This window comes from Filicampus tigris, chromosome 21, assembly GCF_054856515.1.
Source record: "Filicampus tigris isolate MCC_2025a chromosome 21, RoL_Ftig_1.0, whole genome shotgun sequence".
In the NCBI taxonomy this organism is placed as follows: Eukaryota; Metazoa; Chordata; class Actinopteri; order Syngnathiformes; family Syngnathidae; genus Filicampus; species Filicampus tigris.
The window spans coordinates 13,617,501-13,732,785 of record NC_141237.1 but is presented as its reverse complement, the minus strand read 5'-3'; the positions used below and the strand labels follow the sequence as shown (position 1 = coordinate 13,732,785).

The 115,285-nt window shown below is 41.7% G+C and overlaps 3 protein-coding genes and 1 long non-coding RNA gene across 5 annotated transcripts in view; all 4 read right to left on the bottom strand.

Annotated features, from left to right (window-relative positions):
• Nucleotides 1–259: 259 nt before the first annotated feature.
• Nucleotides 260–5,415, bottom strand: alg14 (ALG14 UDP-N-acetylglucosaminyltransferase subunit). Its single transcript, XM_086021626.1, has 4 exons — nucleotides 5,169–5,415; nucleotides 3,870–4,021; nucleotides 3,135–3,257; nucleotides 260–2,044 (listed from the first exon to the last, which is right to left on the bottom strand). The coding sequence occupies exons 1-4, from the start codon at nucleotides 5,308–5,310 to the stop codon at nucleotides 1,814–1,816; spliced, it is 648 nt and encodes a 215-aa protein (XP_085877752.1). The 5' UTR covers nucleotides 5,311–5,415; the 3' UTR covers nucleotides 260–1,813.
• A 240-nt stretch (nucleotides 5,416–5,655) lies between these two features.
• Nucleotides 5,656–9,685, bottom strand: LOC147127706 (uncharacterized). Its single transcript, XR_015084284.1, has 4 exons — nucleotides 9,537–9,685; nucleotides 7,767–7,920; nucleotides 7,241–7,387; nucleotides 5,656–7,152 (listed from the first exon to the last, which is right to left on the bottom strand). It is a non-coding gene; the product is annotated as an uncharacterized LOC147127706 (long non-coding RNA).
• A 3,130-nt stretch (nucleotides 9,686–12,815) lies between these two features.
• Nucleotides 12,816–81,397, bottom strand: vipr1b (vasoactive intestinal peptide receptor 1b). Of its 2 annotated transcripts, XM_086020912.1 has the most exons (13): nucleotides 81,267–81,397; nucleotides 64,045–64,135; nucleotides 49,792–49,902; nucleotides 41,659–41,759; nucleotides 33,369–33,466; nucleotides 29,026–29,158; nucleotides 26,610–26,763; nucleotides 26,452–26,512; nucleotides 26,310–26,382; nucleotides 20,797–20,888; nucleotides 18,279–18,408; nucleotides 17,556–17,597; nucleotides 12,816–15,175 (listed from the first exon to the last, which is right to left on the bottom strand). In XM_086020912.1, exons 1-13 carry the CDS (start codon nucleotides 81,318–81,320, stop codon nucleotides 14,984–14,986), a joined length of 1,332 nt encoding a protein of 443 aa, XP_085877038.1. In that variant the 5' UTR covers nucleotides 81,321–81,397; the 3' UTR covers nucleotides 12,816–14,983. The 2 variants fall into 2 exon arrangements, with proteins under 2 accessions (XP_085877038.1, XP_085877040.1); XM_086020914.1 differs by lacking the exons at nucleotides 49,792–49,902; nucleotides 64,045–64,135; nucleotides 81,267–81,397 and adding an exon at nucleotides 48,463–48,596.
• Nucleotides 81,398–104,353: 22,956 nt separating this feature from the next.
• The window catches only part of LOC147127704 (uncharacterized), an 11,344-nt gene continuing 412 nt past the window's right edge, over nucleotides 104,354–115,285 (bottom strand). Inside the window, exons 1-8 of the mRNA XM_086021530.1 lie at nucleotides 114,896–115,285; nucleotides 111,955–112,069; nucleotides 111,731–111,875; nucleotides 111,493–111,606; nucleotides 110,074–110,218; nucleotides 109,849–109,997; nucleotides 109,630–109,769; nucleotides 104,354–104,857 (exon numbers count right to left, since the gene is read on the bottom strand). The exon at nucleotides 114,896–115,285 is cut by the window's right edge and continues 412 nt beyond it. Coding sequence (XP_085877656.1) covers nucleotides 104,706–104,857; nucleotides 109,630–109,769; nucleotides 109,849–109,997; nucleotides 110,074–110,218; nucleotides 111,493–111,606; nucleotides 111,731–111,875; nucleotides 111,955–112,054 — 945 coding nt within the window. The 5' untranslated portion in view covers nucleotides 112,055–112,069; nucleotides 114,896–115,285 and the 3' untranslated portion in view covers nucleotides 104,354–104,705. The remainder of the gene's footprint in view (nucleotides 104,858–109,629; nucleotides 109,770–109,848; nucleotides 109,998–110,073; nucleotides 110,219–111,492; nucleotides 111,607–111,730; nucleotides 111,876–111,954; nucleotides 112,070–114,895) is intronic.

The following is a 115,285-nucleotide window of genomic DNA, read 5'->3' as shown; positions in this document are numbered from 1 at the left end:
TGACACCACATTGTCTTTAAAAAAGAAACAAACAAAAACACAAACCACCAAGCTGGTCCTTACAAATAATGCTGCCATCAAAATGGTGCAGATTTCAAATACAGAGGAACAAAAAAACTCCCACCAGCAATACAGAATTAGATGGGTATATTTACAAGGTTTCACATTCGCTAATGCCACCTAGTGGCTTAAAATGACCTTAACATAAATGTATGACTGAATGTGCCACACTCTTTTTAACTGTACACTTTAAAAAAAATTCGAATAATTTATTCTTTATTTATTCATAAAATAAGTAGAGTACAAAATTACTGCATGAACTAAAAGATGCAACCATATTTGTATTTGCTTTACATATTTTTCCACGTCAAATAGGCAGGGACACTTAGAGGTAAGATCGGGCCTAAGAAATCCAGCCCGACCTGACCCAGCCTGAGCCCGACCAATTAACTTGATTTGAAATTGGGCCATAAACCACAGCAGCAGTACGTCCTTAAGAATCTAGCGCGGCACTTTGAGAGAGAGAGAGGCAGAGAGACAAAGAAGAACTATGACGGGTGGATAATAGACAGAGACAGGAAGGAGTTCTTTGAATTGTCATTGCAAGAGTTAATACAGTACGTGTTGTGATGAGGCGACTTCTGTTTTTTTGCGGACCTTAGTTTAGTATCCACACATCCTTTTAGTATACATATTTATAAACATATATTTATTTTAAAAAAAAAAAAAGTCAGCGAGAGAGAAGCCCGGCCCGACCCGAACGTAATGATTAACATTTTAGGCCCGACCCGGCCCGAAATTCGGGTGGGGTCGGGCTCGGACTCGGGCTTAAGATCTTACCTCCAGGGACACTGCTGCCACAGTTCCACTAATACTTCCTCCATATCATATCTCCACCGGAGAGCAGCAGAAGTACTGCCCGTTCCTTTTTTCGCCATTTTGTTTGTTTGTCCAGTCTCGTCGTAAGGAGGGCATTATTGTCCATTCGAAGGACGACGTAGGACATGTCATCTTGCCGTAGCAAGATGAACAAAAATTCGGACATACCAGACTTTCGTGGTCGTGGTCGTGAAGCGTCCCAGACGCCAAAAGACACTACGTTTTGCCAATGTCATACTACACAAATGTAGCCCGATTTTGGGCCGACAGACGTATCGCAGACAAACGTATCACGACCACTGCGACGAAAGTCTGGCATGTCCGATTTTTTGTTGGTCTTGCCGCATAGTGTGACATGTTCTACGTCATCCTTCGATTGGTTGTTCGGCATTGACCAATAGAAAGACAGTGCAGTGCGCCTTTCTACTTATGACGAGAGACTGGACGTAGCGCACACATGCAAACAATCAAAATGCCCAAAAAAGGAACGGACAGTAGGGGGGAAATACTGGAAAGTATAAATAGCATTTCAACTCATGCTACGTTTGCTAACTGCAACGCTTAGAAATTAGGTGATGATGACCGAATTGGATGTTGCCGTTTGGATTCTACACCAACTGAGCAGTACAAGATTGGAGGTTGACCACATCCTCGCTGCTATGGAGATTTGACCAACTGGGCAGGGACCCACTTCACCAAAGTCGTCTTCCTGCAGCGCTTCGTTTGATTTACTTTGACATTATTTCCACTAACATTGAATAGCATCATAATATGTGTTAAATGTTGCCCACTCCATTGCATCCATTGCAGCCTGATCATCCTGGAAGGGGCATTCCTCCATCTGTGGTCCTTTCTCAGGGTTTCTCAAGTAATATTTATCCAAATACATTTGACTTTCTGTACAATCGCTTTCCTGCTGAAAAATGCGAAACGTTTACACAATTCTGCCAAGGAAAATAGACTTTGGATAGCTGTCCCTCAGACTGGCCCACTGTACAAAAAAATAGTCTGAAAAGTGGTAAAGGATTCTCCCTGTGAGCGACAGCGACTCCACTCGACAAATGCTTTCAATAAAAACAATCAAGACTTTCTTAATTCCCAGAATTCCAAGCAGGAGTCCAGCAATGCAAAGGGGAACACAGGTCCCTGGGCCGTTGCACAGCACCTAAAACAACAAAATAGACAAAAAGGAAGGGGGGTGGCAACATAAGCACATTTCCAAGATATGGATACAGTGGAGCCCAGCATACTTGTGGTTCAGCACCCGTGGATTTAGTTGCAGATTTACCCCTCCCATGTTTTTTCAAGAGTTTTAAATAATTTGACATATTTTCCCCATCTCTCATTTTTTTTAAATGAAGTAAATTAAGAGTGATTTCTTTAAAGCAACACTGTGTCATGTCAGTTTTTGTTGATTATAGCGTCGCCAAGTGGACAAAAGCGGTAGTGTTTTGACAAGCGTTAACCACATTTCCTATGCGCGCCAGCGCGTAGTGTCGTGAAATCCTGAGCTCTCGCTGGCATGCAAGTTGGACTGAATTGCATTTCCATTTCCAGTGGCTGTGTGAAAGATGAATAGCAATGAGGTAATGAATCTAATTTTCTTCAAACAATACGTTTGTTTTATTGGTTTGTTTTAGGGCTTCTGCCATGACACCAGTAATAAGGAGGAAGTGAGTACGCCGTAAAGCAATTCAGGATATTTGTTTTTTGTTTTTTTGTGCCAGGGTTGCTTCCATCCTCCTCAAAGTTGCTGAGTGCCAGTAAAACCGATACAGACAGGGCATGACAAAAGTCCCATTCAACTAGTTGTAAGTCAATGTTTCATCAAAAGAGTTGTGAATTTTTTTTTTTATTAAGGTCGATTTGCTGCCCAGTGCTGCTTTAACATAAAGACACTAAAGAGGCTGTGTGAAGGAAATCCTTTTTCCAATTTTTTTTATAATGTGTTCAATTAAGCAAAAGCGACTGCTTTCTGTCATTTATAAAGGGTTCCTATAGGTTTCTTGAAGTTAAATTCAAGACTTTTTAATACCTATTTAAGACAGTTTAAAAAAACAATACTTGTTTCATAGTCATATCGGCAACAAAAAAAAAAAAAAAAAATTTGTAAATTTGTGTTTATTTATTTCTCGAACGTGGAAATGTGGAATATGTGCAGTATCTAATACAGGATGTTGAGTAAGCACCACAAACACGCAAAAAAAATTAATTATGTATCGTTTTTTTTATTTTTTATGAGAATGCTTACTCACCATATCGGGTCTGAGTCTGAAGATCAGGGGTATAGAGTAAAACTGGGCATTCAGTGTGCTTAAAACTGAAGAACTCCATGACTGATGTACTTCTCGGCTCCGTGTGATCCGATGAATGGTAAACTGGAAAACATGCCATTTATTTAATTTCTCAGATACTAATGTAGTATCCAAATATATTTTCATTTGATCATAAAACCTTGGTTAAATCCAACCTCAGCAACAAACACCTTCATATTGGGGGGTGACTATCATCCCAAATATTGTGTCCAATTTGGCTGTGTACAGGTTATGTCATTGTTTTGAACTAATCGGTTTAAAACTTTTTCAGCAAATCAGATGCCATTGATGTTTGTTTTATTGGTTATACACAGTGACTAATCAAATGCTGAAAAATGATTTTTTACCGGTCTGTTACTTTAAGAGCTAATTAATGTACTGTAACCATGCAAAAATATATATTTTTTACTTTTATTTGAATACCCTGTGATTTTATAGAATTTTTGGTAGGATATCAGAATACCAAAATATTCAATAGCTTCAGCCCTATGTATGATATTGTGACGTATGTTTTAATTATTTTTTTAAACCCATTTCTCCTTGTCGTTGTCTGACCATGCAAAAAAGGGTTGTGAGCTTTGTTTTATTTATTAATTTATTACTTAGCTTTTTCACTGCAATGTATTTGGTCTGTTCCACTACGTAAAGACAGGTCAAGTAAAATAGGCTGCGTACCTGTGGATCGGAGTCCAAGAGATGTTTGGATTTTTCAAATGCACGGATTCTCTCTTCACTCATCCTGTCTGTATCCGCAATAACATAGAATCGAGGTGAGTAAGCACTGGAAAGGCTCTTCATCAATCGCAGGATTTCTGTAGTGTGACCACCTGAAAACACAGACAAGGTCCACAATAACAACAGCAACAACGACAAAAGAAAATAATGATAACAGCAACTTAGATTAATAAAGCTACTTTCAAGGGAGCCAAGGATGCGACGAGACCAAGGGAGGCTAATTTTCCAGAGTGGCAAATGAGAAACTGAAATGGTTGCCGATGGCCAAGCCGACATTCAACTCAACTGTGTTTCATATTAATTTCATGTATTTAAATGAAACATCAAACTGTCTTGATTTAATAAACTGTAATTTGTACAGTATTGGTATATACTAGACTAGGGGTCGGCAACCCGCGGCTCCGGAGCCGCATGCGTCTCTTTCATCCTCATGTTGCGGCTTGCATGGCTTGGGAAAATAAATAAGTGTCCGATTGAAGTGTATGTTATTTGTCTCAATTTCAGTGATCAGCATTCGCCTTTTTCAGAGAGATGACTACGGTTATTTGTTTTGAATTGTAATACATTTAGAACACTGATTGTAAATGGCTTAAAATGTCATTGAATTTGACTTGCTGTTCCTTTTTGTTTTAAGGTTTAGGTTTTGTTTTTTTCTCTCTACTGGTCTTTCTTTGGACTTATTGCACAAACACAAATGTTTCATCTCCAATCGAGAATTTTGTATATTATATTGTCTGAATAAAGTTTATTTTAAAAAAAAACATGCAAATGACAGTAAACCTTCCGAGAAATTCACTGTAATTCGCACTCCACAACAGCAGTTTAAAAATGACAAATCCAGTATTCTTGTTTACAAATTATTATTTGATTTCAAATGCATTTTTAATTTGAATTCATAAAATGAAACCAATTTCTGTCCATAGCCTTCTCCGTGCTGTACGGTTTAGCTTCTTTCACAGATGTCCAATAGAACTTTTTTTTTTCTCCAAAAAGTCAGATGTCTTGTTTTTTGCCATCACTAGGTTTTATTAGCTGTAGTGTTTTCTCCTGTCAAAAGAGCATCCAGCAACTGCGCCCACGCTCTTTGGCAGCACAATTCCGCTCCAGAATGCCTGGCAACTAATTTAATGGCAAATACGCCATTCTGTTAATACATAAAAGGTCCAAGAACCCACAAACGACCACAACGCGACAAGTGTCATCGAACCTCAGTGTACAAGTGTCACGTATCACTTTTACCTGATCCTGCAACGACAAGGAGCGTAATCCGACCTTTGTTGCCAGGTTTACAGTTTTGCCCATTATTGACAACTATACATAAACGTATCATAAATATCACGCATGCTACTACAACAAAAACGCATCCCAATAGAACAATCATGACAAATATCAACTCCCAAAACACTACTTCAATAGCGGAAGTAGAATTACAAACCGGCTTTGAATGCCTATACCGCCACCTACTGTATTGGTGCGTGTAGCAACTCATGTGGAAATGCTACGTCACCACCGCAGACCGCAACGAAACGCCCCCCGTAACTTCACGTCCCCCACCTGCCCAGTAACGACATACCCCCTTGCCCGCTACAGGAAGTCTCAAAGGACAAAAGATATATGTGAAATGCCGCATGTGTATTAAATGTTGCTTGTATTCTTAACTCAAGAACACCATTTACTACTGTATTTTTTAAATACACTATTTAAAAATAGTATTTTTTAAATACACTATTTAAAAACGCAATTGTTCGTATACCAAACCATGTTATATTTTCCAAGACGTTATTCCACACTTATTTTACCTGGTTCCTTGGGAGTTAAGGCCCACTATATTCATATAATTTTCAAACGCTTCCTGAACTGTAGTCAACTTTAATTTTACAAGTTATTTTTGTATACAACACTGTTTCCAAGAGGTATTTCATTCTCATTTTGTTCACAAAACTAGGCTTTTTTTGTATTGTATTTAATTGTCATTTTTACAAAGTTCCTCTACCAACAATTTTTTTTATACCTATGTAGCTTTTATTGAATCAACATGCTTTTGTCACTTATATATCCACAATATCCACTCCAAAAAAATCATTAAACGCACACCCATGAGTGTCATGCTTGTCCAAAAAGTCATCGCTGCTCTTGACTTGACAAAAAAGTTCAGGATAGGTCTGGTTCAAATGCCATTTTGCTATGGACTTATGAGGACAAGAGCTTTTAGGATTAGCACATGGACAGTGCAAAGTATTTCGCTTTATGTCATAGAACACAACTACTCTCCCCAAACGACAATAGAAGGAGGCGTCACTCTCCATGACAGACACATAGAGTTTTGATGCTCCTTTGTCAAAGTTGATTTCTTCAGTAAGAGGGCATCCCTCAGACTCGGCTTTTTGTTTTCTGTTGAGACAGACCTTCTTTGTGTTTTCAGAAATCCACTTTTTTTCTACCATATCTGTCAGAACTTCTTCTTTCAGCATGGGGTGTGGTTTGGCCAAAATGGGGCAGTATGTTAATGATCTCAGATGCATGCACTCAAACCCCATTAGGCCACTTCGCCTTGAAAACTCTGATGTCCTTATGCATTTGTTTAATTCACAAACCACTTCGTGCTTATTTCCCCATGTGCATTTTTTAACATGAATGGGATTACTTGGTCCAGAAAAATTTCTTTGGACAGCAAAAATGCCATTCTGTCTGTCCACACATTGGGAAAGCAAATGATGATCAGCCGTAATGTCAACATTTGATGACAAATGACGTCTCTGAATGTGAACTTTGATGTTTTTTACATTAACAGTCAAATTACAGATTGCGCAAGTGGTTCTTTTGGGCTTTGATTTGAGTCTTTTTTCTATTCCATGAGAAACATGATCACTTTTGGGAAATGTAATGACTTTTGGGTAGAAAGAACTGTTGGCTGGTGGGTGCTGGATGTTTGCGTCTGCATGGCTGAAGTGGGGTGGCGATGGGCTTGAGGCCATGAAGATGCTTGACGAGGCTGCAGTTGGCAGGGCTGTGTCACTGGGCGACGCAGCGACGCTTGGGACAGCGGCGAGTGAGGCTGTAGTTGGCAGGGATGTGTCACTGGGCGACGCAGGGAGGCTTGGGAGAGCGGCGAGTGTGTAACTGGGCGACGCAGTGACGCTTGGGACAGTAGCGAGTGAGGCTGTAGTTGACAGGGCTGTGTCACTGGGCGACGCAGTGCCGCTTGAGGCAGCAGCGAGTGAGGCTGCAATGGGAAGTTATACATTAAAAACATGAGAAATAATATGAAATGCAAAAGTTGAAACATAAAAGCAAAACTAAAGAATACATACCCAAAGGAATTACATTTGTTGCTGCTGATTTGCATTTTTGAAGATGGGTCATAAATGCAGGTGTCCTCATTACAACCTTTGCACAGTAGCAGCAATGATAATGATAGGATTTGATACACCCACCATTACATCTGAATATCTTATGACCTGCAAACAGTGAGAAATTACATTTGAAAAGTACTTCTGCGGACATGCTATTCACGATGCATTGTTCAAAACTAACTAGGGATGGGCGAGTACCGACACCAGCCTTATTTCTCTGTATAGGGTTACAAAGGCCTTGAAATAGGAAAGGTTTTTTTTTGGAAATATCTGCCATTTGTTTAATTGTAATTTTCTCTATCAAGAGTCAGCCTACTAGTGGTATTGGTAACTTGGCATTGGTATCAGTGAGTACTAAGAGTTGAGTTATTCATAGCCAAATGTATTGAACATCCCTAAAACCAGCAAACCATTCATAAAAACAAGGAATTGTTCAATTCACAAAATCTACTTGGATTATACTGGATTTCAAACTAAAACACACCTCCATGACAAATAGCCGCCTTCTCGTGCGTTTGCATATGTGCCACAATATACGCATACTCTCCCCTTTTCATACAAATGCTGCATTTGTACTTGTTTGGACCTTCAGAAATAGGCACTGGCAAGTGCCCATCTTTGTGGATGGTTTGGTGAAGCTGGGGGCAAACAAAAACAAGACATTTTATTTTTCCACATAACTGAATTTCATAAAAATCTCAAGGAACCGACTCTTACGTTTTTGGCTCAATGCGTAAAGCAAGGGCCACGACCCATTTACGGAGATTGTCATTGCTGCCCTTTGTAGCATGACATTCCCTCTCTTTGTCCTTATTTCCTGTTAACAAGGTCTATTATTACAGATAGATGCAGTTAAGGCAACATATCCCTAACTAACTAATGTGTATTATACAGCATGCTATATTCACCTGTTGCCTACTTTTTTGTACTTGTATGCACTTATATTTTGCAATATGAATGGTGTTTTTCCTCTGGATAGTTGTGGTTTTATTGTTGACATACATACACACACACACACATATACATATATATATATATATATATATATATATATATATATATATATATATATATATATATATACATACATACACATATATACATATATATATGTAAATATATACATATATGTATATATATACATATATATACACACATATATACATATATATACATATACACACACACACACACACACATATATATATATATATATATACATATACACACACACACATACATATATATCCCAGCTATGAAATAATTGCATTGTGATCGATCGCCACCATAGCCCAGCCCTATTTTCCACCTTCATAGTTTCACGCTTAACAGTAAACAGTTTAACCTGTTATTTTTCAATTGAATTTATTTTGAAATAAAAAAGCTAGGGGAGTCAGTTTTATTTTTCACTTTTGTTAATTTATCACAAATGATTAATAAGTCACAGTTGAGTTTGTGTTTTATTTTGAACGTTAATTCTCTACTGCAAGAGTAACTGTTCTGCCTTTTGTCAGAAATATGTGAGGCCGTTATTTTCGGTCATCTGTACCCTACTGTAAAGTTGAATACTTAAAACCCCAAATATACCAACATAAATACAAACACGTGTGCTTACTGCTTATATAAAATGTCTTAACATTTGCCACCACCGAGTAAAACTGTGTTGTTTTTCATATTCCATTGTTATATTAACGCTAACGTTATTAAATTGCTACGCTGTGCTGCAACCACAACCCGATGTATTAGGCCTACTTAAAATTGCTCCAAATGCAAAACTACAATAGTGCGACATAACGCACTTGGAGCCTCAAGGGAGAAATTTTAAGGGGGAAAAATAGCATTCTCTCACAATCATTTCATTCCTTTCAGGAAACGGAAAGTTTTTCGAGGGAACGAACACAATGTTTTTGCGATGGAAAGCATTTTTTTCCATGTCGTCTTTGGGCTCCACACTGACTCAAACATATGAATAGTACTGCTATTTGACCCAGAGCCATTTGTAGCATTTTTAGAAGTGTCTTATATCTTTACATTCATTAAATAAAATACAGCGCGGTGCCGAAGGAAAGGCGACGCAGGAGGTGTATCACAGACGACTTTTCTGAACATCGTTTAGGCTAAAGAGGAAGAAGCTAACTAAACGGAAGTTGCAACCTTCATAAGACTCGCCCCCAACACATCCCTCAACCTTTAGTTCCGTGGGGTGATTATGCCAGCAAATACCACAACAGTACATTTACAATGCTCCACTTACATTCTGCTTGTAATCCGTCATTTTGTCTACTGGAAAATGTGGCTATCAGTCACAACACGACACACTAGACCACACTACGGAAGTACTTGGTCACATTTCGTCCACCCATTGGGTATAGGGGCGTGGTGTTACTAACCATGGGCGTTGGGGGCGAGAAGGGGCGTTACGTTCCGTGTTATGCTGTCTGCAGTCAGAACCCCTCTCACATGTAAGTGCCCCCCTCCCTTTCTGTGTTAAACTATTTACTTGGCGGCTTTGACAATGCGCCGTCTATTGACGTCACCTTTTTTTTAATCACGTAATTTCACATTGAAAATAGACTACTATCAACTGAAACCAAAGCACACCGGGAGTGCGTCCTCTGCTGGGCACATGTGGTACATTTGTAAGTGGAGGACGTCTTTTAACCACAACTTCAGAACCAACATCAACTCCCCCATTTTCAGAGCGCCTGAATACGCTTTTACAAGCTTCTGTGGCTCTACAACCCTCCGTTCATCCAGAATGGACGTCAAATGGCCGTTTCATAGCCGTTTCATGGCCGCCCCGACTGACTGAGGGTTGAGAGTTTGTAAGTTTCGATGTTCAATAAAGTGTTAACCACTGAAGTGTATTACCTGTATTTGTATACTGGCCTTCCGCACCTTGCAATAGCGTCTACTGCACATGCTTGAGAAAGTTCCAGGAGGCAAACTGCCCGCGGCATTGCCGCAGGATCGTGCTCGTGGATGTCGCCCGCGGGAATATACTTTTACGTTCGATATGTATGCTAACTTCCGGTTCCAAATACAAAACATGAAACGTGTATCAGGATCATATACACTACAGTAGTGATGTACAGTATATTAAAAAAATAATATAAACGTTTTTTCATGAAAGACATTAATGTTTTTTTCGTGTGGAACCTTACATTTATTTTTCTTTCACAGTTTGAAGCAAACAAATCACAAATATGCATTTACGTTTTCCACCAAGAAAGCACATTTTTAGCATGAAACAAAAAAAAAAGAAATGTCCTGGTGTTACGAAATTAACACGTTAAGAATACTCACAGTACAAACATTTGCCTGACACCATTTGCTAAGCTTAACTTAACACAATATCTAGCTTGTCAAAGATATGTACAAAGTACTTTAAAAGGAATTGCACCTTATAATGACCAATACTGGCTAGTACACAACAACAATCATCAGAAATCATAACACAATACATTATGTGTTGTGCTACGCTACATTCACCAATGTGTAAATTTTTAGACACATTCACTGATTACGGGGCACAAATAAAAGTGCCTCCAACACAAGACCATACACAAACCAGAAAAATTCTCCAACTAGGACGTTGTTTTGCTGCGCCTACTAGTAAATATGTTATCTTTGTCGTGAAGATTTGTTTTTAATATATTTTTTTGTGTTATAGCACATCTAGTGTTGGGTTTGTCGGTGCCATCTTTCCTGTTGTTTCTCTGCTGTATGGAGGTGTTTTGTCAAATTGTCATGCAAATGGCAACATCTGGCTTGAGCGTAAACCCACTATTTTCAAAGAGCGACTGACAAATCTTTTTTTTTTTTTAAATTGGACTTGGGCGCACAAACAATTCTGCCACACAAATTCTGCCTAGGAAAGAGCAAACCAGGGATTTATTGTGCTGTGCATACCTGCTAAAATGTTATTTTCAATAGTTTTTATGGTGAAGTTTTTCTTTTTAATGTCTTTTTGACTTTGATTGTGTTTAAATTGTATATTCTTGTCTGTTGTACCTGTCTTGTGTCTCCTTGTCTGCTGCGTGTGGTAGCTAATCTTTTTGACCCAAGTTTGCGTATGTGTATATGGCCTATTACATATAAAAGGATTTTTTTTTAAATGTGTGACAGACCACACACGTAAAGTTTTAAAACAAAAAATTAGGCATTTAACAGTTTTGGTCATATTGTGTGGTAGCTCCGGTAATCTCAACACAGAACACCACTCACACAAATACTCTGTTCTACCAGTCCTTGGTAGCATAGCACTTGCATGATCACAAATGCTCTCACAAACACAAAGACGAGCGTACACTTCCGGGTAGGGCTGCAAGATATTGGAAACACATGCGAGATGCGATATGGTTGTTGAATATAGTGAAATCGATATTATTCAGATATTTAACATGTTCCTAAAGAAATGACATTTTTATTATCTAATGAAGGAAAATACATTTTTTTCATGCAGCAAAATAAGCAAGCTCAATGTATTCTTAGCTAATTAATGTTAATTACCCTTGATAATGTTCAACTATTGGGTGGCGATGCACATTTAAGTTTGCGTCTGACAGGTTAAATTCAGATAAAAGCATACAATTCCATAAGAAAGTTTTTGCATATCTTTGCAATATGCATATTGCATGAGCCAATATCGCAATATTTATATTTTTTCGATATATTGTGCAGCCCTACTTCTAAATTAGATACTAGATTTGATGATTGTAGTTGAGTCTATACAAGGTCAGTTTGGTCAGAAGCTACCCATAATGTTGAAAGGGAAGTCAACCCAAACTTTTTTTTTTCCAGAACATGCAGGCCCACTCGTCTAACCACAGCATTCTGATTAATATTGTGTTTGTGGAATATGTGGAATCCACCCTAGCTCAGGGGGTGGCCATTGATGACATTGAAGTTGCTCAGGGGTCAGATAACAACCAATCATGGCTCAGCTTCAGAAAACGGGTGAGCCGTGATTGGTCGTTATCTGAGCCCTGAGCAACTTCGATGTCATCTTCAGTCGACCGAAATGACAAAATGGCCGCCCCCCGAGATGGCAAAAAGTGACTGCATTTTTCTGCTTAACTCATATTCTACAAATGCAATATTAATCAGAAATGTATTACATATTTCAACTGGTGGGCCTGCGTAGAACATATTCTGAAAAAAAAAATGTTTGGGTTGATTTCCGCTTTAATGTGAGCTTTTTTGTGCTGCTGCATAGATCTTTAGCAGAAAGCCTGTCAAGCCACTTCCTGTTTTTCTGTCTTTATCAGACACTAATGCCAAACACAAATAAACACACACACACACACACACACACATGCATAAATCACTGTTAGATATTTTCTATTTAAATATCTGAATACCGTCCTCACATTGCGTTTTTACCAAAGTAATCATTGGAATCGTATTATTTGAACTTGTACTCCTTCTTAAAAAGGTTTTAGGGTAACTTTTTTTTCATGTCCCTTGCACTTTAAGAAGCTGTTTTCATCAAAGTGGACGCTTCAGAGGTGGTGGTCTCAGTGCTGTCCCAGTAATCTTCGCAGGTTGGTAAGGTCCACCCCTGTGCCCTTTACCCACGCAGGATATCTCAGGCGGAGAAAAATTATGCAGTCAGAGACAGGGAACCTCTCACAGTAAAGATGGCACTGGAGGAGGACAGGAATGGCTGCATTTTTTTGGGGGGGGGGGAGCAGAACATCTGCTCATGGTATGGACCGATCACAAGAACCTACAATATATCCGTTCTGCCAAGAGGATAAATTCCCGTCAATACTGTTGACATTGTTTTTTTGAACAATTCACATACACTTTGTCCTATCGTCCAAAGGCCAAAAATATCAAACCTGATGCCCTGTTCCGCCAGTAACAGTTCTGAACTGATCTTGCCACCCACCTGTGTTTTAGCATCCTTTACTTTGGAAATAGAGAAAGTGGTGAAGGATGCCCAGGGAAACCAATCCGACCCTGGTGGAGGGCCCCCGAAATCTTTCTTTGTCCTCGATTGTGTCCGCTCACAGGTACTACAGTGGAGCCACTCTTTACGACTGTCAACGAGGAATCCGCACGACATTAGCCTTCTTCCTTCAGTGCTTCTGGTGGCTCCACCGTGGCGGAGTTTATGCCGTCATCTGTGTCAGCATTCACCATATGTGCCCAGAATCAAATATCCTCCAAACTTAGTTCTGGTTTGCTTCATCCACTCCCTGTACCCAAGCGCCCGTGGTCACATATTGCTCTGGGCTTTGGTGTCAGTCTCTCGGTTACCGTCTTCAGACCAACGCCCAATGTGAGCGCACCAACCAGCCGCTCGAGACTGCACTCGGTTGCATTTCTCAATCCAATCCCGCCTCACGGAGCACCCAGCTTGTGTGGGCTGAGATATGCTCATAACTCTTTACAAAGCTCTTCCTTGGGTATGTCTCTATTCCTGTGCTCGTCAGGCTACCAAGCAATGCTGTTTCAATCGCAGGAGAGTGATCTGGCGAGTCCCTTCGATGCAGTTTCACATTGACCGGTGCTCCAAAGTCTCGAGACAAGCCCGATCTGCCGTACTCCAGTTTGGTGTGGTTGGGGATGTTGGCAGCTGAGTTCCATCTCCCTGATTACTGCTACTACTTAAAACGCTCTGGGACGCCAACCTATCGCCAGATTGTCTACGTTCTACAAGAGGTTTGTAACTACCTAGCCTTTTATCGCTGAGGTCTACATTGAATATATATATATTTAGATGTCTGACTCTAGACTCTCCGACCACAGATCACTCGTTGCCATTACTGTTTTCATGAACCCGTACTGCCTGCCTACTTGAGCTGGACCGTTCGCCATCCAGCCCGAACTCCACCCCACATCTAGTTGCACTGGGCACGCAGACATTTTTGAACGTTAATCTGCCTTTCGCCATTTCTGCATTTGTGTCTATTTCTCGCCTCCACGAACTCTGACAAATTCCCAACAAGAACAAATCAAGAAATTCCCATCCAGTGCGTGCTCTGTCAGGCAGTCGAGATCTCTGTCTTATGTTGTCATTGAACTGACAAACACTGGTCTAAGGTCCACAATCACTCCCTAGTTTCAGGCGAAACAAGTCCATCATTTTCCTGCTCTGCCTGCAAGTAATGATATTCTGCCCAAGTTTAACTTTGACTGTGCTGTCATGCCAAATTTTTACTGCCCTTAAGGGCACCAATTAATTCTGCCCCACGAATTCTGCTTACCAACAAGGGGCTACTTGCTTTAACCTTCTTCATAGCAATGTTTATCTCAAGTGTGACTGAGTGCACCAGCTGGCACTCCTTGTCCTTTGTCTGATGTGTGAGGCGGTGGAACCCTCTGTCCTAAGTCACTATGAAAAAAAGCAAGCGGAATAGTGCGTATGGTTAAAAAATAAATAAATAAAAAATAATCAACCCTTTTCTGGCATTTTAAAACCAAGATGGCTAACATATTCACATTCACATTTTTCAATTGGGTTAATTTGTTCCTAGACAAATTCTGCCTAGCAACAAATGATGATGCTGACGTAGCTCATTTATTACATCCAGTCTCTTATGATAGTGATAGTGCAGTAAAGGCAGTTCTACAAAAAGAAGAATGCTTTATTCATTTAAATATAAGGTGATTAAATGCTCTTTGAATCCCTTGTCCATTCTGGCAAGGGTTTATTTCATTCCGGCCTGACTCGAGGTAGGCCATTTTGAATCATATACTGGACAGGTCGTCGTGGCAGGAGGAGGAGGCGTGGCGCGTTTTGGGGCTACACCGTGTCAACATGCTGATCTGCGTGCTGAAGTTGTTGCTGCTGCTGGATGGGTGCTGGTACTTAGTGGCGTCAGAACCCATGTAGCGCTGCAGGTGCCACCGCCGCCACTTCCTCTTGATCTCAGCCTGGACCTGCCGCACAGCAAAATGCGGACAAATTGTTCAAAAAAATCTCCCATACACTGCAATCCAAACTATCAAACAATTAACTATTAAACAATTTTTTCCCCCTCTGAGTTTCCTTAAAGCGTCATTAAATGATAGCATAATTTTTCAGTCATCAACGGAGAATTTTTTTTTTTTTTATAGTTCACTGATGCATAGAGCCCAGACGATTTTTGATTTCTTGCTTTTGGTAGATACAAGGATTACACCTGACAGCAATAATTTACAGTATATACTGTAAATGTGTGCGTGTGAATGTGAATGTGTTGCTTGATAATAATGCAATGTTTTCTCCCATTCTTAATTTTTAGTAGAATTTAAAGTATAAAATTATTCTGAAAAATTTATTAAAATGCATGTTTTCATTTTCATGATTTAATGTTAAAAAGAGGAAATATTTATTTCTACCGATATGACATTATGAACTAATATAACAAATTGTATTATCACATATTGTATTTAAGACAACATTTTAACTTTTTTGATTTAATACAAAATTCATGGAAACAATCTTAAAGCTCAAGTGTGACGTGAACTTGGCCAACCACCTTTTGAGTACTAATGGCTAAAACTATTTTAACCATACTTTTGTAAGGTTTTATGACATTACCCACCCACATTCATATTAGACCCATAGCAACGCGCTTCACAACAAAAATGCAATGTTCGGCAAACTCCAGTAATCTTTGGCGAGTGACGTCATTTAAAGAGAGCGAGTCGCCGGTCAGCCATTGTACAATTGTACTGCATTGGCGATTGTCCAGATAACCGCTCTTTGCCATTGTTATTGTGGGGTTTTTTCGGCGAAATGCCTCGGCGTTGTGTGGTGATGCACTGCTCACATTTAGGCAAACTGTTTTGTGGAGTGGCCAAGAGATAAGAATAGGGCACATAAATGGACCAGTTTCGATCTCGCAAATCGAATTAATTTCCCTCCGGCGTTACGGTTCAACTGGCTTTCAGATTAACTGGCTCACGATTCCAGGTATGACCGTTCGGGCAATGCCAGTCCAGTAATTTCGTTTTTCCTGCCTGGAGATTCGTCATGAGCAGCATCGAAACTGTTCAACTGCATGCCTGTTTAATCCTGCAATAAACACTTGAAAAAAAAGTGGATGTGTAGTTTGCAGTTTAAGTGGTGTTGCCTCAGTTTCCGTTTATGTAATTATTGCAGGGTAAATGAAGAGCGAAACAGGTGTGATTTTTATTTGTTCTTTGGCATGGAGGGGTCAACGGTGTCACGGATGTTGATATTCTTAAAAGCGTTTTTTTGTCATTTCTTTAATGTGTTGGGAGAAAGTGAGATTGTTGTCTATGAAATACTCCAAGGTTCCGGCAGTGGGGTGAGGGTGAGAGGGTGGACTTATCAAAGGAGAGGTGAAAATTTAAGGTTGGTGAGGTGAGGTATTAGGGACCTATTATGATGTCATATTTGGTACAGTTAAGTTTGAGAAAGTTACTGTGCATTCGGGAGCTAATAACAGAACTCAGTTTGAGAGAGTGGAGAGGGCCTGATGCAATTGATTTGGCAGATAAGTAGATTTGGATGTCATCGCCGTTACAGTGAATGAGGAGGTCAAGGCGATGGATAATCTGACTGAGGGGGAGGGGGTAGAGAATGAAAAGGAGAGGACCGTGTACCGAGCCCTGAGGGACGCCTTGGGACAGGGGAGCGACAGAAGAGGAGCAGTTATTGATAGAAATGAATTGTTTCCTGTGAAAAAAAAGGTGTGAGTTTAGCCATGTGAGGTCGTCATCCGTGATGCGTATAAATTCGTCGCCTTGCTGAATTGGAGATCTGACTTCAGGAAGCGGGGTGATTAAAATTCTGGTTCAGAGGCGCGAATTATGACATTGTTATGTAACTTTAACGCATCATGAGTTGGAGCACAACATACACCATGCGGTCTCATTGCCTGCCTCAAATTTAGACAGAAAATTACTCCTCTGTTGACCTGAGATTTTCCCACCTTTTTCATTCACCCCCAGTATCTATGTCTATGCACATGCTCCCTCTGAATTGATTGTATTTACATGTTTGCTGCTGGATAATTCTACTCTCTGGTCCATTTAGGAAGATCAATCCATGTTAAATGGAGAACATGTGACTTTAGACTGCGATGGTCATTAAGTCTCAGACAGATATGCTCGTCAGGCCCCGCATAATGTTTTTTTTTTTTTTTTTAATCACAGAGCAAGTAATTAGAACATAAAACATAGTCTGACATTGAAAATGAGGAGCGTATTGTTTTAAAATTCAAACTCCCTCTCATATAAATGCTACTAAGGAAGACAAATCACTGTCCTTGAACTGCCTTGTAAACATGTTTATGTGTGATGCACCCACCTCTCCGTTGAGGAAGCAGTAGAGAACGGCCACCACAAATCCCTAAAGGGATGTAAAACACATTTTTTCACAACAATTTCTTCTGGTGCATTGCGATTACTAAAGTGTAGTAAACTGTTTAAAAGTTATTTGCTCCTGAATGCAGTGGTCTTCAATGGTGAAACTTCATATCAGGAGTTATTAGAATGCTCTAAGAAACAATCTTCTTTTTGTTTTGAAAACTTTATTATTAAGAGCTAGCAAAATCGTGTAAGTGTATTTCCAGTACAAGACAGATTGTTTTACTTATAGTTATGACTATCTGTTATAATTGCATTTGTGGTTTACAGGTTAATTGTTTAAAATGAAAACTTGAAGTTTACTGTATGTTAGAGACACAATTATTTTGGCATTATTTATAGACCATAAATGCAGTAAAAAATAGGGAGCCTGTAGAATAGGCCAGGAAATTCCTCTGACGACCGCCGATAAGCAGAAGAAAATGTATTTTTTTCAATATGAAATAATAAAAAAATTGTAAATACTGTAATAGAAAATAACTATCCCATTTATATTGTTTGTTTTCCCTAAACAAAATTATATGAAATACTGTACATTAATGAAGTTCAAAGCTGTTACCTTCATTGCTTGTTTTGTACTGAATATGGAAAAGAAACCTGCTAATCGTCTTTAAAATACAATTGAAATGCAAAGCTGTGTGTCAAAAATGCTAATCAGTGTTACCTGAAATGAGCCAAGGATCAAATCAAAGACAAGCCTTAGCTCCGTCTTGACTTGCTCGGGAATGAAGGCAAACACGATAAAGTTGATTCCGAACAGAGGGATCAGGAGCAGTGTGGACTTGGCCAGCCTCCTGAAATAATCCACACCATCAAAACATTCCTCCAAAATATTCACATACATATAGTTTTCATAAATATTTATATTTAAAAGTAGAATCTGTATTGTCAAAATATATGCTAGTGAGTTACTTGGTACTTTCATCTCAACTCTGTGATAAATTGGTTGTAAGACAATTAGATCACAGAAACATTCAAATTCAAATTAATTGAAATTCAAATTTATTTATATAGCACTTTTCATACAAAAAAAATGCAACTCAAAGTGCTGTCCAGTAAAAATGTCCAAAACACAACATAAAAGGAAGACCCGCATCCCGCCCTCCCTCCGAACAAACCCGAAGACATATATCCGCCAGTATATCAGCACTCGCACATACACACACACACACACACACACACATACAAAGCACACAACCTGATAGTGTGTTAAAAAAGACATGACAAGGCACAGAGAAACCATCTGAGGAAAAGGGCACCCAAGGGGGGCTCATTCATGCTGAGGGGAATGACAGCCCACGGGCCACAGGGAGTGCCACCATCACAGAGATCCCCGGCCCGGATTAGAGAGTGTGGGAGACCCCACACCTAGTGTGGAGGCCCCCAGTCACCTGGACCTAAGGAGCCCCTGCGGTGACGCCCCCCACGGGAAGGGCAGCCACCCCCCTCCAACGCGGAGGTCCCCCCAGAGGAAACACTGGAGCTAAAAGCTAACAACAACAGAAGACAACAAAACTAAAAGACAAAACAGTAATGTAATCTAAGAACTAAAATCAGTATGATAAAATATGATGAAGTAAAAATAATACACAATAAAAAGAAAAAGATAAATTACTTAAATTATTTTTAAAAAATTCAAATAAGCTAAGGAGAGAGGTGCAAACTGGTCTCTTTGTGTATAGTGTTCAAATAAATGTCAAGAATTTCTTAATACCAGTTGCTCTTACTCTGACTTGGCACATTGATTTAAAACAATAAAAAATCTTCCTTATGGTGTTCTGATACGCTAGACGTGATTTTTTATGCTTGCTTTTATGTGCATTTGGTCAGCAGTTCGTTAAATGGTAGTCTATTGACTGCTTGGAATTGTACTGTTATTTCATGTTCTTTCATGTGTACTTTTATGTATACACGAACATTATTGTTTTGATGTGAATTGTACTCCACAAGCACCCGATCACCATTTGAAAAAAAAGAAGTCAATGTTCTTGTTTTTCTGGTTAAATAAAGGTTTTGTTTGATTGATTGATTGATTGATTCATTCATTCATTCATTCATTGTGAGGGACACTATATGAGAAGTTTTGGGACACATGGCCATTTCCAGAGATGGACACTTAACCCTTTTTTTTTTCGACAGTCCGTCCGTCATCGTCCCTCCGTCATAATTCATAAAATAATCGTCCTCCGACTCCGTCCTTTTAAAGCGCTTCCGTCCTTACAATTCACCAGTCAGCTCCCACCAACCATTATTTAACGCACATTTCCTGGCTATTTTCCTATGCACAGCCACTTAACGGCTGGGAGTATCATGAGTGGATTGATTAGTTAACAACTGTTTCACCAAGATAGCCTTTAGCTGCCAACTTCGCGCAAGTCGATCACCTGACCGTAGCCCGCCAGAGGATATCACGAGAATATTTAATATTGCTTTATAACGTAATACCCTTGTGTGCTATTGCCAAACGTTTGAGTTATAATACAGTAAGTTTTCAGTTTTTAATGCGTTAATAAAATCATTATTGCCAAATAACACAAGGTTATTTTAGGAGGAAACGAAAGACTTCCACTTCCGGGTTGTCGCCGCTGGCAGAGATTTTTACATCTGATGTCCCACACAAGGACATACTTCGCATGCGAAGGGAAAAGGTATGTACTAAATGTTAACAGTTTGTTAACAAAACAAAATTGATATCCTGGATTACACACATAATACAGGCTGGGCGTGTTTCGGCAGCCAGCGAAATGGGGTCCTGTAGCATAATCCATGGTGTTGAACCACTAGAGAGCAAACTATGCCTGAGCAACGTTACTGCAGGGGGCGCACATGAACTGTTGAGCAGTCACTTAATAAAGACGGCTCCGTGGTATTGCAGAAGAGAACAGTGGTCTTGCTTTTTAAAAGAACCCAACACAACACTTAAGTCTGTATTTGACCTGGTTAGGGACAAATAGAGGAACGGACAAAAAAACACTTCCGTCCTTCCTTAGTCCGTCCTTTTTACAAGACTTGTTGTCCTCCTCCATCCGGTACATTTTGTGGATGGACCCTTCTGTCTATGGGACAGAATGTCCATCTCTGGCCTTTTCACCTAAATGAATATTGGGGATACATAATCCTAACTGTAACCCCGATTAACTAAAATACAATTGCCCAATTACGTATGCCCATAGTCCACTCACGAGTATTGGTTTGACTCATTCCTTCCAATGTCCGGGCAGTTGATCTTCTGACGGAGTATTCGGATGATGCAAATGAAGAGAATAAAATTAATCTGTAAAAAAAAAATTCAGACATATTTGGGGTTAGGGTTATCGCCATTTCTAAAACAACCCTAAAATGGCCAATTAAAATGAATATGTTTTTGGATATAGATTGTGACACTTTTTGGGGGTGTCTACCCAGACATGTCTACTATAGTTTGTGTTTTTAAAGACATTTTCTGGGAGCAGTTTGTCATTGAAGAATGGCAAAAATGGCTGCTTCAACCTAAAATTCCTATGACATTTCGGGCACGGCTTCTTGAGACTTTTGACTCATGATAGACATGCCTACCGAATTTCAACGTCCTAAGTGAAACTGACTCCTCAGGGAGTTATTCGAATTTTGTGGTCAACTTTGCCGACATGCTCAGCTAATATACTCTGACAAAATCTTTAATTCTTCAATATGTTGCCTCATTTTACTATCTAGTATACATATTTCAAATTTAGTAGCAATCAAACAAAATTTCTATTAAGAGTTTTTGCTTGAAAGACCCTTGAAAATTGCCAACAACTAAATAGCAGACTTCCTGTGACTTCCTGTTCCTTGAGACTTTTTGGTGCTTCTACTCATGACAAGCGTTCCAAATGTCATGTTTCTTGGTGAAACTGGCACCAGGGGGGCACTGTGAGCCAATGTCTGCAATTCTACCCGAATGTAAATTTCACTTGGATCAATAGTCCTAAAAAAAATTATACTACTGACCAAAAAAGAGTCTGGAGGAAAACCGGAGAAACACAAAAGTCAAGCTGCTTAACTCACTCACTGCCATTGACAAATTTATTTGTCTTTTCACAGTACACCCATTCAATCCCAGGAACTTATTTATATTTGTATCAATTTTTTTCAAACATTAGGGTAAAAGAGGGTCTGAAAATGTTTGGCACTGAATGAGTGAAAGTCCAGTGTGAAGTTGGCACAGTCAGTAATGGTTTCGGCCTTCGGGAGCCATATCATTTGCTGCTGTGTGCCCATTTCTTTAATCAAGTCCACAGTCAATGCAGCTATCGACCAGGAAATTTTAGAGCACTTCATTCTTCCCCCTTCCCAGTGCCAACAAGCTTTTTGGGGACAATGATTTTATTTTCCGGCAGGATTTGGCACCTGCCCAACAAAGCCCAAACTACCAATACCTGGTTAAATAGCCATTTAATGGTGGAGGGAGCAGAAACCCCGAAATGCAGACCGGATCCGAACATTTCTGTTTAAAATTTCTCTTTTTGTTGGTCACATGAAATATTCCAATTTTGGGAAACACTGTATTTTTTTTTTTTGGGTCTTCCTGCCATAAACATCAAAATTGAACCAAATAAAGGCTTGTAATATTTCACTTGATGTGTGGTGAACTAATAAAACATACACGTTTCTATTTTTGATGGACATTTTCTTAGCATCCACCTATACAGAGCGTTGATATGTTGCTTATATAATACTTTGAATGCAAAGTGTAGAATCATCAAAATTATTTTCTTTGCATGCAGGCATTCGACAAAATGGCAATGGAACTAACACTGAGCAAATTATGTACTGTATGTGAATTATAAAAATAATCCCCCAAGTGCCAATTTTAAGAAAATAATCAACAGACTGATATCAGCATTGTTCAGCTCCACTTTAATGAAAGGCCTTCCATCAATTGGGCGCCCGCTTCAAATAAATACCTGCTACGCCGCAATAACAACAACAAAATCCAACGTCTATTACAATCACAAAGACCACAAAAGCAGCACAAAAGACAGACAAATAAGCTACTTTGTTAGGGTGGCAGAAATCCACTAGCGTGAGTGTCTCTACCAAAAAGCACATAGCCACTCAGTGAGAAATGCACCTTTCATCTCACGTAATAACGCAATTAAATCATATTGTGTGTAAACAAGCATTTGCATGTCGGCTCTCGGCTGATGTGCAATCAGATAACTGTTTTATATTCAGATGGCAACATAAGAAGCAGCAGGGAGAGAACAACATCTTAATATAAAAATAATGGATGTTACAGTGGGAAAGGGCACAGACAAAAGGCTCTTTATGTGAGTCTTTAAATTTGCCTGTTGTATTTGACCCACACATTTTGAAAGAAACTGTTTGATAGTTCATATTTAGTGAATCCTAAATATTTTTTTTCTGATAACCTATATAAACCATCTATTAATGCTGTCTACATGACCAGGTCATTATTTTGACATTTCAATGCAAGTTTGTTGGGACAAAAAAAAATGTCTGTGTGGGGCCATCTTCAGGTTAAACACTGTACTGCATGTGAATTTGGCTTGCTGTCCTCTGACTTGACGAGCAGGGAATCATCACGTGGGATTTGTAAGTGGCTCGGGCTCGACCACGCCTCCGTAGCGACTTGGGAGTTGGAATAGTAGCGTTTGCAAACATCTTTATATCAATTTTTCAGGTTAGTGATTTATTAGCACAGCATTTGTTTAGTTTATTTGGCATAGCTTGTCGTTTCATTAAATGCTTCATTGAAATGATTTATGCCGTAGTTTGTCACTGCTAGACCACGCCCAACCCTCTCCCCCCTCGCAAGCAGGGCCGCCTTGACCTACTCATAGGCCCCGGAGCCAGGGGCGATTTTAGGTTCAGAGCTTTGGGGGTGCTGAGCACACAGAGTGTCTGGCTGGTTCAAAAAAAGTTTTTTTCATTTCGCTTAAAGTGATTTAGGATCATTCAACACTGTTCAGGAGTGTCACATTACACTTTGTGGTTAGCAGAAACACTATTACTACGCCAAACTGATCCACTGGTAGTGGGACAACTTTAACTGTTGAGACCAGTATTTCCATCCCCTAAGTAGTGATCTTGCTGGGCAGGCTGATTCTCTCCCCGAGCTCCAACTGTCTCTCCCTGTTCTCCTTTAACAGTAAAAAATGAAATGGAAAAGCATATAAGGACAACGTAATGAGGATGTGATCCACAAGTCAGCCCATTTTCTAACCTGGCTCTTCCTGTTCTTGCACCTCATCTGTCCCTTTTCTTTATCTCCCTTCCTTTTCACTTACAACCACATGCAAAAATCTTTCAGTCATTAAGCATATTCATTCAGTCATTTAAATAAGTAATTAATAATAAAATAATAAATAAATACTCTACCTCTGTGTTATCAAACACAAGCTGTTTTATTACCAAGAAGATAAAAATTCAGTATCATAAAAATCTGTATAAATTCATAACTTTTTTAATAGTAAATGGTTTATAGATAGTCCATTAAAATGTGATGATAATGTGGTCAACTGATGAGGAGAAAATACATAATTATCAGCATACATCTTACATTTTATTCTGGATGGGATGTTTTTAACTTCAGCCACTTTTCATATTTTGCTTCTCCGTGTGTTACCTGTCTTCTCAGGGGCTCCAGGTTGCCTCTCTTCCATTTCTATCGCGCGCAAGTGACACTAGCCGAGCGAAGGAGGAGCGAGGACCGGGGCGAGAGCGGTGCTGGGAATCAAATGGACTGAACCATTTCGAGGTAGGGGAGTATTTCCGATGCTGCCTTGTTCACATTTTTGTTTTGTTTTATTTTTTCATTTTTTATCCAGCGTTTTTCATCATATTTAAGCATATCCTGTCCTTTATTAAGGAAAAGAGAGTTTTAATAATGCTATAATTTTTGAGGGTGCTTGGGTTGAATTTGGGGGAGCTTGAGCACCCCCAAAAACGGGCTGGTTCCGCCCATGCCCGGGACTATTACGAAATTTAGGCTTGCATAGTTGAACACAAAGCTGATGTATTTGCCGGGGACCATAATTAATTCTGTTGTATGAATGGCAAAAGATGGACACACAGGTTGGTTATGTTTTGTCATCCAAGTGAAGAGAAGTTGTTATGCCTGCCAATATATGCCACTGGCATAGATAGAAAAACAATAATGATTTTAATAGTAATAATAATAGTAATTAACAGTAATGCTTTGAATATAGTTTCACGTTTAACTACCAAAAAAAATTAAGCCAACGCATAACGCCAAACAAAAACCGTGAGCACAAATCCCAGAAGCGGCTCAGAGCTGATCGCTGATGCAGCTCCACTTCAACTCCTGTGTCTCACTTACAGCACACCTCACTACTGTTCTGCTGCCCTCATAGGTGTCCTCCGCTATTCCAACAAACTTATATGCCACTCCAGACTTCTACAGACCTCTTTCATGATACACTGTCATCGCATTTCTGTAGTGCATCAGTGCACCATGCCAACATTTCATTTATATTAATACAAAAACTCAAATGTGTTAAAAATTATAATTTTAATTATAAGATAGTAAAGTAAGGCTCTTGGCTATTAGAAAATCATTACAGTAAATGCTCACCTTGTTGCAATACCCTAGCTTTGCCCCCAAAGGTCATGAAAAAGAAAGCCGTACCTACTGACTGTACAGAGGGGTGGCGTCAGCAGTAGCTCAACTGCCACCACAAAATAGTGTTAAGTGTGCTGTAATTTTGAACCTTTATTATGTATTTTTATTGAGGAATGCCTTATATAAGGACACCTGGGAAGTGGTTTAAATTGGGGGGGGGGGGGGGGGGGGAGCCTACTTGGAAGCTGCACTCCGTAGGATTTTGCTCCAAAATATCTTTACAATAGCCTTTTCATTTGACCATTTATGACTAACATATCTTATAAATAGCACATTAACACAACATTAGCTGTTCACAGTGGGTATTCTTTCAAACCTCTGGAAAATCATTTTCAGAAAAAAAAAAGACAAGTGAAATTTGTACTCCAGTTCCTCCGTCAACATGTCGACTTTGGGCACGCTTGCCTTCGATGTGTATGGAAGGCCATTCATCATCATTAAAGACCAGGATAAGAAGACAAGGCTAACGGGCATTGACGCACTGAAGTCTCATATTATGGCAGCCAAGGCAGTTGCGTCAATGCTTAGAACATCATTGGGACCTAATGGACAGGATAAGATGATGGTTGACAAAGATGGAGAAGACCTACTCAAACATGTCATCAAAGATGTCTGTTTGTTTTTTCGTTTTGTAACTTTTATCTCATAATCATCTTTTTATCTGAAACCCTAAAGCCTTCAGTATACAACAAAACAAAGCAATTGACTTTGCCGTTCTAATACTTTTGGAGGGGACTGTAGTTTGGAGGTAATCAGGGGCAGAAGGAACAATGAACAATAAAAAATCTAAAAATCGATAGGATAAAAAGTGAGGATATTGTTGCCATTTCGCCATAATGGATTCTACATCTGCACAGATGAGACCATCATCTAGCACACCCCAGACACCCACAGTTTCTCAGAGGAAGATTAAAAAAAAAAGGAAAACCATGATAAGTGAAAAAAGTCTGCTCGTAAGAGTGTGCATCGGGCACGCAAAGAAACGAGTGTGTCATTTCATTTTTCGGCCGCATGTGACAGTTGCGATTAGAAACTCAAAATCCTGCAGAGTGCAACTTTAGCACCTACCAGAATTAACGCCAAAATGGGAGTTTTGATGATCCACCAGAAGACATCCGTGCTCTCTATTATATCCCAGCACCTGTTAACACAGGGAACAGTGGGTAACACTCAAAAATGTAGCGCAACACACACCTTGTGATGATCTTACCCAATATCATTATAGTAGGCTTTGGCCAGGCTCCAAGCAGTGATGAAAATGGCTGGCCCCCCTTGGAAATAACAGACGGGAATTAGCGTCGGACAAGAGAAAACACGCGTGCATGTTTGAAGGCGGTAGCATTGGCAGGGCACTGTTGACATCCTCACCCCAGCCGATGAAAATGTATGCCCAAAAGTACTTCCTCTCCGAGAAGAAGGACATAGCCAGCAAGGCGTGGAGGTAGAGGCCTTCCACCAGCAGCCAGAAGAAGCTGGCCATGATACAGTACTGGAAAAACACTATCACCGCCTTACATCCAACCTGCAGGACAACAGCACATACACACACACGTATCAGAGATTGAACCGTTTTTACTTTCTCTCTCTCTAGTAAAATAGTATAACGTGAAGGTCATCTTTATGAATGAAATACCATGACGCACATGTCCAAGGAGTTTGGAATCTGTCTGCCTGTGCCCCTCAAAATTGACCAAAATTGCATTAGACCACCTGCACCAAGACTTAGACCTGATACTAGCAGGTCTATAGTCAATTTTGTCCCACCAATTTGTTGGATCATGCATGTCAAAATACATGCCCTCGTTATGCTGGCACGCCCAGAATGTTATAGTGCATTGAGCCAAATTCCCAATGATGCAAAAATCAGGATATGTCAGTATTCCTTCATGCGCCAGCTATGAAATTAGAACCCTATGTCATATGATTTTTTTAAGGTATTTTAGTAACAGCACAGAATTAGTACAATTTTAATTTGGGGCGCTGATCTTCTCTCTCAGGTCAAACGCTCGTGCGTTGAGCTGTTCTGCTTGTGGGGATAGGAACCCACTCTCGATGTTTGGGGATGATGGTGAAACCACTCCCCTAATGACCTCGTGTCCTGGCTCCCCTTTGCCATAGCTACATTGATTATATTGTGTCCATTAACGACATTGTACCTCATCCATCTCCAGCGGTGGGAGCAACTTCCTATTGCTGATGTTTGAACACTGAGCTCGTAGTTGTTTTTTGTTCAATGTGGATGTGGGGTTCCAAAGAAACCATGCCTCACATTCCCTGCATGTATCCTCTCCCACTGGGGTTACTACCGTAGCAGCAGTCCAACTGAGCAAGCAAAGTGCTTGGTACACAAATGTGACACTCTTGAGTCTGGCGCGCAATTAATATTTTAAGTGTACTAAGTGTCACTACTGGTGATGCTACATTTATTTTATGTTCATTGTGCCACATCGTCGGCACGGTGGTCGACTGGCTAGCACGTCCCCCTCACTGCGTGGGTTTTCTGCGGGTACTCTGGTTTCCTCCCACATTCCAAAAACATGCATGGTAAGTTGATTGGACACTCTAAATTGCCCCTAGGTGTGATTGTGAGTGCGGATGTTTGTCTCTGTGTGCCCTGTGATTGGCTGGCAACCAATTCAGGGTGTCCCCCGCCTACTGCCCGAAGACAGCTGGGATAGGCTCCAGCACGCCCCGCGACCCTTGTGAGGATAAGCGGTACAGATTATGGATGGATGGATGTGCCACATCGTGCCCAGCCTGTAAACTAAACACGCTTGGAAGTGAGATGAATGAATGCGTTGAGTGTGCCAGTGAACATCTCAGGGGTTCTCAAACTTTATGGGTCCTGGGACTACTTACCAGGGAGAATTTTTCCCTCAAAATGCCTAAGGCCAATTCAACAACACCAACTACCATGTATATCCCTAAATGCCACCAGAATCTCTCTGTCTCTGTCTTTCTCTGTATCTCTCTCTCTGGAATGGACTAGCCATCGACTAGCTGGTAGATGCCTGCTTGGCCAGAGTAATTGGGGGCAGATGCAATGCGGCACATGAACCCATTTATAATTATAGACACACAAACAAATCCAATCAACAGAGGTGGGCATTCCGTCAGACTGCTCGCACACACTTTTTTTTTTTAATTGGTCATACTTCGTTCGCAGCTCTTCCGCGTGGCTAAGAATCAACACTTAGCACCGACATTCTAAAATCTGTACGGTTCAGGGAAAACCGTAATGATGGTCCCTGTAATGGCAGAAATTCTGTTTTCTACTACTACTATTGCAAGTGCATTAAATCTTTATGATGACAGAAATTGAGATATTACTTTATAATGACAAAATTGATGACAGAATTGATGACATCCCATGACAAGGATTGGCTCTCACAGTCCCGGTTCCCCTCGATTCACGGTTCTCGGTGCCCAACCCTAGTCCAGGTTGACTTCCACGCATTTAGGGTCCAGTGAGCGAAGACATGCTCTGTCACGAACAGTTCTTCCAGCATTAACGTTAAGCCAAAACAAATTTCCAGGGCAACAAAGGCATCACGCAAGAAGAAGCATATTCAAGTCATGGAGTGGCCTGGTCCATCCCCAGACCTCAACCAAATTCAAAACCTGTGGAGGGAGCTGAAGCTTCGAGTTTACAGATGACAGCTAAGAAGGTTTAAAATCAATACAGTTCATGCTCAAGAACTCCAATTGGTTTGACAATTGGCTATCATCAAGAATCAAGTACCAATACAAAATCAGATTCGAGTTCTTTCACAGTGGCGCTTACCGAGCCTGTAGAGCAGTTGTCCACCTCGCCGACCTCGTAGAGGACCACGTCCTTAATGAAGACGGAGATGGCCTTCAGGATGAAGGACACAAAGAGGTGCATGTGGATGTAGTTCCTGGTGCAGTGTAACTTCCTGCCACACAAGAACACACATTATTACTACGAAACACAAAGTAGTGCCATCTGCAGTACTAGGAAATAGTTGCATATTTCATTGACATCAAATCCAGCAAAGCCATCTGGGAAAAAAATAACGAAGCGGCTATGCTGTGAAATACCCATGTAGTCTGTATTTTGGATAAAAGTTGATGTTTTTCAGGATTTTAGTCATTTTAAAGTGTTCCTTCATACCTGAACAAATTCCATCCATCCATCCATTATCCAAAGCGCTTCTCTTCACAAGGGTCGCGGGCGTGCTGGAGCCTATCCCAGCCGACTTCGGGCAGTAGGCGGGGACACCCTGAATTGGTTGCCAGCCAATCGCAGGGCACACGCAGACGAACAAACGTTCATACTCACGATCACACCTAGGGACGATTTAGAGTGTTTAATTAACCTCCCATGCATATTTTGGGAATGTGGGAGGAAACCGGAGCAAAACCACGCAGGCACGGGGGAGAACATGCCAAGTCCATACAGGAAGGCCGAGACCCTCGACCTCGACTGTGAGGCAGACGTGCTAACCAGTCATCCACCGCCCCTGAACAAATTCCTTCTCAGGAATTCACCCAATCGCCACCATATTTGAACCGGGTATGCGACACAGAAGGGCTATGCTTAGTTGCAAAAGTTTCCATTTTTTATAATAGGGCGGCAAACCCTGGCAATAAAGTATGCCGACTGGTTGTGAAATGTGATTCCATAGTGTGTTCCAAAATAATCATGATAGGACACACAAGAATCAATAAGAACATTTACTGTGAAACACAGTAGTTTGGCCATTATCCTTTGAAGTTGGTATTTTTCAAAGATTTGGGTTATTTTAAGGGGTTTTCCGATTGACATAAAATCCAGCACTTGTGTACATCATGGCAGGACACATAAAAATCATTAAGAACCTATGCTGTCCCAGGGGTTGAACCACAACAAATTATTCTGAGGAAATTCTCCACCAAATTTGAATCAGCTTGAGAAATGTATGACTTTTCAGTACAGAGTGTGGGAAATTTTCATGATTGGCCATAGAACAGGGGTGTCCAAACTTTGGGTCAGATTTGGTGGGGTGAAAATGTGTGGCCATGGAAAATGACTTCCGGACGGCTTCGAGGAAATTCTGGTCCACCATCCGGCGTCTCAGGAGGGGGAAGCAGTGCACCATTAACACTGTTTATAGTGGAGATGAGGTGCTGCTGACCTCAACTCGGGACGTTGTGGGTCGGTGGGGAGAGTACTTCGAAGACCTCCTCAATTCCACCGACGCGCCTTCCACTGAGGAAGCAGAGCCTGGAGACTCTGAGGTGGGCTCTCCTATCTTTGGGGTTGAAGTCACCGAGGTAGTCAAAAAGCTCCTCGGTGGCAAAGCCCCGGGGGTGGATGAGATCCGCCCGGAGTTCATAAAGGCTCTGGATGTTGAGGGGCTGTCATGGTTGACACGTCTCTTCAACATCGCGTGGACATCGGGGACAGTGCCTCTGGATTGGCAGACCGGGGTGGTGGTCCCCCTTTTTAAGAAGGGGGACCGGAGGGTGTGCTCCAATTACAGAGGGATCACACTCCTCAGCCTCCCCGGCAAGGTCTATTCAGGGGTGCTGGAGAGGAGGGTCCGTCGGAAGGTCGAATCCCGGATTCAGGAGGAGCAATGTGGTTTTCGTCCTGGCCGTGGAACAGTGGACCAGCTCTACACCCTCAGCAGGGTCCTCGAGGGTGCATGGGAGTTTGCCCAACCGGTCTACATGTGTTTTGTGGACTTGGAGAAGGCGTTCGACCGTGTCCCTCGGGGAGTTCTGTGGGGGGTGCTTCGGGAGTACGGGGTACCGAGCCCCCTGATAAGGGCTGTCCAGTCCCTGTACCACCGATGCTAGAGTTTGGTCCGAATTGCCGGCAGTAAGTCGGATTCGTTTCCTGTGGGGGTTGGACTCCGCCAAGGCTGCCCTTTGTCACCTATTCTGTTCATAACCTTTATGGACAGAATTTCTAGGCGCAGCCAAGGTGTCGAGGGGGTCCGGTTTGGTGGCCTCAGTATTGCATCTCTGCTTTTTGCAGATGATGTGGTACTGTTGGCTTCTTCAAGCCGCGATCTCCAACTCTCGCTGGAGCGGTTCGCAGCCGAGTGTGAAACGGTCGGAATGAAGATCAGTACCTCCAAATCTGAGACCATGGTCCTCAGTCGGAAAAGGGTGGCGTGCCCTCTCCGGGTCGGGGATGAGATTCTGCCCCAAGTGGAGGAGTTCAAGTATCTTGGGGTCTTGTTCACGAGTGGGGGTAAGATGGAACGTGAGATCGACAGGCGGATCGGTGCAGCGTCTGCTGTGATGCGGACCCTGTATCGGTCTGTCGTGGTGAAGAAGGACCTTAGCCGAAAGGCGAAGCTCTCAATTTACCGGTCAATCTACGTTCCTACTCTCACCTATGGTCATGAGCTGTGGGTCATGACCGAAAGAACAAGATCTCGGATACAAGCGGCCGAAATGGGTTTCCTTCGCAGGGTGTCCGGGCTCTCCCTTAGAGATAGGGTGAGAAGTTCGGCCATCCGGGAGGGACTCAGAGTCGAGCCGCTGCTCCTCCGCATCGAGAGGAGCCAGTTGAGGTGGCTCGGGCATCTGATTAGGATGCCTCCTGGACGCCTCCCTGGTGAGGTGTTCCGGGCATGTCCCACCGGCAGGAGACCCCGAGGACGACCCAGAACACACTGGAGAGACTATGTCTCCCGGCTTACCTGGGAACGCCTTGGGATCCTTCCGGAAGAGCTGGAGGATGTTGCTGGGGAGAGGGAAGTCTGGGCTTCCCTGCTGAAGCTGCTGCCTCCGCGACCCGACTTCGGATAAGCGGGAGATAATGGATGGATGGATGGATGGAAAATGTGTGGGGGCCGCCATTCACCTTCCAGTTTTTTTATTGAAATTTTCACGGCTTTCGTTACCAGTCATCTTGTCGTAGTTTGCATGTTTGGTCTGGTAGTGACTCTTGATATTGAATTTCTTGAAATTAGCCACAGTCTCTTAGTGAAGTGGGCAGACATGGTTCTTTTGTATTTCAGTTTGGATAATGGATGGATGGATCACAAACAAAGTTGTGACCTGCACATTCAGTCGAGTTCTCCTGCATTCGACTCCTCCATCTCCGTTCTTCTTCTTCTTCGTCTTGACACGTGTGTCGTGTTCTTGAATTGAATAAACAAAAACTTGGGACAACTGCAAGCTTGTCGATAGCTTTTCTTTAGTCCTGCTTGAATGCTAACAAGCGCATCTACAATGCCTCACGCCAGGTCCGTGTCCAAAGATAATAAGTTACCGACAAGAATAGACGATTACATAGACGGGAAAAACTATTCTTAGTCCGATTATTTTTTCAAGTTTCCCGTCAATCATTTATCGCCTACAAAATGGGCGCCCATCATAGGCGGATAGGCGGACCAGTCCATCACATAGGCGATATGCCCAGCTTTGGTGAGATGTCCGAGTTCATAAACGCAACGCTCCATACATGGTCACAGTGACCATGAGGCAGCACATGTCCTCTCTTGCTTTTTGATGTCAACTGCTGGTTTACAAAAACTGTGTTTTGGCTTTTAATAAACGTGATTTTGCAGACTAATGCCTCCATAATCCGTAGATGCTACAATATGTTAGCATACCACAGCAGAACATGCGTGCAGCGTTCCAGCAGATGCACACGATAGCCTATATGTGCTAACTAGCTAGCTTCCAGAAATGACTGTCCCTGTCATAAATGAAATCATGTTTCCTTTTAGATGCTCGTTTATCACCGCCGTGCTGCTGTCAGGGAGAGATTTACATCGTTTTAAGTAATTTTGTGAAATCTGCTCGGACTTTTGGACTCTGTTGTTAACGCTCACTCGATGTAGCCTGGACAGTATTACCCACAGTGCTTCTTTTTACACCACGGATGACCCGGATTACCACGACTGCGCATGTGTGTTGCAGACAACCATGAGAGAGCGGCTATAGTTAACATGGTGATGTGAATCGATTCTTTACATTTTTTGCATCTATGCATATTTTAAGCAATTCATATCGATTTTTTTGCCATTTTTGCTAAATCGCTACACCTCTATTAATCAGTCATTCAGATTACAAGAGGCTCTTTAGAAAAACGTCTCCCCTGTAAGGACCCAAAATGTGTAAGAATCCCTGAACTACAATAAAATATTGGGTTTGTCATACCTGAAAATGCAGAGGATGACAATGGCAGTGGTGAGAGAGATGAGGGAGATGCTGTGGCCTATGGTGTATCCGATCTTCACTTGCCAGAAGAACTTTCCCTGCACAGAGACAAAAGTATTGGGACACAAGTCATTAGACCTACAGGAAGTGAAAACAGAAGAATGTATGTATATGCGTGTGCGGTCTTTGTGTGTGTGCAATCGCGTTCTTATGTATTTTGCACTCCAGGAAAATTTAAATCAAGAGCCTGTTGGTATCAAGTATGCTGAGATTGATATAGTGTTTTATGTATACAGATGCAGTTGAATCAAGGTTGTATTTTGGTTGAATTAAAACATTTGAAAGGTCATGTTGAATTAATGTTATTGTGTTTGCCCTTCTCTTTTTTTTCTCCTTCAGTGGGGAGGGGGGATTGGGGGATATTCTGAGGGGGACAGTCCTTTTTTCAAGCACAAAATTAGTGTGTGTGTGTGTCTGTGTATGTATGTATACATTTAAACTAGCTAACAGTTGGCAGCGGTTGGGATGTTTGGCAGGTTTTGCGAGTGACAAAAAAAGACAACTGCCAACAAGAAACTGGTAAGTCCGAAGGAGAACATACTGTATTTGCATCTGAAAATACCATTATGTCAAATTTGTTAATTATTACTAAATAATTGTAATGAGGTTGTTGCTTATTACCGTTGTTAGCATTAGGTAGTGCTAGCAGTCTAGCTAATACTAGTGTGTCCGGACTGGGCTAAATTAATATTTACCCCCACTAATTTAGTACCCCATAAATGGGAAAAATGGTTATGTAGTTTGGGATAATATTATGTTGGTGTTATCAATTGTAAATCATTTACCAATTACATTTGACTCATTTCTGTTACAATAAAATAAGATCAATGAGTAGTTGTAAAAAAAAGGTAAAAAAAAACAACAACAAAAACTCTACAGTGTTGTTGCAAGCAGTTAAAAAAGGTGGCTCTGTGGTAACGTAGAAGAGAACAGTTGTCTTTCTTTTTAAAAGAACCCAACACAACATGTCAGTCAGTACTTGACCCGGTTAGGGGCGATTACAGTGACAGACGAAAACCCACTTCCGTCCTTGGTTAGTCCGTCCTTTTAAAAAAATAAAAAAATAAAAACAAATCTGGTCTTCCGTCCCCAAAATGGGCGTCCGTCCCATGCTCATCTCTGCAAATAAGTGTGGGCTATGTGAAATGTCAAACGTATGTGAGTGTAAAGCTGTTCGAGCAGTAAGCTGACACATTATGATGTAGCTAGTGCACTCCATTTAACATTTTAACCAAATCGGTTCAGATAATGGATGGATGGCTGGATTGATTTTTCCCCTTTTTTTTTCCCGGATTGACGATTGACGGACTGGCGGACCTTTGAGAGAGAGAGAACGCGTTTACTGTCTAACGCAGGGGAGTCAAACTCATTGTTGTCGTTGGCCACAACATAGTTTTGGTGTCCCTCGGAGGGCTGTTACGACTGTTAACCCATACAAATATATGATCGCCTTATATTAACACATATACACAACTAACTGATAATGTAAGAATAATGTATAATAATTAGTATGTTATGATGCTTGCTGTCCCACATTTGAATTATGCAGAATAGAAGTTTGATGACTGGCCTTAGCCTTGTTGTAGTCTAGACATTAGCCTCGTTCTAATCTAGCCTTGTAGGAATAGATGTTCATCTTTAGCCTTGTTCTGATCTAGGACCGGCTTGCTTTGCGTGCCTTATTGCTTTCATACATGTAAATAAAAACGAGGAGGCGGAGGTGCTTATCAGAGGGTTGCTAGGAACTGTTGCGGTAGTTCCCTTCGCTCTCCTTGCACAAGTAAAATGTCAATATTGTGTTGATGGTCTTCTCTCCTCATTTTGTGCGTTGTTTACTAATGTTTCACTTGGTGTGAACCTGACATTAAATTGGTCCTTCGAGCCGGATCCCGATACGCCTGAAGTTTCCAGCTCCAGGTAAAGCCCGTGGCCACGGCACTAAGACCCTTTCTGGGACTGGGCCTTGGCTCAGCTTCTGGGAACTGAAGGTTGACGGGAAGCCGGAGGAGTGAAGACATCTCTGGGTGAATAGGAAACTCACGGCACTTGTAGATGAGTGAATTGAGCGCTGGTAACAAAACCTTGACAATACTAGTCACTTTTCAAGTAAAATAAGACGAAGTGAGTCTGTGAAACTGTAAGACAGAGTTAGTCTTTAAAACTGTGTAAGCCTTGAGAATACTAGTCCCTATCATGGCAAGACAAAGTGAGTCTATAAAACTGTTAGGGCAACGGTGTCCTGTACGTACTAATCTCCGTGATAAAACGCTGCTAAAAGTGTGACTGTGCAAACTGTGTGAGTGGAGATAAACAGGATTGTAAGTGACAACTTTGTGTGGGCGCATTAGGCAAGAATCCTCCGCCACCTGTGGTAGAAGCTTGAGGATTGGCACACACTGTGTTGATTGTCACCCTGTTTTAAGGTAAAAGTCAGTTGTAGGACACCCTGGGTGTCATAAAACTGATTCTACAACAAAAGAATGGCGAAACTGGACTAAACTGGCAATAAAATCAGTGATGAAAAGGATCCTAAACAACACCTTACATGTGAACACTGGAAATTTGTGGAGCATCATTGTCCTTTCAAAATAAGACACTGTGACCTTTTGTGAACAAAATATATCTTTGCTGGCCAGCTTAACTGGACCACATTCTCTATGAAATGGGGAAAATAGGTAGTCAAATTAAATCATAAAGAGCAATGTAATGATTGGAAATTTGTTGAAAAACGGGATCCTGATAAGATCCAATATTTTGACATATGGTTAACTGAACACGTTTTTAATGGTTAAGTTAAATACACAAAAGTAGCCATGTTACAGAACTCAACCATATAGCAGAAGCGTTCAATGGGCAGTAGGAGCGCAAAAAGTAAGAAACGAAGATAATGTGACTTGAGCGAGGGCGCAGACGTCAGGGGAGGGGCACCTGAGGCCTCTGCTACTCTCTTGTCTGACCCTGCGACAAGTCAGAACAATTCTTGTTCATTATTACAACATTGGCTGAAAAAGAACACAATGAGAAAGAACTGTGCATGATTGACAAACAAGAAAGTCAAATGGATACTGACTCATTATGCATAACAGTGTGGTGTAAACACACACATGAAAATGATGAGACTAAAATATAACAAGTGACCCCGACAACCATAACAGTTGATTATTTGTACTCGGACGGAGTTTCAACTGTAACAGACAGTGTTAAGTTGTCGGATGAACTAACACACCTTTATAGAGAAAGGCCTAGAGAATAGGCCTAGGGCCTATAAGAGTAAGGACTTAGAATTAGCCATTGTCCAATCAGTACAAAGTGCTACAGATTGGAAACAGACAGGAGAAGGCCTTGACTACAGTGAGGAAATAGATATGCACGGAATGGCATTTTTTTGGACTGCGCAAGTGCAAATGGGTGTCTATTTGCACTGACACAGCCAGCCTCCCCATAAATTGATAATAACGGGGAAGGTGGATGGGATATTACAAAACATACCCCAGAGATTATGGTCACAAGGGCCATCTGATGTAGGATTGATTAGAGGAGCATTACCAGTTCAAATGAGACCGAGAACAGAATATAGACCTTGTGTGCATCCGTGTCCATTGTAACCAGATGCATATGAGGAAATAAGACCTGTAATAGATGATTTGATACACTTGCAATATACCAAAATATTTCCTGTCAAAAAAGGCGCCACCTTCAGCTGACATTAAATTGGTCCACACTATCCCTGTTGTATCATTTATCTGAAGATGGACACGTTTAGCAGAAGATGGACACAAAGTAGGTAAAGCAAGATACAATTTTGCTAAAAGCTAAATTATGAAAAAGAAAAGCAAATGATAATTGTAAATAATTAATAATTGTGGTTTAGAAAAGACGAAATACAATTCTACAGGCTTCAAAACATCAAACAAAGGGGCAGATTATGTTATTTAAAGCGGAAGTCAACGCAAACATATTTTTTTCAAGAATATGTTTTATGCAAGCCCACTAGTTGAAACGGGGCATTCTGATAAATATTGCGTTTGTGGAATAAGTGTTTATCCCCTCGTTTTTAGCCGTCTCCGGGGGCGGCCATTTTGCCTTATGTCGACTGAAAATGACATCACAACTGCTCACAACGACCAATCACGTCTCAGATTCAGAAGACAGGACAGCCGTGATTGGTCGTTGTGAGCAGTTGCGATGTCATTTTCTTTCGACAGAAGACAAAATGGCCGCCCCCAGAGATGGCTAAAAACGAGGGGATAAACACTTATTCCACAAACGCAATATTTATCAGAATGCCCCGTTTCAACTAGTGGGCTTGCATAAAACATATTCTTGAAAAAAATATGTTTGCGTTGACTTCCGCTTTAAATAACATAATCTGCCCCTTTGTTTGATGTTTTGAAGCCTGTAGAATTGTATTTCGTCTTTTCTAAACCACAATTATTAATTATTTACAATTATCATTTTCTTTTCTTTTTCATAATTTAGCTTTATTAGTGCATTTTGCTGCTCAATTTATATTCCACAAACGCAAAATGAATCAAAATGCCGTGTTTCAACTAGTGGGCCTGCTGGGAACATATTCTTGAAAAAAATATGCTTGGGTTGACTTCCGCTTTAACAAATTATTGCGGAATCTAGGTTCCAAATTATGCGGGAATCAATATGGCCCTGAGTACAATGATGTATGGAGAGCTCAAAAGACATCACCTTTAAGGTGGACTGATGAGGCAGAAACGTTTTTTGTGACATAAAACAAGTTTTAGTATTAAGCGCAGCATTATCTTAAATTATATTAAATGACACTAATGGCATATTTTTGGGGCATTGTAAGAAAAAAAAAAGACTGTCAAAGACAATTGCAAAGGGTGCACTGTTAAGTCCATTTGAGATATGGAAGACCATTTATGTAAATAACCCATTGGGTCCTGAGCGAGTGGATGATATTGACTTTAAGCGGAAGTCAACGCAAACATATTTTTTTCAAGAATATGTTTTATGCAAGACCACTAGTTGAAACAGGGCAGTCTGATAAATATTGCGTTTGTGGAATAAGTGTTAATCCACTAGTTTTTAGCCATCTCTGGGGGCGGCCATTTTGTCTTCTGCCGACTGAAAATGACATCACAACTGCTCACAACGACCAATAACGGCTCAGATTCAGAGAACAGGTCAGCCGTGATTGGTCGTTTTGAGCAGTTGTGATGTTATTTTCAGTCGACCGAAGACAAAATGGCTGACCCCAGAGATGGCTAAAAATGAGCGCATTTTGCTGCTAAATTTATATTCCACAAACGCAAAATTAATCAGAATGCCGTGTTTGAACTAGTGGGCCTGCTGGGAACATATTCTTGAAAAAATTATGCTTTCGTTGACTTCCGCTTTAAGTAACCATACGAGGAAATTGCTTAACGACAAGGAAGTGAAAATGTCTAATCAGATGCCAGTGGAATCTGTCTTATGAATCTCTACCCCTGCAAGAAGGCCAGCCTCCCATCGGACCTCACGAAACCCCAAGTGTTGGTCCAGTCCGCGATGGGAAGGCCATTCCAAGTGGTGTTGACGACCCTGACTGCTGTGAGGACCTAGGACTTCTCCGACTGTTTTGGAGTTGTGGAGTCACAAGGCCTGGCCATCGCACAGAGTCACCGACCGTCCAGGCTCCCTCTTACATCGACGGGAGTGTGAGACGTGATCTGAACCAAAGGTGGGCTGTCCTTCCCTCGCTTTTCCTGAGGGGGCAGGAGAGGGAACTGGCACAAGAGTATTGATTGTGCGACACACACATTTGATCAAGCACAGGAAAAGAACACTTTTAGTTGCACCACATAGAGAGGTGAAGTGCTGGTAACCTCTCCCTCTTGAAGATAGAAAGAGGATTACAGCCAAGGAGGGACTTCTGGTGGTGTGGTGCGGAGATGTTTGACTGTCTGGAAAATGACCAATGAATGTAACAGGCCTTTGTGCCCTAGTGACTTTGTTATTGCCTTTATAGGTGCATCCCGCGTCTGTACACGAGTTAACAGCTAAATTATCCACTGTCATGGCAGGACATTAGCATAACCGGGCCTGCTCCATTTGAAACACTTCTTGGTAGACCCTCTATATTACCTCTATTCACTGAACAGTAGAAACTAGACGATGAGACAAATTTGGCAGATTACATGAGGTAACCTTGGAGAAACGTGCGCAACTCTTTGACATCATCCTGTTCATTTGTTCCCCGGGATTGTGTTTTGGGCTTATGTTTATTCTATCAGTGTTACCATAGCACCTAACAGCACGGCAGAACTAATAACGACTAACTACTACTGCAACTATCTTTATTGCATCTTGTTGGGATTTTCTTTTGTGGGTTTATTCATCAGGTTTGGACCCTTATTTTCCTATTGTAATTTGTGACAACACTACCATGTCCCCATCTGAGACTCCTCAAGTGAGTTCATATGTTAAACAGGCTATGATAGTGGTCAAACATATTTATCTAACTGATTTTGGCTGGGAAATGCAGCAAATTACAGCTGTAAGGGTTCTACATAACAATTGGATGTTATTGGTAGAGAACGTTGCAAGTCGTGTCAATTTTAGTTGCATTACGTGCATGGAACCAAGACCGTTTTTACCTGCCGTATCCGCGAAGTTAGATCACGTTTGTCTTATGGGAGTTATAACCACAACAAATCGAAATTGTATTTCCTCGGACTCAATTTATCCACTGGCAAAAGCTGTTCGGAATAAGCCTATCTTTTCTACAATAGTTGCCAAAGAATAACTTTTCTTGTGTAAACCTCACCGGTACAGGCCCACGTTTGGGGTTCATCGACGACACCTGGTGCGACCACCTGGACGTGCATGCTACACCTCTCATCCCACGTAGTGGCGTGCGGTGGTGGTGTGGTGGTCACCAATTAAATGACACATAGAGAAATGCTTCAGGGGTATGTGCACTTGTATCATTACTCTTGCCTGTTGCTATTTTTCCATCTACTACAGAGCCAGAAAATAGCTTGTTCAACTATTTTTCGATTTATTTTAAAGGGCGTATTGGTCACAGATGCTTGCAATCTCCTTTGTAGTGTAAAAAGTGAAGACAATTTGAAAGACACATGTCAAGACAACACACAACACACTGCGCAGGCCACATGCTGCGGGCAAGATCTGGCCCCCGGGCCATGAGTTTTAACAGCGACGTTACAATGTATTCTTATCAAAATGTTGTTTAATATAGCCAGGCTACCGCTTCTCCTCACAAGGGTCGCGGGGCGTGCTGGAGCCTATCCCAGCTGTCTTTGGGCAGTAGGCAGTTCAGGGTGTCCCCCGCCTACTGCCCAAAGACAGCTGGGATAGGCTCCAGCACGCCCCGCGACCCTTGTGAGGAGAAGCGGTACAGATAATGGATGGATGGATGGTGGTGGCAGGATGCAACAATTTCTTCTTGAAAGGAGGGGGGGGATCGGCGTGGTTCTATAAATACACGTTTTAAACACACTACAGAGTCAATATAAGGAATATTTATAATGAAATTTTGAATTTAGTCATTGCCAACAGGGGTAGCACTTGGGGTGGCAAGGCATTGAGTGAAGGAGGCAGCTGCCACCCCTTGCCACCCTGTAAAACCGCCTATGCACAAATGTTGGTTTATCCTGTTCATAGAATAAAATCACATCATGTTCATGTTTTAGAGGTGCCACAAAAGCAAAACATATTTGCATCAAAATCACTGTTCTGCTTCTGGTTTTTTTTGTTGTTTTTTTTTAAATCTATGGTTTCTGTGAGAAGTGGCAGAATTTTGTCAAACGTATCCATGTTCTACTGCTAATTACTAAAGGTATTTCTTTTAGGATTTATGATGTTTCCTGTTTTATCTTATTAATTTATTGTTTAAACAGTCTTTGTCATTGTATGACATCTTTTTTCTTTCATTTGGTAGACTTAATGTATATACTGTAGTTACCCTAGACACAATATTTTGTGAGTCTTGAAACTCTAAAATGACTAGCATGCTTGGGGTGGCCTTTTCTGAAGATGGCTGTGTGTTTATACCAACAAATTTTGTCTCCTGATGAGAAAAGTGACACACCAACGGTGAAGAAAGAGTACAGCGGAAGTTGTGATGGAAGAACGCGGGAAAGGGAACAGATGACAGTATTTTGTGTTTACTGGCGCTACAGGCATGCAGGACCCTCCACAATCAACAACCAACTCCAACTAATCGTTACGCTACAAGCTTTTGACTTACATCATCGCTGGTACTGTTGAGGTTGTAGCCGCAATTCAGTGCAATGTCCACGGGGTGCATCACTGTCCAGCCATCTGCTGTGCACGTTTTGGAGAGGTTCCCTAAAAATGGAGAGGAACGCATTGATTAGAAAAAGAAAAAAAACTCTTTATGATGTGCTCCCAAGAGACAAACATTCATATTTGACTTCAGTTCAGTGATCTTTGTGATCAATTGAGTGGTACTTGATGGCAACGAGGACAGGCAAGGAGCATCTGTTGTTGCCTTGACAACCCTGCATCGCCAACGTGCATCAGCTTTAAAATGCATTTGACACTGTATTTACGTCATCGCACTGGTTGGCGATAAAACACATGGCTCCCATTCTAGACTCTGTGTTGATTTATAATATATCATAACATACAGAATTTTTTTTACTTTTTAAGTGAGATTCATTAATCAGGTTTTCAATTTTTCACCAATAGAGTTTTCTAGAAGTAATTTAAAAACTATCCATCCATTATCTATACCGCTTATCCTCACAAGGGTCGCGGAATTTAAAAACTACTGTATATAAAATAAAGGAAAAGTGAAAATATATATATATATAGTTAAATCACTACTGTATATTGAATATAACATTGTTTTTGTTTTATCCCTGTTTATTCTTGTTTTGTATTTTAAACATTTTAAAGGCAAACGGTCGCAAAGACGTTTGCCAGACATTGCCCACATTTTTAACAGCTTTTTTATTGTCACCTGCAAATCTTAGACACGTTCAAAATTTTGTTGCAATGAGAAAAACTTTGTGACCGTTAAAAGTGTCTTTTTGCGACTGTTTGCCAACTTAAACTAACCTTCACGAAAAAAACAACATTTACAAACCTGCGCCACTCAGTGAGATACGTGTTTTAAATATTGCCTGTAAGAAAATGTGTTTTGCTTTTTGATTTGCACAGCCACCACAGAAGGGTATCAAAAGGAACAGTAAAATGATAAGTTATAAAAAAGGGTCGGACTAAGCAAGGGTGGAGGTGGATTTTAGTCCGACCCAATAATTGGTCCTCGCACGTATGACGTGGACACGAGGCGGCCAAAGTTCATCTCAACCGACTCGGCGAAATGGGCAAACAACAAAAATTGCCTCAGAACACTTCAAAGGCGCCACCGTAAAAATCTCTACCAGAATATACATTTAAACGACCCGGAAGTGGAAGTATTTGTTTCCTCTTAAAATAACCTTGTGTTATTTTGCAATAATGATTTTATAAAAAATGAAAACGTCTTAAGTTAAAACTCAAAAGTTTTCCAATAAAACGCAATACTATTGCGCTATTACTCAATCTTAAATATTCGCTTGATGTCCCCTTGTTTTCTCCACACGGCATCATCATCATCATCTTCATCACATCACGACGGGTTTGAGTTGCAGCTAAATGCTATCTTGGTTCAACAATTGTCAACAATTCAATCCACTCACGATACTCACAGCCTGTAAGTGGATGTGCACAGGAATTAGCCAGCTGATGATCTTTAAATAATGCTTATGAGTGCCAGAGGTTTTTTTTTTTTTTTTTTTTTTGCGGCGGGGTGTGGGGGAGGGGTGCGGACCGACGGATGCGCTAAAAGGACGAGGAAAATTACATTTCTAGGACAACTCAAGCTTTTCCAGAACATTTTTTTTCTCATTACCATGACTGGAAAATTGGTCAATCATTTTCCAGATTTTCCAGGATGCGTGGAAACCCCAGTGGAGGTTTGAGTTGTCAATTTCAGCCTGCTTACTGATAAAAGTTGAGCACATTATGTAGCCTCACAGCTTCTTATTTGTCCCATCGTAATTGCAGGTGAGGAGTTTGTCATTTGAATTATTCATGTGGGGAATTCATGGTTTATTTATCTGTGAGGAGAGAAGCGGCGAGGTTGCCTCGGATTTAAGCAGCCCAGGCCAAATAAATGCTGCACCATTACCCAAGCGCAGAGTCAAAACATTGCCAGATAAGTGTTGCATAAACAAGCAGTCAAGGAAAATGGTAATTGTCGTATTTTTGGTGAAACCTCTTACATTAAAGCTGAAGGTTCTGCAGTTTAATCACGTTGATTGTTTATTGGATGTAAAAATTTACTAGTGGTGGTGCTTGAAGGCAAAAAAACAAAAAAAAAAACATAAAAATGAGCAGCTGAGGAGGATTTTGAACGATTTGTTTCATTTACCTTTTACATTTTTTTTACATTTCAAGATGGTTTTCAAGGCACTTTTAATTTGTAATTTCATTAAATGTTCTCTCATAAGTTCATCAAAGACAAGTTGGTAAATGAATAACTAATTTAAAGAAATACTATAATTTGTATAGCGCATTTCACAACAGCTACAGCTGTAACAAAGCACTTTACATACAACATGAATACAGTGGTGACTTGTACTACACCCAATAAATACGACTTTTGGGGGAAAATAGTTGTTGGAGGTGCTGTAAAAGTTGCTAAATTTAGAAAAATTTTGCCAAGTTGGTCATAGCTCTTGCGTGCTACCTCACTTGTAGTAGCGTCCACATTTGTGCCCATAAAACTTAAAAAAAACAAATTCAGAATAAAATCACCGTGAGTTTTACATTTTGCTTTGACTTCATGGTCACTGTGAGAGCCGGTCAGAGACTGTGGGTGGACCTGATGTGGACCGCCGGCTGTACTTTGCCCTGGTCTGCTCTACCAGATACATTTTAAATTGTATTACTACTGTTGACCATGAGATGGCAGACATGAGATCTCCTGAGATTCAGACAATAATACCAACAGGAAGTCACGTTGACATTTCATGGTGAAATGTCATGTAATATTTACCTTAGCCCTAGGCTGAGATTGAAAGTAACTAGCTAAGGGTTTCACTGTATTGTACACAAGTCAAAGCCACAGTTTCTTATCAATGTGCGACACTAATTTAACCCAAAGTTCAGACACACATTCAACTAACTATGATTAAGATGAACACGCATAAACGATTATGATTAAGATGATTACTCCTTTAAAGAGGAAGTCAACCCAAGCATTTCATTTTTCAAGAATATGTTCTATGCAGGCCCACTAGTGGAAGCAAGGCATTCTGATTAATATTGCGTTTGTGGAATTAGAGTTAATCCACCCGTTTTTAGCCATCTCTGGGGCGGCTATTTTGTCACTTCTGTCGACTGAAAATGACATCACAACTACCCAGGGCTCAGGTACCGAGCAATCACAGCTAACCCGTTTCTGAAGCTGAGCCATGATTGGTCGTTATCTGAACCCTGAGCAGTTGTGATGTCATTTTCATTCGACAGACAAAATGGCCGCCCCGAGATAGTTAAAAAGGAGTGGATTTTGTTGCTTAACTCATATTGAGTTGACTTCCCTTTAAAGGTTCAGTATTCAGTTTTTCAAGAATATGTTCCCAGCAGGCTCACTAGTTGAAACACGGCATTCTGATTAATTTTGTGTTTGTGGAATATAAATTTAGCAGCAAAATGCAGTCGTTTTCAGCAATCTCTGGGGGCGGCCATTTTGTCCTCTGTTGACTGAAAATGTCATCACAACTGCTCACAACGACCAATCACGGCTCAGATTCAGTAAACAGGTCAGCCGTGATTGGTCGTTGTGAGCAGTTGTGATGTTATTTTCAGTCGACAGAAGACAAAATGGTCGCCCCCAGAGATGGCTAAAAACTCGTGGACTAACACTTAATCCACAGACGCAATATTTATCAGAATGCCCTGTTTCAGCTAGTGGGCTTGCATAAAACATATTCTTGAAAAAAATATGTTCGCGTTGACTTCCGCTTTAAGTCAATATCTTCCACTCGGTCAGGACCCAATGGGTTATTTACATAAATGGTCTTCCATATCTCAAATGGACTTAACAGTGCACCCTTTGCAATTGTCTTTGACAGTCTTTTTTTTTCTTACAATGCACAAAAAATATGCCATCAGTGTCATTTAATATAATTTAAGATAATGCTGCGCTTAATACTAAAACTAAACATTTTCAGTCAACAGAAGACAAAATGGCCGCCCCCAGAGATGGCTAAAAATGAGTGCATTTTGCTGCTTAACTTATATTCCATCCATCCATCCATTACCTATACCGCTTATCCTCACAAGGGTCGCGGACGTGCTGGAGCCTATCCCAGCTGTCATCAGGCAGTAGGCGGGGGGCACCCTGAGCCGGTTGTCAGCCAATCGCATGGCACATAGAGACAAACAAACAGCCGCACTCACAATAACACCTAGGGGCAATTTCGAGTGTCCAGTCAACCCACCATGCATGTTTTTGGAATGTGGGAGGAAACCAGAGTGCCCAGAGAAAACCCACTCAGGCACGGGGAGAACATGCAAACTCCACACAGGGAGGCCGGAGCCGGGATCAAACCCATGACCTCTGAACTGTGAGGTGGACGTGCTAACCAGTCAACCACCGTGCCGCCCAATTTATATTCCCCAAACACAAAATTAATCACAATGCCTTGTTTCAACTAGTGAGCCTGCTGGGAAGATATTCTTGAAAAAAATATGTTTGGGTTGACATCCGCTTTAAACCCCTTAATACTCTGCCACAAGTTATTTATCTTAACTGCATATTAAAAGAATAAATACACAACAGATCTGAAAGCAAACTCTTATAATCTGCCACGGTTTCGTGGTCGTTAAATTGTGTTCAACGTGTTAACCTGTGTGCTGAGGCTCTCCACTCACACTCATAATAAAATCTGTAAAAAAAAAAAACTAAGTAAAAAGGGACGTTTAGAATTCTGAAGAATTAAGAGATTTTTGTGTCACCTCATCCACTCGCTCCACACACACACACACAAGTGCGCTCCCTCGAGCACGCGCTGGAGTGGTTCCATTTGAAATATCTGATGACAGGAAGCTAAAGAAGGCGAAAAAGAAAGCTCTCAGCTGCACAAAATCGCTAAAGAAAGAGGGAGAAGGAGAACAATTTTGCAGGGATGAAAAAACGTTTCTCAAAGACAGTAGGTAAGTGATGTCAGCGTATCAAGAGGAGGCGTGTACATTAAATATTCAGGTTATGTTGTTGCTTATGCTGCATTCACATGTTGACGGTGGAAAAACTGCCCTACCGCTGACGGCAGTGGAATTACAGGTACTGTTAATGGCAGTAGAAGACGGCAGAAAACCAAGTCGACACGGAGGCGTTAGAAGTGGCATGATATAAAGTCAGTGGCTGTGTCCGTGCTTCATGTCTATTACCCCATTGAGGCCTAAAGCACCTGGCAAAACATCTCTCTAAAACCTGAAGTTTTTCCGGAAATTCAAAACCTACCAAAAAATTGATACAGTATCTCTGCCCCTGTAGCAGATAGAAAGATCATTCCAAAAGAATTTGAGAGCTTAGACATGGCTTTCACACAGGCCCGAGTTTATTATTATTTACTGTTTCAATCAAAAATGTAAACATAAAGTGTCAGTGCAAGAGAAGCACTATTTTTAATTTGTAAAAAAATCGAGTGGTAATTACCATCCTCTATTCTGTTTCAAAGCCGTCGATATCGTCATTGTCTACAAACATGTTTTAACCTTTTATTACGATGAACTGATTCAAAGTCCACAAGTGCGTCGTCTATATCTGTGATTCTCAACCAGTGTGAGTGTGTGTGAGTGTGCCATGAGAGATTTTCAGGTGTGCCGTGGAAAATTCCCCAATGACAATTATTTTGCCCCCGAAAATATTTTCTAACAACTTTTTTGGGGGTTACTTTTTCTATGCCAAGCACGTATAGTAACAGGCAGAACAATGAAAGGTTCTTCCACTAAATGACTGAAGTTACATAATTTACATTTTTATATACATTTTGTGAATCATTTTGCTAAGTAGTCTGCCGTGAATTCTTTCCTGATATGAAAGATGTGCCTTGGCTCAATAAAGGTTGAGAAACACTGGTCTATATCACTACCGTTACTTATTACAGAGCTCCCGCGATTGATGCATTTCATTTCAAGGGACTGAGAATTGAGCGAAAAAAAAAGGAAATGATGTATCCACTTTCCCGGCTGTAAAGGTAGAAAGACGCAACAGCGCTCCCGGGTCCAGTGGTAGAAACGTGGTATTGCAATCCCGGTCTAAATGAACCAGCACATTTGAATCTTGAGAGACAAAAATACCCACAAATACTTCCAGCGTCTGTTTAGTATCTGCATACCCCACAGAAAGCAGGTAATTGAGCCCCTGTACCCAAGAAATAAAATATGCACTTTTGGTTTACTGTAACTGTTAAATAACTTTAAATAATGAGGCAACTCAAAAAATGACTGAATAACAACAAAAACTTGGAATTGAAATTTAAAAAAAAAAAGTAAGTAGTACGTTATGAAATATGTTACTGAGTCACAGTTGCACCAGGTACTACTTGTAACATATTTCACTCCGACATACAGGCATACGATTTGTGATATCTTGGACAAATTTACTCACTGCGTTGTCATATACGGGAACATGTTTTTTGTTTGTTTTTACTTCATGAATAAGAGTAATTGTCCCAGGCAATTGGCCAAGCTCCAACGGGATTTTCCTTGTCTGTTCATTAATCGAGCTGATACATGAACCACTTCTCGAGACAGCAAGGCGACATATGTCATCAGTGATGTCATTTCACACTTCAGAAATTCCATCCTTGATTGCTCAACACACACTTGAAAGCCTCGGCACATTAAGACCCGTCACTACCCAGGCCATCCCACTGAAAGATTTCTGGCGACGCCCCTGGTAATACCAGCAATTTTTTTTTCCCTTAGCAAGAAGCATTGACAGTTTTAAGTGAATGATTTAAAGCATATTTACCATATTTAAAGGCAGTTGAACAATTTCGATGCTGCTTGTGACGAATCTGCAGACAAAATGACTGGACTGGCATTGCCCGAACAGCCACAGCTGGAATCAGGAGCCAGTTAATGTGGAAGACAGTTGAACTGGAACACCAGCATGAAATCCATTCGCTTTGCCAAAACAAAACTGGTCCATTTACATGCCCTGTTCTTATCTTTTGGCCACTCAAACAACTGTTGGCCTGAATGTGATCAATGCATTGCCACACAGCGCTGAGGCATTTTGCCAAAAAACGCGATAACAACGGTAAAGAGCAGTTAATGGGACAATTGAAATTTGCAGTACAATGGCTTACTGGCGACTCGATCTCTTTAAAGGGGAAGTCAACGCAAACATATTTTTAAAGAATGTTCTATGCAAGCCCACTAGTTGAAACAGGGCATTCTGATAAATATTGCATTTGTGGACTAAATGCTAATCCACTCGTTTTTAGCCATCTCTGGGGGCGGCCATTTTGTCTTCTGTCGACTGAAAATGACATCACAACTGCTCACAACGACCAATCATGGCTCAGATTCAGAAAACAGGTCAGCCGTGATTGATCGTTGTGAGCAGTTGTGATGTCACTTTCATTCGACAGAAGACAAAATGGCCACCCCCAGAGATGGCTAAAAACAAGTGCATTTTGCTGCTTAACTCATATTTCATATTAATCAGAATGCCGTGTTTTAACCAGTGGGTCTGCTAGGAACATATTCTTGAAAAAAATACATTTAGATTGACTTCCAATTTAAATGCCGTCACTCGCCGAAGATGACCATTTTTTGCCCCAAATTCAAGATTTCACCAAACATGCACTAAAATGTCAAAAAAAATTACTCAGACACAAAGATATTAGTAGATACTCGTTTATAAACTTCATCAGCAAAATAAAAAGCGATTTAGGGTTGAGTGCCCTTCATTTCATATTCTACAAATGAAATATTAATCAGAATGCCGTGCTTCAACTGGTGGGTGAACATAGAGCATATTGTTGTAATGAAATTTTGGGGGTTGACTTCCTTTTTAGTCGGCTTAAACTTTCTGTCGGGGGATCCGATACCATTGATATTTGCACTATTAATAATTATACACACTGCTTAATCGAATGAATTTTCAGTGGTGTGTTGCTTTACGCTGTTGCCTCTTCCCATTCATTTCGAATGAGGTTTCCATCTTATGAAGTCAAAAGAGTAGAGATTTGCAGTTAAGCATTGGTGACATTTGGTCGTAGTTTTTGTACATTAAGTGATGTTAATTAATTATGATTATTATTATTATTGTTGTTTTTTTGTTGTTTTTTACCTTTGTGCTGGTCGCTGAAGTAGCTGAAGTAAGCCGGGCATGCTATTGTGACCACTTCTCCCACACCGGCCGAGGGCCAGCAGGCGACAATGTCCCACATGCCTTGGCAACCTGCCACACAGACGAAACATACAATCAATACATCAATCAATCACACAATGGCCGATAACAGGCGTGTAACACACAACATTTCAACAACAACTGTAAAAACATGCTGCTATTTATCGGAACGAGCAATATGGAGAAGCACAGTATAATAGTTTTGGATTATTCATTATAGTTGGCACAAGATGTTTTTTCTCACTCTCACAAAGACACACAGACACACACACACCTGCACACGCGCGCACACTCACAGTGCTATCTTAGCAGGCTTGGGGTCTGTATGTACCGGCATTAAGTATTCAGGATACAAAAAAATGCAAATGTATTCCGTTCCAGCAACAGAAAAAAACTAACGTAATCCGATTTCAGGTACATTTATTAAAAGTGTGGACTATTTTACAGGATTACACTTTAAATCCCTCCGTGAGCCAACACTTTACTGTGATGGTGGGTTTTGCGTGTCCCGGTGATCTTAGGAGCTAAGATAAGATAAGATAAGATAAGAATGCCTTTATTGATCCCACAGTGGGGAAATGTTCATTTTTCATTTTCAGCTAAGTCGTCTGGGGCTTTATGACCCTGGCAGGGTCACCCATGGCAAATACATCCTAGGTGAGGGACCAGACAAAGCACAGCTCACAGACCTCTTATGATAAACAACAAAAATGGGTGCCGTTTTCCCTTGCCTGGGGTCCCCTTCTGCAGCCAGGCATGGAGATGGGCCTCACCGGCGAGCGCCTGGTGGCTCAGCCTGAAAAGGCAATGTGGGGACGGGTAGAGTGCCCTGAGAGCTGGGTGGCGGGAAAAGGCAGGGACCTTGGCGCTCCGATCCCTGGCAACAGAAACTCGCCTTAGGGACATGGAATGTCACCTCTCTGGCAGGGAAGGAGCCAGAGCTGGTGTACGAGGCAGAGAAGTTCTGACAAGACATACTGTAGTCGGACTTGGGCTCCGGTACTAGTCGTGCAAATCATGCAATAAATCATACACCGGGGAGACAGGAAGGAGTTTTATTACAAGAAAAAAAGAACATAAGAAGGAGTGTGAGAAGGAAACTGCAACAAGACAAACAAGAGCAATAAAAGAACAAGCACAACAGGAACACTACAAGTCAGCCACCACCGACCACTGCAAAAGGGAAAACCACATTATGGACTGGGAGAATGCCAGAGTCATTCGCACTGAAGAAAACAAACATCAGCGCTGGATCAGGGAGGCTACTGAGATCCGCAAGCGAGGCCCAAGGACCATCAACGGGGACAAGGGAGCTTTTATGCTCTCTAGTACCTCGAGCAGCATCATGGAGGGGTGAACCGACAGCGGTGGGCGTGACTTGCCTGTAAATTTTGACAGGTAAGTCACGCCCTCATGGAACATCGGCTGATAAAGACCTGTCACAACTACAGCAGTGACACTCCGATGAAGGCGGAAGTAACATGCCGAAACATGTCAGGTAATTAAACAACCAAAAATCACTATTGTTTGTTATAAACGAATCAATCAAAATATCTGGTACTAGTCCTCTCGAGAGGGGTTGGACTCTCTTTCACTCTGGAGTTGCCCAAGGTGAGAGGCGCTGAAGAGGTGTGGGCATACTTATTGCCCCCAGGCATGGCACCTGTACGTTGGGGTTCAGCCTGGGGACGGGTCCTGACTGTTGTTTGTGCCTATGCACCAAATAGAAGTTCAGAGTACCCACCCTTTTTTTAATCCTTGGAGGGTGTGCTGGAGACCACTACCCCATCGGGACTCCATCGTTCTGCTGTGGGACTTCAATGCTCCCATGGGCAATGACAGTGAGACCTGGAATCGCATGATTGGGAGGAACAGCCACCATCGATCTGAAGCTGAGTGGTGTGCTGTGACTGAACTTCTGAGTTCATCACGGATTGTCCATAACGAACACCATGTTCAAACATAAGGATGTCCATATGTGCAATTGCCACCAGGACACCCTTGGCCACAGTTTGCTGATCGACTTTGTAGTCGTGTCATTGTCGTGGCCGCATGTTTTGGACACCCAGGTGAAGAGGGGGCAGAGCTGTCAACAGATCACTATCTGGTGGTGTGTAGGCTCCGATGATGGGGGAAGATGCTGGTCCAACCTGGCAGACCCAAATGTACTGTGAGAGTTTGCTGGGAACGTCTGGCAGAATGCCTTGTCAGGAAGAATTTTAACTCCTACCTCCGGCAGTCCTTTTGCCCACGTCCTGGGGGAGGCAGGGGACAATGAGTCCAAATAGACCTTATTCTGTGCCTCCGTTGTTGCGGCGGTCGATCGGAGCTGTGGCCATGAGGTGGTCTGTGCCTGTCGTGGCAGCAATCCCCGAACCCGCTGGTGGACATCAGCAGTAAGGCATGTGGTCAAGCTGAAGAAAAAGTCCTATCGGGCCTTTCTGGCCCACGGCACTCCGGAGGCAGCTGACAGATACGGGCTACTCAAGCGGAATGCAGTTTTGGCGGTCGCCGAGGAAAAAACCCGGGCGTGGGAGGAGCTCGGCGAGGACATGCAAAATGACTTTCGAATGGCTTCAAGGAACTTCTGGTCCACCATCCGACGTCTCAGGAGGAGGAAGCAGAGCACCATTAACACTGTGTATAGTGGGGATAGGGTGCTGCTCACCTCGACTCAGGGCGTTGTGAGTCAGTGGGGAGAATACTTCGAAGACCTCATCAATTCCTTCCATTGAAGAAGTAAAGCCTGGAGACTCAGAGGTGAGCTCTCCTATCGTTGGTGTTAAAGTAACCGAAGTGGTTAATAAGCTCCATGGTGGCAAAGCCACGGGGATGTGATCCGCCCGGAGTTTGTTAAGTCTTTGGATGTTGTCGGGCTGTCCTGGTTGACATGCCTCTATTACATCGCATGGACATTGGGGACCATGTCTCTGGATTGGAAGACCTGGGTGGGAGAAGGGGGACGGGTGTGTTCCAATTACAGAGGAATCACACTACTCAGCCTCCGTGGTCTGGTCTATTCAGGGCTGTCTTCTCCAGCATCCCTGGGTCCGTCGAATCCCTCGGATTCAGGAGGAGCAAGTTGTTTTCTGTCCCAAACATGAAACAATGGACCAGCTCTACACCCACAACAGGGTCCTCAAGGGTGAATGGGAGCTCGCCACTCTACATCTGTTTTGTGGACTTGGAGTTCAACTGTGATCCTTGGGGAATCCTGTGGAGGGTGCTTCAGGAGTGTGTGGTACCGAGCCCCCAAAAACAAGCTGTTTGGTGCCCGTATGACAGATGTGAGAATTTAGTCTGCAGTAAGTCGAATTCGTTTCCAGTGAGGGTTGGAATCTGCCAAGGCTACCCTTTGTCACCGAATCTGTTCATAACTTTTATGGACAGAATTTCGAGGTGCAGCCGAGGCATTGAGAGCATCTGGTTTGGTGGCCTCAGTATTGCATCTCTGCTTTTTGCAGCTGATGTTCAACTGTTGGGTTCTTCAAGACATCAATCAATCAATCAATCACATTTTATTTATATAGCACTTTTCATACATAAAAATGCAACTCAAAGTGCTTTAAAACATTCAAAGCAAAACATAGAATTATCTTCAATCAAAAGAAAAGATAAATTATTTAAAAGTTGTTGAAAGCCAAACTAAAAAGGTGTGTCTTGAGCTTCCTCTTAAAAATATCAACAGTCTCTGCAGACCTGACATCCTCTGGCAGGCTATTCCAAAGGTGAGGACCAAAATGGCTGAATGCAGCCTCGCCATGCATTTTGGTCCTCACCCTTGGAATAAATAAAAGGCCGGCGCCAGAGGACCTCAGGATCCGCGAGGGCTGGTATGATAAAAGCAAATCAGATAAATAAGATGGCCCAAGACCATTAACACATTTATAAACTAATAAAAGTACTTTAAAATCGATCCTGAAACACACAGGGAGCCAATGCAGCAATTTCAAAACTGGCGTAGTGTGCTCCCGCCCTCTGGTTCTCGTCAGCACCCGAGCGGCTGAATTCTGCAGTAGTTGCAGTGGTGAAATGCTCTTTTTCGGGAGGCCAGAGAGCAGGGCATTACAGTAATCTAAACGACAGGAAATAAAGGCATGCATCAGCACTTCCGTGTTAGCCTGAGAGAGAAACGGGCGGACTCTGGCGATATTCTTAAGGTGATAAAAACCAATCTTGGTTACATTTTTAATATGAGGAATAAAACTGAGCTCAGAGTCAAAAATGACGCCAAGGTTCTTCACACAGTGTGAGGGATTAAAAATGTGTAATTTTGGTAAAAGCTTCTCTCTCTGACCTTCGGGACCGATAACTAAGACCTCAGTCTTGTCCTCATTGAGCTGTAGGAAATTATCTGCCATCCATGACTTGATATCTAAAATGCAATTTAAAAGGGTATCAATGGGTCCTGTGTCATCAGGAGACACGGCAATATACAGCTGCGTGTCATCAGCATAGCTGTGAAAGCTGATGCCGTGTCCCCTGATGACATCCCCGAGGGGAAGCATATAAAGATTAAAAAGTAAGGGGCCTAAAATCGAACCTTGAGGAACCCCACATTTAATTTCATGAGTTTTAGAGGAACAAGTATCCATACTTACAAAGAAATATCGGTCTGCGAGATAGGAATAAAACCAGTCAAAAACAGTACCAGAGATGCCCACTAGATTTTTAAGTCTATTTAATAAAATTTGGTGATCTACTGTATCAAAAGCAGCGCTTAGATCCAGTAGCACCAAGACTGTGAGTTTTCTCACGTCTGCAGTGCACCTAATATCATTTAAGATCCTTAAAAGAGCAGTCTCCGTACTGTGGTTCATCCTAAAACCAGATTGATATTTCTCCAAAATATTATTTGTATTTAAAAAATGATTCAACTGGATGAAAACCAGTTTTTCTAAAATCTTACTTAAAAACGGTAAGTTGGATACGGGTCTGTAGTTATTAAAAACGCTCGGGTCAGAACCGCTCTTCTTCAGAAGGGGCTTCACCACCGCCGTTTTAAAGGCAGCTGGGAAGACGCCTGTCTGAAGAGAGCAATTGACTATATTTAAAATTTGTTCCTCAAAAAATCCATAAAATGTCTTAAAAAGAAATGTGGGAATTGGATCCAAAAGGCAGGTTGTTGGGTTTACCTGGGAGAAAACTCGAACAAGTGTCCTTGCATCAACCAGGGCAAAACTTTCCAGTGTTTCCTCATGTAAATATGATTGTCCGGGTTTATTAAAACTTGTGTTTTGACGGGCTAAAAGACTGGATCTTATGTCATCGATTTTACTTCTGAAGTGGTCTGCAAAGTCCTCACAGAGAGCATCTGTTGGTCTCTGTGGGGACTTATTAAAATCAGAACTAGTTAAAAGTTCAAAGGTGGAGAAGAGAACCCTGGGGTTGTTTTTATTGACTGTAATGAGGTTTGAGAAATAGGAAGATCTTGCCAGTTTTACTGTTTTATTGTAAGATTTCAGTTGTTCGCATAAAATTTCATAGTGTACTGTAAGTTTACTTTTTCTCCACCTCCTCTCTGCACTCCTGCATTTTCTCTTTGATATTTTGATAGCATTGTTTCTCCACGGGGGTACAGTCTTTGTTTTTGTTGTTTTAATTAAAAGTGGAGCTACTGAATCTAATGATGATTTAAGATGTAGGTTAAAATTGTCAACAATAAGATCACAGGGTGCAGGTAAAATGTCAGCAGGAGTGTTTTTTAAGATCTCGATAAAATTTGCTGCCACCTCAGAAGATAGGTAGCGTTTCTTCACTGTTCTGACCGGGACTGCTAGATGGTTAAAACTGGCGATGTTAAAATAGACACAGTAGTGGTCTGACACTGCCAAGTCAACAACAGAGGACACACCAGCAGACAAGCCATAGGTTATAACCAAATCCAGGGTGTGTCCTCTGTTGTGAGTTGGCTGCAAGACGTGCTGTTTAAAATCCAAGCAGTTTAAAAGGTTTGAAAAATCTCTGGATAGTGGGTCCGAGATGTTGTCCATGTGTATATTAAAATCGCCAGTTATTAATATTCTGTTATAACTGGAATATAAAATGGATAAGAATTCTGAAAATTCTGTAATAAAAGAAGTGGAATGATGGGGAGGTCTATAGACGGTAATGCAGAGAATAGGGGGACTGCTAAAAACAAAGGCATGGTGTTCAAACGATAAATAGCTGCTAAAAATGATCTCCTTTGATAAAAGAGTATTAATAAAAATTGATGCAGTCCCGCCTCCTCTTTTGCCATCCCTTGTAGAAAATAAAAAGTTAAAATTCGGTGGGCAAGCCTCGTTGAGAGCAACTGGAGCATCTGTACCAAGCCATGTCTCAGACAAAAGTATACCATGTAAATTATTGTCTAAAATCAGGTCGTTTATGATAAAAGTTTTGTTTAAAAGGGAGCGCACGTTCAGCACGGCCAGATTAATTATTGTGCTGGACGTGCGCTCATGGTGGTACGAATGAGCAGTATTAACATATACTAGATTACCACTGTTAAAACCACGTTGTTTGTGTGTGCAAGGGAAGCGTCTGCCGGTGATGGTTTCAATGGGAAAATTGTCCGATAGTGGTAATGATAATGAGGGCCTGCAGGGGGAGCTAGTGAGGGTGGTGGTACTGTGAGCAGCTGGTATTGGCCTGTAAGTGATGGTAGTGACATTGTCATTGCAGCGTTTATGAGTAGAAGAAGAAATATGATTGGTAAACAAGAGTCAGCTGGGAGTGGAATTGGTTACGACATGGTGGATGTTAGCGGCTAAAATCTTGCTACCAAGAGAGTTCGGATGAACACCATCCGGCTGGTAAAAAGACGGGCGATTCCAGAATAGGTTAAAGTTGTCAATAAAAGCAAAGTCAAGGTGGCCACAAGTGCGTAGGAGCCACGTGTTCAAGCTTAAAAGGCGGCTGAAGCGCTCGGCTCCGCGAGACAATGCCGGCAAAATGCCACTCACCCAGACCGAGAGATCGCAGGTTCTTAACAAGGCAAAGAGGGCGTGAAAGTCTCTCTTCGTCTGCTCAGACTGTCGGCGTATTGTCTCGTTTGTCCCAACGTGAACGATGAGCCGGGTAATGGATGATGGCAGAGAGTCAAGAACACCCGGCAGGATGTTAACTATGTCCATGACTTTCGCTCCGGGAAAACAGCGGGTGACGCAGCCGGGATAGTGAGTACGTCTAATGGTGCTGTCGCCAATTATAACGGTGGTCGGTGGGTGACGTGAGGAGGGAACGCCAAGGGACTCACCACCGGCGGAAGATTCACGACCCCACTGTCCAGGATGGCTCCGCCGAGGCCGAGTGAAGACGGTGGATGACACCGATGAGTGTCGCCGATGATGCTGGTGATGACGACCACCCTTGTACCGGGACACCGCGTCCCGGAGCAGCCCGACGCGTGAGTGGACGGCCGTGTCACCGGCGGACCCGCCCAACATGGGGTTCCCGGCCGAGGTCGTCGCCGTGGGTGGCGGGGAATCCGAGGGAGCCCCTGGGAGCACAGCCCCAGCGTCGGACGCAGCAGTCGGTGTCTCCGACTGCTGTAGTGCAGTGATGGGAACAGGAGACTCACTCGCCAGGGCGGCGAACCGATTCCCCAGGACCAGTTGGGGGCGGTGGGGTTGCTCCCCGGCCCTCCGGCCGCGGGACACCACCTTGACCCAGGTGTCACTCTGCAACGGTGTCGAGCAGGATGGCCCCGGGCAGGCAATTGGATCCCACTTCGCCGTGTCCGAGAGGCCAGCCGCCTCAGCCGTCATTGTCGCCGACAGGATTTCACGAGCGCGCCTTCTCATGACCACCGCGGAGAGTTCGGGGAAACGGGTCGCGAAGCAAGAGATGACCGATTCCTTCTCATGGAGCTCCTCTGAGAGACGACGAATATCCCTTCTTAGGTCAGAGATTGTCTTATTTGCCTTCTCCAGCAGGCCATTGTGTTCGTCGCTGTCGTCTGAAGGCATTTTAATACACTAGCTCCAAGCTAGCCCCAAGCTAGCCCGTTTCCGTCTCACGCTAGCTGTATGCTAGTCCGCGAGATCAAGCGACCCAGAGATTAACAAAAATTTAAATAAATAAAAAATAAGATAAAAATAGTCTCCAAAAATTAAAAAGAGTAAAAACGCAACGCGCAGGTGAGGTAGATTCGAAGGCGAAAGTGCAGAAGTGCAATCGATACCATCCACGTCCAAACTCTGACGTGGCAGGAGAAACGCAAACGGAAGTGACGTATTCGTTATAGAGTTTTTCAAATAGAACCCCATGATCTACAACTCTCACTGGAGCGGTTCACAGCCGAGTGTGAAGCGGTTGGGATAAAAATCAGCACCCCCAAATCTGAGACCATGGTCCTCAGTCGGAAAAGCTTGGAGTGCCTTCTCTAGGTCAGGGATGTGATCCTGCCCCAAGTGGAGGAGTTCAAGTATCTTGGGGTCTTGTTCACGAGTGACGGTGTTGGAGCGTAGGATCAACAGGCGGATCGGTCCAGCATCTGCTGCGATGCAGACTCTGTCTCGGTCTGTCATGGTGAAGAAGCTTAGCCGAAAGGCGAAGCTCTCGATTTACCGGTTGATCTATGTCCCTAACCTCACCTATGGTCACGAGCTGTGAGTCGTGACTGAAAGAGCAAGATCCCGGATACAAGCAGACGAAATTAGTTTCTTTCGCAGGATATCCAGGCTCTCCCTTAGTAATAGGGCGAGAAGTTCAGCCCTTAGAGTCACAGAGCCGAGCCACTGCTCCTCCACGTTGAGAGGAGCCAGATGAGGTGGCTCCGGCATCTGATTAGAATGCCTCCCGGATGCCTCCCTGGTGAGGTGTTCCAGGCATGTCCCATTGGCTGGAGGCCCCAGGTACAACCCAGGACACACTGGAGAGACTATGTCTATGGATTATGGCCTGGGAACGCATGGGGACATCTCCAGAAGAGTTGTTGGTCATTCCACGTAAGGTATTTGTTGGCCAACGATTAAATGAGGCAGGCCACTGGCTGGATGCGTATTGGTCATAGTGCGGTCAAGTGAATCAAAGGGACTGGATGGTGATTGTTTTGAATGGTATTCACTGAACAACTCCATCCATCCATCCATTATCTGTACCGCTTCTCCTCACAAGGGTCGCGGGGCGTGCTGGAGCCTATCCCAGCTGTCTTTGGGCAGTAGGCGGGGGACACCCTGAACTGGTTGCCAGCCAATCGCAGGGCACACAGAGACAAACATCCGCACTCACAATCACACCTAGGGCCAATTTAGAGTATCCAATCAACTTACCATGCATGTTTTTGGAATGTGGGAGGAAACCGGAGTGCCCGGAGAAAACCCACGCAGGCACGGGGAGAACATGCAAACTCCACACAGGGAGGCCGGAGCCGGGATCGAACCCGCGACCTCTGAACTGTGAGGCGGACGTGCTAACCAGTCGACCACCGTGCCGCCCACTGAACAACTCATTTATTTTAAATAACATTTACCAAGAAACGTGTCAGATGTCGAACTCATCTGGACTGCTTGTTACCATGGAGCAGTGGTTCTCAAATGGGGGTACATGTGACCCCAGGGGGATGTGAAGGCACTTGAGGGGTATGTGAGATTTTAAAATATTTTTTAAACATAGGACATCCATGCGGCGTATTAATTTGTTTTGTTTGATTGATTATTAAAAAAAACATTTTTGGTAGTGGAGTAATCCAAAAGTAAAAAGTACCATATTTTCTGGACTATAAGCCGCACCTTTATATTGGGCGCACAGACTCTATTTTTAAAAAAATTAATGAAAAAAACATACAGTACTGGCAGCATCGTGGTGAAGGCAATTACAGCTATGTAATTTGCAGGCTTTTTTCTTGAGGATAAATATGGAGGCATCTGAGATTATTCACTACTTATTCAAGTGATGTTGAAGTGGTATCACTTAGCAGATTTGGCACTGGATCATGAAACTTTTTATTCAATGTGGCTAACCAGCATCAAAATCTCATAGCATCAGTGTAGTTAGCCACAACATCATGTGCTTATGTGCTGGTGGTCCCGCCTGTCTCATGCATGCACATGTCAGAGACACTGTAGCACAAAGAACACAAAAAATTTAACACTTTGGGAAAGAATTATTTTTTTCAGATTTTGGGCATAGCTTGATACATACATATTGCAGGAGTACACATCCTTTAAAACACTCCTCAAGACTCACCTATTCCGCCATGCTTTTTAACATCACTTAATCTTTGCTATTTTTTTTTTCTTCTTGGTTATATCTGTTTCTGTTTTAACAGCAGGTTTTATTTTACTCACTTATTCTTATTGTGAAGCGTATTTGAGTGATACGAAAAGTGCTATACAAATAAAATATATTATTATTATTATTATTATTATTAAAACCTGTATTTAACTTTCAGCATTCATGGTGCATTCACGGGTGTGCAAATTAACCATTCCATGGGCACCAATACACCCAGGGGCATAGCCAGAAATTTGTCAGTGGCCAGAGTCGAACAACACCTGCATAATAGGTGGCCAGTGGTAGCCATGAGTGCGTTCTTAAATGTGGGGTCTAAGAATAGGTTGCATCCATGTGAAAATGCCCGAAAAATCACAGATAATCAGAATTTTCCCCTAGGTGACCATGGGGGTGGCCACAGAGTGATAACCAGGAGTGTATTAGCCCCTGACTACATCCTTATACCATCGCAGATGCTGTTTTTTTTTATATCCTTTACACAATGAAGGCGGTTTTTGAATGCAGTGCCGCCTGAGGGCTCAACGGTCACAGGAATTCAATGTTGGTTATCGCCATTGACGCATTCTTACTGTTGGCATTTCGGGGGTGCTCTTTTTCAGAGCTGGGCAGTCTGTCCCGGGGGTGGAATGTTTCATCCCTCCGTCCCGTACGGATGCCCATTTTTGGGCCGGAGAACGGGGGGGACACGTTTTTAAAAAAGGGCAGACTAAGCAAGGGCGGAAGTGCTTTAAAAGGATGATGAGGATGGACGGGATCTGGGGGCGATAATTTTTATGAATAAGGACGGAAGGACGAGGCCGGAAGGGTACCCAGGTTGCGGACGGAGGACGGACCGGCAAAAAAGGGTCAAGTGCCCAGCTCTGCTCTTTTTATACCCAATCATCACACTCACCTTTTTCCAATTAAACTGTTCCCAGGTGAAATATTCCTAACAGGTGTTTTTTGAGCATTCTTCAAATATCTTATATCTGAGGAATGCTATATCCTATATCTTTTTGTGTCCCTGTCCCAACTATTTAGTTGTGTGTTGCAGGCGTCAAATTCAAAATGTAGCAATATTAAAAAAAAAAAAACAACACACACAGCATTCATCAGTTTGAACATTAAATTTTTTTTTCTTTCAATTTAATATTGGTTGAAAAGGATTTGCAAATCATTGTATTCTGCTTTTATTTATGCTTTACACAATCTCCCAAATTTGATGGAATTGGGGTTTGTATATGTTGAAATACTAGCATAAGGGTGGTGCAATGGCACTTAATTGAGGCCCAGCCATTTCATTGCGGAGGGGTTATTTTTTTTTACACAACTGCAGTGACTACCAGCTTTTTAATTGAAGCCAGGCGTTTATTTAAGACGAGGCCTTAGTTTTCAGTGAATTGCAGCACACCACAATAATGTTGATCCAAAGTGAAGACAATATGGCTGAATGCAAGTGGGCCTACACTAACCATGGCAACAAAACAACTCCTGTGACTTTGGGGTCTACGGGAGTCCTTGAAACACAATATAAGTTGCTCCATCCTGAATTGTGTCCTTTTAAACGCACTTACTACATCATGTTCACATTCATATCCACATGTGTACTATGTGTGCATTCATTCAGTGAAGAGGCCTTCTCCCGCTGCTTAGCTGACCTTCATTTGTACACGTCGTTTATCTGTTTCCTGGACAGGTGGTGTCGCCTGAGGTCATCTCTCCGACGCGCTAAGTGAATTAGCAGTGTGCGATTTTTGTGAGAAACCATACGTTCGCGGACTTTTGCTTATGTAACGCGTTATAAATAGACACTGTAGCCTATCTGCAATGATGATGTACTTGATGATGTATATTTCTCTCTGTGATCAAACTTATATTGATTGGAGTGTAGTGACTGTCTGAGTCAGCAGAAACCCAAAATAGACAGCGCAGAGGTCACCAGTCCATTTTTTATTATGCAGCCACTCACCAGAGTAAAATTCAGTATTGAGCTCCATGCAGGCACATGGTTTGTGAGGCTTTTTGCTGCAGTTAATGAGTATTTATAATTTGTCATTACCTTATAACGCCAGTGGCTAAGCTCAAGACCGTGAACCAGTAAGCAAATCTGGGCACTTGACCCTTTTTAGCCAGTCCGTCCTCCGTCCGTGACCTGGGTACCTTTCCATCCTCATCGCTAAAACCTTATTCATAAAAATGATCATCCTCTTCCGTCCTCGTCCTTTTAAAGCGCTTCTGTCCTTACGCCCGCCCTTTCGTCGCAGCTAAAACAAATGAACCTTTTTCTCTCCTCGCCTCGCGGCAGCCAGCATCGGGGAGTACTAATCACACACAGCGTCCTGTACACTAGGTGGTTTTGTATGGAGCGCCCAAAATGAAGGGAAATGATTATCATTGTGGTTTGTGGACATCCCGAGCTATATGACACGGCCAGCTACTACTACCGGGACAAGAAAAAAAAGAGAGCAGGCTTGGAGAACCGTGAGCGTAGAGTTTGTTGTACGGTATGTTTTTATTTTCTTTCTTTAGTTTTTTAAAAACTAAACTGTTGAAATATCTCCTGCACAGTTGGGTAACTAGTGGAACGTTTGAAGTGTTCGGAGGCAATTTTTGTCGTTTGCCCATTTCGCCCAGTAAGTTGAGATGAATTTTGTCACACGCGGGACGATTAGTGGGCAGGACTAAAATCCACCTCCGCCATTGCTTAGTCCGTCCCTTTTTCAAAACTTGTCGCCCCTCGTCCTCTGTCCCAAAAATGGGCGTTCATCTGGGACGGACGGACGGACCATTCTGCCCCGGGACGGACTGCCCAGCTCTGACAGTAGAAGATTCTAAAAACAGCAATGTGCCACCAATCACTCGTCACTCTCTCATCCACAGGGTCAGTCGTAAATAGTTAGGGGTAAGGACAGGGGTTAGGGTTTTATAGGTTTTAGATTCCTGGTTAAGATTTAGATTTATAATTTATGATGAGGGTTAGGGGCTAGGTTAGAGTTTAGGGATTATGGTTTGGGGCGAGGGTTAGGAGTGGGATTAGGGTTCATGGTTTGGGTTTAAAAATGTGATTTAAGGTTAGGATTTAGATTCATGGTTTGGGTTTAAGGTTTAGGATTAAGTTAAGGGTTAGGTGCATACTTGACTGGGCTGAACATGGGCACTTTTATAATAGGTCTGAATGTAAAAATATCAGCACTGAAATTCGCCCCCTTAAAAAAGTCTGTCATGAATTTTTTTTTTTTGTGTGAAAACTTTTACCGCAAATTGGAACGCCTCTTTTTCGGGGGTGTGGCCTGTCTTTTCTCCACGTCTTTTGTCCACGTCTTTGAAGGGAGACAAGCATTGTCATTGTTTCCTGGCTTGGTTTATCACGTTCCAAATAGTGTCTGAAAACGGTGACCAATCGCCATCAAAAATCAGATGCACATTCCTACTCTTGTCCACTATAAAAGCAATCGGCACAATATTTTGGATTTTTCTGACATTAAATGTGAGCTCGGTCTTTACACACCACCTACGTCACCGTAATAGTTATCAGTACATGTATGCTGAGGTATACAGTAATCGGGATTTTCTTGTTAGGCAAAATCGAACAGCCCTAGTTTACAGTCACTCAACATGCTTAGTCATGTGCTCTTTGAGTGACCATCATTCAGCGGTGGGTGCAGGCAAGCTCTCTGGATACTTCTGAGCGTATGCTTTAATGGCCCGGGAATTTGGGATTTATTTCGATGCCGCCCACCTCCGCTCCGTAGAGCTTCCCAACTGTGCAATCTTGGGAAGCTGTATCGTGGCTGGCCACGGCGGTGTGATGCGCCACTACCCTTGGCCAGCGCGCAACCAGCCACCACAGATCGTGTTTCACACTGGTTAGCCCGCAGAGTTATTGTTTCAAAGGTGTTTCCTTGCGTTATCACAAGGTCCTGTTTCAGCCGTGTTGTTTGAGTGACAAAATAAATATGCACTTTGGGCATTCTTAGTTTTTGATTCCCAAACCTGAAGTGACATTGCTCGATGTGCTGTTCTCACAGCGCTCCCGCTCCAGCTCGATCTCTTTTACCACGTCGCACATCTGCAGCGACAACACCTGTGAGAGAGAAGAGCAGAGAGTTAAAGCAGGGATGCAATAAGATCCTGTCATGTAGACGTAGCAAAAGGGGTGACTTCAGGTCTGGGGTTGCTCCCCTTAAGTGAAATAGATAGGACAAGGGCTGCTCGATTAAGCGATTTTGAACCGTAACCACATTTTCTGGATAAAACAATGTTAAAAACGTTCAAATCGGCACATTCGGTTTTGTTATTTTTGCTGTATTTAAGTGTAGGCCAGTTGTACTTTCTGTATTGTGTTCTGTTTGTACATTCTCTTCGTATTTGTACTTTCTGTTACTCTTCTCTTCGTATTAAAATCTCTGTTTTCCGGTGGTTACTTCCGTGTTTGTCATGCGCTCACGTAAGTAGCGCGTTCAATCCAATTGCTGAAATGCGGAAGCGATTGTCTGCTGGCCGAGGAGAAAGTGACACATGTGGGGGATTGTTTGATGCAGGAGCCGACTATCTGAGTTTACTGCTGAGTGAGTGAGGAAGTGAAGTGGAGCGTATGCTCAACTGACGGAATTGGCCGGGTCGATGGTGAGCTAGGAGCCCAGGATTGAAACTTGGAAATTGCCTGGAATAGAACTGAACCAAGTAAAATGCTGTTAATCCCAATGTATTGTTCTGTGTGTATTAAGTTAAATTGACTGGCATTGTGAGTTCTAAGAAAGAAAAATAAAGTTTAAATAAAAGACATTCAAAATACTTTATTTTTCATTATTTTTTATTTTACAAAGAAATCGTAATCGTAAAATCGGTTTGAGAGAAAATAATCGGGATTTTCTTATTAGGCAAAATCGAACAGCCTAAGATAGGACCAAGGTGGGGCGCTAAATTTCAGCGCTGTGAATTGACCGACATGTCAATCAATGACAGCCGCATGGGATGTCGGCTCCACGATTGGAAAATGGAGGAATTGGTAAGTACTTCAGGGAAAATTTGAATCGCAGTAGCATGATCCAGCAACTGGCCAATCAAAATACAGACAATTCAGATGTAAAAAAAAAAAAAAAATCACACACAAAGCTAAGTTTCCATCTTTTAAACGAAAGGAACCCAGTCGCTTTATCCACTACAGTGTAAAAAGTATACAATACTGTTTACAATAATACCTATACATGTCATGTCATGTCATCTTCCAAACCGCTTATCCTATACAGGGTCGCGGGGAGTTGCTGGAGCCTATCCCAGCCGTCAATGGGTGAAGGCAGACTACACCCCGAACTGGTCGCCAGCCAGTCGCAGGGCACACATAGACACTGTCACTGAGCGGGAATCGATCCCACGCTGCCCGCACACAACTCAGGCGTGTTTACCACTACACTATCAGCGGACTCAATACCTAAACATATATATATATATGTATATATTTGAAGTAAGGTGTTTATTTGGGATGAGAACTTTCTTTGTAGATACATTAGAGAGAGAGAGAAAGACGGGGCTCGCTGCCACAAGTGATCACTTTGTCCCCTTGTAGGGCACTGCCCCAAAAACTGTGTCATCACTGTGAGTCTGTCTTGCAAATGTAAGACGGGGGGGGGACAGCTAAGTCAGCCAGTGTGATTGTAGAAATGCATCAGCAGTAGGACTGACAGCTCGATTAAGACGCAGAAGTCGGAAAGGTGAGCTGCTCGAGAAGGTCAATAAAGACGACTGAGCAAGTGATGGCGGGTGTTAAGGAGGGAAAAGACAACATTTGTCATTTCAGTAAGGCGAGGTGGCGAAGTCATACAGAAATGTTTCACATCGTCCTTGATAATAAACTGCCACCACAGTGCTGCTGTCACACCACCATCAGTCATCCTCAGCAGACCTGAGCCGAGAGAAAGATTAGTAAGTGTAAGAGTGGTGGGCTCCTAAAGCTAATTGCAGCTAGCATAGCAAAGAAATCTACATTTTCTGTTCAATTTTAGTATACTACTCTAAGGTGCAGAGGCAAAGATGATTACAGCTCGTGATAGTGTCACTGTTACTGTGGGGTTTTTTTCTATTGAAGTGAGGCACTTGTTTGATCAAGTGATTCTTCAAAGGTTTGCTGATGGTTAAACATCTACTCTTTCCTGCTTAAGAATTCACTTCATTGGAATTTCTTTCATTCTTTCATTCTTCTGAAGTTTTACTGTTGCAAGTGTAATTAAAATTTCATTTACCGGTACTTTAGTCCTTTCTTATTTCTTTTGTTCAGTTATTAACTGAATAAGAGCCCTCAAGCAGAGAAATAAGGTGCATTTCAATCTCTTAATTGCAATGTTCCTATCTTGTCACCCCTTGATACATCGAAATCTACCCCTAAGTTGGCTTCTAGCAGAGCTGGGCATTTTACGAAAAATTGATCGTCGGTCATCCGTCAGCAGCGAGGGTACCCTTCTGTCGTCCGTCATCCGTCAATTTTCCCGGGGGGGAAATAAATAGTACGCATTTATAGGTCGCTCCACCTCTATTTTTAAACGGCCATTCATCGGCGAGTGCCACTAAACTTTCACTCGCACCTACTGACGGCGTATGCGCTTGTTGGCATCCCTTCCTCCAAGCTAATGGCTAATATTGAGTCAAACACATGAAAACAACCACATAGATGTATAAGGATTTTGAAGAAGTTAAAAATAATAAGTGTATGTACACATATATTAGAAAAAAAGAAAATAAAAGCCAACTTCTATAGCATCTATTAAGTCAACAACACATCGTACTTCGGGAAACGTGAGTCAATGTGAACAAAATAAACGAGTCAGTGAATGAATCTTTTGAATAAATCGATTCATTTATCAGTTCAAGAATAGCTGATTGCAGTGATTCAGTACACTCAAAAGAACTGTCTTGCCCATTTCTAATTCAAGGCGCTTTGGTAGATCATTTGTTTATTCACTCAACTGAATAGAGTACCAGGTTTATTTGAAGTAAGGTGTTTATTTGGGATGGGATCTTTCTTTGTAGAGACACTTGCGTATGAGTTGCGCAGTAGTTAATTTTCATGTTATTTTTAATTGAGGTGGGGGTGTCTCTGAGTGGATGAACTACGTCACAATGTAAACACGTAGAGTCATTTGAGCAGCTGTTATCCACCAGCACTGCAAGGTTAGCCACCGATGTGGTGCACAAAAATACCGCTGTGTGAGCGCCCTGCTGCACTTATTGCATGAGGTCGCCCTGACACTCTCATCATACACACATATCTTAGGACACACAAGATGACCTGGAGATGAGGAGCCATTTCAGCATGGGAAGAAAACACGGGCGACTGACTTGTCCGAGGAGGAAATATCAGCATTGTCAGATCTGCTGTTGACCTTGTATTTGCATTAGCATGAGAACAACTGCGTGCCAGTGGAGCATCAAATGCAATATAAAGCTTTGTTCGGAGTGCACGCTAATATTTTGAGAACACACTATGTTTATACAATCTAGAGCAGGCATGTCCAAAGTCCGGCCCAGAGACCAAATGCGGCCTGTGTTCAAATTTCTACCAGCCCGCAGGCAGCCTCCATTTTTTTCACGGATAGATTTCTTTCTGCTGGATATTAGGCTGCTAAGCGGTATTACTGCCTGCAAATATCATACTACAGTGGTACCTCTACTTACGAAATTAAGTTCTGGAAGAAATTTAAATAGAAAATTTAGTATTTACGTTCCAAGCCCCCCCAATATTCAGACATAAATGTTTTTCATACTTTCCTATTATCTCTTGCTTTGTTTGTATGGACAAAAAAAAACGATTTTCTCCTTTTTTTCTTTTCCTCGTTTCTAATTCACGTCAAACTATCGGAGCGCCTCATGGCCCGAGGGATGAATGACGAGGACGCTGCATAGACATATCTCACATATCTATCGAGCTACCTGTCTATCTGCACACATAGACACATACGGTAGAGGTCCCTTTTAGCCAATGGATGCCAGGAAGATGCTAGGTAATAGCCAATGGCAGAGCAGCTATGAGTATGTTGCGTTCAGGAAACTCCGGAGCTGCGAGTAGCAGCCCATACTGTATTTTTACCTTTCGTATCCTGAAATTTCTTTCATAACAAGAGGCAATATTTTCCTGTTGAGGCATTTCGTAACTTGAAATTTTCGTATGAAGAGACGTTCGTAAGTAGAGGTACCACTATATTGTCATTTCAGATCACGCTCCAACATCAGTTGATACACTCTTTTTTTTAAATTAATGACCAGCCAAAAATGAATAGTGATATACTGTGGGACTCTTTCAAGGCTTACATTCGTGGGCAGGTTATTTCATTCGTATCCCATTTTAAAAGGATGTAATTTGGTAAATTAACAGATCTTTCAGATGAAATCCGTTCTCTAGATGCTATATACTGTATGCTACTAGCCCCTCATCAACATTGTATAAAAAGGGATTACAGTTGCAATCTTTATAGGATTTGTTATTGACTGGCAAAGTTCAGGTTGAGCTTTTGCAAACGTTTTTTGGAGCAAACGTTTTTTGGAGCCAGGCGACAAACCTGGCAAATTGTTGGCATACCAGGCCAGATCGGTGAATAGCTCTAGGCTTATTCCTAGAATAGCATCCCCAACTGGTCTGATTATAACAGCCCCCTTGGACATTTATGATGCTTTCTCTTATTATTACTCCACAATTTACTCTTCTGAGAGTTCCTCCCACGACTGGCCAGTGTCCAACCCTCTGGATTGTTTAACATGCCCTGGAGTTGATGTTGATACCGGTACTTATCGTAATTTGGGAGCCTTCAGAACAATTTCTGAAGTTCAGGAGATCATCAATTCTTTACAAAGTTCTAAATCCCCTGGGTCAGATAGTTTCTCCTCAGGATTCTTCAAAACTTTTTCGGATGTACTAGCCCCCATCCTTGTGAGGGCGTTTAATCATGCATTTCAAAATGGACAGCTGACCAGTACGTTTTCCAAAGCATCAATAACTCTGCTGCTCAAGAAGGACAGGGATCCCCTTCACTTTAAAATCCTGTCCACAGTGCTCGTTATTTGACTCCAGAAGGGTATTCCGATGCTGATAAATCCGGACCAGACCGGTTTCATTGCTGGTCTCGGTTTTGACCTCCAAAAGCCTTGGTCTTGTTTTGGTCTTGGTGAGTTCTAGTCTTGTTCTTGGCGTTTACAGGGTTCCGCCTAAGAATGCAGTGCTTCGAAGCGACCTCGCGAGCAGATAAACCCCCAGCTGGCATTGTTGGTCCATAGCATGTTTTTTTTTTTTTTTTTTTTTTTTTGGGCTCAAACAAAGTGCTTCAAAGTGGCTTCGCCAGCAGGGAACACCTGATCAGCATGCTGGTTCTCAACTTATTTTTTTCCCACTGAGATCTTTGCCTTCTTTTTCTCAATGGTGTCAGAATGAGATACATCAAAGCGGCAGTCTCAAAATCACAGTATATCACTTGAAGTTGCATTTTCTTTGGAGCCCTACTTAGGGCTAATTTAGTGTTACAAAAAAAAATAAAATCTTGGGAATTCATGTGAATAATCATATTATTGACAGCCGTGAAAGATGCATAAAATCGTACAAGTGTCTTTCAAAATTCACTTGATTTTTTATTGTGAACCAGCAAAATACAAAGGTATAGAACCAGTTGTATTATTTACTTATTTATATTGTATAAAACACATCTAAAGGAAACATAGATGATACATAATATAATGTGAAAATATGACTATAGCTATGCAAAACTGTAAAAATGCACACATTACAAATACTGTACAACGCTTTTCAGATTCATTTGATGGAAAACCTGATAGCATATGGATGAATAGACTATCATATTAAAAACCCAAAGAGGAAAATGACATTTAAGGACAATGGAGCCAATGGAGTGTGTATAATATTAAACAGGAGAACAATAGCATATTGTTAAAAAAGAAGAACAACACAATAGTACGGTTTGTTAAAATGGCGCTAAACACATTATGAAATATGTGCGGTGGCCTTGTACCACTGCACCCCGGAGTGCTCAATTCATAAGCGAGTGTGCAAGCTTTCATACATTGTCAGCAGAGTCGTGGGAGAAGAGGAGGCTACAGCAGAACAAAAGAGAACAAACGCGAGTGTGATGAATGACGAGACGGTGGATGGGCTCGGACGACATCTACCAAATTGATGCAAGCTGAACAAGTTTTCTGGAATTAATGAGGACTGTCGGGAAGCTGAAGCGCTGTCTGCTCTCTCAAGGATTTATTCAGGTTTTCTACTAAAAAAAAAAAAAAACTGCTAACAAAAGCATTACTAAATAGAAAACGGACCCATTTCCTTGTGTGTAGTCATCCATATTGTTAGTAATTGCTTAAATATGTTTCGAAGCTACCGAGTCAAATTAGTGTGCATGGCTCAAGTGGCTTGATACCCTAAACTAGGGGTCACAAACCTTTTCGACGTTGAGAGCTACTTCTTGGGTAGTGATTAATGTGAAGGGCTAACAGTTAGTTAATCATCCGTTGTTATGTTGTTATGTTAGTTAATTAGAATAATCTCTGTGAAGACACTGACCATGTTAAGGATTTCTCACAATAATCAAAAATCATTTAACAATTTTGGGCACTGATAAATAGCCTATTTTTATGCAACACTTTATTTCTATAAGACTGCATGTGTTTACATAACTGGTGAGCTATTTCGAGAACAATTCCGCAGGCCACTCATGTGGTTCTTGGGACGACCTTGCACTGTGTTGGTGTAATAATGTTGGCTGGGGTCTATTTCACAAAGAAGATTAATCAAAATCTGAGTCTAATCCTGAAGTCTGAGTTGATCTACTCTGAGATAGGAAACTCAGAGTTTCCGGTTCCAGAACAGCTGATTTGAATTTGTTTACTCAACTTGGAGTATCTTCACCTGGAGTTAAGCGCGTGCACCACAACTATGAAAAGACAGTATGAATAGAGCCCGATTCACGAGGGAGTGGCGCGAGAGGACACTGCTGCTCAGGTCAATATATTCGGAACTTTCAAATCCTTTGCAATCACAATAATATAACACACAAAAACTGCTTTCGCCTATGAATTTATTTCATTTAGGTGCAATGTCACGGGGGGGAAGCACACTTAACAGCTGATGAAATATCAAAATATTGTTCAAACAGTTAAGACCTTGGCATAATCTCCTGGGGGTACACTGAAAAAAGTAATGGTTGAATTTACTCAATTAAATTTTTCACCAGGTGGTTGCACAAAATAAAATCATCTGGAGCCAGATACATTTTTCGAAACCCTTTGCAAGTCCATCAGCCCACGGGTGGGTCGGCCTTCTTTTATGTATTCAAACCTCCATAATTAAGTGCCAGTAGCACTTAAAACGATTCTGACAGTTGAGGAGAAAAATTCAAAGTGTTATCTTCAAAAGGAGTCCAAATGGTTCAAGTACAGCATTAAATTTACTTTGGAGCACCTTTCGTTCAGGTAAAACATGGATCATGTTCCGTGCCTCCATTGTTGTAGCGGCTGACCGGAGCTGTGTGTGGCCATAAGGTGGTCGGTGCCTGTCATGGCGGCAACCAGCGAACCTGTTGGTGGGCACCGGCGGTGAGGGATGCCGTCAAGCTGAAGAAGGAGGCCTATCGGGCCTTCTTGGCCTGTGGGACTCCGGAGGCAGCTAATGGGTACCAACTGCAGCCTTGGTGGTCACCGAAGCAAAAACTCGGGCGTGGGAGCAGTTCGACGAGGCCATGGAAAATAGCTTCCGGACGTCTTCGAAGAAATTCCAGTCCGTCGTTTGGCATCTCAGGAGGGGGAAGCACTGCGCGGTCGACACTGGGATGGGGCGCTGTTGACCTCAACATGGGACGTTGTGAATCCCATGAAGAGAATACTTCGAAGACCTCAATACAACCAACATTCCCTCCCATGAGGAAACAGAGTCTGGGTTCTCTGGGCTGGGCTTTCCTATCTCTGGGGTTGAGGTCATCGAGGTGGTTAAAAAGCTTCTCGGTGGCACGGTCCCGGGGGTGGATGAGATCTGCCGAGCGGGGTCCCGAGCAGGCCACAGTGGAGTACATCCGTGCGTCCGGGAGCGAGCAGGAGCCGAAGCGTGCACCAACAACTTTTCTGCCTCGCTAGCTGGCCACCACATTTGCCTCGGCGCCGATTCCGCCTCGATGGGAGCGCTGGCAAACGGAAGAGGTCCGCCGCGATGTCAGAGGGCAACGTCTTCTTCCAGTGCGTGCTCAAACGCACCCGAACTTCCAATGCGGCACCGCAAGTCACTTTTTCTTTCTTTTTTCCCCAATTGTGTCACGGGTTGAACTACCTTACTCTACCTTGATAATTTTTTTTATGATTTTTACAATTTCGTTAAGCGCGTTGCAATGAGTCTAATTATGAATCTGGGTGGGTTGCTTCATAAAAACGAACAAAAGCTCACTTAAAATAGTTTCAACAGTCAAAGGATGGTTGGCCAAGTTTACTTCACAGGTCTTTAAATGCCACACTGGCGAGCAAAATTACATTTTAAGAAGAATGTCTCATTATTTCGCAGCAAAACAAGACTAGGACAATAGCAGGGAACTTTTACCACACCAATCCATGCTCCCCACTCCTCACCACATACAAAATGAATAGGCTTGACTAAGCTCATTTTTGAAAAGGGCTTCAGGAGCCGCATGAAAACGTCCGCGTGTTGACCTGGTCTGCTCTATAGCTTGCCAATCAATGCTAATGTGGTTCACAGGTCCATAAGGATCTGCAGAGCTTTTCACTCGGATCGATAAGCAGTATCCGTTAAAATCTTATCAATACCTTTCCCTAGTCATCGGTGTACATGGGACGAAACACTGCCGCTGGGCTCCCTCTATAGCCTGCCAATCAAGATGCTAATGTGCTTCGAAGGTCCATAAGGATCGGTAGGGCTTTTCCCTCCAGGGCAAGGGTGACCTGGACGGCTGCCTCCTCAAGAGACAAGCCATTAAACGGCGCTGACAGGTGTACCTGGGCGAGGTACGTCACCAGATGTCCTTCTCCGTTGTAGTCTGACAGTACCCCGCTGCCGTGGCATTTCCACTGTTGAGTGGGAGAGCCCATGCTGTAAGTCTCCACAGGGTGCACATGGAAGCTGGGCCCGCCTCTCTCCTCCTGTTACGAGGGTTACTTTTCGCCTCCCCATTGAGGTCCTGACTGCAGGAAGTGCTAGCCGCTTTTGGGAAGTGTTCTCTAAGGCAGGGCTCGCTCCTCTTGTTCGGTCCTTCAATCCTCAATCCCTCCCTCAAGACGCCTTATCTTTTGTCACGTGAGCTGCAAAGTCCTCAATCTCTCTGAGAGTGGTCGCCATCCGTGATCCCACTACTGACACCAATGTAACGCCCTCGCTTGTGTTTAAAGCAGTGTTTCTCAACTTTTATAGAGCAAAGACACATATTTCACATTGGAAAAAAAATCACGGCACACCGCTTAGCAAAGCGATTCACAAAAAGTGGGTATATAGGTAAATGATGTACCTTTTTACCTCTACCGGAAGAGCATTTTTTTTTGCCTGTTGCTATACATGCTTGGCATACATAAATTCACTACCGTATTGTCCGTAATATAAGGCGCATTTTTTATAATATAAGCCGCACTCACGCGATTTAAAAAATAATGATTAAAAAAACATATATAAGCTGCACCTTTATATAAGCCGCAACCATCTATGTTGAAAAATAGGGCACGGCGTGTCATTGCTGACGTCGCTACCGGGGTAGTATATTGCGAGCGCACTGGACGAACTCGCTGCGTTTCTTGCTTAATTTAGATGGCTGGAATATTGAATATATACAAATATATAATATCTGGCTTCACTGTCTAGTTTATCCTTGTAAAGCCCCGCCAATTTTTTGCATTTTAACATGTTTTTGAATGGAAAAATATACAGCCTTTCACGTGCCCGCTGCCATTCCAGTTTGTCAGCTCTACTTCCGCATACCACATAATTCATAACCTAGTCCATAGTGCCCTCGCCTGTTGAACTAGTCCACCTGCGGTAACATCCTGTTAATGGCAATTGTACTGTATTGTATTGTAATTCCGGTTAGACCAGACCGATTAGGGTGCTCATGCTTTTTCAGCATGCGAGCTACTTACAAAATGACCAAGTCAAAATGATCTACCTTCCAGGTAGGGTATGATTGAGACTCCAGTTCCTTTTCCAGATGTTTATTGCTCAGCAAAACGCCGTAAAACACATTGTAAAACTAAAAGTGATATTTAACATAAAACACATATTATATTTATGACAAAGAAGCTTTGCATAGCGTCAAAGCTAATCACGATAGACAATGCAAAATAGTACTGAGCACTTTGGCCTGCTTTCAACCAACGGCAGTCTTCTCCAAGAGACAATCTCCACAGTCCAAAAATGTGATGCTTCAACAAACTTGTCGATCAACTTTGTATATTCACTCAGCTTTGGCAAAACAACGAGGAATGACGAGGAAAAAGTAAGCAACACGCATGGTGAATGCCGCTACGACAAGTGCTTCTCAGTCTCTGCATAAAGCGTACGGAGATTCTGTAAGACGCAACTTCCGGTATGACATTTTCAAAACAAACGCACCGTATTTCAAAATACAGATGGCAGCCATTACAAATGTCACGCGATCTACCAATATTACCTTTGCGATCGACTGGTAGATCGCGATCGACATACTGAGCACTAGGGATAGACCGATTATCGGCCGGACCGATTATCGGCACCGATATTTGGCTTTTTGACGAATATCGACATCGGCCTCTTTTAAAACACTGCGGGCCGATAATAAATCAATTTTAAACTTTGGAAATTAAAACAAAGATATGTGAAACTTAAACATTTCTGTCATTTGTTAATTTTCATTTACTGTAGAAAATTACATGGAGCTATTGTTTAAGTTTTAATTTATCCTTTTTAAGACATGCTGACAACCCCAGGTGCTCCCTGAACTTTTTGTTAGAATTTTATAACAGAGATGTATACTGTCAAAAATGTCTTGAAATAATAATTAAAAAAAAAAAAAATCAACATTATGCAAACCTGAAACCTGATTGTTCAATAAACATGCTTAAAAACATTGCAACAAAGTTAAGAGTGCATTTTTCTTTAGATTTTGATGCCAATATTTTCCTTTTTACTGAAAATGAATACCAGCTCCAAATATCGGTTGTCAGCCTCCTTAACTACTAATACTTGGTATCGGTATCCCTGAAAAAATCATATCGGTCTACATCTACTGAGCATTCCTGGGTTAGACCGCCCCTACAGGTGGAAAAAAAAAATCCACAGAATAACCGCACCGGTCTATAAGCCGCATGGTTCAAAACCTAGGAAAAAAGTAGCAGCTTATAGTCCGGAAAATACGGTAATTAACCAAAAAATATTAGAAAATAATATATTTTGGTCTAAATAATTGACATTAGATAATTTTCCATGGCACACCTGATGACCTCTCCCGGCACACTAATGTGCCACGGCACACTGGTTGACAATCACTGGTTTAAAGGACGACTCAGTTACTGATGCTCTTCAGTGGCTTTATTCCGCCAAGCGGAAACAGAATGCACAGCTCACGCCCAGTCACCCAACAGGCTGACTGTCGGTCAACCTTCAAGCTTATTCAGTGCTCCTACCCTTTGCTCTTCCATCTCAAAGACGTATGTATGTATGAAAAAACAAATTTTAACGTGACTACAACTATATACAACTATTGAAAATCATGATGGGAAATGAGTGGCTTTACCGTCGCTCCAATATATGATCTAAACCTTAAGATGTCTTTAAATCTTAATTTCTGTTTGAAACCCAATGGCAGATTTAAAACCTTAATTTGAAACCGTAACCGTGGGTTTAAAATAAAAAAGTAAAAAAATGCAGTTAGTTGCTATCCCATGAGAAACGTGAAGGGGCAGAAATGGACATGCATCCCCTTATTTGTGACAGTGTAACTGATATTACTGACTGGAAACCTACCAAGCTGAAGTAATGGACAGTGCTGAGAATGACTTTGCTGGAAGGATGTTTTGTATCTCAACAACATCCACGGGGTAGCTTTTTAGCTTCAGGCACACTCAATGTCTTGAAGGACATTTCCGCTCAATATTTCTGACGAACCAAAATTGTTTTAACGGAACACAATCACTTCCTGCCTTTGAAGTGATTCACGGGTGAGCCGTGACAGAAGGCTGCGGAATCTGTGTGTGTGTGGCAGTGAAGTGTGCGGCACTAATAAACACGTTGCTCCACAGCAAGCTTCCCATTTCATTTTCCCTGCCAATGGCTCTCTTGGCGCGGTCTGATTATTATCTTGTCATCGCTGCAGTCGTGACACAAGCGGCAGCCTTTTTTGCAATGGCACAATTAATCACCTTGCGACAAGCATCCGAAGGACTTCAGCGTTCAAAGACGAGACGGCACATATTGATGTGGCCAGTCGATCACAGCTTTACATTTTCATCCCCGACTTCCACTCACCATTTGGAGTTCCATGTGACCCCGTAAGAATTTAGTAGAGAATTATGCAGAACGAGGTAATTTCTTCTTTCACAAAGCAAATTGCCCCATAAACACATTATTTTTCATGGTTAAAGCGGAAATCAACCCAAACATTTTTTTTCAAGAATATGTTCTCTGCTGGCCCACTAGTTGAAACAAGACATTCTGATAAATATTGCGTTTGTGGAATAAGAGTTAATCCACCCATTTTTAGCTAGCTCAGGTGGCGGCCATTTTGTCACTTCTGTCGACTGAAAGTGACATCACAACTGCTCAGGGCTCAGGTAACGACCAATCACAGCTCACCTGTTTTCTGAAGCTGGTCCATGATTGGTCGTTCAGATCATTTAGGCTGTGTGAAAAAGTGAATCAGTCAAATGAAGTTCCTCCAAAAATACACACTTCAGCTGTTTTGTTTTGTTTTTGTGGTTAAGTCACTTGTTGCTTGGCAACATTTTCAGTGTGCAAAAACTATTGAAAACTCCGGGACCCAATAGGCTCCTTAAAATAGAAAGTCAGACAGACATACTAAGACGATGACTCTTTTAACATGGCTATTAAACCCCTGCTGTGTGCTGTGTATTAAACATAAAGTATCAATAAAGTGGATCAGCACCCTCTGGTGGGCAAGAGGTGGGCTCCCAAACCTCTTCTCAACGTCACTTTAGTGACACGCTGACTCCTTCAGTTTTTTTTCCCCCTTGGTACGTTGGATTGGGTGAGTGCACAAAAAGCACAACCGATCTACAGCACTCCCTCTCCCACAAGTATTTGCTCGTATAGATACTACCAATATGCACTTTTTTTTTTTTTTTTTACCCATTTACATAATGTTTTCAGTGACCACTCACACCCGCTAAATCTCAACACAACAATTCCTGGCAAAATGTATTGATGCAACATGTCAGTATATGTTATTGTTAAAGACAGCTCCTGCATAAGAGTCACTGAAATGTGTCAACAAATGTGTGGGCGTGTGGGTGTGGGTGTGTGTGTGGGGGGGGGGGGGGCGTGCGTGTGTGTGTGTGTGTGTGTGTGTGAAATGTTAAAGCGCTCCAGGGTGGGCCAGTCATCCAGATGTCAGGAGTGAAGCCACTTTATTCTCTTAGCACAGAGGCAGAGCCTAACCTGCATGTGGAGTGTAAAATACAATAATAAAGGTTACATCCTCCTCGATCCCCATTTTATTTCTTTAACCCTTTACAACTGACAGCGTTTGTCTTTTTTAATCCAATAATGTCCGTAATTTCTTCATTAAAATTGCTGAATGTTAGTATTTCCGGTTCAAATGCATGTGTAAGGCAGCAAGCAGCTAGCCTCACCTTGGATTGCGCAATCGCTCACAAAAAGCAGAAATAGCACAATTGATCAGTCAATTGACATTACCATAACAGAGAGGCCATTACTATATAATATATAATGTAATATATAATGTATAATGCCAATATAATGCTTTCAGACACATATAAAATGCATTCTGATTTTCCATATTTAGGCTAATGTGTTTAATTATTGTGGGAAGTCAACCCCAAAATGTTCTATGCAGTCCCAGTAGTCTAAACCCAGGTTCTTATCGTTTTGGATTTTTCATTGTAGTTTAGTTTTTATTGAAATTTGACTTTTTATTTCTAATTCACTTAGTTTTGATTAGTTTTTAGAATAGATTTGTTAGGTTTTATTAGTTTTGGGGAAAATGCTTAAAGTGGAACTCAACCCAAGCATATTTTTTTCAAGAATATGTTCCCAGCAGGCCCATTAATTGAAACATGGCATTCTGATTAATTTTGCGTTTGTGGAATATAAATTTAGCAGCAAAATGCTCTTGTTTTTAGCTATCTCTGGGGGCGGCCATTTTGTCTTCTGTTGACTGAAAATGACATCACAACTGCTCACAACGAACAATCACGGCTCAGATTCAGAAAACAGGTCAGCTGCTCACCAATCACGGCTGACCTGTTTTCTGAATCTGAGCCGTGATTGGTCGTTGTGAGCAGTTGTGATGTCATTTTCAGTCGACAGAAGACAATATGGCCAGAGATGGCTAAAAACGAGTGGATTAACACTTATTCCACAAACGCAATATTTATCTGAATGCCCTGTTTCAACTAGTGGGCTTGCATAGAACATATTCTTGAAAAAAAAAGTTTATTTTTTATTAATTTTAGTTTTTTTGTAACATCATGTATTTGTCACGCACAACTTTTTTCTTTAACGGTAACAAGTATTGCTTATCAAAAACTCCCAAAAAGATTATGTGAAAAAATTACTAACTTACTGACAATGTATGAATAACCATCAACAAATAAAACATAACCGTCCACTTGACCTTGAAGCAACAGACAATAAGTCTGCTTCTAAAGTGTAAATGCAGATGAAACACTCAACATACTGTACGTGCTGTTAAACTTAGTGGTCATAAATTCTACGCACCTCTGTTGCAATGTTAGCTTTTTGTCACATAAAAAAATGACACCAAGATAATCATTTCAAACCTTACTCCGCTATTAATGGGACCTATAATCCGTACAACTCAAGTGAAAAAAATGAAACTTTTTGAGAGGGGGGTAAAAATAAACAGTAATTCCTTGCATACTGAGAGTACAGGTGTGTGTGTGTGTGTGTGTGTGTGGGTGTGTGCGTGCGTGTGTGGGGGTGTGTGTGTGTGTGCGTTCGTGTGAGAGCGAGAGAGAGAGAGATAAAGAGTATGTTTGAGAGAGAAATGGCAGTGCTTCAGTCAAGCACCAATTTCTTGTTGATCTTAAAGAATACACGTAGCTCCAGAGATGTACCCATCAGACCTCTTCGTCATCGCGTCACATCACTTCGGACGTCAAGGTTTTTGCTATGATTATCATTTGTTTTAGTTACGTAGTTTTGTTAGCAGATAATGCCAATGTTTTAGTTCGTTATCATTTTTCAAAGGAATGTGCGTTTTTATTATATTTTAACAGATTTTTTTTAATTTTTAGTTTCTTTATTTCAATCGTTTTTGTTTACGATAATAACCTTGGTCTAAACATGGAATTCTGGTTAGTATTGCGTTTTTGGAATATGATTTAAGCAGTAAAATCCACCTGTTTTTGTCCATCTCGTTGCGGCCATTTTGCCACGTCTGTCGACTGAAGATGACATCACAGTTGCTCAGGGCTCAGGTAACAACCAATCATGACTCAGATTTAGAAAGCAGGTGAGCCGTGATTGGTCATTACTTGAGCCCTGAGCAACTGTGATGTCATTTTCAGTCAACAGAAAATGACATTGAGATGGACAAAAACGGGTGGATTCTGCTGCTTATCTCATATTCCGAAAAGGCATTATTAATCAGAATGCCGAGGTTATTATTGTAAGGACGTTTTTTGGGTTGACCTCCCCTTTAAGACAATAAAACATGACTGTGAAACAAATCATCCAAAATTCAAATACACACTTCATTTTTTTTTTTTGTTATTATTTTTTTGAATAGTTTAGGTCCTTTATACATTAAATAAATGCTATTGGATTGGCAACCCAGTAGGCTCTGAGGTCTGCAGACTCATACCTCATTAGTGGAGCCCAGAGTTTAAAGCAAACATGGTGAATACAGCTGTTATGCTGTATGTTGTAAACTATCTTATCATTATTATCAGCTACTTGTTTTTATGCATGAAAACATCATTGTAAAACAAACTCTTTTGATGAAGTGCTTCATATATCTGAACAAATTTCAACATTCTATTTTGTGGAACAAAACAATACATTTACAAGTATTGAACTTGCATTATATTAACCTACTGCTGTGATTGTTCTGTATAAAGAACAGCTGTATGTAACAGGAAACAATTTTGCCAAAGGCTTACTTATTCTATGTCAAAAATATCAGCTGGTCTACATGTGCCAATGTAGTTAGCCCCGAAAAAAAAAAAAAAAAGAATCCCCTTCCCCTACAACTTGAATTGACGTGGCTGTTCTGTTTGTGGTGGGTCGTGACATTTGGATACCGTTGACATTCCTCATAATTACCATTGATGTGGTGGAAATATTGCATCTTTCTTCGTCTATTTATCACAGCTACACATAGTAACAGTCAGAACAATTAAATACTCGACAAGATAGCAAAGGAAAGCCAGTGCATCCACCTGTTACCATTCATATGACAGAACATTAGGACAGCCCCATATTTCACACTCAATAAAGCATATTGAGACATGCTCATAATTATTTCAGTACACAGTAGGGATGTAACGATTAATTGAAAATCGATTCCACCCGATTAATCAAATAATCGAATCAAGACAAATCGAACTCGGGCATCTCAGCATTCACAAGCCCTATACAACAACACCTAACAAAAGACAGCATACAGTCATTAGAATATACTAATTGCGAGTGCTAAAAAATGATGTCTTTACATTTCTTTCCATTCCAGATGCATAGCACATTTTGAACGTGTAGATCAAATTATGCGCTTGCGCCAAACATCATTGCATATCGCGTTTGTGGATGGCTGCAGCACCACACTAGCGCACAGAGACAAGCATGGTAGTGATTTTTTTTCAAAATCTAATCGAAAATCGGGAACTGAAAATCGAATCGAATCTTCAGTGAATCGTTATATCCCTAGTATACAGTATAAACATTTTGAGACAATTTTATTCAATGTAAAATATGTGCCTCGTCTAAATAAAGGTTGGGAAAACTTGGGAGACTTGATTGATGGATAGACAGATTTTCTTACCTTTGGTATATATCTGTGGAGCATCAGTACAAGGAACATCAGCGAAGCGTCCATCCTGGTCCAAGGTCCAGAATCGTCTTTTCCAAATCTTGGTAGGGTCCTCCAAAAGTGTTTTCCACTGAGGTGATATACCTTTTTCCAGCACACCATCAGCAGCACTGTGCGCTTCTGGTGTGAGCGCTCTTCCAGCTGTGGAGTCACTCGGCTGAGCTGCTGCTACTGCTCCTCCTCTTCCTCCTCCTCCCTCTTCTGCTTTTCCTTCTCATCATTCACAAGTCCAGGCTGAGTGCAGATACAGACACCCGCCGGAGGAAGGCTATAATAGTCAACAATGTACGGACATGATGAGATGCTTTGTCTCCCTACGAGCAGAGCATGCCGCTAATTACCAGCTAATTGACGCCATATACAAGACTGTTTTTTTTTTTTTTGGGTGCCAAAAATAACTGAAAAAAAAAATCACCACTGAGAAAAATACAATTATAAACCCCCCAAAAAATAAAAATAAAATAATAATAATAATGAATATAATGAAGCTCACTAAAATCAAGATATATTGAATATATTGTATATTGAAATAATTTATATTAATGTTTTAAAGATTAAATGAGTCAACAACAATTAGAATATATTTATATTGAAATATAATATAAAATATATTAATATATTTACTTTGCATATAGTTTATACAGTTAGTTTATAGTTAGTTTAATATCATTTCAAATAGATTAAATAAAAAAACATCAACTTTCCCTTAGTTGGTACCCTGCACTAACAGAAGCGGGTTAAAAATGAAAGACGGACTGTCAAATTCTTGTAAAGTTCTTCCACACAATCCCCACGGAGAGTTTGAAGTTTCCTCCTTTTATTTATTTCCAGGCCACCCATTTGTCATTAGTGTGAATTCAAGCTTCAAACTCTCCCTATTTATTATCCCTTTCATGTGAGGATTGCATAGGAGAACTTTGCAAGAGGTTGACAGTGAAAAAGCGGTCTCTGGTGTTTGTTGACAAGTTTTTTTTATTTGCGTGCGCTTTGAATTGCAAACAAGAGGGTAGATGAGTCCTTTTTGCCCGTCACGTGAGTACTCATCTTGTATACACATCTTTCAAACATTTCATACAGATTTTTGGTCCAGTAAGTACAGAGCCTTACCGCTGATTTTTGGCGCCATATTTGAGGGCACGCACGCAAAAAGAAAACACGAAGAGAAGCCTTATCCATTGTTAGCGTTATCGGTCATTGGTCTACTTATGTCTAGTTTTGTGAAAAAGGTCCATATTAGGACACCTGTCCATTACATCGAGTCATTGCAATAAGTCAAAGTCAATATGTAGAAAAACTGAAGTTGGGTGGCGAGAAAGATGACGGGAAAATGCCGACTCCTGGGAAAATCTTTACAGATCAGACTGGTCAAATGATCCTTGTAATGTTTGCTCCCCGAAGTGAGCTATCACAACATTGGAAATTATTAGATCGTAAAGACGAGTGCTTACACTTTGGAGGAGTTTGATACTGTCAAGAGCCTGGAATCTCTAATATTAATTACATCTGTTTCTAATAACTCTTAAAATGGAAGAGATGGATGCAACTTTCAAATCGTCTAAAGTATGTTTATTGCTTTAAACTTTGCATCACACATGGGCATGAATTAGTATGATCATTATTATGATTGTATTGTTGTTATTAGCATTAGTAGCGTAAATATAGACCCTTATATATATATATATATATATATATATATATATATATATATATATATATATATATATATATATATGTGTGTGTGTGTGTGTTGTAGAGGATGAAGGCCACAGGAGAAAAGTGGAGAGAGAGCAATCGCTCTCCTCGGACCTTTTGCGCATCATTCATGTCTAAGCTTTATTGCATGCAACTTGTCCTGGGGGGGTTTCTGAGCTGTAATCATAAGGACTGTTTGCTCTTTGCTGAATGATACAACAAAGCATGCCTGCCATACTGTATGGCCAAACATAAACATCTTGCTGTTCTGTATTGTTAAAAAAATATTGAAAAAATATCGATATTGCAATAATGACCTATGCAATATGCATATCACAAGGACATGCAATCATTTTCTTATGGAATCGTATGCTTTTATCTGTATTTGACTTATTTTGCTGCATGAAAAAAATGTACTTCTTTCATTCGATAAGAAAAATATCATTTCTTTCGCTTCATGCTAAATATCGCAATAAAATCGATATCGCTATAGTCAACGTGTTTTTCCAATAGCGGGCAGCCCTTGTCAAATATATAAAGAGTTCATAGAGAAAGAATTTAGTAATTGTGACACATTGAAACAACTTACCTTCAAATATGACTCTTACGAATGTGAATTATTTTGTGACAAGCAAAAATATAGGAAAACAGCATATTGTGTTAAAGAAATGATTCAAAACTATTATAATGGAATTAAAAATATATATATACATATGCGGAGCTGGGCACTTGACTCTTTTTTGCCGGTCCGGCCGCAACCCTCCACCCTTATTCATAAAAATGATCACCCCCTGCCCCGTTCTGCCCCCCGGCCCAAAAAAAAAAAGTGTCCGTGATTGACGCTGCCGCAGAAGAGATGCAAATGGAAGATGCTTTTTAAGGATCATTAGCTGGCTAATTTACTGTTCGAACCCGCTGTGGACACACTTCAAAATGCACCACTAGTACTTAGTTACTACTACTTACTACTACGGGGTTGGTTTTGTCGTATTGTATAATTATTTGGGTCCAACAGACGGCCAGAAGTGGCATTCAACAAGTTACTTATTTCTCACACTTCCCTTCGTTTATGACCTTCAAAATAAAAGCATACCAGCAAGCCACTATACACAGCAGGTTTGCTATGGCGTATTTCCAGAAGTAGAAGACGCCAGAAGAAGTCCACAAACTCCATTTTGATGTGGCAGCGTCATACTTGAGTGCTGCGTGCAGCTTAATATACTCCCGGACACAAGTTTTGAAACAGTTGAGTTCCAAGTCGGTGGGCGTCGCTTCAAAGAGACAAGAGACAACAATAGATATCGTGCCTGCTACAACCATAAAGGGACCAAGATGACAAGACTATGCATTTAATTTTATTGCCAAACTAGTTTGCTTTTGCAGCATCAATGAGCTGCGTGCTGCATCCTTTCTCTCCTCTCCGTGTGGGAAACTGTATGTCATCGCAACATGTGACATAATGGACCGATCAGAGCAGCAACAATTCCTGACGGGTGCGTTCCATGTGTTGCAGACCTGTCGCCAACAGCACAATGCATCGGTCACGTGAATCAATGCGGCAGTTGTCGCTCGCGCCGACGCGGGAGTAGAAAGAAGCCTAAAAAGAAGCCTAAAAAGAAGCCTTTCACTGAGTAGGCTGAGATGAAATTTGGCCGCCTGGCGAGCACGTCACACGCATGAGGGCCGATTAGTTGGCCGGACTAAAATCCACTTCTGGCCATGCTTAGTCCAGTCATTTTTTTGGCTTTGTCACACTCCGCCTCCCAGCGGACCGGCCCAGGGACCTTAAGATACCACAGGAAAATTTATATTTATCTATCTATACATCTATTTGAGAGATTTGTACGTCGTGGAGGAGCTAAGTTTAGCCTGGGTTGTTAGCAGAAGTTACGCAGAATCTTACACATGCATGTTTTGTCTCTGCTGAGTGGCATTTGGTTTAAAGGTAAAGTTTAAAATCAGTTTGAAATTATATTAAAGTGTTTTGAGACCAATCAGTTTTGCTAAATATACAGTTCAAACTATTCATATATGCAATTTTGGGGGAGCTTCAATTACCTACTCATAGTTTTTCCCTGTTTGTGGCATGCCTTAGTCCCTTACTCTTGCTAATGGTGGGTGTTGACAGTATTTTTATATATTTACTTATATTTATATACATAACATATACATTATTGTGCATTGTTTTGTTCAACAGGACAATTTGGAGTTATTTGACATAGTTTTGCTCAGCAATATTGAATATTTATTAATATATTTAATAAGACATTTCTGAGAAGCATTTAGCTGTTAGCATGACAATATTCCCTTTTGTCAGCCGATAGCACCAATCAAATGACATGATTAGCGGATCAAGCCAGTTGTCATTGCGACCCAGGCATCATCCGCTTCTGGGTGCTTTTGTTTACACTTTAGGTGCACAATGTGGCACTTTGCAATCAGGGGGTGGAAAAAAAACGCCTCCAGCCTCTCCTTAAGGACACAGCTTGCCATTGATTTCCACAAATCATTTTTAACCTTTTAAAGTCTTCACGGGAAGACTCCAAAACATGCCTCCGCTATGTGTTACAACAGTTGTGCTTTTATCTCCCGTAGGAAAATTTAACCGAAGGGTATTTCACTCCAAGGCCCGACTGACATTTTTGACCGTACGTAATTCAGTTTCTGCAGCTTTCAAATGCACTGAAAGGAAAAAAATTCAACTGAGGGTGCTGGAACTGCACAGATGGAAAACAACTTGGGCTTTTAAACAGATTTGTTGCTCTTAATATCGTGACAACGATGATGTATTGTGTCAAATTTTAATATCGCGATATCACGATATTGCTGATATTGTGACATCCCTAGTAAATATCAATTCAAATTTTGATCATACACTCAAACATCTTATCAAAATCTCTACACAACGTTTTAATATAGAAACATTATTCTGTACAGGCAGATTGGTGTGAATATACAGCCCAGCTATGAGATATACAGTATTCCAGTTACAGGAAGCATTTGGCTTACTTTTGACCATGAACTAGGCAGGATCCAGATCAATTTGTAATGCAAACATAACTCAAGAAGAAAGAATCAAATATCACATTTTGCTGAGCTTCAGGATTCCCAAGGACAAGGTGATTTTTGATTTTTTTTTTTTTTTTATTGTGATCTGAACGCCGATACATGATCTGGATTTAGATCATGACATAATGTAAACAATACTGTTTAATATTTGAAGGATTTTATCACAAAAGCTGGAAGGTGACCTAAATTATTTATTTATTTATTTTGTGGGGGGGTTGTAGTCAAGATCATTTTTGGAATATGGACATAATCACAGACATTTTAAACGGATGGAATTTGATGTCTTGCTTTGAATTGATTAGCACCAGTTGATTTATTTAAATATGATCAGGATTTGAAACTAGATACTTGTTACACTAAAGCATATGAAAATGGAATATGGAAAATTGTGTGTCCACGTTGATTAACTTTTCATTATCTGAGAGCCATTATTTGGATCCTGATCATTAATAGAAAATGGATATAACTCCAAAACCTGTTTCTAGATATTTGGTGATCCATCCAGATCCAGTAAGCTGATCCAGATCATTTTTGCCTCTCAGGATGAAGTCAGCAAGTTGTAAAATTAACTTTGGGGGTGAACTGAGGAGCAATTGATTCACTTTTTATCATGATCTGGATCCTAAATCTACAACTAAATAATGTTTGTAGGTCAAAAAGCTGTGAAGGGATTATGAAATCATTTTTGGGTTTATAATCAAAATATGAATTATTATTAATCATGAATATTAATATACCATTTTGTCATGTCATGTCATCTTCCAAACCGCTTATCCTGTACAGGGTCGCGGGGAATTGCTGGAGCCTATCCCAGCTGACAATGGGCGAAAGGCAGACTACACCCCGAACTGGTCGCCAGCCAGTCGCAGGGCACACACAGACGGGAATCGATCCCACGCTGCCCGCACACACCTCATGCGTGTGTACCACTACACTATCAGTGACCTTTTAATATACCATTTTGAACATAGAAAACACATAATGACAAGGATTATGATATTTGTGATATTTGATTCAAGGATCTATATTCATACATCCTATTCAGCCCTATTCATCCAAATGATCAACCCATCAGAAAGCTCTGAGAAGCCTGATAACGATCCTTATTATTTGAATCAGGTGTGTTGGAAGAGGAAGATATCTAAAACAGGCTGGATCGGGGCTCTGGAGGAAGGACTGGACTTGGGCACCCCTGCACGATATCATGGATTTTCACCCATTTTAGGTGGGTCTGGTTGTATTGGAAATGGAGGTTTAAAGAACTATTTTAATTTACTATTTTCCATTTTCAGCCATTGTTATTCCCCCTGGGGCAAAACACACAAATTGGACAACATCTATTAAAGTGGACACACAAATGAATCATGCAACACAACTGGAGGACATTGGAAGAATAAATACTCACCATTTTCTCTCCCTCTGCAAGATAATGTAAGAGCTGAAGGCAAAAAGATGACAGTGTGTTAATGGACGGTGTCTAAAGCAATTTAGAGGAATATAAAAAAATCATTACTTGGTAAATTTACAGAAAATTGATACAAGACAGAGATGTACAGAAGAAAAGGACTTTACTCTCACGTTTTTCTGGTGATAATGCAACTTATTCACAGCAAATGACCAGAACTGGGCAATCCGTCCCGGCGCCGGACCGGCTGGACGCCCATTTTATTTTATTTTTTTATTTTTTTTCATGGTGGCTGACAAATTTTAAAAAAGGGCTCGACTAAGCAAGGCCGGAGGTGGATTTTAGTCGGGCCCACTAATCGGCTCTCGTGTGTGTGACGTGCTCACAAGGCGGCCAAAGGTTCATCTCAAACTACTCTGCGAAATGGGCAAACAACAAAAATTGCCTCCGAACACATCAAAAGCGCCACTACCAACTGTGCGTACTTACTCGTATTGGGCATTAAAACAAAACCAATGCTTCTATCTAACCACAGTGATGTAGCCAACGAGCTACAAGCTGATATGAGTTTTATCACACCTGCTTGTCATCGAAGCGAGGAATCTGCCGTGTTGTTTCTTATGAAAGGCGGAGGCAGTGCCCAGGGACCGTCCACAAATAGCAATACCATGACGTTATTGAGCAGTATATAGCAACAAATATTTCTGGAAAAAAATGAAAATTAGATTTCCATCAGAGCTGGGCACTTGACCCTTTTTTGCTGGTCCGGCCGCGACCCCCCACTCTTATTCATAAAAATTATCACCACCCTCCCCGTTCCCCCCCAAAAAAAAAAAAAAGTGTCCGTGATCGACGCCGCCGCGGGAGGGATGCGAACGGCACAGGCTTTTTAAGGATCATTAGCTGGCTAATTTACTATTCGAACCCGCTGTGGACACGCTTCAAAATGCGCCACTAGTACTTTACTACTTACCCAACTGCGTGTGATTACTTCCATTGCGAGCCCAGGGGTCGGTTTTTAGGCATATTTCCGGAAGAAGGGAAAACGCCAGATGAAGTTCATGAACTCCACCTTGATGTGCCAGCGTCATCTTTGAGTCAGTGCTGCGCGCAGCTTGAATATACTCATGGACACAAGTTTTGAAACAAGTCGGGCGGCGTCACTTCACAATGACAGCGACAACTGAGTCGGCTGAGATGAAATTTGGCCGCCTCGCAACCACGTCACACGCATGAGGGCCCATTAGTGGGCCAGACTAAAAACTATTTCTGGCCATGCTCAGTCCAGCCATTTTTTAAAAATTTGTCACCCCTCACCCCTCCGCCCCAAAAATGGGCATCCGGCCGGGCCGGAGGGTCCGACCGGTCCGGCCCAGGGACGGACTGCCCAGCTCTGATTTCCATCATATACGAGTTGTAGTATAAGCAGGTAGTCCTCATCAATATGTGATGTGACTTTTGAGACCTAATGATGAACGCTCACGAATGTATTGAGTATTGATAACGGATTCCCCTCAAAAATCTCATTATTATTTTTCCCCAAAATGAGTGTTTTTTCCCAAAATGAGGGTTTTACTGTAACGAGTTCGTTTTCTTGTCGGTGCTTTTCTTAAATTGTCCTTTTTTTTTTTTTTTCTCCATTCTAGAAACTCTCGGGAAAGGGTCACGCGGGGTTATGGAGTTGGACTAAGTGCTGCTGCCCTCTTGTGTATAAATGTGAAACTGCATTTAGAGTGTATTTAATACGCTTGTCAACGGGGATACGGACCAAACATTCTTAATTTTATGACCGGTCCGGATAAAATTGGACCGCGGGCCGGCGTTTGGACATAGCGATGGCATTGTTGCTGAGATAATTGCTGTGTCACGGCTGTTGGATCAGCATGCAGGGGATGAAAAGTCATGGGGGCGTGTGGGTGGGGGGGTGACTCACTATCTGCAGCAGACTTCAGTTGACCTCCAGCCTCCAAATGTCGCACTTGCAAGGTGATCCACTGAGCTTTTACACAAATTGCTGACTTTAAGAGTGCCAATGGACGACGGCATGTCTCCTTTGGGTGCCAAGAATTATACCCATCTTATATTTTCCGCGCTCTTTGTAGCTGCAACAACAACTTTTCTCTCTGCACAGGTGGGCGCCCAAAAGCTAATAACCTTAAGCAAAGCACTATTTTTCCAAACAGCTTTCTGCAGTCTGCAGTACACCCACATATAGCATACAGTCCTGTTCAAAAAGACGCAGCATTTTTCACCAGTTAATATTACAGCAGATACTGCATATGCCATTACATGGAGCCATGTATTCAGATATGAATGAAACCAATGACCAAACACAATGAAAATGCGCCATATAAAGTAGTAGTAGTAGTACATTGTTTAATTTGTCATCATGCAGTACATTCCATAATATACACAATACAACAATTCACAGTCACGGCTGACCTGTTTTCTAAAGCAGGGCCATGATTGGTCGTTACCTGAGCCCTGAGGAGTTGTGATGTCATTTTCAGTCAACAGGAGTGACAAAATGGCCGCCCCCTGAAATGGCTAAAGACAGGTGGATTTTACGACTTAACTCATATTCCACCAACGCAATATTAATCAGAACGCCTTGTTTCAACTAGTGGGCCTGCATAAAACATTGTTGAAAAAAACATGTTTGGGTTGACTTCCGCTTTAATTGAAAAAACAAGCATTGGATTCAACTCACCCAAACAGCCCCTCAACTCTTTCAAACACACACACGTGCACACACACAATCATTTACAATGGTGTTGTTCTGACAGGATATATATACTCCTTCTTCTGGTTGTGGGCGAAAAGAAAGGAGATGTAGTATTTTGACATATTACACATCCACTAGTTGATGATATAAGGAATGGCGCCAATGTGCAATGCGGAAATGTGGAAGCATGAAAAAGTTGGCACACGTATGCCGGTGTGGGTACCAGATGTGATCGAGTGTCCAGATTGTATCGGGTCCTTTGCGCCTGCTAATGACGTCACGCTTTATAATATATTTCTGTAATATATGTCTTTGCCACCCCCCTGACTGTTGTGGTTTGTATGTGCTGAGTTACTAAATAAAAAATAAAATAACAAACATTACTGCTACTTTTGCGAGGATCGTCCTTCGGTCATCTACGTGCCTACTGAAGACGGAATGTGTGGTGAACGGTTATTCGGAGTATTAAGAAATACTTCACATTATACAGTATACAATACATACAATCTTGCAGCCCGAGTCAACCACAAAATTGTTGCCAATTTGGCATGAGAAATGCAAACGTTCCGCCGATGTTGTTTCACAAGATGGGCAGCGGCTTCTTCTCGGGTCATAAGCGGAAGTGACGTACGAGCTGCCTCGCAAAAGTAGCGGTAACGTACTTTATTTTTAACTGTTAGGATAAATGTACAGAGGTTATCCCATATTTAATCTTGTAAGTATTGCATAGCATTTATTTCGCAATATAGCAAAGCATTTATTTAGCAATATGACCTTGTTTGTATCATGTTAGTTGAAATTATTTGTGAAGAGAGCACAGAGTGAGATGTGAGAAGGACGCAGGTGCGGAGCTCTTATCGAAGGGCACTTCTGGAGCATCCCCGGGGTTTGACGTCGACAGAAGATAGCAGCATCTACATGACCGCTGATGAATGCAAATCACAAACTTTCGCACGTACCACACATACACTGTCTTAAACTCTTTGACACAAGGCTACATGTTTTCCCCCCACCCTTTAGAAAAGCAACTTTTGTCTAGTCAAGGACACCTAATGAATTAAAAAGAGTGGGTGTGGCAGAGTGTGTTAGAACGTTAAGAGATTATGGCACATCTCTGCCCATCATCCTCGAGAGCAAAAAGAATCGAATTCTCTCGTTTTCCTTCCTTGTGTGTTGTTTAAGTGTTTTAGACAGTCATAAACCTTCCAGTAACTCAGAGCATACAAACACGACAGCCAGGGAGTGGCATACATAGAGGCAAAGAAATCTATTACAAAAATATATCATACAGCGTGACGTCATCGGCAGGCGCGAAGGAACCGATACAATCTGGACACCCGATCACACCTGGTACTCACACCCGGAGTGAGACTAAAGAGCTTGTCTTCATTATACCATTGAATATAACAGTGGGAAGGGAAAAAAACAACACAATTGTTTTGCTCCCTCCCGTCGACGTGAGTTTGTTTACATTACGTCAGACGCACCCTGATGATTGTCACTCACACTGATGGAAAAAGTGATGATGACAAACTGTTACTCAACTCCAGGCTCGTTTAACCCTTTGCTATTCCACCTGGCAGTTTTACCTGAACGAAATGTGCACCAAAGTAAATGTGATGCTGTACTTGAACCATTTGGAGTATCGGCATAGCTTTGGTCTCTTTTTGAAGGCAACACTTTGAATGTTTCTCCTCAACCGTCAGAATCTTTTTAAGTGCTACTGGCACTGAATTATGGAAGTTTGGCCGACCCACGGACGACCCACGGCCTTCTATGTATTCAAACTTCCATAATGCATCCATAAACTGCCAGGTGGAATGGCAAAAGGCTACGGGAGGTGAGAGGCACCCAAGAGTCACGTCAGACCATTCGAAAGCGTTTCCATGCCTCAGCAGACAATCATTTAGTTTCAATGAATTGTTTGAGATGAGGAAATCACCAGTGCATCCTTCTACGTAAATGTCCTACTTTCGTGATATGACTTCACTCTAGCGTGAACGTTTTACATAAATTCAACACCTACAAAATAATTTATATCTCAGCCCCTTTAGACATGCGGCTTTCACACAGGCCTGAGTTTTTTATTATTTACTGTTTCAATCAAATATGTAAAAATAAAAGTGGCAATGCAGGATAAGCACTATTTTTTTTACTATCAATTACAAGTTTTAAAAAAAACGAGGTGATAAACGAATGTGGCGAGTAGAAAATTACTCTCAGATGCCTGAGTTCCAGGCACTTTGCTTCTGTTTGCTAACCCTATGCCCATTGTTCGCTAATGAGGAATGGGCTTCTTTTTTACTTTCCAATGACGGATATTCCAAAATAGTTCCAGCAAAGTTCCTGAAGCCCAAGCTAACAGATCTTTACTTTTTTTTAAATTTCAAAAATAGAACTAAACGCATAAGATCACAACTTTCCTAAAAATACACAAATTCTTCATTCTCAAAAGAGAACGAAAATCGACTACCTGCATTTACTAAATCTACTAAAATAATCCTTTTTGTGCAAAATGTTGAAATGTTTTCACCTTCAATTCAGTGTACCTTTTATTTATTTTTTTTAGCTCCAACGTCGCCTTTGCGAAACATCCATTGATGTGTAACGCTTCTCGCTGTGATTCATATGCTTGGGAGAGTTGCTGGCAGAAGACATATTGGAAGCTGCAAAGCAAGTCTTGAGAGGATAATTGGGATTTCGACATTCAGACGCTTTCCACTGCAGCCTGAGCCTGGACTTTGCACTCTGTCGGTAACTTGCATAATGAATTAATGTATTTTTCAGCTTTGGAACTGAGCTCAGTTGCAATGCGCAGAATTGTTGATACCGCTCTCGCGAAGAATGAAAATGAGTTCCTGTTTTTGGGCTGAACCTGCAATCGCTCCACAAAAACCATTACATACATCGCAATGTTTAGTCTTTTGCAGCACCAAACAAATACCAATTAATAAAGTGTCACCAGGGGAAGGAAGTCCTACATTGTGTGCCAAGACTCAAGGGAGACAGACGACCAAAGCCTTTGTGTTGAATTACTGAATGGGAGGAATGCAAAGTAGCGCATAGTGTTTGTTTACATCTAAGTTCATTGTGAAGCTGCATTCCTAACTTGTTCATAAAGATGAATTTGGTTTGAAATGACAATGACGCAATATATTATAATCAACAGCAAAACTGTGTTGTTTCCAATTAGATGCCTGACACAACATCACTATCTTTTAAAAGCATATATAGTTTTAAATTTGCTGATTTTTTTTTTTTTTTTACAACAAAAAGGACTTTCATATTACTTTTTATTACGACTTAATTCTCATAAAAAATAGAACTATTCTTTTAACACTACATCTTTTTGTATCTCAAAAAATGTAGTTTCTTAAAATAAAAGAGTTGCTTCTACATCTTTCTACTGAAAGCTTAAAAAATAATCAACAAAAGCTGGAAACGCTATGAAGTTTTTAAAATGTCATATACAACAAAAGAAAGTATTTTATGTTATGGGGTTGTTGTTTTTTTTTAAAAATGACATTTTAAAAATCAACAAAAGCTGGAAACGCTATGAAGTTTTTAAAATGTCATATACAACAAAAGAAAGTATTTTAAGTTATGTTTTTTTTTGGGGGGGGGAAATGACATTTTAAAAATCCTGAATTTCTTTTCCCAAAATGTATTCATTCATCTTGTAAAAAGTCTTCTCAACATAAACCCACTTTATTTTCAGATGTATTTTTCCTAAAAAGTCAAATGAAACATGGGAAAAACTGGGAAAACAATCTCAGGTTCCTAGAAAGATTTAATTCTCCTGCAACTGAAAAAAAAAATGCTCGTGTTTAATTTAAAAGTGACAATAGCAATAGATTTGAGGGTGAGGGTTGTATACTTTTTGTAAACTACCATTGGAACTTGCAGTGGTACAGTGAATGTTTTAAGTTTGTTTTTCTTAATTTCTGCATGGAGAACACCATACCCACCAGGACAGTAAGGTGTTTCTCCAACAACAAACCCTGGATCACACGAGACATAAAAGCTCTCCTGAAGGAGAAGAGGAGGGCTTTTGCGTCAGGCAACATAGAGGAGCGGAGGACTGTGCAGCGCCACCTGAGGAGGAGGATCAGAGAGGGGAAAAGGTCCTACAGGAAGAGGATGGAGGAGCAGCTGCTGCAGAATAACGCCAGGGGAGTCTGGAGGGGCCTGAAGACCATCTCAGGCCACGGACAACCAAAGACCCGGACTGGGGGGGACCTGCAGTGGGCAAATGAGCTGAATCTCTTTTTCAATAGGTTCGATCAGATGCCTGCCTCCACTCAGTCTCTCCTGCTGCAGCCTCCACCTACTCCTCCTGCTGGGCGTGTCACCCCCTCCCCCCTTTTCTCCACAGTCTCCAGCTCCCAGCTACACCAGATAGCCACCACTCCCTCCTGTCCAGCCTTGGCCTTCACAACATCTCAGGTGAGGAACCAGCTGAAGAAGATGAAGGCGAGGAAGGCAGCGGGTCCAGATGGCATCAGCCCCCAGCTCCTCAAATCCTGCGCAGACCAGCTGTGTGGAATTGTCCTGCACATGTTCAACCTGAGCCTGAAGCTGGGCAGGGTCCCCCAGCTATGGAAAACATCCTGCCTGGTCCCGGTGCCAAAGACCCCCCACCCGAAGGAGCTCAACAGCTTCAGACCAGTGGCGCTGACGTCTCACCTGATGAAGACCCTGGAGAGACTGGTCCTTGTCCACCTGCGCCCCCTGGTGAGCTCCTCAATGGACCCACTCCAGTTCGCATATCAGCCTGGCATCAGTGTGGATGATGCCATCATCTACCTCCTCCACCCTTCACTCTCCCACCTGGAGAAGGCGGGGAGCACTGTGAGGGTCATGTTCTTTGATTTCTCCAGTGCTTTCAACACCATCCAGCCCACCCTACTGGGAGACAAGCTGGAGCGGGCGGGGGTGGCCCACTACCTCACCACATGGATCCAGGACTACCTCACAAACCGGCCACAGTATGTGAGGACACAGGACTGTGTGTCTGACATGCTCCTCTGTAGCACGGGGGCCCCACAGGGAACTGTCTTGGCTCCCTTCCGGTTCACCCTCTACACCTCGGACTTCAACTACAACACCCCTACCTGTCACCTGCAGAAGTTCTCTGACGACTCTCCGATTGTCGGCCTCATCACAGGCGGAGATGATCGGGAGTACAGAGTACTTACTCAGGGTTTTGTGGACTGGTACCAGAAGAACCGCCTCCTGATCAATGCGGGGAAATCCAAAGAAATGGTGGTGGATTTCGGTAGGCGCCAGCACTCTTCACCTGCACCAGTGAATATCCGGGGAACAGATGTTGAGAGAGTCTCAACTTACAAGTACCTGGGTGTTCATCTGAACAATAAACTGGACTGGTGCGACAACACAGACGCCCTCTATAGGAAGAGTCAGAGCAGGCTCTTCCTACTCAGGAGACTGAGGTCTTTTGGGGTTCAGGGGACACTCCACAGGAACTTTTATGACTCGGTGGTTGCATCGGTCATCTTCCAGGGAGTGGTCACCTGGGCAGGCGGCGTCTCGGCCCGGGACAAGAAGCGGCTGGACAAACTCTGTCCTGGGCTGCTCCCTGGACTCTGTGGACTCGGTGGGGGACAGGAGGATGTTGGCCAAGCTGTCATCAATGCTGGGCAACCCGGACCACCTACTCCAGGGCACCCTAACAGCACTCCACAGCACCTTCAGTGACAGACTGTTACACCCTCGCTGTGCAAAGGAGAGATTCCGCCGCTCCTTCTTGCCTGCTGCTCTCAGACTCTTTAACAAGAACATTGTGTAGTCTCTACAAACTGGCAGACATTAGTGCAATTGTGCAGTCCTGCACCTGAGCTCATATCGTGCAAAATACCCAATATTCCCCACTACTGTAATACCGTGCAATACTCAACATTCCCCACTACTGTTAGTCTAGTTTTATTTTTATCCAATGCTGTTCCTTACATTTCACTACAGCACTGCAGCACTGTCACTTACTTAGAGTATTTTTCCTCTGTACTATGTACAGGCCAAAATGAGTGTTCCTCATACTTTTTATGTAGATGTAGGTTGGTGTGTATATACATGTGTATATACACATGTTACTGCGTAAATTTACATAGGTTTGATCCTAAATGTTTGCCGTCAATGTTATACATTAATGGCTAGATTATGCCGCCGTCCCTGTGTGACCTATATCTTTGCTGCTGTAACAATGAAAATTTCCCCACTGTGGGATCAATAAAGGCATTCTTATCTTAGTCCGCTGATAGTGTAGTGGTACACACGCCCGAGTTGTGTGCGGGCAGCGTGGGATCGATTCCCGCTCAGTGACAGTGTCTATGTGTGCCCTGCGACTGGCTGGCGACCAGTCCGGGGTGTAGTCTGCCTTCGCCTGTTGACGGCTGGGATAGGCTCCAGCAACTCCCCGCGACCCTGTATAGGATAAGCGGTTTGGAAAATGACATGACATTCTTATCTTATCTTCTTAATCATCAACAGTTGTTAGCTTAAGGGACTTTCATGCTTTTCTTTTTCAATTACATCCACCCTAATACAGTGCGCTTTTTGTGACATGATTGTTCCTCTTTCAGCTATACACCCATACAATTGCTGTGTTTGTTGGAAATGAACTAGAGTTCACTGGCTAACGACACTCCCCAAGTCCTTGGAAGATGACGTATGTATTGTTTTCGAAATCTAGTTAGTGTTAGCAAGCCTCACTGTAAGCTAGTTAAGCTTATCACCCACTGCACTGCCTCATGATGCACCAAATAGCTAAAAAAATTGTTTTTTTAAAAGTACTGCTAACTACATTTCACACATTGTAGGTTGTTATAGTTGACAGACCATTTGAACATATTAAAGACAGCAATCACGCTTACCAGATTGTCTGTGCATGATCAGCCTGGGATAGGAGGATACATTATGCTACCTGTACATCTGAAAACTTAGAGAAGATTTGGAAAAAAGACCCTTGGAAGGCCATCATCTCACACCTGCTCACGTTTTAAGACTAGTAAGAGTTTTTAGTCTAAGCCTATTCTCAGTCTGAGATTTAAAAAAAGAGTGAATTTTGCAGGGTCACTATTATTTACAAGACTACAGCAAGATTATTTAGGCATTTTTTTCCATATATATATATATATATATATATATATATATATATATATATATATATATATATATATATATATATGAGCCATTCTACCGAATTGGTTGAAATTGCTGTCCCCTGCTTGGATGCTTCTAAACCTTTTGTAAGGGTAGTTATCGTACTCAAAAGACCCTGGGTGTCCTTTTGGCCCTGCTCTTCCACGCACAAGTGCATTAGGGCAGACATACTCGATGCAGTCCTCTCTGCTTTGGGTTCTGGCCTCAATGGGTCTTTCATTAGCCAGGTTAGCTGCCATGTAGAGGAACGTTTGGAATTGGAGCAGCCCCATTTCTGTGAGGGTCTGCAGGAGTGATTTTCCAGTGCCATTCTGTTTCCTGTTTTGTAGCCTCATTTACAAGCTCTGATTTGTCCAGGCGGTCCAAGAACACATCAAGCTCCTTTAGGGCAGGTTTGGCCCCCCCCACAAAGTTCTTTCCAGGGTCCGACCATCTCTTTCGACTGTAGTGAATTGGAAGGGTCTTGCTGGCGCTGTTCTTTGCAGTGCAAGATCTCCCATGACCTGCTTGCACTTTCTTGCTCTTGCCTTCCTGCATTTTACACAGCTGTCAATCACTATTTTAGCCAGTCGTCGGCCTTTCACTATCCACGCTTTCTTTCTCATTCGAAGGAGAGATCTAGCAATCTCTTCGTGGTGTACGTGGTGCGCCTCTTGAGCAAGAAGAGTGGATAAACCAGCCTGATGAGGAAGGATTGGGACGGTATTGTCCTCATTGAAGAACTGGATTCTTCCTCCCTCCACACACCAAGAGTCCAGACTCCTCCTCTTTGTACACAGTTAGTCTGCTGAGAGTACTGTCTTGAAAGGTCACTTCTTTTTGGGCTGCAAGGAACAGGTCTCTTTCAGCATCCTTACATTCTCCAACAGAGAGCACAGCTGCCCACCCGGTTAACTAAAACCGAAGACCAAACTATTGGACTGGGTTCAACATCCTCACACGCAACATGTATGTGGTCCAGGACATTATGGGTTACAAGCTAACAATCAATGCCCAGCAATTGAGATCAAAATTCAATGAAGTCCTGACCCAAATGCTTAACATCATGTGGAGGCCTTTGCACTGGAGATAGTTTGTGTCTTTGACCAGGCACTGTATGCCAAGGCAGCAGAAATCACTTGGAAGGAAAATAAGTTTCAGAAAATTATACAATACAATACAACTTTATTTATATAGTACATTTCATAACAGGTACAGCTGTAACAAAGCACTTCACATTACAACAACAAAATAGCAATAATATTACAAGTGAAAGCAATAAATTAAAACACAAAATACTATACAGAATAGACACCGGAAAACAGCTGAAAACTGTCAGTCTCATGTCGGATCAAAAGCCAAAGAATAGAAATGCGTCTTCAACCAGGTTTTAAAAATGGATAGAGAGGGGGCTTGCCTAACATTTAATGGAAGGTAACTCCAAAGGGAAGGACCAGCATCAGAAAAGGCTCCACGTAGTCCTCAGGACCTCGAGCAGAGCCTGGTCCGCAGACCTGAGGCTGCGGGAAGGAGCGTAGGAGTGGAGGAGCTCGGAGAGATATGCCGGGGCCAGGCCATTTAATGACTTGGAAAAAAATAGAAGCATTTGAAAATGTCATGTCATGTCATCTTCCAAACCGCTTATCCTATATAGGGTCGCGGGAAGTTGCTGGAGCCTATCCCAGCCGTCAATGGGCGAAGGCAGACTACACCCCGAACTGGTCGTCAGCCAGTCGCAGGGCACACATAGACACTGTCACTGAGCGGGAATCGATCCCACGCTGCCCGCACACAACTCAGGCGTGTGTACCACTACACTATCAGCGGACTGCATTTAAAAATGAACCCTGAAATCCACTGGGAGCCAGTGAAGTGGGGGCCAGAATTGGTGTTATGTTCTCCGTCTTCCAAGCTTTAGTTAGGAGGCGAGCAGCAGCATTTTGGACCAAGTGGAGACATTTGAGAGAGGACCGGCCGACTCCAAAATAAAGTGCATTACAGTAATCTAGCCGAGATGTAACAAAGGCATGGATTACCGATTCTAAGTGTTGATGAGAAAGGAGGGGCCTTACCTTAGCCAGCTAAGATGAAAGAAGCTGGACCTTACAAAAGTGATAATTTGTTGGGCCAATTAAGATCATTGTCCAATTTAAAACCCAAGTATGAGACTGTTGGCTTTAGATATGAAGCCAGGAGGCCCAGGTGAACAAGGTGGAATGTGTAAAAGCCACTGGGACCAAACACCACAACTTCTGTTTTCTTTTTGTTGGAATTTAAGAAATTGAGTGACATCCAGGCGGGCGGTGGTCGACTGGTTAGCACGTTCGCCTCACAGTTCAGAAGTTGTGGGTTCGATCCCGGCCTCCCTGTGTGGAGTTTGCATGTTCTGCCCGTGCCTGCGTGGGTTTTCTCCATGTACTCCGGTTTCCTCCCACATTCCAAAAACATGCACGGTAGCTTGATTTGACACTCTAAATTGCCCCTAGGTGTGATTGTGAGTGCGGATGTTTGTCTCTGTGTGCCCTGCGATTGGCTGGCAACCAATTCAGGGTGTCCCCCGCCTACTGCCCGAAGACAGCTGGGATAGGCTCCAGCATGCCCCGCGACCCTTGTGAGGATAAGCGGTATCGATCATGGATGGATGGAGTGACATTCAGGTTTGATGTCCTCTAGGCAGGACAAAAGTGGTCTTGAGGAGAAAGCATCTTTTTTGCTCAGCGGGACATGGATTTGATAATCATCCGCATAGCAATGGAAGGAAATACTGTGTTTTCGAAGGATGGAACCCAGGGGCAGAAAATACGAGAATAGCAGGGGCCCCAAAATAGAAACCTGTGGAACACCATACGATAAAGGGGCAGAACAGGACTCAGAGGAACCGAGGCTAACAGAAAAAGTCCTGCCAGCCAAATAGGATCTAACCTACTCTAGAGCGCTTCCACTAATGCCCACTTGGTGCTGCAAACGAGCCAAAGGAGTAGCGTGGTCCAACATGTCGAATGCTGGACTAAGCATGGGTGGAATGGGCATCCGGCTTGGCCGGAGGGTCGGACCAGTCCGGCCTAGGGACTGCCCAGCTCTGGTTACACTATTAATTACATTATAAAAAATTATTATATAAGATATACATTTATAACTGTCAAGTCATTGCCACTGTTGAAAATATATAGCACATATTGTCTTTATTTTACCAACACATTTAATTTTAGTTGAATAAATCGTATTCAAAATAATTCCCAACTATAATGAACTACATCACCCATAATGCATAGTGCCACTGGCTCCTTCGCTCTCTGCCGCCTGCCAGTAACTGTAGAATTGCGCTGCATACAAGATCGCTGTCACTCAGTCTTCACTGAATCCTTAGCAGATCGTGTATCATTTACAATAGATCCAATATGATATTGTTGATACTCTATTCGATCGTAAAATGTCGGTCTCTTGGGTCTAAACCCAAGGTTATTATTTGAGATGAAACGGCGAGGTTTCATCAAGGTTATTCCTGACAAGTCAAAGACTTAATTCTTGACACTGGGACTCAAATGATAACATGACAGGCATTTCATTGCTTGTTGTGCGGTCCTCAGCCACGGTTTCATAAAGTAGAACGCATACGAGCCCAGAATTTTGCTCAACACATTCATGGTGGAAGTGGGGACAAACCTAAATCAAAATGCAGTGTTTAGAATTGTGGCAAATTCATTTATTTTGTGTCATGATGCTCTTTAGATATGAATTGAAGCACCAACGTCAGTCTGTAAAGTGGTGTCAGTGACAATCACTCTGATTGGCTGTCAGTCGGGATATGCAAATGAGTGCATGAGATATGTATACAATTTATTTCAGTTATTTTAACCAAACAATTTTGTATTTTTAACTATATTGCGTTGGTTCAAGTATACCAATTTTTTAGCGTGTAAAATGCAGTATTATATCAATTCTACAAGGAAATATCATCCTTTTCACATATATTAACTGTAAAATTTACAATTGATAATTGTTTTTTACAATATGTTGCCTTAAAATACACACCGATTCATTGTTATTCAAATTATAGATTTTTGATGTTATGATTTTACAGCATATTCATGTTAATTTTACAAACATTTTTTACAGTGATAGGTGTGATTGTGAGTGCGAATGTTTGTGTCTGTGTGCCCTGCGATTGGCTGGCAACCAGTTCAGGGTGTCCCCCGCCTACTGCCCGAAGACAGCTGGGATAGGCTCCAGCACGCCCCGCGACCCTTGTGAGGATAAGCGGTATCGATAATGGATGAATGGAGGGAATTCAAAAGGCTGCAACTTTTGAAACTTTAAAGTGGTGACGGAAAAAACTATTCCATAAATCTGGAGATGGATATTGATTGATCACTTTCTAACATCTTGTGGGCACATTTGGGTGATTTGTGACAAGGCTCCACAATTCAGCCTACTGTGCAAGAAATACAGGAAATCAGCGAGCTCAGACAATGTTGGGTGCCTGTTAATAGCCGAAAAGTTTAAGCGTCAGATTCAATCTGTCCCATCTCCCACACAAAACCAACCGGAGTAACCGACGCTGCTCTAATAAGGGAAAAGCAAAAATATTTACAACTAAAACAGCGTTTAATTCAGCGACGTACTCGTCGCAAAATAGTGCGACTTTTGGCGGTTAAAGGGATGGACAAGCATTGAGCAGTCTTAGTTCGGAGAAGCCAAGCTATCAAGTGAAATGAATACTCCAACTGTTAATTGGAATTTCGCAATTATTTTCACAATGAGAAAACATTAACTTAGCTTTTGTGTGCCTGTCCATACAGTGTATGCGACCAAGTGACTTTTGTGGAGTCCGGCGCCATTATTGCGGAGTACATCACGTATTTATGCCACTTAAGCCCTTGGCGGTGACACGCACTAACGTGAAACCACAACAACAAGAGCAACAACAACACCTTGGCGGTTCATAAAATAGTTTACTTACCAAGTAACACTGGTTCAGACGAAAGGGTCCGCTTCCAGTTTACAGGTTCCATTAAATTCCACCTTGGATTTTCCAATGAGTTGAGAGAGGCGCGCGTACGACTGTACGAAATGGTGCTGGTCTGCGCATGTCTGGAAGAACCCGCAAAGGACCACGGGACAATAACTTGTTCTATCTAATTTAACTGGACTCGGTTAAATTAAGTTAAGCATGTTCCCCAACCCAAACGTTCTACTGACTTATTTAAAATGAGTATTCATAACAAGTTAATGATTTTGGAGTTAGGTTCACTAATAATTTTCTATTAATTTGAATTTTTGTTTTTACAGTGTACCCCCTCACCAACGGGGCATTGTGTCATTATTGAAAACTAATAGTTACTCCGGCTTAATAATTAACGAATCCGTGGGGTTCTAACAAGGACACCTGAAATTCCTAGGTCAATGACAAGTGCAACGATTCATGAGAGATGGAGCTGCTTTAAAAAAGAAGTGTTCGTATTATTCTCTTTTTTTCGGTTACTCTTAAAGAAGATATAAGCGAATATAAATCGGATTGGCTTCTTAAAACTTTTGCAGTTAGACACCTAGGCGAATTCATCTCGACACCGACTTAAAGCGCTCCCGTCCCCTCGCGAGACCGAGAGGGGAGTTACGATCCTTTAAAGCAGCGCTTCTCAAATAGTGGAGCGGGACCCCCTCGGGGGGCGCGGTACGATGCGGAGGGGGCGCGTGTGACCCTGGGCAACATGCTTTTTTCCCACCGTACTACAATAACGTGTAATTGCACCGCCACTCCAGCAGTTGGCAGTGGCGCTCTAATTGCCCATTGTGCGCAGCGAGTATTAACTCCGCGGTGTAGGTTTTGTTTTGCAACGAGCTGGCGATGTGAAGTGCAGTAAGCAAACCCTTAGACAAGATGAAGAAATTTTTAACAGGGATGAAAAGAAAGGCGGAGAGAAACAAAGATAGTGATTTAAAAGAAAGCCACCCGAAAGCAAAGACGCGCAAATATGACGAAGCATTATGTAGCGCTTGGCTTCACTGTGACTAGTGGGAGGCGACGAAAGACCGGTGTGTTTGCTGTGTTTAAAAATGCTCGCAGCGGACAGCATGAAGCCAGCATTAGGTGCTTTTGCTGCACTGAAGACCAAGTACAGGTCCCAGCTAAACATTGAGCAGGAGCTGAGGGTTGCAGTATCATGTTTCAAACCTCGCTTTGAGAAGCTGTGCGCTGCAAAACGTTCTCATTGTAGCCATTAATTTTGTCTTCCTCATTTTGATAAAAAAAAAAAAAAAAAGGAATCAGCACAAATTGTTTTATTCATTTTTGTTTTGTAGGTTAAAGTGTTTAATATATTGTGCTCCTGAGTTAATGTTTCTGAAGTTCATTTGAATTTGTTATTATTTATTGATTTTGTTTAATTTTATTTTCAGCAGCAAATCGTGCAATAAGTCTGTCAAAAATGTTTACAGTTTAAACAAGGATATTATTTTTGGAATTTCAAGCAAATTGATGCATTTAAAATCTTTTCTTTTACAGACTAATAAACACTGATAGGTGTTATTCTTGTAAGTTGAACTATAGCTCTTTCTTTTTGTTTTCTTTATGTTAACAAGGATACGATGTTATGCAGAGGTGTACCTATAACTATTTTATAGACAAATGCTATTACAGTATTTTTAGTTGCGGCGGAGACTGGGTGGTGGGGTGGTGGTCGCGAATTGTTTTATTCTTGCTAGGGGGGGCGTAACAGAAAATAATTGAGAAGCACTGCTTTAAACGGAGAGTCGGTATAGGGACTTTTCCCGATGGTAAGCGAAATCTGACAGTAGTTTCTAATATTTCATCGTAAACGTACAATGTAGGATAACAATTGTGTTATTGCAAGAAGAAGGGCCCTCCCACAACTGAACGTCTGATGTGGTCCGTCTATCCACCAATAATTAACATTAATTGACCATGAGAGATAAGTGTTGTCTTTCTTTCAGTCACACCCAAAAAAAATGCACGTTTAGAACACCTTGTATCATTCATTTACTTTATTTTCTAATAATAAATATACAAGCACAAGAAATGTGCAATGTCGGAATACGTTTTTACACAACATGTCATCAAGACCTACATGGTCTGTGTTAAGTGTAATCAGTAGGCAGGCACTATAAAGGGTTCAGAGATCAGTCAGTGAGAGATCAACCAGGGATACTAATTACAGATAAAGTCAAATAACAGAGTAGTCACCTTGTGTAAATTATGAACTCTGTACGTCAAAATACCGGTGAATCCTTTTCACTTGAGGCGAACGGTGTGTAAAAAAATATATATAACACACTGCAGTGACAAACTGTTGTTGTTTTTTTAAATGACAACCTGAAAAGGTGTTCATCTGAGTGCCCTTTTTTGCCGCTGGGCAATCTCCATTGGCTCCATGGCGTCCGGGCTGACGCCACTGTAGAGCGGCTGCTTGCAGTGGCGCCAAATCACCAGGACAAGGCGGACGGCATACAGCGACGACGCCGCCGCTAGCAGCACAACTGCAAGTATGAGGAAACACAAGTCGGCATGCGTCAGAAACCGAACTGTTAATGTTGTAGCACATGCGATAATATAATGACGATAACAATACCGTCCTTGAGTCATCACGTTATGATGGTGGAGGAGTGTATAATGATTCTAGGTGTTATGGCTCTATTTTCAGTTGAAGCTTTATCTATGCCACGCTGTGAGCTAGGTGGGCAGTGCCTTGGATGACACACCTGTGGCCAATTTGTAATCTGCGGCTTTATAGGTACAGGTTCAACTAAGTGCTAGTGTCAGACTTCAACTTGCTTATCTCCGTACTCTTACATTTTCTCACTCAGCTACTTTTTGCTACAAGTTTTGTCTCTCTCCCCCTTCTTGCTTTGCATGTTGTCTTGTTAAAATAAGCTTTTTTTTTCACAATTTCAGCTGCTGGTGTGCTGCATGATTTTTTTCAATAAAATAAATGTGCCCTGACTCAAAAAAAGTTTGAAAATCACTGCTGTATATGATGGATTCAGAACGATAGATGTGGGGGGAAAAATACACGCACCACACTGCTTTGACACTATATGTACAGCAGGTGGGGGTATGCACCAAAGAGATAATCATGAGTTTCTCATGCTGACCATTACCCACACCGCTTATCAAGGAAGTAATATAGTACCAGTAAGTAGGTTTGAATGTCGAGAAGTTCTTGTGAGATAAGTTTCACATTTATATTTTTATTTTTGGAAAGAGTAGGGTTAGGAGGTTGTGAAACGGTAGTTTGCCGCCTCCCACACTCATTTCAGAAAATGGCACAACGCACCAAAAGTTGTTTGACAATCGCTAAAAGACAGAAGAAGAAAGCGCAAGGACTACGGCCCAATCCCAATACTCACACGGGCACACTTGCGAATCTCACTCGCGCGTTCCCGACGAGAGTACGAGGGTTTCCCAAATTCTGCGAAATGCTCTGTCGCCCCGCCCCCATTACGCCCTTGTTGTGCACTTCGGCCGAGCACGCATCCATGGCCCCTCAGCCGAAGCATATTAACCACAATTCATTGCGGATTTGACCAAAATAGCGGGAAACTAACGACATTCGGTGGAATTCCTGTACCTCTGCCGATTTTTTTTTTTACCTGTCTACCTGTGTATTTTATCCTAATTTGGCTACTGTACTTAGCAACCTCAAAATTGTCAAAACAACAACTCGTGCCACCCTGCTCGCTGACGCAGGCGCATAAATCGACGACGTCACACTCACCGTCCCAATTATTCAATTAGTGTACACTTAAGTTGTAACCTGCGCCCGCGAACACTACGTGCACGTGTGTACACTTAAGTGAAGTCCGTAGGGCGCAAGTGTGGGTATTGGGATTGGACCTACGAAGCATTTTAATTCACCATCAGTTTACCTTTGGCAACAATGTGACACGGATTCTGGTAAGGTAAGCAAAACTTTCAAGTAAAACTTGTGTGTAAGTGTAGAGCTGTTTGAGTGGGAAGCCGGCACATTATGATTTACATAGTGCACTCCAATTCCCACTTACGCGGTTCAGATAATGGACGGATGGATGGATGGATTTTTCAGGTGTTGGACTTTTTTTTTTCCAGATTGACGACGGATTTGCGGGCCTTTGATGTTCACTGACGGAAACGCGATTAAAATAACATGACGGCTTGACAGACAGACAATGACAGTTTTGTTCGGCTTGAAAAATAGACGCATTGATGGATGACGGACGGGTACCCAGACTGCTGACGAATGACGGACCGGCAAACTTTAGTAAAATGCCGACCCCTTGGTCGGTAGTGTGTCACTCTGTTGCTCAATACGGACACCTGCTGGACTTAGAAATCATTATATTGAGGGCAGCTTGGATACAATATTATTTAGTTGTGTTTTTATTGTATATTATTTCTATCTGAATCTCATTGTGAAATATCTTTGAAATGTACAGTCAATAAATAATGAGAACATGTCATAATGTGAAGGTGTCGTGAATGTGAACATGATGTTGCTTATTTGTCTTTGTGGCAGCGTTTTTAAAAATTATTTTTCTATATAAATTTTTACTTAAAAAAACTGTTTCCAATGTTTTGGCAGTCAGAAGATTCCTCCCCCCCTCCAACATTTTCTCTTGTTTTGGAAAACACAAGGCATTGATGAGGCTGGTGTGCCTAAAAAACCATGGAGACGGCCAAAAGGGCTTTGTATAAATTTACATACATTTATAAAAGTAGGTACATATCAACTATTTATCCAAGCATTTTCTATGCAAACCTTTCTGTTGGCAAACATAAGATGGCTCATAATAGCATTCAGAATTTCCACATCCAATGCATGGAAGCTTGATGTTCAAACAAGAAATAGCTTCATGAAAAAATATGTAAATATACAGTATATGTTCATCGTTAATAAAGCAACTTAAATTGTAAAATGTCTGTACGCCCATGTTTATTCTAGATCAGGGGTGTCAAACTCATTTTTGTCGTGTGCCACATCATAGTTGTGGTGTCCCTCGGAGGGCCGTTACGACTGTGAAATGCACCATCGCTTTCTATCATCACATATACACAACAAATTGATGGATAACTAGTTTTGAAATCAGTAGCCAAGTAATAGTTTTTTCATCTCTTTTCAGTTTGTTTTAAAGGAGGGATTGGTAACAAATGTTTGCAATATCTCATATGTAGTGTTAAAAGTGAAGACAATTTGAAAGAAACATGTCGTCAACACACATGATTTGCCTTCGCGGCCACATAAAATGGTGTTGCGGGCCGGGTCTGGCCCCCGGGCCTTGAGTTTGACACCTCTGTTCTAGATGTATTTGTGACTTCTTGTACGTGCCCTATGCTGTGTCCCTGCTTTGAATATATTCTTTTACAAAGTAGGAGGGTTCAGTCGAACTGATGCAACCTTAAAGCGGAAGTCAACGCAAACATTTTCTTTCAAGAATATGTTCTATGCAAGCCCACGAGTCGAAACAGGGCATTCTGATAAATATTGCGTATGTGGAATAAGTGTTAATGCACTCGTTTTTAGCCATCTCTGGGGGTGGCCATTTTGTCTTCTGTCAAAGACAGAAACACAGACTGCTAACAGATGCGCTTCCTTATGAAGTTTGGCGCCTCAGTGACAGGGGGAGTGATGAGCTACACCGCTGTTGAATCGGTCATGTGAATTCTTATTAAAGCGATACGCACACAGTCACGAGGCTTCACTTATGAGCTCGACGCATGCGTCAGTGTTGCCGAACACATCACTAGTTACCCCCATGACGGATAACTTCTGTTCAGAGGTGGGCAATTCCATCTGACTGACGGACCAGTCCGTCTGTCCGTCACATCATTGCGTATTGTGTTTGTGGATGGCTGCACTACCACACTTACGCACAGAGACAAACATGACAGCGATTTTTGAAAAAATTTAATCGAAAATCTGGAACTGACAATCGAATCGAATCGGGGCTTGAGTGAATCGTAACATCCCTACACTTAGGTGTAGGTGCACCTCTGCTCCGTGACTGTCAACTAGCTACCAACATCAACACAACTGCTGTTGTCTGTCTGCATATCACTCAGACAGTAGTTAGTTGGGCCTCTGGCTGCTAACTATATCTCAGTTCCCATTTTGCCTATTTAGGTCGTCCAGGTGCTCCAGTTCAACCGGCTTCTAGATTAACTGGCTCCCAATTCCAGCTGTGGCTGTTAGGTCAAGGTCAGTCCAGTAATTTTGTGTTTCCTGTCTGCAGATACCTCACAAGCTACATCGAAATTGTTCAACTGCATAACTGTTAAAGCGGAAGTCAACCCAAACATTTTTTTTTCAAGAAAATGTTCTATGCAAGCCCACTAGTTGAAACAGGGCATTCTGATAAATATTGAGTTTGTGGAATAAGTGTTCCACAAAATCCAAAATCCACTTGTTTTTAGCCATCTCTTGGGGCGGCCATTTTGTCTTCTATCAACTGAAAATGACATCACAACTGCTCACAACGACCAATCACGGCTCAGATTCAGAAAACAGGTCAGCCGTGATTGGTTGTTCTGAGCAGTTGTGATGTCATTTTCAGTCGACAGAAGACAAAATGGCCACAGAGATGGCTAAAAAGGAGTGCATTTTGCTGCTTAATTTATATTCCACAAACGCAAAATTAATCAGTGGATTAACTCTTATTCCACAAATGCAATATTTATCAGAATGCCATGCTTCAACTAGTGGGCCCGCTGGGAACATAATCTTGAAAAAAATATGTTTGGGTTGACTTCCGCTTTAATTCTTCAATAAACACGTGAAACAAAACGACTCATTTATAAGTTCCGACTGCCTGCAAGAAATTATAATAATAGAATTTAAAAAAAAAAAAAAAAAAAAAAAAAACTAACTAAAAGGTACTTGTAGGTACCGGTACTTGATACTTGAATCTGTGGCACGAAGGAATACGCAATAGGCTGGAACACTTTCACTGGTGCAAAATTGGTACTTGTAGATATAAACAAATTAACCAGGTGCTTAGCCCATGTCAACTGCCTTGTGACGTGTTAAGTAGTACGTTCTCAACACTGATTGGCGGTCGATGTTACCACCGAAGAAGAAGGAGAGGAAGGATCTGACAGTCCAAAAGTAGTGGTGATGAACGGTAATTTAGCGATGACGGACTGTCTGGCGGTCGTCAAATAGCGGTGACGAAGTGTAATTTCGTGATGACGGAAGTGCGGTTAAAACACCGATAACGGAGTCGCAGACTGACGATTACAGTTTAACATTGCATTATCGTAAAATGAATTGTCTTACCAATGAAGATGCCACTACGGCTTGGTGATTCAGCATTGTAGTTTTTATCAAAGTTTCCTGCCAGCGCCCAGATCACAACCGGGTAGTCAATGAGGACGTAGCGCATGTACTTGTCCAAGACTACATTTTGCAGGAAAAACCTAAGAAAGAATTTTACTTTTGAAGAGCAATGTGGAAAAAATATATTGTATATGTTGTGTTGGTGTATATCAGGCTCACCAAACAAGCAGCACGGCCGTCAACATACAGTACGACACGGTGGCAGCATTTGTAGCGGAAACATTTGCTTCGTAGGTCAGCACAATGGCCAAGTTGATGAGTGTAGCGATGGTTGTCCATGTTGTGTAGATCATCACACCATTCTGAACCTGGAGCCATATCACAATGTTCATTTTATTTTCAGTGATCTATTTAACGAATGGAATCGGTGTAGGTTCCACTAACCAATATACGAATGAGCCACAGGTCCACTTTGTGGTATTTCTTGAGCCAGGCTCCATAAACGTGAAGACCATGGCTGGCCAAAGATATCATGCCGTAGTTCGTGCCGGCAACCAGAATTAGAAAAACAAGCGCGGCAATCATCCACCTTGGGGAATGTGTTAAAAGAAGATAGGTCAACAAAACAAATGTTCGATTCGAAGGTGTGATATTCAGAAAAGGATATAATTGAACTCGTTGACCACTATGTTCTTAATTGCCCTACAGAAAATCCTTTTGTAAAAAATGTTATCTGGACTTTTTTCCTAATACATTCTTCAGAAATTTTCATTGGCTCTTTATGTAATTTTTTTGTTAGAAGTAATATTTTATTTAATAATGATCTTTTTTTGCTTTTCTCAAAAGGTTGGATAAACAGTATAGAGAGAATTACCCCAGAACATTTTTTTAATTGAATGTCTCCTTTAAAGCTTACAGGCTGGTGCACACTCTTTTTTATCCCATTAAGGACGGAAGCGCATAACCACGTTTCTACCACTAGAGCCGAAGCGCTGTTGCGTCTTTCTACCTTTAAAGCCGGCACAGTGGATACGTCACTGTAATTTTTTAATCCAATTCTCCGTCTCTTAGCCAACTTAATGCAATTTTTTAATCCAATTCTCCGTCTCTTAGCCAACTTAATGCATCAGAATATACACGTGATGGTGTCGCGAGACCGCGGAGGATGTCGTGGAATTTTTTTCGAGCCGTAGGCTAATGGCGGACGCCGTCGATCGCCGGGAGTTCTGATAAGTAACGGCAGTGATATATAGATGACGCGCTTGTGGACTTTGAAGCAGTGGAACCAGTCGAATGTGATATGGTTTGTAGAAAATGACGATATTGACGTCTTTGTAACAGCATATAGGATGGTAATTACCACTCGATTTTTTTTGTATTAAAATAGTGCTTCTCTTGCACTGACACGTTATTTTTACGTCTTCGATTGAAACGGTAAATAATAAACTCTGCTTGCGTGAAAGCCACGTCTAAGCTCTCTAATTCTTTTAGAATTATGTTTCTGTCTGCTACAGGGGCTGAGCTATTAATTATTTTGTAAGTGTTGGATTTCTGCGAAAACGTCAGGTTTTAAAGGGTAATTCCAAAGGGGACCTTAGGTTTTGGGGAGCTGTTGAGCCAGGTGCTTGAGGCTTTAATGGGTTCAGTCAAATCTTTAGAATTAGATGGCATGGCTATAAAAAAAAAAAAAACATTGGAATTTAAATGGAAACTCAAGTTGCAAAGAGGAATGTGAAAGGAATCACAGAGATATGGACACGGGAAAAAGTGCATTGTAATTCGCATAAATGTAATATTATTACCAACATCTTGTTAATCATACCTTACATTACTGTGTACAATAAGTTACTCTAAAAAGCTTACGCTCTGTCCCAAACAAGCAGCCAGGCGATATTGAAGCACAGATTAAAACACCAGCAAACGAAGAATCCGTAGGGCAAAACTGGCGGACTGCAGTAAACATAGCCATGGGCATTTCTGTAAGAAATAAAAATAACAACAAAAAAATCAGTAACATGGTGCGCACTAGTTGGCCTAGTTAGGTAAATAAATCATTTTAAATGAAATCTATCATTATTATAGATAATTGAACGGTGAGTACTTTCTGCAAAGATTAGCCAGGATGTAGATCATCATGAGTGTCAGCCAGACGTAGATAACACTCCAAATACTGAAGGTCCATCCCGACGGGGTGATCTCCGTCACAAACACGTCAGACACGTTGCCTGTGGTGGTACTGAAGGGCCCTGCGCAGATTTGAGGCACGGTGTTGATCAAATGCATTGGTCACATGTGCTGTATCCCCCAACACGTTTGCTTACTTACCCACTCCTACAACAGAAAGACCGTTGAACACCAAACTGACGCCGTAGAACACCACAGACAGCAATATGGCAACAAGGCGTCCGGCATTGTGTTTCCCCATTGTAAGCAACTGCTTCTAAATACAACACAGGTTATGTAATACACTGTTGTTACTCAATGAGCAAATAATGTGAGCGTGAAAATCAAATACAACCTCTTGTGAGGCACTGGAGAGACTACATTATTATTGTAAATTTGGTTTATTTTAGTGGTGACTCAGGGAAAAAAAAATCAAATTGATGCATTTGTATGACCTACTTTTGCGCCATGTACAGCACTCTGTATACAGCAGTGGTTGTCTTAAAATAACAGTTTTTGTGTGTCAGTTTTTATTGATTATGGCGGTGCCATGTGGACAAAAACGATAGTGTTTTGACAAAAGTCAACCACATTTCCCATGCCGTGTCGTGAAATCCTGCGCTCTCGCCTGCAAGATGGACTGAATTACATTTTCATTTCCAGTGGTTGTGTGAAGGATGGATAGTGATTAGGTAATGAATCTAATTTTGTTAAAACAATACATTTGGGTTTTTTTTGTTTGTTTTGGTCCATCTGCCTTTTGACACCAGTAACAGAGCGTAGACGTTTGAATCGACGTCTGTCCTTATAGCGAAAGGAGGAAGTGAGTGTGCCGTAAAGAAATTCAGGACATTTGTATTTTTTTTGTGTGGCAGGGTTGCTCCCATCCTCCTCAAAGTTGCTTAGTGCCAATAAAAATTATACAGACACCCCAGGGCATGACAAAAGGCCCATTCAACTACTTGTAAGTCAATGTTTCATCAAAAGAGTTGTGAACATTTTTTATGAAGGTCGAATTCTTGCTCAGTGTTGCTTCAAAGTGCTTTATAAATACAGTTGAGTTGATAGCTGCTTCCCGTTATACCAATTCCATAGTTGGAACTTATCTAAGTATAGTAGATAGCAAAAGTACTATTGCTAATTATTGTAATTCTGCTTATTATTGATTAATTTTCCCCAAATCCTTGATTCGTTTTCATTTTGTACTCAAACTGAGTTATCATTCACTTTATTTTGTATACTTCCTGTTTTAGCAGTTTGAGCTTCTATTTTGAAGGAACATGGGATAGACGTGGAAGCTCCCGTCTCGCTTTCAGTTAGCTTCAGGGCTACGGAGAGGTACGTGCTTGAGGAGAACGGCGTCTAAAGAAATTATTATATTTCGAAGGTTTATATGTAAATATAATGTAAAATGTTTACATACGATGTTATTTGGTACTTCATTCATCAATAGTCTTACTGTATAATGTGATTGAGTGACCTTGGTGTGTTGGTCGTGTAATATGCTAATCGTGGTCAATTTTTGTGCTAGGCATGTGACAGACGTGGGCTCACGCAACTTGTTGCCCATTTTATTTTGTTTTGTCACACTTACAGGTATTGTGGTTGTACTGCAAAAGTTATCTCAGAACGCTGAGTATGTTGAAAAAAACTGGAGTTGTAAGGCTGCATAAGACTGAGAGCAGCTATAGTTTTCTGTTATAAAGCATACATTTTTTGTCAACTATTTAAATAAATATACATTCAGTTAGCTTCAGGCCTACGGAGAGGCACATGACAGACATGGGACGACGCAACTTGTTGCCCATTTTATTTTGTTGTCACACTTATAAATAAAACCCAATTGTGTATGTTTATCAGTGTCTCGCCCATTTTGTGCACCAGAACACAACGCAGTGTGGTTGGATGTGTGGACCGCTCTGGCTACATGAGGACAAGCCCTCAAATGTTAGGGCAATGGGTCCTTCAGAGTTGTGTTGACATGGATTCTGATTGGCACATCCGCACAATTTTATGTTGCTCAGAAGTAGTCATGACAACATGGCAAATTGGTTTCGATTTCAGCAACAACGATCTAAAAGGTGCATGAATCCACTAGGATTTATACCTTTGTCTAATATGTGATGCAAGATTGCAGTTAAGGTAAGCCGTTTTATGATAGAACTGTAAAAAGAACATCTTTATTGTAGCTATAAATCCGCCATTTCGTCATTCTCGTCCTCAAGTGCTGTCGGAGTGCAGAGCACACTCAACTCACATTCATTTCTGAACGCGTCTGGATACTTTCCTTGCACTGGGCTCCGTTTTTTGGGGCACTGCGAATAACCGAACGGCACATTTGAACAAAATTTGGAGTTTCCGAACGGTCTGAGTGAAGCAGTACGCTCGGAGCGTATTTTTCCAACGTGTCTTTGGTCGGGGAACAGCGATTTTGTGGGCGAGGAGCTCTAATGTTCACGGTCTCGGGTTCTGGAAAAGAAATTTCTCGTAAAAAAAATACAAACTATCTCCATTTTTTGACTGGTCCGACTTAGAAGAAAAATAGCAAGACAACGAAAATATAGTGAGGTAAACACACAATGGATTAAGTTATGGTCACAAAAGAAATCCTGCGATAGAGCGAAGCCGCAATAACTGAACACTGTACTGTAATCGTTTGTACTTTCTCGCAAACATCCGATAACTGCGTACTACTCTCCCCCATTACTTTGTCTCTACGCACATGTACATTTCTGCATGATACATATTTCCATTTCCTTACATGAACAGTAAATATTTTTATACGGGTATATAGGCGCCAAGGAGTAGCAACCACAAATTTCGTTGTATTCAATGACAGCGAAGGCAATTCTGATCACGACTATTTGACTCACAATTAATCAAATTTGTATTAATTTCTTTTTTCAAGTAAGAATAAACTCACAATCTTAACCAACAAAAGTCCACAGTACATAAAACATATTTTAGGACGCAACCCTTGGTTTGGAATGCCTGCTATAGGTTGCTTGTGGTGATTCAACTACAGAACTTCAGAAAAAAATCACTAAATGCAGTTTAAAAATATGAAATTGCTACATAAAAGGTGTCATTAAATGAAGCCTACCTTTCACCGCCCGTCCTTTGTGCTTGTGGTGCAGATAGCAGGAGCTCTATGTTATGGATTAGCTCGTTTATGACCGCGGTGAAAGTCACATGTACCTCTTATCTGGCGTGCCCTCCTGCAACTCACTCGTAAAAGGGTTGTCAAACACAACACAACTCCCTTTTTACCTCCCATCATTATATATTATTCATTCATGTTGATCTGAAGGAAAAAGGTGTTAAATATGTACAGGCACTAAAATCATCAAAAGAGGCAAGGGGTTAAACAAGTGGAAAGAATCCAGGCAAGATTGGAATATCCCAACACTTTAGAGCAGAGCACCCTTCCGACACCCGAGTTTATCCAGAAAATAGTGTGCTTCTAACACAGAGGCCCTCCCAAAAATTGTCA

Coding starts and splice junctions, on each gene's coding strand:
- vipr1b (XM_086020912.1), bottom strand. CDS start 81,320: ATGGACGCTTCGCTGATGTTCCTTGTACTGATGCTCCACAGATATATA. Junction 20,889..26,309: donor CCATTTTGGCGTTAATTCTG/GTAGGTGCTAAA, acceptor TTTTTTTTACAG/ATTAATTTTATTCTCTTCAT. Junction 18,409..20,796: donor AATGAGTCAAACCAATACTC/GTGAGTGGACTA, acceptor GGATTATTTCAG/GAGGCTGGCCAAGTCCACAC.
- alg14 (XM_086021626.1), bottom strand. CDS start 5,310: ATGATTGTTCTATTGGGATGCGTTTTTGTTGTAGTAGCATGCGTGATA. Junction 3,258..3,869: donor TCTTGGACTCCGATCCACAG/GTACGCAGCCTA, acceptor CATGTTTTCCAG/TTTACCATTCATCGGATCAC. Junction 2,045..3,134: donor TCAGACTCAGACCCGATATG/GTGAGTAAGCAT, acceptor TTGTTGTTTTAG/GTGCTGTGCAACGGCCCAGG.